Source organism: Narcine bancroftii, chromosome 12, assembly GCF_036971445.1.
Source record: "Narcine bancroftii isolate sNarBan1 chromosome 12, sNarBan1.hap1, whole genome shotgun sequence".
NCBI classification, from domain to species: Eukaryota; Metazoa; Chordata; class Chondrichthyes; order Torpediniformes; family Narcinidae; genus Narcine; species Narcine bancroftii.
This window is the reverse complement of record NC_091480.1, coordinates 65,006,450-65,150,628: the sequence shown is the minus strand read 5'-3', so window position 1 is coordinate 65,150,628 and position 144,179 is coordinate 65,006,450. Positions and strand designations below refer to the sequence as shown.

The window sequence follows — 144,179 nt, the reverse complement described above, 5'->3', positions numbered from 1 at the left end:
AAAGAGGAGAGTACAGTGTCAACACATAATGGAGAGAATAGTATCCAAGCACAGGAGAGTCGAGTGTCCATGTACAGGAAAGTACCATGTCCATACACACAGTAAAGTATTGTGTCCAATCACAGGAGAGTACAGTGTCCACACACACAGGAGAGAACAGTGTCCACACATAGGAGGGAACAGTGTCCACACACAGGAGAGTAGAGTGTCCATACAGAGGAGAGTACCATGTACACACACACAGGGGAGTACAGTGTCCACACACACAGGAGAGTATCCTGTCCACGCACGGGCGAGAACAGCGCTCACACACACAGGAGAGAAAAGTATCAATATACAGAATACAGTGTCGACACAAAGAGGAGAGTACAGTGTCAACACATACTGGAGAGAATAGTGTCCAAGCACAGGAGAGTCGAGTGTCCCTGTACAGGAAAGTACCATGTCCATACACACAGTAAAGTATTGTGTCCAATCACAGGAGAGTCCAGTGTCCACACACAGGCAAGAACAATGTCCACATAAACAGGAGTGAATAGTGTCCACGCATAACAGAGTACAGTGTCCACACACACACACAAGAGTACATTGTCAATATACACAGTATTGTACCATATCTACACATAGGAGAATACAATGTGCACAAACAGGAGAGCGAAATGTCCACACACACTAGAGTGCAGTGTCCACACACAGGACAAAAAACAGTGCAAAAATATACAGGGTAGTACAGTGTCCACACAAACAAGCGACAACAGTGTGCACACACAGCAGATTACAATGTCCACTCACACAGGAAAGTATCATTACCACACACAGGAGAAAACAGTGCAAAAATACACAGGAGAGAACAGTGTCCACACATACTAAAGAGTACAGTGTCCAAGCACCAAAGAATAGCATGTCCATGCACCAGAGACTACAGTGACGATACATGGAACAATACTGCGTCCACACACACAAGAGAATACTATGTCCACGCACATAGAGCAGTAATGTGTCCATACTCAGGAAGGTACAGCGTCCACACACAGGAGAGTACAGTGCAAAACACATCCGAGAGTACAGTGTCCATACACAGAAGAGTACCATGTCCATACACAGGAGAAAACAGTGCAAAAATATACAGGAGAGAACAGTGTCCACACATACAGAAGGGTACAGTATCCAAGAACAGAAGTGTACAGTGTCCAAGTACAGAAGAGTAATGTGTCCATGCACTGGAGACAATGGTGTCCATACATAGGAGAGAATAGTGTCCACATGCACAAGAGAATACAGTGTCCATGCAGATAGAGGAGTAATGTGTCGACACACAGGAGAATGCAGTGCGAAACACATGGGAGAGTACAGTGTCCATACACAGGAGACTACAGTGTCTACACATGAAGGAGAGTATTGTGTCCACACGCAGGCTAAAGCAACCCTCACACATACAGTAGAGAAGAGAGTCAACACAGAGACTACATGTTCTCACACACAGGAGAGAACAGTGTCCAAGCACAGAAGAGTACACTGTCCATACACAGGAGAGTCCTGTGTCCACACATACTGGAGAGAATAGTATCCAAGCACTGTGTCCATACACAGAGCACCATGTTCACACACACAGGAGAGTACAGTTTCAACACACAGGAGAAAAGAGTGCAAAAATACACCAGATAGAACAGTGTCCATACACAGCAGAGTACAGTGTCCACACGCACAGGAGAGAACAGTGTCCAAGCACAGAAGAGTATAGTGTCCATACACAGGAGAGTAGAGTGTCCACACAAACTGGAGAGTATAGTGTCGAAGCAATGGAGAGTAGAGTGTCCATATACAGGAGAATATCATGTCCACACACACAGGAGAGTCCAATGTCCACACATAATGGAGAGAATAGTATCCAAGCACTGGAGAGTCGAGTGTCCATACACAGAGTACCATGTCCACACACACAGGAGGGTACAGTTTCAACACACAGGAGAAAAGAGTGCAAAAATACACCAGATAGAACAGTGTCCATACACAGTAGAGTAAAGTGTCCACACATATAGGAGTGTATTGTGTCCACACACTGGCAAAAGCAATGCTCACACATACAGGAGAGAAGAGAGTCAACACAGAGACTACATGTCCACACACACAAGAGAGAATAGTGTCCACGCATAGCAGAGTACAGTGTCCACACACACACATGCGAGTACATTGTCCAAATACACAGTATCGTACCATGTCTACACATGGGAGAATACAATGTGCACACACAGGAGAGTACAATGCCCACACACACGAGAGTACCGTGTCCACACACACACAGGAGAGTAGAGTGTCCACACCAACAGGAGTGTACAATGCGAAACACATGTGAGACTAGAGTTTCCATACACAGAAGAGTAACGTGTCCATACACAGGAGAAAACAGTGCAAAAATACACAGGAGAATACAGTGTCCAAGTACAGAAGAGTAACGTATCCATGCACTGGAGACAATGGTGTCCATACATAGGAGAGTACAGTGTCCACATGCACAAGAGGATACAGTGTCCACGCACAAAGGGGAGTAATGTGTCGACACACAGGATAATACAGTGCGAAACACATGGGAGAGTACAGTGTCCATACACAGGAGACTACAGTGTCTACACATAAAGGAGAGTATTGTGTCCACACACAGGCTAAAGCAACCCTCACACATACAGTAGAGAAGAGAGTCATCACAGAGACTACATGTCCACACACACAGGAGAGAACAGTGTTCAAGCACAGAAGAGTACACTGTCCATACACAGGAGAGTACAGTGTCCACACAAACTGGAGAGTATAGTGTCGAAGCAAAGGAGAGTAGAGTGTCCATATACAGGAGAGCATCATGTCCACACATACAGGAGAGAACAGTGTCCAAGCACAGAGGAGTACACTGTCCATACACAGCAGAGTACAGTGTCCACACACACAGGAGAGAACAGTGTCCAAGCACAGAAGACTACAGTGTCCATACACAGGAGAGTATTGTGACCACACACACAGGAGAATACAGTGCCACACCCATAGGATAGTAGCGTGTCCACACACAGGGGAGTAGAGTGTCCACACCCACACAGGAGAAAACAGTGTCAACACACAGGAGGGAACAGTGTCCAGACACAGGAGAAACAGTGTCAACACACATAGGAGAATACAATGTCCACACACAGGAAAGTACATTGTCCAAATACAGGGGAGTTCAGTGCGAAACACATGGGAGAGTACAGTGTCAATACACAGGAGACTACAGTGTCCACACTCACAGGAGAGAAGACTGTCAACACACCGAGTATTGTGTCAACGTACAGAATACTGTGTGGACCGAAAGAGGGGAATACAGTGTCTACACAAACAGAAGAGTAGAGTGTCAACTCAAAGAAGAAAACAGTGCAAAAGTACACAGGAGAGAACAGTGTCCACAAACAGGAGATTACCGTGTACACACATACAGGAGAGTACAGTGTCCAAGCACAGAAGAGTACAGTGTCCAAGCACAGAAGAGTACAGTGTCCATGCACAGGAGAATAGAATGTCCATATATCAGAGGTGTACCTTGTCCACACACACAGGTGAGCATTGTGTCGCCACACAGGAGAGTGCAGTATCCAAACACAGGCGACAACAATGTCGACACAAACAGGAGATAACATTGTCCACTCACACACGAGTGTACCATGTCCACACAGAGGAGAGTACAGTTTTCACACACTCAGGGGAGAACAATGTCAACACACAGGAGGGAACAGTGTCCACACACAGGAGAGAAAAGTGTCAACACAGAGAACAGTGTCAACAGACACAGGCGAGAAAAGTATCAACACACAGGAGGGAAGAATGTCCAGACACAGGAGAAAACAGTGTCAACACGCATGAGAGTACAATGTCCGCACACAGGAAAGTGCAGTGTCTTCACACAGGGGAGTACAGTGCAAAACACGTGGGAGAGCACAGTGTTCACACACAGGAGAGTAGAGTGTCCATACACAGGAGAGTACCGTGTCGACACACACAGGGGAGTATCGTGTCCACGCACAAGCGAGATCAGTGCTCACACACAAAGGAGAGAAAATTGTCAATATACAGAATACAGTATCGACACAAAGAGGAGAGTACAGTGTCCACACATACAGGAGAGAAGAGGGTCAACACAGAGACTACAGTGTCCACACACACAGGAGAGAACAATGTCCACACACAGGAGAGTAGAGTGTCCATACACAGAAGAGTACCGTGTCCACACACACAGGATAGAACAGTGTCCACACACAGGAGAGTAGAGTGTCCATACACAGGAGAGTACCATGTCCACACACACAGGGGAGTACAGTGTCCACACATACAGGAGAGTATCGTGTACACGGACAGGCAAGAACAGTGCTCACACACACAGGAGAGAAAAGTATCAATATACAGAATACACTGTCAACACAAAGAGGAGAGTCCAGTGTCAACACATACTGGAGAGAATAGTGTCCAAGCACAGGAGAGTCGAGTGTCCATGTACAGGAAAGTACCATGTCCATACACACAGTAAAGTATTGTGTCCAATCACAGCAGAGTCGAGTGTCCATGTACAGGAAATTACCATGTCCATACACACAGTAAAGTATTGTGTCCAATCACAGGAGAGTCCAGTGTCCACACACAGGCAAGAACAATGTCCACATAAACAGGAGAGAATAGTGTCCACGCATAACAGAGTACAGTGTCCACACACACACACGAGAGTACATTGTCAATATACACAGTATCGTACCATATCTACACATAGGAGAATACAATGTGCACAAACAGGAGAGCGAAATGTCCACACACACTAGAGTGCAGTGTCCACACACAGGACAAAAAACAGTGCAAAAATACACAGGATAGTACAGTGTCCACACAAACAAGCGATAACAGTGTGCACACACAGCAGATTACAATGTCCACTCACACAGGAAAGTATCATTCCCACACACAGGAGAAAACAATGCAAAAATACACAGGAGAGAACAGTGTCCACACATACTAAAGAGTACAGTGTCCAAGCACCAAAGAATAACATGTCCATGCACCAGAGACTACAGTGTTGATACATGGGACAATACTGCGTCCACACACACAAGAGAATACTGTGTCCACGCACATAGAGCAGTAATGTGTCCATACTCAGGAAGGTACAGTCTCCACACACAGGAGAGTACAGTGCGAAACACATGCGAGAGTACAGTGTCCATACACAGGAGAGTACCATGTCCATACACAGGAGAAAACAGTGCAAAAATACACAGGAGAGAACAGTGTCCACACATACAGCAGGGTACAGTATCCAAGAACAGAAGTGTACAGTGTCCAAGTACAGAAGAAAAAAGTGTCCATGCACTGGAGACAATGGTATCCATACATAGGAGAGAATAGTGTCCACATGCACAAGAGAATACAGTATCCATGCAGATAGAGGAGTAATGTGCCGACACACAGGAGAATGCAGTGCGAAACACATGGGAGAGTACAGTGTCCATACACAGGAGACTACAGTGTCTACACATAAAGGAGAGTATTGTGTCCACACACAGGCTAAAGCAACCCTCACACATACAGTAGAGAAGAGAGTCAACACAGAGACTACATGTTCTCACACACAGGAAAGAACAGTGTCCAAGCACAGAAGAGTACACTGTCCATACACAGGAGAGTACAGTGTCCACACACACAGGAGAGTACAGTGTCAACACATACTGGAGAGAATAGTATCCAAGAACTGGAGAGTCGAGTGTCCGTACATAGATTACGATGTCCATACACACAGGAGAGTATTGTGTCCAATCACAGGAGAGTCCTGTGTCCAAGAACAATGTCCACACAAACAGGAGAGAATAGTGTCCACGCATAGCAGAGTACAGTGTCCACACACACACACACAAACACACACGCACACTCACACACACGCGCACACACACACACACACACACAAACACACACGCACACTCACACACACGCACACACACACACACACACATACACACATACACACACACACACAAACACACACACACACACACACACACACACACACATGCGAGTACATTGTCCAAATACACAGTATCATATCATGTCGACACATAGGAGTATACAATTTGCACAAACAGGAGAGTACATGCCCACAGACACGAGAATGCAGTGTCCACACACAGGAGAAAACAGTGCAAAAATACACACGAGAGAATAGTGTCCATACATACTGGAGAGGACAGTGTCCAAGCAAAGAAGAGTGAAGTGTCCACACACCAGGGACTATAGTGTCGATACATGGGAGAATTCTGTGTCCACACACACAAGAGAATACTTTGTCCAAGCACATAGGGGAGTAATGTGTCCATACACAGGAGAATACAGTGTCCACACATACAGATGTATCCAATTACAGAAGTGTCCAAGTACAGAAGAGTAACGTGTCCAAGCACTAGAGACATCAGTGTCCATACTTAGGAGCTGTGACAACATACGCAAGAGAATACATTGTCCACGCACATAGGTGAGTAATGTGTCCACACACAGGAGAGTACAGTGCGAAACACATGGGAGAGTACAATGTCCATACACAGCAGAGTACAGTGTCCACACACACAGGAGAGAACAGTGTCCAAGCACAGAAGACTACAGTGTCCATACACAGGAGAGTATTGTGACCACACACAGGAGAATACAGTGCCACACCCATAGGATAGTAGCATGTCCACACACAAGGGAGTAGAGTGTCCACACCCACACAGGAGAGAACAGTGTCAATACACAGGAGGGAACAGTGTCCAGACACAGGAGAGAACAGTGTCAACACACATAGGAGAATACAATGTCCACACACAGGAAAGTACTGTGTCCAAACACAGGGGAGTTCAGTGCAAAACACATGGCAGAGCACATTGTCCACACACAGGAGAGTACAGTGCAAAGCACATGGGAGAGTACAGTGTCAATACACAGGAGACTACAGTGTCCACACTCACAGGAGAGAAGACTGTCAACACACCGAATATTGTGTCAACGTACAGAATACTGTGTGGAGCGAAAGAGGGGAATACAGTGTCTACACAAATAGAAGAGTAGAGTGTCAACTCAAAGAAGAAAACAGTGCAAAAGTACACAGGAGAGAACAGTGTCCACAAACAGGAGATTACCGTGTACACACATACAGGAGAGTACAGTGTCCAAGCACAGAAGAGTACAGTGTCCAAGCACAGGAGAATACAGTGCGAAATACATGGGAGAAGAGAGTGTCCATGCACAGGAGAATAGAATGTCCATATACAGAGGCGTACCTTGTCCACACACACAGGTGAGCATTGTGTCCCCACACAGGAGAGTGCAGTGTCCAAACACAGGCGAGAACAATGTCGACACAAACAGGAGAGAACATTGTCCACTCACACACGAGTGTACCATGTCCACACAGAGGAGAGTTCAGTTTTCACACACCCAGGGGAGAACAATGTCAACACACAGGAGGCAACAGTGTCCACACACAGGAGAGAAAAGTGTCAACTGTTAGGTCTGCTTTGTTCATGAATGAGTGAGTCAGACACCAGACTGAGTCGAAATCAAGGTTCTTTATTGCCGGATTGTAACACTTACAACTAACAGTGTTAGTTGGAGAAGGCGCATTCTGCCGTTATCAGCAAGTGGTGTTTTTTTTATACCTCAGGATACGTACTTAGTAAATTATCATACCATTACATTGTCCAATGAATAAACTGTTGCTACCCTTCTCTGTTAGTCTGCTGCACATCATTCTTGTTAGTGCAAAGCTTATCTTGAGTGTACAAGGTCACATCTGCATTCTGTTACTCCTTAGTACTGGGTGACTCCTTCTCCAGTCCCATCTCATGATGTTTTTACCTTACACAACACAAAGAACAGTGTCAACAGACAGAGGAGAGAAAAGTATCAATACACAGGAGGGAAGAGTGTCCAGACACAGGAGAGAACAGTGTCCACACACAGGAGTGTACAATGCGAAACACATGTGAGACTACAGTTTCCATACACAGAAGAGTAACGTGTCCATACACAGGAGAAAACAGTGCAAAAATACACAGGAGAGAACAGTGTCCACACATACAGAAGGGTACAGTATCCAAACACAGAAGTGTACAGTGTCCAAGTACAGAAGAGTAACTTGTCCATGCACTGGAGACAATGGTGTCCATACATAGGAGAGTACAGTGCACAAGAGAATACAGTGTCCACGCACATAGGGGAGTAATGTGTCGACACACAGGACAATACAGTGCGAAACACATGGGAGAGTACAGTGTCCATACACAGGAGATTACAGTGTCTACACATAAAGGAGAGTATTGTGTCCACACACAGTCTAAAGCAACCCTCACACATACAGTAGAGAAGAGAGTCATCACAGAGACTACATGTCCACACACACAGGAGAGAACAGTGTTCAAGCACAGAAGAGTACACTGTCCATACACAGGAGAGTACAGAGTCCACACAAACTGGAGAGTATAGTGTCGAAGCAAGGGAGAGTAGAGTGTCCATATACAGGAGAGCATCATGTCCACACATACAGGAGAGAACAGTGTCCAAGCACAGAGGAGTACACTGTCCATACACAGGAGAGTACAGTGTCCACACAAACTGGAGAGTATAGCATCCAAGCAAAGGAGAGTAGAGTGTCCATATACAGGAGAATATCATGTCCACACACACAGGAGAGTCCAGTGTCCACACATACTGGAGAGAATAGTGTCCCAGCACTGGAGAGTCGAGTGTCCACACACAGAGTACCATGTCCATACACACAGGAGAGTATTGTGTCCAATCACAGGAGAGTCCAGTGTCCACACACAGCCAAGAACAATGTTCACACAAACAGGAGAGAATAGTGTCCACGCATAGCAGAGTACAGTGTCGACACACACACACACGCAAACACACGCACACACACACACACACACACACACACACACACACACACACAAACACACACACACACATGCGAGTACATTGTCCAAATACACAGTATCGTACCATGTCTACACATAGGAGTGTACAATTTGCACAAACAGGAGAGTACATTCCCACAGACACAAGAATGCAGTGTCCACACACAGGAGAGTACAGTGTCCACACACAGGAGAAATCAGTGCAAAAATACACAGGAGAGAACAGTGTCCACACAAACAAGCGACAACAGTGTGCACACACAGGAGCTACAGTGTCCACTCACACAGGAGAGTATCATTCCCACAAACAGGACAAAACAGTGCAAAAATACACAAGAGAGAACGGTGTCCACACATACTGGAGAGGACAGTGTCCAAGCAAAGAAGAGTGAAGTGTCCACTCACCAGGGACTATAGTGTCGATACATGGGAGAATTCTGTGTCCACACACACAAGAGAATACTGTGTCCAAGCACATAGGGGAGTCATGTGTCCATACACAGGAAAGTACAGTGTCCACACACAGGAGAGTAAGGTGCGAAACACATGTGAGAGTACGGTATACATTCACAGGAGAATACAGTGTCGACACATACAGAAGTATCCAATTACAGAAGTGTATAGTGTCCAAGTACAGAAGAGTAACGTGTCCACGCACTAGAGACAACAGTGTCCAAACATAGGAGCTGTCTCCACATACGCAAGAGAATACAGTGTCCACACACACAGGAGACAACAGTGTCCATACACAGGAGAGTATTGTGACCACACACACAGGAGAATACAGTGCCACACCCATAGGATAGTAGCGTGTCCACACACAGGGGAGTAGAGTGTCCACACCTACGCAGGAGAGAACAGTGTCAACACACAGGAGGGAACAGTGTCCAGACACAGGAGAGAACAGTGTCAACACACATAGGAGAATACAATGTCCACACACAGGAAAGTACAGTGTCCAAACACAGGGGAGTTCAGTGCGAAACACGTGGGAGAGCACATTGTCCACACACAGGAGAGTACAGTGCAAAACACATGGGAGAGTACAGTGTCAATACACAGGAGACTACAGTGTCCACACTCACAGGAGAGAAGAGTGTCAACACACCGAATATTGTGTCAACGTACAGAATACTGTGTGGACCGAAAGAGGGGAATACAGTGTCTACACAACCAGAAGAGTAGAGTGTCAACTCAAAGAAGAAAAAAGTGCAAAAGTACACAGGAGAGAACAGTGTCCACAAACAGGAGATTACCGTGTCCACACATACAGGAGAGTACAGTGTCCAAGCACAGAAGTGTACAGTGTCCAAGCATAGGAGAATACAGTGCGAAATACATGGGAGAATAGAGTGTCCATGCACAGCAGAATAGAATGTCCATATACAGAGGTGTACCTTGTCCACACACACAGGTGAGCATTGTGTCCCCACACAGGAGAGTGCAGTGTCCAAACACAGGCGAGAACAATGTCCACACAAACAGGAGAGAACATTATCCACTCACACACGAGTGTACCATGTCCACACAGAGGAGAGTACAGTTTTCACACACTCAGGGGAGAACAATGTCAACACACAGGAGGCAACAGTGTCCACACACAGGAGAGAAAAGTGTCAACACAGAGAACAGTGTCAACAGACACAGGAGAGAAAAGTATCAACACACAGGAGGGAAGAGTGTCCAGACACAGGAGAAAACAGTGTCAACACGCATAGGAGAGTACAATGTCCGCACACAGGAAAGTGCAGTGTCTTCACACAGGGGAGTACAGTACAAAACACGTGGGAGAGCACAGTGTCCATACACAGGAGAGTACCGTGTCGACACACACAGGAGAGTATCGTGTCCACGCGCTGGTGAGATCAGTGCTCACACACAAAGGAGAGAAAATTGTCAATATACAGAATATAGTATCGACACAAAGAGGAGAGTACAGTGTACACACATACTGGAGAGAATAGTATCCAAGCACATGAGAGTCGAGAGTCCATATACAGGAGAGCCCAGTGTCCACACACAGGAAGGAACAATGTCCACACAAACAGGAGAGAATAGTGTCCACACTCACAGGTAAGTAACATGTCCACACACACAGGAGAGTACAGTGTCCACGCACAAGAAAGTACAGTGTCCAGACACCGTAGAGTACAGACTCTACACACACAGGATACTTCCATGTAAACACATTGGAGAATATAGTGTCCACATACAAGAGAGTACAATGTCATCACATAGGAGAGAACAGTGTCCGCGAATAGCAGAGTACAGTGTCCACACACACACACGAGAATACATTGTCCATATACACAGTATAGTACCATGTCTACACATAGGAGAGTACAGCTTCAACACACAGGAGAAAAGAATGCAAAAATACACCAGATAGAAGAGTGTCCAGGCAAAGGAGAGTAGTGCCCACATACACAAGGGAATACACTGTCCACGCACATAGGGGCGTAACGTGTCCACACACAGGAGACTACAGTGTTAAATATATGGGAGAGTACAGTTTCCATACACAGGAGTGTACAGTGTCCACACATACAGGAGAGTATTGTGTCCACACACAGGCGAAAGCAATGCTCACACATACAGGAGAGAAGAGAGTCAACACAAAGACTACATGTCCACACTCACAAGAGAGAATTGTGTCCACGCATAGCAGAGTACAGTGTCCACACACACACATGCGAGTACATTGTCCAAATACACAGTATCGTACCATGTCTACACATAGGAGAATACAATGTGCACAAACAGGAGAGTACAATGCCCACACACATGAGAGTACAGTGTCCACACAGAGGAATAGTACAGTGTCCACATACAGGAGAAAACAGTGCAAAAATACTCAGGAGAGTACACTGTCCAAGTACAGAAGAGTAACGTGTCCATGCACTAGAGACATCAGTGTCCATACATAGGAGCTGTGACAACATACGCAAGAGAATACAGTGTCCACGCACATAGGTGAGTAATGTGTCCACACACAGGAGAGTACAGTGCGAAACACATGGGAGAGTACAGTGTCCATACACAGGAGAGTACAGTGCGAAACACATGGGAGAGTACAGTGTCCATACACAGGAGAGTACAGTGTCCACACATACAGGAGAGAAGAGTGTCAACACAGAGACTACAGTGTCCACACACACAGGAGAGAACAGTGTCCACACACAGGAAAGTACAGTGTCAACACATACAGGAGAGTACACTGTCCAAGTACAGAAAAATACCATGTCCAATCACAGAAGTTTCCAGTGTCCATACACAGGAGACTACTGTGACAACACACACAGGACAATACAGTGCCACACACATAGGATAGTAGCATGTCCACAGACAGGAGAGTAGAGTGTCCAGACACACAGGAGAGAACAGTGTCAACACACAGGGGACTACAGTGTCCACACACACTGGAGAGTATTGTGTCCACGCACGGGCGAGAACAGCGCTCACACACACAGGAGAGAAAAGTATCAATATACAGAATACAGTGTCGACACAAAGAGGAGAGTACAGTGTCAACACATAATGGAGAGAATAGTATCCAAGCACAGGAGAGTCGAGTGTCCATGTACAGGAAAGTACCATGTCCATACACACAGTAAAGTATTGTGTCCAATCACAGGAGAGTACAGTGTCCACACACACAGGAGAGAACAGTGTCCACACATAGGAGGGAACAGTGTCCACACACAGGAGAGTAGAGTGTCCATACAGAGGAGAGTACCATGTACACACACACAGGGGAGTACAGTGTCCACACACACAGGAGAGTATCCTGTCCACGCACGGGCGAGAACAGCGCTCACACACACAGGAGAGAAAAGTATCAATATACAGAATACAGTGTCGACACAAAGAGGAGAGTACAGTGTCAACACATACTGGAGAGAATAGTGTCCAAGCACAGGAGAGTCGAGTGTCCCTGTACAGGAAAGTACCATGTCCATACACACAGTAAAGTATTGTGTCCAATCACAGGAGAGTCCAGTGTCCACACACAGGCAAGAACAATGTCCACATAAACAGGAGTGAATAGTGTCCACGCATAACAGAGTACAGTGTCCACACACACACACAAGAGTACATTGTCAATATACACACTATCGTACCATATCTACACATAGGAGAATACAATGTGCACAAACAGGAGAGCGAAATGTCCACACACACTAGAGTGCAGTGTCCACACACAGGACAAAAAACAGTGCAAAAATATACAGGGTAGTACAGTGTCCACACAAACAAGCGACAACAGTGTGCACACACAGCAGATTACAATGTCCACTCACACAGGAAAGTATCATTACCACACACAGGAGAAAACAGTGCAAAAATACACAGGAGAGAACAGTGTCCACACATACTAAAGAGTACAGTGTCCAAGCACCAAAGAATAACATGTCCATGCACCAGAGACTACAGTGACGATACATGGAACAATACTGCGTCCACACACACAAGAGAATACTATGTCCACGCACATAGAGCAGTAATGTGTCCATACTCAGGAAGGTACAGCGTCCACACACAGGAGAGTACAGTGCAAAACACATCCGAGAGTACAGTGTCCATACACAGAAGAGTACCATGTCCATACACAGGAGAAAACAGTGCAAAAATATACAGGAGAGAACAGTGTCCACACATACAGAAGGGTACAGTATCCAAGCACAGAAGTGTACAGTGTCCAAGTACAGAAGAGTAATGTGTCCATGCACTGGAGACAATGGTGTCCATACATAGGAGAGAATAGTGTCCACATGCACAAGAGAATACAGTATCCATGCAGATAGAGGAGTAATGTGCCGACACACAGGAGAATGCAGTGCGAAACACATGGGAGAGTACAGTGTCCATACACAGGAGACTACAGTGTCTACACATAAAGGAGAGCATTGTGTCCACACACAGGCTAAAGCAACCCTCACACATACAGTAGAGAAGAGAGTCAACACAGAGACTACATGTTCTCACACACAGGAAAGAACAGTGTCCAAGCACAGAAGAGTACACTGTCCATACACAGGAGAGTACAGTGTCCACACACACAGGAGAGTACAGTGTCAACACATACTGGAGAGAATAGTATCCAAGAACTGGAGAGTCGAGTGTCCGTACATAGATTACGATGTCCATACACACAGGAGAGTATTGTGTCCAATCACAGGAGAGTCCTGTGTCCAAGAACAATGTCCACACAAACAGGAGAGAATAGTGTCCACGCATAGCAGAGTACAGTGTCCACACACACACACACAAACACACACGCACACTCACACACACGCGCACACACACACACACACACACACAAACACACACGCACACTCACACACACGCACACACACACACACACACACATACACACATACACACACACACACAAACACACACACACACACACACACACACACACACATGCGAGTACATTGTCCAAATACACAGTATCATATCATGTCGACACATAGGAGTATACAATTTGCACAAACAGGAGAGTACATGCCCACAGACACGAGAATGCAGTGTCCACACACAGGAGAAAACAGTGCAAAAATACACACGAGAGAATAGTGTCCATACATACTGGAGAGGACAGTGTCCAAGCAAAGAAGAGTGAAGTGTCCACACACCAGGGACTATAGTGTCGATACATGGGAGAATTCTGTGTCCACACACACAAGAGAATACTTTGTCCAAGCACATAGGGGAGTAATGTGTCCATACACAGGAGAATACAGTGTCCACACATACAGATGTATCCAATTACAGAAGTGTCCAAGTACAGAAGAGTAACGTGTCCAAGCACTAGAGACATCAGTGTCCATACTTAGGAGCTGTGACAACATACGCAAGAGAATACATTGTCCACGCACATAGGTGAGTAATGTGTCCACACACAGGAGAGTACAGTGCGAAACACATGGGAGAGTACAATGTCCATACACAGCAGAGTACAGTGTCCACACACACAGGAGAGAACAGTGTCCAAGCACAGAAGACTACAGTGTCCATACACAGGAGAGTATTGTGACCACACACAGGAGAATACAGTGCCACACCCATAGGATAGTAGCATGTCCACACACAAGGGAGTAGAGTGTCCACACCCACACAGGAGAGAACAGTGTCAATACACAGGAGGGAACAGTGTCCAGACACAGGAGAGAACAGTGTCAACACACATAGGAGAATACAATGTCCACACACAGGAAAGTACTGTGTCCAAACACAAGGGAGTTCAGTGCAAAACACATGGCAGAGCACATTGTCCACACACAGGAGAGTACAGTGCAAAGCACATGGGAGAGTACAGTGTCAATACACAGGAGACTACAGTGTCCACACTCACAGGAGAGAAGACTGTCAACACACCGAATATTGTGTCAACGTACAGAATACTGTGTGGAGCGAAAGAGGGGAATACAGTGTCTACACAAATAGAAGAGTAGAGTGTCAACTCAAAGAAGAAAACAGTGCAAAAGTACACAGGAGAGAACAGTGTCCACAAACAGGAGATTACCGTGTACACACATACAGGAGAGTACAGTGTCCAAGCACAGAAGAGTACAGTGTCCAAGCACAGGAGAATACAGTGCGAAATACATGGGAGAAGAGAGTGTCCATGCACAGGAGAATAGAATGTCCATATACAGAGGTGTACCTTGTCCACACACACAGGTGAGCATTGTGTCCCCACACAGGAGAGTGCAGTGTCCAAACACAGGCGAGAACAATGTCGACACAAACAGGAGAGAACATTGTCCACTCACACACGAGTGTACCATGTCCACACAGAGGAGAGTTCAGTTTTCACACACCCAGGGGAGAACAATGTCAACACACAGGAGGCAACAGTGTCCACACACAGGAGAGAAAAGTGTCAACTGTTAGGTCTGCTTTGTTCATGAATGAGTGAGTCAGACACCAGACTGAGTCGAAATCAAGGTTCTTTATTGCCGGATTGTAACACTTACAACTAACAGTGTTAGTTGGAGAAGGCGCATTCTGCCGTTATCAGCAAGTGGTGTTTTTTTTATACCTCAGGATACGTACTTAGTAAATTATCATACCATTACATTGTCCAATGAATAAACTGTTGCTACCCTTCTCTGTTAGTCTGCTGCACATCATTCTTGTTAGTGCAAAGCTTATCTTGAGTGTACAAGGTCACATCTGCATTCTGTTACTCCTTAGTACTGGGTGACTCCTTCTCCAGTCCCATCTCATGATGTTTTTACCTTACACAACACAAAGAACAGTGTCAACAGACAGAGGAGAGAAAAGTATCAATACACAGGAGGGAAGAGTGTCCAGACACAGGAGAGAACAGTGTCCACACACAGGAGTGTACAATGCGAAACACATGTGAGACTACAGTTTCCATACACAGAAGAGTAACGTGTCCATACACAGGAGAAAACAGTGCAAAAATACACAGGAGAGAACAGTGTCCACACATACAGAAGGGTACAGTATCCAAACACAGAAGTGTACAGTGTCCAAGTACAGAAGAGTAACTTGTCCATGCACTGGAGACAATGGTGTCCATACATAGGAGAGTACAGTGCACAAGAGAATACAGTGTCCACGCACATAGGGGAGTAATGTGTCGACACACAGGACAATACAGTGCGAAACACATGGGAGAGTACAGTGTCCATACACAGGAGATTACAGTGTCTACACATAAAGGAGAGTATTGTGTCCACACACAGTCTAAAGCAACCCTCACACATACAGTAGAGAAGAGAGTCATCACAGAGACTACATGTCCACACACACAGGAGAGAACAGTGTTCAAGCACAGAAGAGTACACTGTCCATACACAGGAGAGTACAGAGTCCACACAAACTGGAGAGTATAGTGTCGAAGCAAGGGAGAGTAGAGTGTCCATATACAGGAGAGCATCATGTCCACACATACAGGAGAGAACAGTGTCCAAGCACAGAGGAGTACACTGTCCATACACAGGAGAGTACAGTGTCCACACAAACTGGAGAGTATAGCATCCAAGCAAAGGAGAGTAGAGTGTCCATATACAGGAGAATATCATGTCCACACACACAGGAGAGTCCAGTGTCCACACATACTGGAGAGAATAGTGTCCCAGCACTGGAGAGTCGAGTGTCCACACACAGAGTACCATGTCCATACACACAGGAGAGTATTGTGTCCAATCACAGGAGAGTCCAGTGTCCACACACAGCCAAGAACAATGTTCACACAAACAGGAGAGAATAGTGTCCACGCATAGCAGAGTACAGTGTCGACACACACACACACGCAAACACACGCACACACACACACACACACACACACACACACACACACACACACACAAACACACACACACACATGCGAGTACATTGTCCAAATACACAGTATCGTACCATGTCTACACATAGGAGTGTACAATTTGCACAAACAGGAGAGTACATTCCCACAGACACAAGAATGCAGTGTCCACACACAGGAGAGTACAGTGTCCACACACAGGAGAAATCAGTGCAAAAATACACAGGAGAGAACAGTGTCCACACAAACAAGCGACAACAGTGTGCACACACAGGAGCTACAGTGTCCACTCACACAGGAGAGTATCATTCCCACAAACAGGACAAAACAGTGCAAAAATACACAAGAGAGAACGGTGTCCACACATACTGGAGAGGACAGTGTCCAAGCAAAGAAGAGTGAAGTGTCCACTCACCAGGGACTATAGTGTCGATACATGGGAGAATTCTGTGTCCACACACACAAGAGAATACTGTGTCCAAGCACATAGGGGAGTCATGTGTCCATACACAGGAAAGTACAGTGTCCACACACAGGAGAGTAAGGTGCGAAACACATGTGAGAGTACGGTATACATTCACAGGAGAATACAGTGTCGACACATACAGAAGTATCCAATTACAGAAGTGTATAGTGTCCAAGTACAGAAGAGTAACGTGTCCACGCACTAGAGACAACAGTGTCCAAACATAGGAGCTGTCTCCACATACGCAAGAGAATACAGTGTCCACACACACAGGAGACAACAGTGTCCATACACAGGAGAGTATTGTGACCACACACACAGGAGAATACAGTGCCACACCCATAGGATAGTAGCGTGTCCACACACAGGGGAGTAGAGTGTCCACACCTACGCAGGAGAGAACAGTGTCAACACACAGGAGGGAACAGTGTCCAGACACAGGAGAGAACAGTGTCAACACACATAGGAGAATACAATGTCCACACACAGGAAAGTACTGTGTCCAAACACAGGGGAGTTCAGTGCGAAACACGTGGGAGAGCACATTGTCCACACACAGGAGAGTACAGTGCAAAACACATGGGAGAGTACAGTGTCAATACACAGGAGACTACAGTGTCCACACTCACAGGAGAGAAGAGTGTCAACACACCGAATATTGTGTCAACGTACAGAATACTGTGTGGACCGAAAGAGGGGAATACAGTGTCTACACAACCAGAAGAGTAGAGTGTCAACTCAAAGAAGAAAAAAGTGCAAAAGTACACAGGAGAGAACAGTGTCCACAAACAGGAGATTACCGTGTCCACACATACAGGAGAGTACAGTGTCCAAGCACAGAAGTGTACAGTGTCCAAGCATAGGAGAATACAGTGCGAAATACATGGGAGAATAGAGTGTCCATGCACAGCAGAATAGAATGTCCATATACAGAGGTGTACCTTGTCCACACACACAGGTGAGCATTGTGTCCCCACACAGGAGAGTGCAGTGTCCAAACACAGGCGAGAACAATGTCCACACAGAGGAGAGTACAGTTTTCACACACTCAGGGGAGAACAATGTCAACACACAGGAGGCAACAGTGTCCACACACAGGAGAGAAAAGTGTCAACACAGAGAACAGTGTCAACAGACACAGGAGAGAAAAGTATCAACACACAGGAGGGAAGAGTGTCCAGACACAGGAGAAAACAGTGTCAACACGCATAGGAGAGTACAATGTCCGCACACAGGAAAGTGCAGTGTCTTCACACAGGGGAGTACAGTACAAAACACGTGGGAGAGCACAGTGTCCATACACAGGAGAGTACCGTGTCGACACACACAGGAGAGTATCGTGTCCACGCGCTGGTGAGATCAGTGCTCACACACAAAGGAGAGAAAATTGTCAATATACAGAATATAGTATCGACACAAAGAGGAGAGTACAGTGTACACACATACTGGAGAGAATAGTATCCAAGCACATGAGAGTCGAGAGTCCATATACAGGAGAGCCCAGTGTCCACACACAGGAAGGAACAATGTCCACACAAACAGGAGAGAATAGTGTCCACACTCACAGGTAAGTAACATGTCCACACACACAGGAGAGTACAGTGTCCACGCACAAGAAAGTACAGTGTCCAGACACCGTAGAGTACAGACTCTACACACACAGGATACTTCCATGTAAACACATTGGAGAATATAGTGTCCACATACAAGAGAGTACAATGTCATCACATAGGAGAGAACAGTGTCCGCGAATAGCAGAGTACAGTGTCCACACACACACACGAGAATACATTGTCCATATACACAGTATAGTACCATGTCTACACATAGGAGAGTACAGCTTCAACACACAGGAGAAAAGAATGCAAAAATACACCAGATAGAAGAGTGTCCAGGCAAAGGAGAGTAGTGCCCACATACACAAGGGAATACACTGTCCACGCACATAGGGGCGTAACGTGTCCACACACAGGAGACTACAGTGTTAAATATATGGGAGAGTACAGTTTCCATACACAGGAGTGTACAGTGTCCACACATACAGGAGAGTATTGTGTCCACACACAGGCGAAAGCAATGCTCACACATACAGGAGAGAAGAGAGTCAACACAAAGACTACATGTCCACACTCACAAGAGAGAATTGTGTCCACGCATAGCAGAGTACAGTGTCCACACACACACATGCGAGTACATTGTCCAAATACACAGTATCGTACCATGTCTACACATAGGAGAATACAATGTGCACAAACAGGAGAGTACAATGCCCACACACATGAGAGTACAGTGTCCACACAGAGGAATAGTACAGTGTCCACATACAGGAGAAAACAGTGCAAAAATACTCAGGAGAGTACACTGTCCAAGTACAGAAGAGTAACGTGTCCATGCACTAGAGACATCAGTGTCCATACATAGGAGCTGTGACAACATACGCAAGAGAATACAGTGTCCACGCACATAGGTGAGTAATGTGTCCACACACAGGAGAGTACAGTGCGAAACACATGGGAGAGTACAGTGTCCATACACAGGAGAGTACAGTGCGAAACACATGGGAGAGTACAGTGTCCATACACAGGAGAGTACAGTGTCCACACATACAGGAGAGAAGAGTGTCAACACAGAGACTACAGTGTCCACACACACAGGAGAGAACAGTGTCCACACACAGGAAAGTACAGTGTCAACACATACAGGAGAGTACACTGTCCAAGTACAGAAAAATACCATGTCCAATCACAGAAGTTTCCAGTGTCCATACACAGGAGACTACTGTGACAACACACACAGGACAATACAGTGCCACACACATAGGATAGTAGCATGTCCACAGACAGGAGAGTAGAGTGTCCAGACACACAGGAGAGAACAGTGTCAACACACAGGGGACTACAGTGTCCACACACACTGGAGAGTATTGTGTCCACGCACGGGCGAGAACAGCGCTCACACACACAGGAGAGAAAAGTATCAATATACAGAATACAGTGTCGACACAAAGAGGAGAGTACAGTGTCAACACATAATGGAGAGAATAGTATCCAAGCACAGGAGAGTCGAGTGTCCATGTACAGGAAAGTACCATGTCCATACACACAGTAAAGTATTGTGTCCAATCACAGGAGAGTACAGTGTCCACACACACAGGAGAGAACAGTGTCCACACATAGGAGGGAACAGTGTCCACACACAGGAGAGTAGAGTGTCCATACAGAGGAGAGTACCATGTACACACACACAGGGGAGTACAGTGTCCACACACACAGGAGAGTATCCTGTCCACGCACGGGCGAGAACAGCGCTCACACACACAGGAGAGAAAAGTATCAATATACAGAATACAGTGTCGACACAAAGAGGAGAGTACAGTGTCAACACATACTGGAGAGAATAGTGTCCAAGCACAGGAGAGTCGAGTGTCCCTGTACAGGAAAGTACCATGTCCATACACACAGTAAAGTATTGTGTCCAATCACAGGAGAGTCCAGTGTCCACACACAGGCAAGAACAATGTCCACATAAACAGGAGTGAATAGTGTCCACGCATAACAGAGTACAGTGTCCACACACACACACAAGAGTACATTGTCAATATACACAGTATCGTACCATATCTACACATAGGAGAATACAATGTGCACAAACAGGAGAGCGAAATGTCCACACACACTAGAGTGCAGTGTCCACACACAGGACAAAAAACAGTGCAAAAATATACAGGGTAGTACAGTGTCCACACAAACAAGCGACAACAGTGTGCACACACAGCAGATTACAATGTCCACTCACACAGGAAAGTATCATTACCACACACAGGAGAAAACAGTGCAAAAATACACAGGAGAGAACAGTGTCCACACATACTAAAGAGTACAGTGTCCAAGCACCAAAGAATAACATGTCCATGCACCAGAGACTACAGTGACGATACATGGAACAATACTGCGTCCACACACACAAGAGAATACTATGTCCACGCACATAGAGCAGTAATGTGTCCATACTCAGGAAGGTACAGCGTCCACACACAGGAGAGTACAGTGCAAAACACATCCGAGAGTACAGTGTCCATACACAGAAGAGTACCATGTCCATACACAGGAGAAAACAGTGCAAAAATATACAGGAGAGAACAGTGTCCACACATACAGAAGGGTACAGTATCCAAGCACAGAAGTGTACAGTGTCCAAGTACAGAAGAGTAATGTGTCCATGCACTGGAGACAATGGTGTCCATACATAGGAGAGAATAGTGTCCACATGCACAAGAGAATACAGTGTCCATGCAGATAGAGGAGTAATGTGTCGACACACAGGAGAATGCAGTGCGAAACACATGGGAGAGTACAGTGTCCATACACAGGAGACTACAGTGTCTACACATGAAGGAGAGTATTGTGTCCACACACAGGCTAAAGCAACCCTCACACATACAGTAGAGAAGAGAGTCAACACAGAGACTACATGTTCTCACACACAGGAGAGAACAGTGTCCAAGCACAGAAGAGTACACTGTCCATACACAGGAGAGTCCTGTGTCCACACATACTGGAGAGAATAGTATCCAAGCACTGTGTCCATACACAGAGCACCATGTTCACACACACAGGAGAGTACAGTTTCAACACACAGGAGAAAAGAGTGCAAAAATACACCAGATAGAACAGTGTCCATACACAGCAGAGTACAGTGTCCACACGCACAGGAGAGAACAGTGTCCAAGCACAGAAGAGTATAGTGTCCATACACAGGAGAGTAGAGTGTCCACACAAACTGGAGAGTATAGTGTCGAAGCAATGGAGAGTAGAGTGTCCATATACAGGAGAATATCATGTCCACACACACAGGAGAGTCCAATGTCCACACATAATGGAGAGAATAGTATCCAAGCACTGGAGAGTCGAGTGTCCATACACAGAGTACCATGTCCACACACACAGGAGGGTACAGTTTCAACACACAGGAGAAAAGAGTGCAAAAATACACCAGATAGAACAGTGTCCATACACAGTAGAGTAAAGTGTCCACACATATAGGAGTGTATTGTGTCCACACACTGGCAAAAGCAATGCTCACACATACAGGAGAGAAGAGAGTCAACACAGAGACTACATGTCCACACACACAAGAGAGAATAGTGTCCACGCATAGCAGAGTACAGTGTCCACACACACACATGCGAGTACATTGTCCAAATACACAGTATCGTACCATGTCTACACATGGGAGAATACAATGTGCACACACAGGAGAGTACAATGCCCACACACACGAGAGTACCGTGTCCACACACACACAGGAGAGTAGAGTGTCCACACCAACAGGAGTGTACAATGCGAAACACATGTGAGACTAGAGTTTCCATACACAGAAGAGTAACGTGTCCATACACAGGAGAAAACAGTGCAAAAATACACAGGAGAATACAGTGTCCAAGTACAGAAGAGTAACGTATCCATGCACTGGAGACAATGGCGTCCATACATAGGAGAGTACAGTGTCCACATGCACAAGAGGATACAGTGTCCACGCACATAGGGGAGTAATGTGTCGACACACAGGATAATACAGTGCGAAACACATGGGAGAGTACAGTGTCCATACACAGGAGATTACAGTGTCTACACATAAAGGAGAGTATTGTGTCCACACACAGTCTAAAGCAACCCTCACACATACAGTAGAGAAGAGAGTCATCACAGAGACTACATGTCCACACACACAGGAGAGAACAGTGTTCAAGCACAGAAGAGTACACTGTCCATACACAGGAGAGTACAGTGTCCACACAAACTGGAGAGTATAGTGTCGAAGCAAAGGAGAGTAGAGTGTCCATATACAGGAGAGCATCATGTCCACACATACAGGAGAGAACAGTGTCCAAGCACAGAGGAGTACACTGTCCATACACAGCAGAGTACAGTGTCCACACACACAGGAGAGAACAGTGTCCAAGCACAGAAGACTACAGTGTCCATACACAGGAGAGTATTGTGACCACACACACAGGAGAATACAGTGCCACACCCATAGGATAGTAGCGTGTCCACACACAGGGGAGTAGAGTGTCCACACCCACACAGGAGAAAACAGTGTCAACACACAGGAGGGAACAGTGTCCAGACACAGGAGAAACAGTGTCAACACACATAGGAGAATACAATGTCCACACACAGGAAAGTACATTGTCCAAATACAGGGGAGTTCAGTGCGAAACACATGGGAGAGTACAGTGTCAATACACAGGAGACTACAGTGTCCACACTCACAGGAGAGAAGACTGTCAACACACCGAATATTGTGTCAACGTACAGAATACTGTGTGGACCGAAAGAGGGGAATACAGTGTCTACACAAACAGAAGAGTAGAGTGTCAACTCAAAGAAGAAAACAGTGCAAAAGTACACAGGAGAGAACAGTGTCCACAAACAGGAGATTACCGTGTACACACATACAGGAGAGTACAGTGTCCAAGCACAGAAGAGTACAGTGTCCAAGCACAGAAGAGTACAGTGTCCATGCACAGGAGAATAGAATGTCCATATATCAGAGGTGTACCTTGTCCACACACACAGGTGAGCATTGTGTCGCCACACAGGAGAGTGCAGTATCCAAACACAGGCGACAACAATGTCGACACAAACAGGAGATAACATTGTCCACTCACACACGAGTGTACCATGTCCACACAGAGGAGAGTACAGTTTTCACACACTCAGGGGAGAACAATGTCAACACACAGGAGGGAACAGTGTCCACACACAGGAGAGAAAAGTGTCAACACAGAGAACAGTGTCAACAGACACAGGCGAGAAAAGTATCAACACACAGGAGGGAAGAGTGTCCAGACACAGGAGAAAACAGTGTCAACACGCATAGGAGAGTACAATGTCCGCACACAGGAAAGTGCAGTGTCTTCACACAGGGGAGTACAGTGCAAAACACGTGGGAGAGCACAGTGTTCACACACAGGAGAGTAGAGTGTCCATACACAGGAGAGTACCGTGTCGACACACACAGGGGAGTATCGTGTCCACGCACAAGCGAGATCAGTGCTCACACACAAAGGAGAGAAAATTGTCAATATACAGAATACAGTATCGACACAAAGAGGAGAGTACAGTGTCCACACATACAGGAGAGAAGAGGGTCAACACAGAGACTACAGTGTCCACACACACAGGAGAGAACAATGTCCACACACAGGAGAGTAGAGTGTCCATACACAGAAGAGTACCGTGTCCACACACACAGGATAGAACAGTGTCCACACACAGGAGAGTAGAGTGTCCATACACAGGAGAGTACCGTGTCCACACACACAGGGGAGTACAGTGTCCACACATACAGGAGAGTATCGTGTACACGGACAGGCAAGAACAGTGCTCACACACACAGGAGAGAAAAGTATCAATATACAGAATACACTGTCAACACAAAGAGGAGAGTCCAGTGTCAACACATACTGGAGAGAATAGTGTCCAAGCACAGGAGAGTCGAGTGTCCATGTACAGGAAAGTACCATGTCCATACACACAGTAAAGTATTGTGTCCAATCACAGCAGAGTCGAGTGTCCATGTACAGGAAATTACCATGTCCATACACACAGTAAAGTATTGTGTCCAATCACAGGAGAGTCCAGTGTCCACACACAGGCAAGAACAATGTCCACATAAACAGGAGAGAATAGTGTCCACGCATAACAGAGTACAGTGTCCACACACACACACACAAGAGTACATTGTCAATATACACAGTATCGTACCATATCTACACATAGGAGAATACAATGTGCACAAACAGGAGAGCGAAATGTCCACACACACTAGAGTGCAGTGTCCACACACAGGACAAAAAACAGTGCAAAAATACACAGGATAGTACAGTGTCCACACAAACAAGCGATAACAGTGTGCACACACAGCAGATTACAATGTCCACTCACACAGGAAAGTATCATTCCCACACACAGGAGAAAACAATGCAAAAATACACAGGAGAGAACAGTGTCCACACATACTAAAGAGTACAGTGTCCAAGCACCAAAGAATAACATGTCCATGCACCAGAGACTACAGTGTCGATACATGGGACAATACTGCGTCCACACACACAAGAGAATACTGTGTCCACGCACATAGAGCAGTAATGTGTCCATACTCAGGAAGGTACAGTCTCCACACACAGGAGAGTACAGTGCGAAACACATGCGAGAGTACAGTGTCCATACACAGGAGAGTACCATGTCCATACACAGGAGAAAACAGTGCAAAAATACACAGGAGAGAACAGTGTCCACACATACAGCAGGGTACAGTATCCAAGAACAGAAGTGTACAGTGTCCAAGTACAGAAGAAAAAAGTGTCCATGCACTGGAGACAATGGTATCCATACATAGGAGAGAATAGTGTCCACATGCACAAGAGAATACAGTATCCATGCAGATAGAGGAGTAATGTGCCGACACACAGGAGAATGCAGTGCGAAACACATGGGAGAGTACAGTGTCCATACACAGGAGACTACAGTGTCTACACATAAAGGAGAGTATTGTGTCCACACACAGGCTAAAGCAACCCTCACACATACAGTAGAGAAGAGAGTCAACACAGAGACTACATGTTCTCACACACAGGAAAGAACAGTGTCCAAGCACAGAAGAGTACACTGTCCATACACAGGAGAGTACAGTGTCCACACACACAGGAGAGTACAGTGTCAACACATACTGGAGAGAATAGTATCCAAGAACTGGAGAGTCGAGTGTCCGTACATAGATTACGATGTCCATACACACAGGAGAGTATTGTGTCCAATCACAGGAGAGTCCTGTGTCCAAGAACAATGTCCACACAAACAGGAGAGAATAGTGTCCACGCATAGCAGAGTATAGTGTCCACACACACACACACAAACACACACGCACACTCACACACACGCGCACACACACACACACACACACAAACACACACGCACACTCACACACACGCACACACACACACACACACATACACACATACACACACACACACAAACACACACACACACACACACACACACACACACATGCGAGTACATTGTCCAAATACACAGTATCATATCATGTCGACACATAGGAGTATACAATTTGCACAAACAGGAGAGTACATGCCCACAGACACGAGAATGCAGTGTCCACACACAGGAGAAAACAGTGCAAAAATACACACGAGAGAATAGTGTCCATACATACTGGAGAGGACAGTGTCCAAGCAAAGAAGAGTGAAGTGTCCACACACCAGGGACTATAGTGTCGATACATGGGAGAATTCTGTGTCCACACACACAAGAGAATACTTTGTCCAAGCACATAGGGGAGTAATGTGTCCATACACAGGAGAATACAGTGTCCACACATACAGATGTATCCAATTACAGAAGTGTCCAAGTACAGAAGAGTAACGTGTCCAAGCACTAGAGACATCAGTGTCCATACTTAGGAGCTGTGACAACATACGCAAGAGAATACATTGTCCACGCACATAGGTGAGTAATGTGTCCACACACAGGAGAGTACAGTGCGAAACACATGGGAGAGTACAATGTCCATACACAGCAGAGTACAGTGTCCACACACACAGGAGAGAACAGTGTCCAAGCACAGAAGACTACAGTGTCCATACACAGGAGAGTATTGTGACCACACACAGGAGAATACAGTGCCACACCCATAGGATAGTAGCATGTCCACACACAAGGGAGTAGAGTGTCCACACCCACACAGGAGAGAACAGTGTCAATACACAGGAGGGAACAGTGTCCAGACACAGGAGAGAACAGTGTCAACACACATAGGAGAATACAATGTCCACACACAGGAAAGTACTGTGTCCAAACACAGGGGAGTTCAGTGCAAAACACATGGCAGAGCACATTGTCCACACACAGGAGAGTACAGTGCAAAGCACATGGGAGAGTACAGTGTCAATACACAGGAGACTACAGTGTCCACACTCACAGGAGAGAAGACTGTCAACACACCGAATATTGTGTCAACGTACAGAATACTGTGTGGAGCGAAAGAGGGGAATACAGTGTCTACACAAATAGAAGAGTAGAGTGTCAACTCAAAGAAGAAAACAGTGCAAAAGTACACAGGAGAGAACAGTGTCCACAAACAGGAGATTACCGTGTACACACATACAGGAGAGTACAGTGTCCAAGCACAGAAGAGTACAGTGTCCAAGCACAGGAGAATACAGTGCGAAATACATGGGAGAAGAGAGTGTCCATGCACAGGAGAATAGAATGTCCATATACAGAGGTGTACCTTGTCCACACACACAGGTGAGCATTGTGTCCCCACACAGGAGAGTGCAGTGTCCAAACACAGGCGAGAACAATGTCGACACAAACAGGAGAGAACATTGTCCACTCACACACGAGTGTACCATGTCCACACAGAGGAGAGTTCAGTTTTCACACACCCAGGGGAGAACAATGTCAACACACAGGAGGCAACAGTGTCCACACACAGGAGAGAAAAGTGTCAACTGTTAGGTCTGCTTTGTTCATGAATGAGTGAGTCAGACACCAGACTGAGTCGAAATCAAGGTTCTTTATTGCCGGATTGTAACACTTACAACTAACAGTGTTAGTTGGAGAAGGCGCATTCTGCCGTTATCAGCAAGTGGTGTTTTTTTTATACCTCAGGATACGTACTTAGTAAATTATCATACCATTACATTGTCCAATGAATAAACTGTTGCTACCCTTCTCTGTTAGTCTGCTGCACATCATTCTTGTTAGTGCAAAGCTTATCTTGAGTGTACAAGGTCACATCTGCATTCTGTTACTCCTTAGTACTGGGTGACTCCTTCTCCAGTCCCATCTCATGATGTTTTTACCTTACACAACACAAAGAACAGTGTCAACAGACAGAGGAGAGAAAAGTATCAATACACAGGAGGGAAGAGTGTCCAGACACAGGAGAGAACAGTGTCCACACACAGGAGTGTACAATGCGAAACACATGTGAGACTACAGTTTCCATACACAGAAGAGTAACGTGTCCATACACAGGAGAAAACAGTGCAAAAATACACAGGAGAGAACAGTGTCCACACATACAGAAGGGTACAGTATCCAAACACAGAAGTGTACAGTGTCCAAGTACAGAAGAGTAACTTGTCCATGCACTGGAGACAATGGTGTCCATACATAGGAGAGTACAGTGCACAAGAGAATACAGTGTCCACGCACATAGGGGAGTAATGTGTCGACACACAGGACAATACAGTGCGAAACACATGGGAGAGTACAGTGTCCATACACAGGAGATTACAGTGTCTACACATAAAGGAGAGTATTGTGTCCACACACAGTCTAAAGCAACCCTCACACATACAGTAGAGAAGAGAGTCATCACAGAGACTACATGTCCACACACACAGGAGAGAACAGTGTTCAAGCACAGAAGAGTACACTGTCCATACACAGGAGAGTACAGTGTCCACACAAACTGGAGAGTATAGTGTCGAAGCAAAGGAGAGTAGAGTGTCCATATACAGGAGAGCATCATGTCCACACATACAGGAGAGAACAGTGTCCAAGCACAGAGGAGTACACTGTCCATACACAGCAGAGTACAGTGTCCACACACACAGGAGAGAACAGTGTCCAAGCACAGAAGACTACAGTGTCCATACACAGGAGAGTATTGTGACCACACACACAGGAGAATACAGTGCCACACCCATAGGATAGTAGCGTGTCCACACACAGGGGAGTAGAGTGTCCACACCCACACAGGAGAAAACAGTGTCAACACACAGGAGGGAACAGTGTCCAGACACAGGAGAAACAGTGTCAACACACATAGGAGAATACAATGTCCACACACAGGAAAGTACATTGTCCAAATACAGGGGAGTTCAGTGCGAAACACATGGGAGAGTACAGTGTCAATACACAGGAGACTACAGTGTCCACACTCACAGGAGAGAAGACTGTCAACACACCGAATATTGTGTCAACGTACAGAATACTGTGTGGACCGAAAGAGGGGAATACAGTGTCTACACAAACAGAAGAGTAGAGTGTCAACTCAAAGAAGAAAACAGTGCAAAAGTACACAGGAGAGAACAGTGTCCACAAACAGGAGATTACCGTGTACACACATACAGGAGAGTACAGTGTCCAAGCACAGAAGAGTACAGTGTCCAAGCACAGAAGAGTACAGTGTCCATGCACAGGAGAATAGAATGTCCATATATCAGAGGTGTACCTTGTCCACACACACAGGTGAGCATTGTGTCGCCACACAGGAGAGTGCAGTATCCAAACACAGGCGACAACAATGTCGACACAAACAGGAGATAACATTGTCCACTCACACACGAGTGTACCATGTCCACACAGAGGAGAGTACAGTTTTCACACACTCAGGGGAGAACAATGTCAACACACAGGAGGGAACAGTGTCCACACACAGGAGAGAAAAGTGTCAACACAGAGAACAGTGTCAACAGACACAGGCGAGAAAAGTATCAACACACAGGAGGGAAGAGTGTCCAGACACAGGAGAAAACAGTGTCAACACGCATAGGAGAGTACAATGTCCGCACACAGGAAAGTGCAGTGTCTTCACACAGGGGAGTACAGTGCAAAACACGTGGGAGAGCACAGTGTTCACACACAGGAGAGTAGAGTGTCCATACACAGGAGAGTACCGTGTCGACACACACAGGGGAGTATCGTGTCCACGCACAAGCGAGATCAGTGCTCACACACAAAGGAGAGAAAATTGTCAATATACAGAATACAGTATCGACACAAAGAGGAGAGTACAGTGTCCACACATACAGGAGAGAAGAGGGTCAACACAGAGACTACAGTGTCCACACACACAGGAGAGAACAATGTCCACACACAGGAGAGTAGAGTGTCCATACACAGAAGAGTACCGTGTCCACACACACAGGATAGAACAGTGTCCACACACAGGAGAGTAGAGTGTCCATACACAGGAGAGTACCGTGTCCACACACACAGGGGAGTACAGTGTCCACACATACAGGAGAGTATCGTGTACACGGACAGGCAAGAACAGTGCTCACACACACAGGAGAGAAAAGTATCAATATACAGAATACACTGTCAACACAAAGAGGAGAGTCCAGTGTCAACACATACTGGAGAGAATAGTGTCCAAGCACAGGAGAGTCGAGTGTCCATGTACAGGAAAGTACCATGTCCATACACACAGTAAAGTATTGTGTCCAATCACAGCAGAGTCGAGTGTCCATGTACAGGAAATTACCATGTCCATACACACAGTAAAGTATTGTGTCCAATCACAGGAGAGTCCAGTGTCCACACACAGGCAAGAACAATGTCCACATAAACAGGAGAGAATAGTGTCCACGCATAACAGAGTACAGTGTCCACACACACACACGAGAGTACATTGTCAATATACACAGTATCGTACCATATCTACACATAGGAGAATACAATGTGCACAAACAGGAGAGCGAAATGTCCACACACACTAGAGTGCAGTGTCCACACACAGGACAAAAAACAGTGCAAAAATACACAGGATAGTACAGTGTCCACACAAACAAGCGATAACAGTGTGCACACACAGCAGATTACAATGTCCACTCACACAGGAAAGTATCATTCCCACACACAGGAGAAAACAATGCAAAAATACACAGGAGAGAACAGTGTCCACACATACTAAAGAGTACAGTGTCCAAGCACCAAAGAATAACATGTCCATGCACCAGAGACTACAGTGTCGATACATGGGACAATACTGCGTCCACACACACAAGAGAATACTGTGTCCACGCACATAGAGCAGTAATGTGTCCATACTCAGGAAGGTACAGTCTCCACACACAGGAGAGTACAGTGCGAAACACATGCGAGAGTACAGTGTCCATACACAGGAGAGTACCATGTCCATACACAGGAGAAAACAGTGCAAAAATACACAGGAGAGAACAGTGTCCACACATACAGCAGGGTACAGTATCCAAGAACAGAAGTGTACAGTGTCCAAGTACAGAAGAAAAAAGTGTCCATGCACTGGAGACAATGGTATCCATACATAGGAGAGAATAGTGTCCACATGCACAAGAGAATACAGTATCCATGCAGATAGAGGAGTAATGTGCCGACACACAGGAGAATGCAGTGCGAAACACATGGGAGAGTACAGTGTCCATACACAGGAGACTACAGTGTCTACACATAAAGGAGAGTATTGTGTCCACACACAGGCTAAAGCAACCCTCACACATACAGTAGAGAAGAGAGTCAACACAGAGACTACATGTTCTCACACACAGGAAAGAACAGTGTCCAAGCACAGAAGAGTACACTGTCCATACACAGGAGAGTACAGTGTCCACACACACAGGAGAGTACAGTGTCAACACATACTGGAGAGAATAGTATCCAAGAACTGGAGAGTCGAGTGTCCGTACATAGATTACGATGTCCATACACACAGGAGAGTATTGTGTCCAATCACAGGAGAGTCCTGTGTCCAAGAACAATGTCCACACAAACAGGAGAGAATAGTGTCCACGCATAGCAGAGTACAGTGTCCACACACACACACACAAACACACACGCACACTCACACACACGCGCACACACACACACACACACACAAACACACACGCACACTCACACACACGCACACACACACACACACACACATACACACATACACACACACACACAAACACACACACACACACACACACACACACACACATGCGAGTACATTGTCCAAATACACAGTATCATATCATGTCGACACATAGGAGTATACAATTTGCACAAACAGGAGAGTACATGCCCACAGACACGAGAATGCAGTGTCCACACACAGGAGAAAACAGTGCAAAAATACACACGAGAGAATAGTGTCCATACATACTGGAGAGGACAGTGTCCAAGCAAAGAAGAGTGAAGTGTCCACACACCAGGGACTATAGTGTCGATACATGGGAGAATTCTGTGTCCACACACACAAGAGAATACTTTGTCCAAGCACATAGGGGAGTAATGTGTCCATACACAGGAGAATACAGTGTCCACACATACAGATGTATCCAATTACAGAAGTGTCCAAGTACAGAAGAGTAACGTGTCCAAGCACTAGAGACATCAGTGTCCATACTTAGGAGCTGTGACAACATACGCAAGAGAATACATTGTCCACGCACATAGGTGAGTAATGTGTCCACACACAGGAGAGTACAGTGCGAAACACATGGGAGAGTACAATGTCCATACACAGCAGAGTACAGTGTCCACACACACAGGAGAGAACAGTGTCCAAGCACAGAAGACTACAGTGTCCATACACAGGAGAGTATTGTGACCACACACAGGAGAATACAGTGCCACACCCATAGGATAGTAGCATGTCCACACACAAGGGAGTAGAGTGTCCACACCCACACAGGAGAGAACAGTGTCAATACACAGGAGGGAACAGTGTCCAGACACAGGAGAGAACAGTGTCAACACACATAGGAGAATACAATGTCCACACACAGGAAAGTACTGTGTCCAAACACAGGGGAGTTCAGTGCAAAACACATGGCAGAGCACATTGTCCACACACAGGAGAGTACAGTGCAAAGCACATGGGAGAGTACAGTGTCAATACACAGGAGACTACAGTGTCCACACTCACAGGAGAGAAGACTGTCAACACACCGAATATTGTGTCAACGTACAGAATACTGTGTGGAGCGAAAGAGGGGAATACAGTGTCTACACAAATAGAAGAGTAGAGTGTCAACTCAAAGAAGAAAACAGTGCAAAAGTACACAGGAGAGAACAGTGTCCACAAACAGGAGATTACCGTGTACACACATACAGGAGAGTACAGTGTCCAAGCACAGAAGAGTACAGTGTCCAAGCACAGGAGAATACAGTGCGAAATACATGGGAGAAGAGAGTGTCCATGCACAGGAGAATAGAATGTCCATATACAGAGGTGTACCTTGTCCACACACACAGGTGAGCATTGTGTCCCCACACAGGAGAGTGCAGTGTCCAAACACAGGCGAGAACAATGTCGACACAAACAGGAGAGAACATTGTCCACTCACACACGAGTGTACCATGTCCACACAGAGGAGAGTTCAGTTTTCACACACCCAGGGGAGAACAATGTCAACACACAGGAGGCAACAGTGTCCACACACAGGAGAGAAAAGTGTCAACTGTTAGGTCTGCTTTGTTCATGAATGAGTGAGTCAGACACCAGACTGAGTCGAAATCAAGGTTCTTTATTGCCGGATTGTAACACTTACAACTAACAGTGTTAGTTGGAGAAGGCGCATTCTGCCGTTATCAGCAAGTGGTGTTTTTTTTATACCTCAGGATACGTACTTAGTAAATTATCATACCATTACATTGTCCAATGAATAAACTGTTGCTACCCTTCTCTGTTAGTCTGCTGCACATCATTCTTGTTAGTGCAAAGCTTATCTTGAGTGTACAAGGTCACATCTGCATTCTGTTACTCCTTAGTACTGGGTGACTCCTTCTCCAGTCCCATCTCATGATGTTTTTACCTTACACAACACAAAGAACAGTGTCAACAGACAGAGGAGAGAAAAGTATCAATACACAGGAGGGAAGAGTGTCCAGACACAGGAGAGAACAGTGTCCACACACAGGAGTGTACAATGCGAAACACATGTGAGACTACAGTTTCCATACACAGAAGAGTAACGTGTCCATACACAGGAGAAAACAGTGCAAAAATACACAGGAGAGAACAGTGTCCACACATACAGAAGGGTACAGTATCCAAACACAGAAGTGTACAGTGTCCAAGTACAGAAGAGTAACTTGTCCATGCACTGGAGACAATGGTGTCCATACATAGGAGAGTACAGTGCACAAGAGAATACAGTGTCCACGCACATAGGGGAGTAATGTGTCGACACACAGGACAATACAGTGCGAAACACATGGGAGAGTACAGTGTCCATACACAGGAGATTACAGTGTCTACACATAAAGGAGAGTATTGTGTCCACACACAGTCTAAAGCAACCCTCACACATACAGTAGAGAAGAGAGTCATCACAGAGACTACATGTCCACACACACAGGAGAGAACAGTGTTCAAGCACAGAAGAGTACACTGTCCATACACAGGAGAGTACAGAGTCCACACAAACTGGAGAGTATAGTGTCGAAGCAAGGGAGAGTAGAGTGTCCATATACAGGAGAGCATCATGTCCACACATACAGGAGAGAACAGTGTCCAAGCACAGAGGAGTACACTGTCCATACACAGGAGAGTACAGTGTCCACACAAACTGGAGAGTATAGCATCCAAGCAAAGGAGAGTAGAGTGTCCATATACAGGAGAATATCATGTCCACACACACAGGAGAGTCCAGTGTCCACACATACTGGAGAGAATAGTGTCCCAGCACTGGAGAGTCGAGTGTCCACACACAGAGTACCATGTCCATACACACAGGAGAGTATTGTGTCCAATCACAGGAGAGTCCAGTGTCCACACACAGCCAAGAACAATGTTCACACAAACAGGAGAGAATAGTGTCCACGCATAGCAGAGTACAGTGTCGACACACACACACACGCAAACACACGCACACACACACACACACACACACACACACACACACACACACACACAAACACACACACACACATGCGAGTACATTGTCCAAATACACAGTATCGTACCATGTCTACACATAGGAGTGTACAATTTGCACAAACAGGAGAGTACATTCCCACAGACACAAGAATGCAGTGTCCACACACAGGAGAGTACAGTGTCCACACACAGGAGAAATCAGTGCAAAAATACACAGGAGAGAACAGTGTCCACACAAACAAGCGACAACAGTGTGCACACACAGGAGCTACAGTGTCCACTCACACAGGAGAGTATCATTCCCACAAACAGGACAAAACAGTGCAAAAATACACAAGAGAGAACGGTGTCCACACATACTGGAGAGGACAGTGTCCAAGCAAAGAAGAGTGAAGTGTCCACTCACCAGGGACTATAGTGTCGATACATGGGAGAATTCTGTGTCCACACACACAAGAGAATACTGTGTCCAAGCACATAGGGGAGTCATGTGTCCATACACAGGAAAGTACAGTGTCCACACACAGGAGAGTAAGGTGCGAAACACATGTGAGAGTACGGTATACATTCACAGGAGAATACAGTGTCGACACATACAGAAGTATCCAATTACAGAAGTGTATAGTGTCCAAGTACAGAAGAGTAACGTGTCCACGCACTAGAGACAACAGTGTCCAAACATAGGAGCTGTCTCCACATACGCAAGAGAATACAGTGTCCACACACACAGGAGACAACAGTGTCCATACACAGGAGAGTATTGTGACCACACACACAGGAGAATACAGTGCCACACCCATAGGATAGTAGCGTGTCCACACACAGGGGAGTAGAGTGTCCACACCTACGCAGGAGAGAACAGTGTCAACACACAGGAGGGAACAGTGTCCAGACACAGGAGAGAACAGTGTCAACACACATAGGAGAATACAATGTCCACACACAGGAAAGTACAGTGTCCAAACACAGGGGAGTTCAGTGCGAAACACGTGGGAGAGCACATTGTCCACACACAGGAGAGTACAGTGCAAAACACATGGGAGAGTACAGTGTCAATACACAGGAGACTACAGTGTCCACACTCACAGGAGAGAAGAGTGTCAACACACCGAATATTGTGTCAACGTACAGAATACTGTGTGGACCGAAAGAGGGGAATACAGTGTCTACACAACCAGAAGAGTAGAGTGTCAACTCAAAGAAGAAAAAAGTGCAAAAGTACACAGGAGAGAACAGTGTCCACAAACAGGAGATTACCGTGTCCACACATACAGGAGAGTACAGTGTCCAAGCACAGAAGTGTACAGTGTCCAAGCATAGGAGAATACAGTGCGAAATACATGGGAGAATAGAGTGTCCATGCACAGCAGAATAGAATGTCCATATACAGAGGTGTACCTTGTCCACACACACAGGTGAGCATTGTGTCCCCACACAGGAGAGTGCAGTGTCCAAACACAGGCGAGAACAATGTCCACACAAACAGGAGAGAACATTATCCACTCACACACGAGTGTACCATGTCCACACAGAGGAGAGTACAGTTTTCACACACTCAGGGGAGAACAATGTCAACACACAGGAGGCAACAGTGTCCACACACAGGAGAGAAAAGTGTCAACACAGAGAACAGTGTCAACAGACACAGGAGAGAAAAGTATCAACACACAGGAGGGAAGAGTGTCCAGACACAGGAGAAAACAGTGTCAACACGCATAGGAGAGTACAATGTCCGCACACAGGAAAGTGCAGTGTCTTCACACAGGGGAGTACAGTACAAAACACGTGGGAGAGCACAGTGTCCATACACAGGAGAGTACCGTGTCGACACACACAGGAGAGTATCGTGTCCACGCGCTGGTGAGATCAGTGCTCACACACAAAGGAGAGAAAATTGTCAATATACAGAATATAGTATCGACACAAAGAGGAGAGTACAGTGTACACACATACTGGAGAGAATAGTATCCAAGCACATGAGAGTCGAGAGTCCATATACAGGAGAGCCCAGTGTCCACACACAGGAAGGAACAATGTCCACACAAACAGGAGAGAATAGTGTCCACACTCACAGGTAAGTAACATGTCCACACACACAGGAGAGTACAGTGTCCACGCACAAGAAAGTACAGTGTCCAGACACCGTAGAGTACAGACTCTACACACACAGGATACTTCCATGTAAACACATTGGAGAATATAGTGTCCACATACAAGAGAGTACAATGTCATCACATAGGAGAGAACAGTGTCCGCGAATAGCAGAGTACAGTGTCCACACACACACACGAGAATACATTGTCCATATACACAGTATAGTACCATGTCTACACATAGGAGAGTACAGCTTCAACACACAGGAGAAAAGAATGCAAAAATACACCAGATAGAAGAGTGTCCAGGCAAAGGAGAGTAGTGCCCACATACACAAGGGAATACACTGTCCACGCACATAGGGGCGTAACGTGTCCACACACAGGAGACTACAGTGTTAAATATATGGGAGAGTACAGTTTCCATACACAGGAGTGTACAGTGTCCACACATACAGGAGAGTATTGTGTCCACACACAGGCGAAAGCAATGCTCACACATACAGGAGAGAAGAGAGTCAACACAAAGACTACATGTCCACACTCACAAGAGAGAATTGTGTCCACGCATAGCAGAGTACAGTGTCCACACACACACATGCGAGTACATTGTCCAAATACACAGTATCGTACCATGTCTACACATAGGAGAATACAATGTGCACAAACAGGAGAGTACAATGCCCACACACATGAGAGTACAGTGTCCACACAGAGGAATAGTACAGTGTCCACATACAGGAGAAAACAGTGCAAAAATACTCAGGAGAGTACACTGTCCAAGTACAGAAGAGTAACGTGTCCATGCACTAGAGACATCAGTGTCCATACATAGGAGCTGTGACAACATACGCAAGAGAATACAGTGTCCACGCACATAGGTGAGTAATGTGTCCACACACAGGAGAGTACAGTGCGAAACACATGGGAGAGTACAGTGTCCATACACAGGAGAGTACAGTGCGAAACACATGGGAGAGTACAGTGTCCATACACAGGAGAGTACAGTGTCCACACATACAGGAGAGAAGAGTGTCAACACAGAGACTACAGTGTCCACACACACAGGAGAGAACAGTGTCCACACACAGGAAAGTACAGTGTCAACACATACAGGAGAGTACACTGTCCAAGTACAGAAAAATACCATGTCCAATCACAGAAGTTTCCAGTGTCCATACACAGGAGACTACTGTGACAACACACACAGGACAATACAGTGCCACACACATAGGATAGTAGCATGTCCACAGACAGGAGAGTAGAGTGTCCAGACACACAGGAGAGAACAGTGTCAACACACAGGGGACTACAGTGTCCACACACACTGGAGAGTATTGTGTCCACGCACGGGCGAGAACAGCGCTCACACACACAGGAGAGAAAAGTATCAATATACAGAATACAGTGTCGACACAAAGAGGAGAGTACAGTGTCAACACATAATGGAGAGAATAGTATCCAAGCACAGGAGAGTCGAGTGTCCATGTACAGGAAAGTACCATGTCCATACACACAGTAAAGTATTGTGTCCAATCACAGGAGAGTACAGTGTCCACACACACAGGAGAGAACAGTGTCCACACATAGGAGGGAACAGTGTCCACACACAGGAGAGTAGAGTGTCCATACAGAGGAGAGTACCATGTACACACACACAGGGGAGTACAGTGTCCACACACACAGGAGAGTATCCTGTCCACGCACGGGCGAGAACAGCGCTCACACACACAGGAGAGAAAAGTATCAATATACAGAATACAGTGTCGACACAAAGAGGAGAGTACAGTGTCAACACATACTGGAGAGAATAGTGTCCAAGCACAGGAGAGTCGAGTGTCCCTGTACAGGAAAGTACCATGTCCATACACACAGTAAAGTATTGTGTCCAATCACAGGAGAGTCCAGTGTCCACACACAGGCAAGAACAATGTCCACATAAACAGGAGTGAATAGTGTCCACGCATAACAGAGTACAGTGTCCACACACACACACACAAGAGTACATTGTCAATATACACAGTATCGTACCATATCTACACATAGGAGAATACAATGTGCACAAACAGGAGAGCGAAATGTCCACACACACTAGAGTGCAGTGTCCACACACAGGACAAAAAACAGTGCAAAAATATACAGGGTAGTACAGTGTCCACACAAACAAGCGACAACAGTGTGCACACACAGCAGATTACAATGTCCACTCACACAGGAAAGTATCATTACCACACACAGGAGAAAACGGTGCAAAAATACACAGGAGAGAACAGTGTCCACACATACTAAAGAGTACAGTGTCCAAGCACCAAAGAATAACATGTCCATGCACCAGAGACTACAGTGACGATACATGGGACAATACTGCGTCCACACACACAAGAGAATACTATGTCCACGCACATAGAGCAGTAATGTGTCCATACTCAGGAAGGTACAGCGTCCACACACAGGAGAGTACAGTGCAAAACACATCCGAGAGTACAGTGTCCATACACAGAAGAGTACCATGTCCATACACAGGAGAAAACAGTGCAAAAATATACAGGAGAGAACAGTGTCCACACATACAGAAGGGTACAGTATCCAAGCACAGAAGTGTACAGTGTCCAAGTACAGAAGAGTAATGTGTCCATGCACTGGAGACAATGGTGTCCATACATAGGAGAGAATAGTGTCCACATGCACAAGAGAATACAGTGTCCATGCAGATAGAGGAGTAATGTGTCGACACACAGGAGAATGCAGTGCGAAACACATGGGAGAGTACAGTGTCCATACACAGGAGACTACAGTGTCTACACATGAAGGAGAGTATTGTGTCCACACACAGGCTAAAGCAACCCTCACACATACAGTAGAGAAGAGAGTCAACACAGAGACTACATGTTCTCACACACAGGAGAGAACAGTGTCCAAGCACAGAAGAGTACACTCTCCATACACAGGAGAGTCCTGTGTCCACACATACTGGAGAGAATAGTATCCAAGCACTGTGTCCATACACAGAGCACCATGTTCACACACACAGGAGAGTACAGTTTCAACACACAGGAGAAAAGAGTGCAAAAATACACCAGATAGAACAGTGTCCATACACAGCAGAGTACAGTGTCCACACGCACAGGAGAGAACAGTGTCCAAGCACAGAAGAGTATAGTGTCCATACACAGGAGAGTAGAGTGTCCACACAAACTGGAGAGTATAGTGTCGAAGCAATGGAGAGTAGAGTGTCCATATACAGGAGAATATCATGTCCACACACACAGGAGAGTCCAATGTCCACACATAATGGAGAGAATAGTATCCAAGCACTGGAGAGTCGAGTGTCCATACACAGAGTACCATGTCCACACACACAGGAGGGTACAGTTTCAACACACAGGAGAAAAGAGTGCAAAAATACACCAGATAGAACAGTGTCCATACACAGTAGAGTAAAGTGTCCACACATATAGGAGTGTATTGTGTCCACACACTGGCAAAAGCAATGCTCACACATACAGGAGAGAAGAGAGTCAACACAGAGACTACATGTCCACACACACAAGAGAGAATAGTGTCCACGCATAGCAGAGTACAGTGTCCACACACACACATGCGAGTACATTGTCCAAATACACAGTATCGTACCATGTCTACACATGGGAGAATACAATGTGCACACACAGGAGAGTACAATGCCCACACACACGAGAGTACCGTGTCCACACACACACAGGAGAGTAGAGTGTCCACACCAACAGGAGTGTACAATGCGAAACACATGTGAGACTAGAGTTTCCATACACAGAAGAGTAACGTGTCCATACACAGGAGAAAACAGTGCAAAAATACACAGGAGAATACAGTGTCCAAGTACAGAAGAGTAACGTATCCATGCACTGGAGACAATGGTGTCCATACATAGGAGAGTACAGTGTCCACATGCACAAGAGGATACAGTGTCCACGCACATAGGGGAGTAATGTGTCGACACACAGGATAATACAGTGCGAAACACATGGGAGAGTACAGTGTCCATACACAGGAGATTACAGTGTCTACACATAAAGGAGAGTATTGTGTCCACACACAGTCTAAAGCAACCCTCACACATACAGTAGAGAAGAGAGTCATCACAGAGACTACATGTCCACACACACAGGAGAGAACAGTGTTCAAGCACAGAAGAGTACACTGTCCATACACAGGAGAGTACAGTGTCCACACAAACTGGAGAGTATAGTGTCGAAGCAAAGGAGAGTAGAGTGTCCATATACAGGAGAGCATCATGTCCACACATACAGGAGAGAACAGTGTCCAAGCACAGAGGAGTACACTGTCCATACACAGCAGAGTACAGTGTCCACACACACAGGAGAGAACAGTGTCCAAGCACAGAAGACTACAGTGTCCATACACAGGAGAGTATTGTGACCACACACACAGGAGAATACAGTGCCACACCCATAGGATAGTAGCGTGTCCACACACAGGGGAGTAGAGTGTCCACACCCACACAGGAGAAAACAGTGTCAACACACAGGAGGGAACAGTGTCCAGACACAGGAGAAACAGTGTCAACACACATAGGAGAATACAATGTCCACACACAGGAAAGTACATTGTCCAAATACAGGGGAGTTCAGTGCGAAACACATGGGAGAGTACAGTGTCAATACACAGGAGACTACAGTGTCCACACTCACAGGAGAGAAGACTGTCAACACACCGAATATTGTGTCAACGTACAGAATACTGTGTGGACCGAAAGAGGGGAATACAGTGTCTACACAAACAGAAGAGTAGAGTGTCAACTCAAAGAAGAAAACAGTGCAAAAGTACACAGGAGAGAACAGTGTCCACAAACAGGAGATTACCGTGTACACACATACAGGAGAGTACAGTGTCCAAGCACAGAAGAGTACAGTGTCCAAGCACAGAAGAGTACAGTGTCCATGCACAGGAGAATAGAATGTCCATATATCAGAGGTGTACCTTGTCCACACACACAGGTGAGCATTGTGTCGCCACACAGGAGAGTGCAGTATCCAAACACAGGCGACAACAATGTCGACACAAACAGGAGATAACATTGTCCACTCACACACGAGTGTACCATGTCCACACAGAGGAGAGTACAGTTTTCACACACTCAGGGGAGAACAATGTCAACACACAGGAGGGAACAGTGTCCACACACAGGAGAGAAAAGTGTCAACACAGAGAACAGTGTCAACAGACACAGGCGAGAAAAGTATCAACACACAGGAGGGAAGAGTGTCCAGACACAGGAGAAAACAGTGTCAACACGCATAGGAGAGTACAATGTCCGCACACAGGAAAGTGCAGTGTCTTCACACAGGGGAGTACAGTGCAAAACACGTGGGAGAGCACAGTGTTCACACACAGGAGAGTAGAGTGTCCATACACAGGAGAGTACCGTGTCGACACACACAGGGGAGTATCGTGTCCACGCACAAGCGAGATCAGTGCTCACACACAAAGGAGAGAAAATTGTCAATATACAGAATACAGTATCGACACAAAGAGGAGAGTACAGTGTCCACACATACAGGAGAGAAGAGGGTCAACACAGAGACTACAGTGTCCACACACACAGGAGAGAACAATGTCCACACACAGGAGAGTAGAGTGTCCATACACAGAAGAGTACCGTGTCCACACACACAGGATAGAACAGTGTCCACACACAGGAGAGTAGAGTGTCCATACACAGGAGAGTACCGTGTCCACACACACAGGGGAGTACAGTGTCCACACATACAGGAGAGTATCGTGTACACGGACAGGCAAGAACAGTGCTCACACACACAGGAGAGAAAAGTATCAATATACAGAATACACTGTCAACACAAAGAGGAGAGTCCAGTGTCAACACATACTGGAGAGAATAGTGTCCAAGCACAGGAGAGTCGAGTGTCCATGTACAGGAAAGTACCATGTCCATACACACAGTAAAGTATTGTGTCCAATCACAGCAGAGTCGAGTGTCCATGTACAGGAAATTACCATGTCCATACACACAGTAAAGTATTGTGTCCAATCACAGGAGAGTCCAGTGTCCACACACAGGCAAGAACAATGTCCACATAAACAGGAGAGAATAGTGTCCACGCATAACAGAGTACAGTGTCCACACACACACACGAGAGTACATTGTCAATATACACAGTATCGTACCATATCTACACATAGGAGAATACAATGTGCACAAACAGGAGAGCGAAATGTCCACACACACTAGAGTGCAGTGTCCACACACAGGACAAAAAACAGTGCAAAAATACACAGGATAGTACAGTGTCCACACAAACAAGCGATAACAGTGTGCACACACAGCAGATTACAATGTCCACTCACACAGGAAAGTATCATTCCCACACACAGGAGAAAACAATGCAAAAATACACAGGAGAGAACAGTGTCCACACATACTAAAGAGTACAGTGTCCAAGCACCAAAGAATAACATGTCCATGCACCAGAGACTACAGTGTCGATACATGGGACAATACTGCGTCCACACACACAAGAGAATACTGTGTCCACGCACATAGAGCAGTAATGTGTCCATGCTCAGGAAGGTACAGTCTCCACACACAGGAGAGTACAGTGCGAAACACATGCGAGAGTACAGTGTCCATACACAGGAGAGTACCATGTCCATACACAGGAGAAAACAGTGCAAAAATACACAGGAGAGAACAGTGTCCACACATACAGCAGGGTACAGTATCCAAGAACAGAAGTGTACAGTGTCCAAGTACAGAAGAAAAAAGTGTCCATGCACTGGAGACAATGGTATCCATACATAGGAGAGAATAGTGTCCACATGCACAAGAGAATACAGTATCCATGCAGATAGAGGAGTAATGTGCCGACACACAGGAGAATGCAGTGCGAAACACATGGGAGAGTACAGTGTCCATACACAGGAGACTACAGTGTCTACACATAAAGGAGAGTATTGTGTCCACACACAGGCTAAAGCAACCCTCACACATACAGTAGAGAAGAGAGTCAACACAGAGACTACATGTTCTCACACACAGGAAAGAACAGTGTCCAAGCACAGAAGAGTACACTGTCCATACACAGGAGAGTACAGTGTCCACACACACAGGAGAGTACAGTGTCAACACATACTGGAGAGAATAGTATCCAAGAACTGGAGAGTCGAGTGTCCGTACATAGATTACGATGTCCATACACACAGGAGAGTATTGTGTCCAATCACAGGAGAGTCCTGTGTCCAAGAACAATGTCCACACAAACAGGAGAGAATAGTGTCCACGCATAGCAGAGTACAGTGTCCACACACACACACACAAACACACACGCACACTCACACACACGCGCACACACACACACACACACACAAACACACACGCACACTCACACACACGCACACACACACACACATACACACATACACACACACACAAACACACACACACACACACACACACACACACACACATGCGAGTACATTGTCCAAATACACAGTATCATATCATGTCGACACATAGGAGTATACAATTTGCACAAACAGGAGAGTACATGCCCACAGACACGAGAATGCAGTGTCCACACACAGGAGAAAACAGTGCAAAAATACACACGAGAGAATAGTGTCCATACATACTGGAGAGGACAGTGTCCAAGCAAAGAAGAGTGAAGTGTCCACACACCAGGGACTATAGTGTCGATACATGGGAGAATTCTGTGTCCACACACACAAGAGAATACTTTGTCCAAGCACATAGGGGAGTAATGTGTCCATACACAGGAGAATACAGTGTCCACACATACAGATGTATCCAATTACAGAAGTGTCCAAGTACAGAAGAGTAACGTGTCCAAGCACTAGAGACATCAGTGTCCATACTTAGGAGCTGTGACAACATACGCAAGAGAATACATTGTCCACGCACATAGGTGAGTAATGTGTCCACACACAGGAGAGTACAGTGCGAAACACATGGGAGAGTACAATGTCCATACACAGCAGAGTACAGTGTCCACACACACAGGAGAGAACAGTGTCCAAGCACAGAAGACTACAGTGTCCATACACAGGAGAGTATTGTGACCACACACAGGAGAATACAGTGCCACACCCATAGGATAGTAGCATGTCCACACACAAGGGAGTAGAGTGTCCACACCCACACAGGAGAGAACAGTGTCAATACACAGGAGGGAACAGTGTCCAGACACAGGAGAGAACAGTGTCAACACACATAGGAGAATACAATGTCCACACACAGGAAAGTACTGTGTCCAAACACAGGGGAGTTCAGTGCAAAACACATGGCAGAGCACATTGTCCACACACAGGAGAGTACAGTGCAAAGCACATGGGAGAGTACAGTGTCAATACACAGGAGACTACAGTGTCCACACTCACAGGAGAGAAGACTGTCAACACACCGAATATTGTGTCAACGTACAGAATACTGTGTGGAGCGAAAGAGGGGAATACAGTGTCTACACAAATAGAAGAGTAGAGTGTCAACTCAAAGAAGAAAACAGTGCAAAAGTACACAGGAGAGAACAGTGTCCACAAACAGGAGATTACCGTGTACACACATACAGGAGAGTACAGTGTCCAAGCACAGAAGAGTACAGTGTCCAAGCACAGGAGAATACAGTGCGAAATACATGGGAGAAGAGAGTGTCCATGCACAGGAGAATAGAATGTCCATATACAGAGGTGTACCTTGTCCACACACACAGGTGAGCATTGTGTCCCCACACAGGAGAGTGCAGTGTCCAAACACAGGCGAGAACAATGTCGACACAAACAGGAGAGAACATTGTCCACTCACACACGAGTGTACCATGTCCACACAGAGGAGAGTTCAGTTTTCACACACCCAGGGGAGAACAATGTCAACACACAGGAGGCAACAGTGTCCACACACAGGAGAGAAAAGTGTCAACTGTTAGGTCTGCTTTGTTCATGAATGAGTGAGTCAGACACCAGACTGAGTCGAAATCAAGGTTCTTTATTGCCGGATTGTAACACTTACAACTAACAGTGTTAGTTGGAGAAGGCGCATTCTGCCGTTATCAGCAAGTGGTGTTTTTTTTATACCTCAGGATACGTACTTAGTAAATTATCATACCATTACATTGTCCAATGAATAAACTGTTGCTACCCTTCTCTGTTAGTCTGCTGCACATCATTCTTGTTAGTGCAAAGCTTATCTTGAGTGTACAAGGTCACATCTGCATTCTGTTACTCCTTAGTACTGGGTGACTCCTTCTCCAGTCCCATCTCATGATGTTTTTACCTTACACAACACAAAGAACAGTGTCAACAGACAGAGGAGAGAAAAGTATCAATACACAGGAGGGAAGAGTGTCCAGACACAGGAGAGAACAGTGTCCACACACAGGAGTGTACAATGCGAAACACATGTGAGACTACAGTTTCCATACACAGAAGAGTAACGTGTCCATACACAGGAGAAAACAGTGCAAAAATACACAGGAGAGAACAGTGTCCACACATACAGAAGGGTACAGTATCCAAACACAGAAGTGTACAGTGTCCAAGTACAGAAGAGTAACTTGTCCATGCACTGGAGACAATGGTGTCCATACATAGGAGAGTACAGTGCACAAGAGAATACAGTGTCCACGCACATAGGGGAGTAATATGTCGACACACAGGACAATACAGTGCGAAACACATGGGAGAGTACAGTGTCCATACACAGGAGATTACAGTGTCTACACATAAAGGAGAGTATTGTGTCCACACACAGTCTAAAGCAACCCTCACACATACAGTAGAGAAGAGAGTCATCACAGAGACTACATGTCCACACACACAGGAGAGAACAGTGTTCAAGCACAGAAGAGTACACTGTCCATACACAGGAGAGTACAGAGTCCACACAAACTGGAGAGTATAGTGTCGAAGCAAGGGAGAGTAGAGTGTCCATATACAGGAGAGCATCATGTCCACACATACAGGAGAGAACAGTGTCCAAGCACAGAGGAGTACACTGTCCATACACAGGAGAGTACAGTGTCCACACAAACTGGAGAGTATAGCATCCAAGCAAAGGAGAGTAGAGTGTCCATATACAGGAGAATATCATGTCCACACACACAGGAGAGTCCAGTGTCCACACATACTGGAGAGAATAGTGTCCCAGCACTGGAGAGTCGAGTGTCCACACACAGAGTACCATGTCCATACACACAGGAGAGTATTGTGTCCAATCACAGGAGAGTCCAGTGTCCACACACAGCCAAGAACAATGTTCACACAAACAGGAGAGAATAGTGTCCACGCATAGCAGAGTACAGTGTCGACACACACACACACGCAAACACACGCACACACACACACACACACACACACACACACACAAACACACACACACACATGCGAGTACATTGTCCAAATACACAGTATCGTACCATGTCTACACATAGGAGTGTACAATTTGCACAAACAGGAGAGTACATTCCCACAGACACAAGAATGCAGTGTCCACACACAGGAGAGTACAGTGTCCACACACAGGAGAAATCAGTGCAAAAATACACAGGAGAGAACAGTGTCCACACAAACAAGCGACAACAGTGTGCACACACAGGAGCTACAGTGTCCACTCACACAGGAGAGTATCATTCCCACAAACAGGACAAAACAGTGCAAAAATACACAAGAGAGAACGGTGTCCACACATACTGGAGAGGACAGTGTCCAAGCAAAGAAGAGTGAAGTGTCCACTCACCAGGGACTATAGTGTCGATACATGGGAGAATTCTGTGTCCACACACACAAGAGAATACTGTGTCCAAGCACATAGGGGAGTCATGTGTCCATACACAGGAAAGTACAGTGTCCACACACAGGAGAGTAAGGTGCGAAACACATGTGAGAGTACGGTATACATTCACAGGAGAATACAGTGTCGACACATACAGAAGTATCCAATTACAGAAGTGTATAGTGTCCAAGTACAGAAGAGTAACGTGTCCACGCACTAGAGACAACAGTGTCCAAACATAGGAGCTGTCTCCACATACGCAAGAGAATACAGTGTCCACACACACAGGAGACAACAGTGTCCATACACAGGAGAGTATTGTGACCACACACACAGGAGAATACAGTGCCACACCCATAGGATAGTAGCGTGTCCACACACAGGGGAGTAGAGTGTCCACACCTACGCAGGAGAGAACAGTGTCAACACACAGGAGGGAACAGTGTCCAGACACAGGAGAGAACAGTGTCAACACACATAGGAGAATACAATGTCCACACACAGGAAAGTACAGTGTCCAAACACAGGGGAGTTCAGTGCGAAACACGTGGGAGAGCACATTGTCCACACACAGGAGAGTACAGTGCAAAACACATGGGAGAGTACAGTGTCAATACACAGGAGACTACAGTGTCCACACTCACAGGAGAGAAGAGTGTCAACACACCGAATATTGTGTCAACGTACAGAATACTGTGTGGACCGAAAGATGGGAATACAGTGTATACACAACCAGAAGAGTAGAGTGTCAACTCAAAGAAGAAAAAAGTGCAAAAGTACACAGGAGAGAACAGTGTCCACAAACAGGAGATTACCGTGTCCACACATACAGGAGAGTACAGTGTCCAAGCACAGAAGTGTACAGTGTCCAAGCATAGGAGAATACAGTGCGAAATACATGGGAGAATAGAGTGTCCATGCACAGCAGAATAGAATGTCCATATACAGAGGTGTACCTTGTCCATACACACAGGTGAGCATTGTGTCCCCACACAGGAGAGTGCAGTGTCCAAACACAGGCGAGAACAATGTCCACACAAACAGGAGAGAACATTATCCACTCACACACGAGTGTACCATGTCCACACAGAGGAGAGTACAGTTTTCACACACTCAGGGGAGAACAATGTCAACACACAGGAGGCAACAGTGTCCACACACAGGAGAGAAAAGTGTCAACACAGAGAACAGTGTCAACAGACACAGGAGAGAAAAGTATCAACACACAGGAGGGAAGAGTGTCCAGACACAGGAGAAAACAGTGTCAACACGCATAGGAGAGTACAATGTCCGCACACAGGAAAGTGCAGTGTCTTCACACAGGGGAGTACAGTGCAAAACACGTGGGAGAGCACAGTGTCCATACACAGGAGAGTACCGTGTCGACACACACAGGAGAGTATCGTGTCCACGCGCTGGTGAGATCAGTGCTCACACACAAAGGAGAGAAAATTGTCAATATACAGAATATAGTATCGACACAAAGAGGAGAGTACAGTGTACACACATACTGGAGAGAATAGTATCCAAGCACATGAGAGTCGAGAGTCCATATACAGGAGAGCCCAGTGTCCACACACAGGAAGGAACAATGTCCACACAAACAGGAGAGAATAGTGTCCACACTCACAGGTAAGTAACATGTCCACACACACAGGAGAGTACAGTGTCCACGCACAAGAAAGTACAGTGTCCAGACACCGTAGAGTACAGACTCTACACACACAGGATACTTCCATGTAAACACATTGGAGAATATAGTGTCCACATACAAGAGAGTACAATGTCATCACATAGGAGAGAACAGTGTCCGCGAATAGCAGAGTACAGTGTCCACACACACACACGAGAATACATTGTCCATATACACAGTATAGTACCATGTCTACACATAGGAGAGTACAGCTTCAACACACAGGAGAAAAGAATGCAAAAATACACCAGATAGAACAGTGTCCAGGCAAAGGAGAGTAGTGCCCACATACACAAGGGAATACACTGTCCACGCACATAGGGGCATAACGTGTCCACACACAGGAGACTACAGTGTTAAATATATGGGAGAGTACAGTTTCCATACACAGGAGTGTACAGTGTCCACACATACAGGAGAGTATTGTGTCCACACACAGGCGAAAGCAATGCTCACACATACAGGAGAGAAGAGAGTCAACACAAAGACTACATGTCCACACTCACAAGAGAGAATTGTGTCCACGCATAGCAGAGTACAGTGTCCACACACACACATGCGAGTACATTGTCCAAATACACAGTATCGTACCATGTCTACACATAGGAGAATACAATGTGCACAAACAGGAGAGTACAATGCCCACACACATGAGAGTACAGTGTCCACACAGAGGAATAGTACAGTGTCCACATACAGGAGAAAACAGTGCAAAAATACTCAGGAGAGTACACTGTCCAAGTACAGAAGAGTAACGTGTCCATGCACTAGAGACATCAGTGTCCATACATAGGAGCTGTGACAACATACGCAAGAGAATACAGTGTCCACGCACATAGGTGAGTAATGTGTCTACACACAGGAGAGTACAGTGCGAAACACATGGGAGAGTACAGTGTCCATACACAGGAGAGTACAGTGCGAAACACATGGGAGAGTACAGTGTCCATACACAGGAGAGTACAGTGTCCACACATACAGGAGAGAAGAGTGTCAACACAGAGACTACAGTGTCCACACACACAGGAGAGAACAGTGTCAACACACAGGAAAGTACAGTGTCAACACATACAGGAGAGTACACTGTCCAAGTACAGAAAAATACCATGTCCAATCACAGAAGTTTCCAGTGTCCATACACAGGAGACTACTGTGACAACACACACAGGACAATACAGTGCCAGACACATAGGATAGTAGCATGTCCACAGAAAGGAGAGTAGAGTGTCCAGACACACAGGAGAGAACAGTGTCAACACACAGGGGACTACAGTGTCCACACACACTGGAGAGTATTGTGTCCACGCACGGGCGAGAACAGCGCTCACACACACAGGAGAGAAAAGTATCAATATACAGAATACAGTGTCGACACAAAGAGGAGAGTACAGTGTCAACACATAATGGAGAGAATAGTATCCAAGCACAGGAGAGTCGAGTGTCCATGTACAGGAAAGTACCATGTCCATACACACAGTAAAGTATTGTGTCCAATCACAGGAGAGTACAGTGTCCACACATACAGGAGAGAAGAGTGTCAACACAGACACTACAGTGTCCACACACACAGGAGAGAACGGTGTCCACACATAGGAGGGAACAGTGTCCACACACAGGACAGTAGAGTGTCCATACAGAGGAGCGTACCATGTACACACACACAGGGGAGTACAGTGTCCACACACACAGGAGAGTATCGTGTCCACGCACGGGCGAGAACAGCGCTCACACACACAGGAGAGAAAAGTATCAATATACAGAATACAGTGTCGACACAAAGAGGAGAGTACAGTGTCAACACATACTGGAGAGAATAGTGTCCAAGCACAGGAGAGTCGAGTGTCCATGTACAGGAAAGTACCATGTCCATACACACAGTAAAGTATTGTGTCCAATCACAGGAGAGTCCAGTGTCCACACACAGGCAAGAACAATGTCCACATAAACAGGAGTGAATAGTGTCCACGCATAACAGAGTACAGTGTCCACACACACACACGAGAGTACATTGTCAATATACACAGTATCGTACCATATCTACACATAGGAGAATACAATGTGCACAAACAGGAGAGCGAAATGTCCACACACACTAGAGTGCAGTGTCCACACACAGGACAAAAAACAGTGCAAAAATATACAGGGTAGTACAGTGTCCACACAAACAAGCGACAATAGTGTGCACACACAGCAGATTACAATGTCCACTCACACAGGAAAGTATCATTCCCACACACAGGAGAAAACAGTGCAAAAATACACAGGAGAGAACAGTGTCCACACATACTAAAGAGTACAGTGTCCAAGCACCAAAGAATAACATGTCCATGCACCAGAGACTACAGTGACGATACATGGGACAATACTGCGTCCACACACACAAGAGAATACTATGTCCACGCACATAGAGCAGTAATGTGTCCATACTCAGGAAGGTACAGCGTCCACACACAGGAGAGTACAGTGCAAAACACATCCGAGAGTACAGTGTCCATACACAGAAGAGTACCATGTCCATACACAGGAGAAAACAGTGCAAAAATATACAGGAGAGAACAGTGTCCACACATACAGAAGGGTACAGTATCCAAGCACAGAAGTGTACAGTGTCCAAGTACAAAAGAGTAATGTGTCCATGCACTGGAGACAATGGTGTCCATACATAGGAGAGAATAGTGTCCACATGCACAAGAGAATACAGTGTCCATGCAGATAGAGGAGTAATGTGTCGACACACAGGAGAATGCAGTGCGAAACACATGGGAGAGTACAGTGTCCATACAAGGGAGACTACAGTGTCTACACATGAAGGAGAGTATTGTGTCCACACACAGGCTAAAGCAACCCTCACACATACAGTAGAGAAGAGAGTCAACACAGAGACTACATGTTCTCACACACAGGAGAGAACAGTGTCCAAGCACAGAAGAGTACACTGTCCATACACAGGAGAGTCCTGTGTCCACACATACTGGAGAGAATAGTATCCAAGCACTGTGTCCATACACAGAGCACCATGTTCACACACACAGGAGAGTACAGTTTCAACACACAGGAGAAAAGAGTGCAAAAATACACCAGATAGAACAGTGTCCATACACAGCAGAGTACAGTGTCCACACGCACAGGAGAGAACAGTGTCCAAGCACAGAAGAGTATAGTGTCCATACACAGGAGAGTAGAGTGTCCACACAAACTGGAGAGTATAGTGTCGAAGCAATGGAGAGTAGAGTGTCCATATACAGGAGAATATCATGTCCACACACACAGGAGAGTCCAATGTCCACACATAATGGAGAGAATAGTATCCAAGCACTGGAGAGTCGAGTGTCCATACACAGAGTACCATGTCCACACACACAGGAGGGTACAGTTTCAACACACAGGAGAAAAGAGTGCGAAAATACACCAGATAGAACAGTGTCCATACACAGTAGAGTAAAGTGTCCACACATATAGGAGTGTATTGTGTCCACACACTGGCAAAAGCAATGCTCACACATACAGGAGAGAAGAGAGTCAACACAGAGACTACATGTCCACACACACAAGAGAGAATAGTGTCCACGCATAGCAGAGTACAGTGTCCACACACACACATGCGAGTACATTGTCCAAATACACAGTATCGTACCATGTCTACACATGGGAGAATACAATGTGCACACACAGGAGAGTACAATGCCCACACACACGAGAGTACCGTGTCCACACACACACAGGAGAGTAGAGTGTCCACACCAACAGGAGTGTACAATGCGAAACACATGTGAGACTAGAGTTTCCATACACAGAAGAGTAACGTGTCCATACACAGGAGAAAACAGTGCAAAAATACACAGGAGAATACAGTGTCCAAGTACAGAAGAGTAACGTATCCATGCACTGGAGACAATGGTGTCCATACATAGGAGAGTACAGTGTCCACATGCACAAGAGGATACAGTGTCCACGCACATTGGGGAGTAATGTGTCGACACACAGGATAATACAGTGCGAAACACATGGGAGAGTACAGTGTCCATACACAGGAGATTACAGTGTCTACACATAAAGGAGAGTATTGTGTCCACACACAGTCTAAAGCAACCCTCACACATACAGTAGAGAAGAGAGTCATCACAGAGACTACATGTCCACACACACAGGAGAGAACAGTGTTCAAGCACAGAAGAGTACACTGTCCATACACAGGAGAGTACAGTGTCCACACAAACTGGAGAGTATAGTGTCGAAGCAAAGGAGAGTAGAGTGTCCATATACAGGAGAGCATCATGTCCACACATACAGGAGAGAACAGTGTCCAAGCACAGAGGAGTACACTGTCCATACACAGTAGAGTACAGTGTCCACACACACAGGAGAGAACAGTGTCCAAGCACAGAAGACTACAGTGTCCATACACAGGAGAGTATTGTGACCACACACACAGGAGAATACAGTGCCACACCCATAGGATAGTAGCGTGTCCACACACAGGGGAGTAGAGTGTCCACACCCACACAGGAGAAAACAGTGTCAACACACAGGAGGGAACAGTGTCCAGACACAGGAGAAACAGTGTCAACACACATAGGAGAATACAATGTCCACACACAGGAAAGTACATTGTCCAAATACAGGGGAGTTCAGTGCGAAACACATGGGAGAGTACAGTGTCAATACACAGGAGACTACAGTGTCCACACTCACAGGAGAGAAGACTGTCAACACACCGAATATTGTGTCAACGTACAGAATACTGTGTGGACCGAAAGAGGGGAATACAGTGTCTACACAAACAGAAGAGTAGAGTGTCAACTCAAAGAAGAAAACAGTGCAAAAGTACACAGGAGAGAACAGTGTCCACAAACAGGAGATTACCGTGTCCACACATACAGGAGAGTACAGTGTCCAAGCACAGAAGAGTACAGTGTCCAAGCACAGAAGAGTACAGTGTCCATGCACAGGAGAATAGAATGTCCATATATCAGAGGTGTACCTTGTCCACACACACAGGTGAGCATTGTGTCGCCACACAGGAGAGTGCAGTATCCAAACACAGGCGACAACAATGTCGACACAAACAGGAGATAACATTGTCCACTCACACACGAGTGTACCATGTCCACACAGAGGAGAGTACAGTTTTCACACACTCAGGGGAGAACAATGTCAACACACAGGAGGGAACAGTGTCCACACACAGGAGAGAAAAGTGTCAACACAGAGAACAGTGTCAACAGACACAGGCAAGAAAAGTATCAACACACAGGAGGGAAGAGTGTCCAGACACAGGAGAAAACAGTGTCAACACGCATAGGAGAGTACAATGTCCGCACACAGGAAAGTGCAGTGTCTTCACACAGGGGAATACAGTGCAAAACACGTGGGAGAGCACAGTGTTCACACACAGGAGAGTAGAGTGTCCATACACAGGAGAGTACCGTGTCGACACACACAGGGGAGTATCGTGTCCACGCACAAGCGAGATCAGTGCTCACACACAAAGGAGAGATAATTGTCAATATACAGAATACAGTATCGACACAAAGAGGAGAGTACAGTGTCCACACATACTGGAGAGAATAGTATCCAAGCACAGGAGAGTCGAGAGTCCATATACAGGAGAGAACAATGTCCACACAAACAGGAGAGAATACTGTCCACACTCACAGGTAAGTAACATGTCCACACACACAGGAGAGTACAGTGTCCACGCACAAGAAAGTACAGTGTGCACACACTGTAGCGTACAGTCTTTACGCACACAGGATACTTCCATGTCCACGCGTAGCAGAGTACAGTGTCCACACACACACACATGCGAGTACATTGTCCAAATACACAGTACCGTACCATGTCTACACATAGGAGAATACAACGTGCACAAACAGGAGAGTACAATGCCCACACACACGAGAATGCAGTGTCCACACACAGGAATAGTACAGTGTCCACACACAGGAGAAAACAGTGCAAAAATACAGAGGAGAGTACAGTGTCCAAGTACAGAAGAGTAACGTGTCCAAGCACTAGAGACATCAGTGTACATACATAGGAGCTGTGTCCACATACGCAAGAGAATACAGTGTCCATGCACATAGTTGAGTAATGTGTCCACACACAGGAGAGTACAGTGTGAAACACATGGGAGAGTACAGTGTCCACACATACAGGAGAGAAGAGGGTCAACACAGAGACTACAGTGTCCACACACACAGGAGAGAACAATGTCCACACACAGGAGAGTAGAGTGTCCATACACAGGAGAGTACCGTGTCCACACACACAGGATAGAACAGTGTCCACACACAGGAGAGTAGAGTGTCCATACACAGGAGAGTACCGTGTCCACACACACAGGGGAGTACAGTGTCCACACACACAGGAGAGTATCGTGTCCATGGACAGGCAAGAACAGTGCTCACACACACAGGAGAGAAAAGTATCAATATACAGAATACACTGTCAACACAAAGAGGAGAGTCCAGTGTCAACACATACTGGAGAGAATAGTGTCCAAGCACAGGAGAGTCGAATGTCCATGTACAGGAAAGTACCATGTCCATACACACAGTAAAGTATTGTGTCCAATCGCAGCAGAGTCGAGTGTCCCTGTACAGGAAAGTACCATGTCCATACACACAGTAAAGTATTGTGTCCAATCACAGGAGAGTCCAGTGTCCACACACAGGCAAGAACAATGTCCACATAAACAGGAGAGAATAGTGTCCACGCATAACAGAGTACAGTGTCCACACACACACACGAGAGTACATTGTCAATATACACAGTATCGTACCATATCTACACATAGGAGAATACAATGTGCACAAACAGGAGAGCGAAATGTCCACACACACTAGAGTGCAGTGTCCACACACAGGACAAAAAACAGTGCAAAAATACACAGGATAGTACAGTGTCCACACAAACAAGCGATAACAGTGTGCACACACAGCAGATTACAATGTCCACTCACACAGGAAAGTATCATTCCCACACACAGGAGAAAACAATGCAAAAATACACAGGAGAGAACAGTGTCCACACATACTAAAGAGTACAGTGTCCAAGCACCAAAGAATAACATGTCCATGCACCAGAGACTACAGTGTCGATACATGGGACAATACTGCGTCCACACACACAAGAGAATACTGTGTCCACGCACATAGAGCAGTAATGTGTCCATACTCAGGAAGGTACAGTCTCCACACACAGGAGAGTACAGTGCGAAACACATGCGAGAGTACAGTGTCCATACACAGGAGAGTACCATGTCCATACACAGGAGAAAACAGTGCAAAAATACACAGGAGAGAACAGTGTCCACACATACAGAAGGGTACAGTATCCAAGAACAGAAGTGTACAGTGTCCAAGTACAGAAGAAAAAAGTGTCCATGCACTGGAGACAATGGTATCCATACATAGGAGAGAATAGTGTCCACATGCACAAGAGAATACAGTGTCCATGCAGATAGAGGAGTAATGTGCCGACACACAGGAGAATGCAGTGCGAAACACATGGGAGAGTACAGTGTCCATACACAGGAGACTACAGTGTCTACACATAAAGGAGAGTATTGTGTCCACACACAGGCTAAAGCAACCCTCACACATACAGTAGAGAAGAGAGTCAACACAGAGACTACATGTTCTCACACACAGGAAAGAACAGTCTCCAAGCACAGAAGAGTACACTGTCCATACACAGGAGAGTACAGTGTCCACACACACAGGAGAGTACAGTGTCAAGACATACTGGAGAGAATAGTATCCAAGAACTGGAGAGTCGAGTGTCCGTACATAGAGTATGATGTCCATACACACAGGAGAGTATTGTGTCCAATCACAGGAGAGTCCTGTGTCCAAGAACAATGTCCACACAAACAGGAGAGAATAGTGTCCACGCATAGCAGAGTACAGTGTCCACACACACACACACAAACACACACGCACACTCACACACACGCACACACACACATACACACACACACACACACACACACACACACACAAACACACACACACACACACACACACACATGCGAGTACATTGTCCAAATACACAGTATCATACCATGTCGACACATAGGAGTATACAATTTGCACAAACAGGAGAGTACATGCCCACAGACACGAGAATGCAGTGTCCACACACAGGAGAAAACAGTGCAAAAATACACACGAGAGAATAGTGTCCATACATACTGGAGAGGACAGTGTCCAAGCAAAGAAGAGTGAAGTGTCCACACACCAGGGACTATAGTGTCGATACATGGGAGAATTCTGTGTCCACACACACAAGAGAATACTTTGTCCAAGCACATAGGGGAGTAATGTGTCCATACACAGGAGAATACAGTGTCCACACATACAGATGTATCCAATTACAGAAGTGTCCAAGTACAGAAGAGTAACGTGTCCAAGCACTAGAGACATCAGTGTCCATACTTAGGAGCTGTGACAACATACGCAAGAGAATACATTGTCCACGCACATAGGTGAGTAATGTGTCCACACACAGGAGAGTACAGTGCGAAACACATGGGAGAGTACAATGTCCATACACAGCAGAGTACAGTGTCCACACACACAGGAGAGAACAGTGTCCAAGCACAGAAGACTACAGTGTCCATACACAGGAGAGTATTGTGACCACACACAGGAGAATACAGTGCCACACCCATAGGATAGTAGCATGTCCACACACAAGGGAGTAGAGTGTCCACACCCACACAGGAGAGAACAGTGTCAATACACAGGAGGGAACAGTGTCCAGACACAGGAGAGAACAGTGTCAACACACATAGGAGAATACAATGTCCACACACAGGAAAGTACTGTGCCCAAACACAGGGGAGTTCAGTGCAAAACACATGGCAGAGCACATTGTCCACACACAGGAGAGTACAGTGCAAAGCACATGGGAGTGTACAGTGTCAATACACAGGAGACTACAGTGTCCACATTCACAGGAGAGAAGAGTGTCAACACACCGAATATTGTGTCAACGTACAGAATACTGTGTGGACCGAAAGAGGGGAATACAGTGTCTACACAAACAGAAGAGTAGAGTGTCAACTCAAAGAAGAAAACAGTGCAAAAGTACACAGGAGAGAACAGTGTCCACAAACAGGAGATTACCGTGTACACACATACAGGAGAGTACAGTGTCCAAGCACAGAAGAGTACAGTGTCCAAGCACAGGAGAATACAGTGCGAAATACATGGGAGAAGAGAGTGTCCATGCACAGCAGAATAGAATGTCCATATACAGAGGTGTACCTTGTCCACACACACAGGTGAGCATTGTGTCCCCACACAGGAGAGTGCAGTGTCCAAACACGGGCGAGAACAATGTCGACACAAACAGGAGAGAACATTGTCCACTCACACACGAGTGTACCATGTCCACACAGAGGAGAGTTCAGTTTTCACACACTCAGGGGAGAACAATGTCAACACACAGGAGGCAACAGTGTCCACACACAGGAGAGAAAAGTGTCAACACAGAGAACAGTGTCAACAGACACAGGAGAGAAAAGTATCAACACACAGGAGGGAAGAGTGTCCAGACACAGGAGAGAACAGTGTCAACACGCATAGGAGAGTACAATGTCCACACACAGGAAAGTGCAGTGTCTACACACAGGGGAGTACAGTGCAAAACACGTGGGAGAGCACAGTGTCCATACACGGGAGAGTACTGTGTCGACACACACAGGAGAGTATCGTGTCCACGCGCTGGCGAGATCAGTGCTCACACACAAAGGAGAGAAAATTGTCAATATATACAGAATATAGTATCGACACAAAGAGGAGAGTACAGTGTCCACACATACTGGAGAAAATAGTATCCAAGCACAGGAGAGTCGAGAGTCCATATATAGGAGAGTCCAGTGTCCACACACAGGCAAGTACAATGTCCACACAAACAGGAGAGAATAGTGTCCACACTCACAGGTAAATAACATATCCACGCACACAGGAGAGTACAGTGTCCACGCACAAGAAAGTACAGTGTCCACACACCGTAGAGTACAGACTCTACACACACAGGATACTTCCATGTCCACACATTGGAGAATATAGTGTCCACATACAAGAGAGTACAATGTCATCACATAGGAGAGAACAGTGTCCGCGCATAGCAGAGTACAGTATCCACACACACACATGCGAGTACATTGTCTATATACACAGTATAGTACCATGCCCACACACACGAGAGTACAGTTTCAACACACAGGAGAAAAGAGTGCAAAAATACACCAGATAGAACAGTGTCCAGGCACAGAGGAGCACAGTGTCCACATACACAAGGGAATACACTGTCCACGCACATAGGGGCGTAACGTGTCCACACACAGGAGACTACAGTGTTAAATACATGGGAGAGAACAGTGTCCATACACAGGCGTGTACAGTGTCCACACATACAGGAGAGTATTGTGTCCACACACTGGCAAAAGCAATGCTCACACATACAGGAGAGAAGAGAGTCAACACAGAGACTACAGTGTCCACACACACAGGAGAGAACAGTGTCCACACACAGGAGAAAACAGTGCAAAAATACACAGGAGAGTACAGTGTCCAAGTACAGAAGAGTAACGTGTCCAAGCACTAGAGACATCAGTGTCCATACATTGGAGCTGTGTCCACATACGCAAGAGAATACAGTGTCCACGCACATAAGTGAGTAACGTGTCCACACACAAGAGAGTACAGTGCGAAACACATGGGAGAGTACAATGTCCATACACAGCAGAGTACAGTGTCCACACACACAGGAGAGAACAATGTCCAAGCACAGAAGACTACAGTGACCACACACAGGAGAATACAGTGCCACACCCATAGGATAGTAGCGTGTCCACACACAGGGGAGTAGAGTGTCCACTCCCACACAGGAGAGAACAGTGTCAACACACAGGAGGGAACAGTGTCCAGACACAGGAGAGAACAGTGTCAACATAGGAGAATACAATGTCCCCACACACAGGAAAGTACAGTGCGAAACACATGGGAGAGTACAGTGTCCATACACAGGAGAGTACAGCGTCCACACATACAGGAGAGAAGAGTGTCAACACAGAGACTACAGTGTCCACACACAGGAGAGAACAGTGTCCACACACAGGATAGTACAGTGTCAACACATACAGGAGAGTACACTGTCCAACTACAGAAAAATACCATGTCCAATCACAGAAGTTTCCAGTGTCCATACACAGGAGACTACTGTGACAACACACACAGGACAATACAGTGCAACACACATAGGATAGTAGCATGTCCACAGACAGGAGAGTAGAGTGTCCAAACACACAGGAGAGAAGAGTGTCAACACACAGGAGCGGACAGTGTCCACACACAGGAGAGTACCATGTCCATACACAGGAGAAAACAGTGCAAAAATACACAGGAGAGAACAGTGTCCACACATACAGAAGGGTACAGCATCCAAGCACAGAAGTGTACAGTGTCCAAGTACAGAAGAGTAACGTGTCCATGCACTGGAGACAATGGTGTCCATACATAGGAGAGTACAGTGTCCACATGCACAAGAGAATACAGTGTCCACACACATAGGGGAGTAATGTGTCGACACACAGGATAATACAGTGCGAAACACATGGGAGAGTACAGTGTCCATACACATAAAGGAGAGTATTGTGTCCACACACAGTCTAAAGCAATCCTCACACATACAGTAGAGAAGAGAGTCAACACAGAGACTACATGTCCACACACACAGGAGAGAACAGTGTCCAAGCACAGAAGAGTACACTGTCCACAGGAGTGTACAGTGTCCACACAAACTGGAGAGAATAGTATCCAAGCACTGGAGAGTCGAGTGTCCATGTACAGGAAAGTACCATGTCCATACACACAGTAAAGTATTGTGTCCAAACACAGGAGAGTCCAGTGTCCACACACGGGCAAGAACAATGTCCACACAAACAGGAGAGAATAGTGTCCACTCACACATGTGAGTACCATGTCCACACACACAGGAGAGTACTGTGTCCAGACACGAGAAAGTACAGTGTGCACACACAGGAGAGAACAGTGTCAACACACAGGAGGGAACAGTGTCAACACACAGGAGGGAACAGCGTCCATACACAGGAGAGTACCGTGTCCATACACACAGGAGAGTAGTGTCCACACACACAGGAGGAAACAGTGTCCATGCACAGGAGAGTATAGTGTCAACACATACACGACAGTACATTTTCCACACATACAGAAGAGTACACTATTCAATTACAGAAGTGTACAGTGTCCAAGTACAGAAGAGTAACGTGTCCACGCACTAGAGACAACAGTGTCCATACATAGGAGCTGTGTCCACATACGCAAGAGATACAGTGTCCACGCACATAGGTGAGTAATATGTCCACACACAGGAGAGAACAGTGTTAAAGCACAGAAGAGTACAGTGCCCATACACAGGAGAGTATTGAGACCACACACACAGGAGAATACAGTGCCACGCCCATAGAATAGTAATGTGTCCACACACAGGAGAGTATAGTGCGAAACACATGGGAGAATACAATGTGATACACAGCAGAGTACAGTGTCCACACACACAGGAGAGAACAGTGTCCAAGCACAGAAGACTACAGTGTCCATACACAGGAGAGTATTGTGACCACACACACAGGAGAATACAGTGCCACACCCATAGGATAGTAGCGTGTCCACACACAGGGGAGTAGAGTGTCCACACACACACAGGAGAGAACAGTGTCAACACACAGGAGGGAACAGTGTCCAGACACAGGAAAGAAAATTGTCAACACACATTGAGAATACAATGTCCACACACAGGAAAGTACAGTGTCCACACACAGGAGAGTACAGTGCAAAACACATGGGAGAGAACAGTGTCAATACACAGGAGACTACAGTGTCCACACTCACAGGAGAGAACAGTGTCAACGCACCGAATATTGTGTCAATGTACAGAATACTGTGTGGACCGAAAGAGGGGAATACAGTGTCTACACAAACAGAAGAGTAGAGTGTCAACTCAAAGATGAAAACAGTGCAAAAGTACACAGGAGAGAACAGTGTTCACAAACAGGAGATTACCATGTCCACACATACAGAAGAGTACAGTGTCCAAGCACAGAAGAGTACAATGTCCAAGCACAGGAGAGTACAGTGCGAAATACATGGGAGAATGCAGAGTCCATGCACAGGAGAATAGAATGTCCATATATCAGAGGTGTACCTTGTCCACACACACAGGTGAGCATTGTGTCGCCACACAGGAGAGTGCAGTATCCAAACACAGGCGACAACAATGTCGACACAAACAGGAGATAACATTGTCCATTCACACATGAGTGTACCATGTCCACACAGAGGAGAGTACAGTTTTCACACACTCAGGGGAGAACAATGTCAACACACAGGAGGGAACAGTGTCCACACACAGGAGAGAAAAGTGTCAACACAGAGAACAGTGTCAACAGACACAGGAGAGAAAAGTATCAACACACAGGAGGGAAGAGTGTCCAGACACAGGAGAGAACAGTGTCAACACGCATAGGAGAGTACAATGTCCACACACAGGAAAGTGCAGTGCCTACACACAGGGGAGTACAGTGCAAAACACGTGGGAGTGCACATTTTTCACACACAGGAGAGTAGAGTGTCCATACACAGTATCGCACCATGTCGACACATAGGAGTATACAATGTGCACACACAGGAGAGTACATGCCCACAGACACGAGAATGCAGTGTCCACACACACAGGAGAGTACAGTGTCCACAAACACAGGAGAGTATCGTATCCACGCCCAGGCGAGCACAGTGCTCACACACACAGGAGAGAAATGTATCAATATACAGAATACAGTGTCGACACAAAGACGAGAGTACAGTGTCGACACAAACTGGAGAGTATAGTGTCCAAGCACAGGAGAGTTGAGTGTCCATATACAGGAAAGTACCATGTCCATACACACAGTAAAGTATTGTGTCCAATCACAGGAGAGTCCAGTGTCCACACACAGGCAAGAACAATGTCCACACAAACAGGAGAGAATAGTGTCCACGCATAACAGAGTACAGTGTCCTCACACACACATACGAGTACATTGTCAATATACACAGTATCGTACCATATCTACACATAGGAGAATACAATGTGCACAAACAGGAGAGCGAAATGTCCACACACAATGGAGTGCAGTGTCCACACACAGGACAAAAAACAGTGCAAAAATACACAGGATAGTACAGTGTCCACACAAACAAGCAACAACAGTGTGCACACACAGCAGATTACAGTGTCCAATCACACAGGAGAGTATCATTCCCACACACAGGAGAAAACAATGCAAAAATACACAGGAGAGAACAGTGTCCACACATACAGAAGGGTACAGAATGGATTCCGCAGGTGCTGGGTCAAGAACATTTCCCGGAAGGTATAATACTGGAATGTGCTCACAGAGCTTTGCGTAGAAGACCTATTTCAGGTCAAAGTCCAAGTCCTCTTTTGGTTCGTTGTTTGAATTATTATGACAGAGAAATAATTTTACGAGTGGCTATTAGAAATGCACAACAGAAAAAATCACCCTTGATGATTCAAAATAATCAAGTTTTCTTCTATGTGTATTTGAGTCAAGAGGTTATGTTCCAACGACGGGAATTCAACCCTGCTAAAGAGTTTTTGTGGAAGACAGGTTATAAGGCAACCTTTAGATATCCAGCTGTTTTGAAGGTTTTTCAAGATGGTTACCAACCAAAGTTCTTTGATTCTCCAAAGGAAGTTATAGCATTTGCTCAAGAGCTGCCAATCACTCAGTTTCAACAGAGATATAGTCCGCCACGATCTCCAAGGAGACAAGAGATGGAAGAAAAGAGCCGTGCTCCAAGAAGGAATGGCCGTAATGGTGACTCGGCAGTTGGAGTTGATTAAAAGGAGAGTTGTCCTTTTTTTTTTCTAATGCTTTTTTTCAAAAAAAAGGGATATTAAATAATGATGATGTTAGTTTAAGATGAAGTGAGAGTTGGAGGAGAGAACTGGATAGGCACTATTTTCTGAAAGTCATCTGCTACGTGTGAGTTATCTTACACCCATTTTTTTGGGGAAGTTACCGCATTGCGCGGTTTAGACGGGAGGGGGTATTTTTAACCTCCTACCCATTTTTTTCCTTTTTTTTTGTATTATTAGATTAAAGAGTGAAGGGGTTTTTTTTTGTTTAAATAATTTTTTTTTTTAATTTTCTTTTTTTTTTCTCTTCTTTCTTTTTTTTCTTTTTTTTGATCGTATTAAGAGAGGGTAAGGGGGTAAGAGTTGGGGTTTTTTTTCTAACTGTTGTAAGACATGTCGAAATTTAAATTTGCTTCTCTTAATGTTCAGGGTTTGAATAATCCGAAAAGCGTAAGAAAGTACTTGCTTATTTAAAAAAATTTAAAATAGATGTGGCCTTTTTACAGGAAACTCATTTGACAGATAAAGAACATTTGAAACTTAAGCAGGACTGGGTTGGACAAGTCTTCTATTCTTCATTTAATTCAAAGGCAAAAGGAGTTGCGGTTTTAGTACATAAGAATTTACCGTTTCAATTGCAAGACGAGGAGAAAAATGGAGGAAGACTACTTAAGTTGAATTGTATGATCTCTAATGAAGCCTGGACTTTGATTGATGTTTATGCTCCAAATTTTGAACACACTGCTTTTATTACAGAAATATCTTTATTATTGGGACAAGCTAATTCCAATGTGATGATTGGGGGGGATTTAAATATGGTATTAGAACCGTTATTGGATAAGTATCCAAAGGTAATTAAGAAATCTAAGATGGCGATACATATGGCTAATATGATGAAAGATTTGAATTTATTTGATGTTTGGCGTAGATTTAATCCTACACAGGAAGACTTTTCTTTTTATTCTTCTCGACATAATTATTTTTCAAGACTTGATTATTTTTTAATTTCGGCACATTTACAGGATAAGGTTATATCTGTGGATTATAAGGCAAGGTTAGTCTCGGACCATTCATTGTTATTACTGGAATATCAAAGTTCTCAAGTTACACAACATACTTTAAGATGGAGATTTAATACTCTGTTACTACAAAAGCCAGAATTTATTGTTTATTTGAGAAAACAAATTGAGGATTTCATTGCTAATAATGTTCACTCTGTTTCTGATCAGTTTGTTTTGTGGGACGCAATGAAAGCTTTTTTACGAGGTCAAATTATCAGTTATGCATCCAAACTGAAGAAAGAGAGAGTTAGAGAAACAGAGGATTTGGAGAAGAAAATAACAATCTGTGAAAAAGAATTTCAAAAGAAAGCTACTGAATTCCAAAAGATCCAATTAACTAATTTAAAGTTGAAGTATAATAAGTTACAGTCATATCGATTTGAATGTCTGTTGAATCGTTCAAAAAATAAATTTTATGAATGGGGTGAGAAGGCTCATAAAGTATTAGCTTGGCAATTAAAAAAAGAACAGTTATCTAGGATTATACCAGCTATTAGAAATAAATCAGGTATTACTTTTAGTCAAAAAGAAATTAACGATGAATTTTGTAATTTTTACAAAAAACTTTATTTGACTGAATGTAAAGAGATAAAAGAAGATGCAATAGACTCTTTTTTGAAAAATATTAATTTACCACAGTTATCTCAAGAAGACAGACAAGAGTTAGATAAACCTTTTACGGATAGTGAAATTGAAATTGCTATAAAAGATATGCCAAATGGAAAAGTGCCTGGTGGAGATGGTTTTTCTATTGAGTTTTACAAGACTTTTTATGTTGATATATCTTCCTTATTTAAGAATGTAATACAACAACTTTATGATACTTTTCAATTACCTGAGTCCTGTTCTAATGCTATAATTACAGTTATACCAAAAAAAGATAAATATCCCTTACAGGTAGCTTCTTGTCATCCTATATCTTTGTTAAATGTAGACAATAAAATAGTGGCTAAAGTTATGGCTAATAGGTTGGCTCAGTATTTACCAAAGGTAATACATCGTGATCAAACAGGTTTTATAAAAATTAGGTATGCTTCGGATAATATTCTACGATTAATTACTTTGATAAATAGATCTAAATCTCAGAAGAATTATCCAATGGTGGTTTCATTGGATGCAGAAAAGGCATTCGATAGAGTAGAATGGAAGTTTTTATTTAAAGTACTTGAAAAGTTTTCGTTTGGTCTCTCATTTATTGGTATGATTAAGGCTCTGTATAATGGTCCGAAAGCTAGAGTTGTTACTAATGGTTTGCTTTCAGAATCCTTTAATTTAACAAGATCTACTAGACAAGGATGTCCATTATCACCCACCTTGTTTGCTTTAGTTATTGAACCTCTAGCACAATTAATACGTCAGAATGATAGTATCAAAGGTATGAGAGTCTTGAATGAAGATTATAAAATAAATTTATTTGCGGATGACGTTTTGCTGTATTTGGTGGATCCTGATGTTTCTCTACCAGCACTTCAAGATTCCTTAGAGATTTATGGTCAATTATCTGGTTATAAGGTTAATTGGACTAAAAGTGAAATTTTATCAGTTAGTAAAGATGATTATTCAATGTTTAGAAATATTACAAATTTGAAGTGGACGAAACAAATTAAATATTTGGGAATTAATGTTAATACTGACTACCAAAATTTATATTCACTTAATTATCTTCCTTTAATGAAGAAGATTAAGGCAGATTTAGTTAAATGGAAAGATTTACCTTTGGGTTTATTAGGAAGAATTAATACTATAAAAATGAATATTTTTCCTCGTATACAATATTTATTTCTATCAATTCCTTGTTGTTTACAAAAAAGATTTTTTAAGGATTTATATAAAGTAATTAGGGATTTTTTGTGGAAAGGAAAATTTCCTAGGGTGGCGTTGAAAAAATTGATGTGGGATTTTAAATTTGGAGGGTTACGGCTACCTAACTCAATTTTATTATGAACCAGCTCAATTTAGATTTCTTAGCGCATTAATGGCCACACAAGATACGCCTAGTTGGGCACAGATAGAATTGGCAGTTATTTCTGAAAAATTTTCGAATGAATTTTTATTTCGGTGGAATAAAAATTTGTTACGAACTTATGATGTACCAATATTGAAACATTTAATGAATTTATGGACAAGTAAATTACATAAAATGGGATTGAAAAATAAGTGGTCGGGAAGATTACCATTATATAATAATCAACTTGTTCCTTTCACGGTATCTAATACTATTTTGAAACAATGGGAGGAGAAAGGAATACATAATTTATCTGACTGTTTTTTAGAAGGTCTTTTTTGTTCTTTTGTAGAATTGCAAAAGAGATTTGATATAAGTGGTTATTCTATATTTGTGTAATATCAGTTAAGATCTTTTGTAAAACAGGTATGCAGTCGTCAAATGAACTTACTGTCTGAAACTGATTTTGAGAAATATGTGCTCTCATTTCCAAAAAAGGGTTATATATCAGGTTTGTATCGTATTTTGTTGGAAAGTGAAAGTAAAATAGATTGGGATAAAGATAAAATGAAATGGGAAAAAGATTTAAGTTTAACAATAACTGAAGAAGATTGGTCTGAAATCTGCTGTAATAGTGTACGAAAATTGATTAATGCTAGATTGGCGATGATTAATTATAGTTTTATACATCAATTATATTTAACACCTGAAAAATTAAAAAAATGTGGTTTTAGTAAGTCAGATCTTTGTTTTCGTTGTGATCAGGTTTCTGGTACTTTTTTACATGCTATTTGGTTGTGTGATCGGTTACAACAATTTTGGAAAGGTATTCAACCTGTATTTAATAATCTATATAATCTTCATATTGTATTAGACCCTGAAATATTTTTATTAGGGAATATGCAACCGTTGATTGATTTAGAATTAGATAATTACCAGATCTCTTTTATTTACTTAGCGCTGGCAGTGGCCAAGAAATGTATAGCGATTACTTGGAAGAATAGAAATGTATTGTCTTTAGATCGGTGGTATTCAGAGATGAAGTTTTGTTTGGTTATGGAAAGAATATCTTTTTCTATACAAGATAAGATGTCTTTTTATGAGTTAAAGGGGACCCCATTTATTGATTATATACAATTTAAATAAGTTTGAATTAATCATTTTTTTTTCTTTAAAAAAACTTTTTTTATTATATATTATTTCTATATATATGTTTTCTTTTTTTTCTTTCTTTTTTCTTTTTTTTAGTTTTTTTATTATTAGTTGGTTTTTTTCGTTTAAATTCTTTTTGTTTTTGTTTTTACAGATATAATTAAAAAATTTGGATTAATAATTAATACTTAATTAATATTTTTTTTTGTTTTTTATATATATCGAGCTTTTATTTAAGATATATATTTTTTATTTTTTTTATTATACTAATAGTATTAATTCTTAACTCTTTATCATAGGGGTGGGGAGGGGGGGTTTAGGGGTTAAAAATAGTTTTTTTTAGTCTTAGTTTTTAGTGGTTAGGGGGAGATGCCGAGATTGGTATTGTATTAACTAAGTTACTTTTTACTTGTATTAGTTTATTTTGTATTTTTTCTGTACGTGAATTACTTACTTTCTTCATATGTTAAAATTAATAAATAAAGTTTTGAAAAAAAAAAGGAGAATACAGTGCGAAACACATGGGAGAGTACAGTGTCCATACACAGGAGACTACAGTGTCTACACATAAAGGAGAGTATTGTGTCCACACACAGGCTAAAGCAACCCTCACACATACAGTAGAGAAGAGAGTCAACACAGAGACTACATGTTCTCACACACAGGAAAGAACAGTGTCCAAGCACAGAAGAGTACACTGTCCATACACAGGAGAGTACAGTGTCCACACAAACTGGAGAGTATAGTGTCGAAGCAAAGGAGAGTAGAGTGTCCATATACAGGAGAGCATCATGTCCACACACACAGGAGAGAACAGTGTCCAAGCACAGAGGAGTACACTGTCCATACACAGGAGAGTACAGTGTCCACACAAACTGGAGAGTATAGTGTCCAAGCAAAGTAGAGTAGAGTGTCCATATATAGGAGAGCATCATGTCCACACACACAGGAGAGTGCAGTGTCCACACATACAGGAGAGAAGAGTGTCAACACAGAGATTACAGACTCCACACACACAGGAGAGAACAGTGTCCAAGCACAGAAGAGTACAGTGTCCATACACAGGAGAGTATTGTGACCACACACACACAGGAGAATACAGTGCCACGCACATAGGATAGTAGTGTGTCCACACACAGGGGAGTAGCGTGTCCACGCACACAGGAGAGAACAGTGTCAACACACAGGAGGGAATAGTGTCCAGACACAGGGGAGAAGAGTGTCAACACACATAGGAGAGTACAATGTCCACACACAGGAAAGTACAGTGTCCACACACAGGGGAGTTCAGTGCAAAACACATGGGAGAGTACAGTATCAAAACACAGGAGACTACAGTGTCCACACTCACAGGAGAGAAGGGTGTCAACACACCGAATATTGTGTCAACGTACAGAATACTGTGTGGACCGAAAGAGGGGAATACAGTGTCTACACAAACAGAAGAGTAGAGTGTCAACTCAAAGAAGAAAACAGTGCAAAAGTACACAGGAGAGAACAGTGTTCACAAACAGGAGATTACCGTGTCCGCACATACAGGAGAGTACAGTGTCCAAGCACAGGAGAGTACAGTGCGAAATACATGGGAGAATGCAGAGTCCATGCACAGGAGAATAGAATGTCCATATACAGAGGTGGACCATGTCCACAGTCACAAGTGAGTAACATGTCCACACACAAGAAAGTACAGCGTCCACACACAGTAGCGTACAGTGTCTACACACACAGGATACTTCCATCTCCACACATTGGAGAATATAGTGTCCACACACAAGAGAGTACAATGTCATCACACAGGAGAGAACAGTGTCCGCGCATAGCAGAGCACAGTGTCCACACACACACAGGAGAGTACGTTGTCCATATACACAATATAGTACCATGTCTACACATAGGAGAATACAATGTGCACACACAGGAGAGTACAGTTTCAACGCACAGGAGAAAAGGGTGCAAAAATACACCAGATAGAACAGTGTCCAGGCACAGGAGAGTACAGTGTCCACATACACAAGGGAATACACTGTCCACGCACATAGGGGAGTAACGTGTCCACACACAGGAGTGTACAGTGTCAACACATACAGGAGAGTACACTGTCCAAGTACAGAAAAATACCATGTCCAATCACAGAAGTTTCCAGTGTCCATACACAGGAGACTACTGTGACAACACACACAGGACAATACAGTGCAACACACATAGGATAGTAGCATGTCCACAGACAGGAGAGTAGAATGTCCACACACAGAGGAGAGAACAGTGTCAACACACAGGAGGGAACAGTGTCCAGACACATGAGAGAGCAGTTTCCACACACACAGGAGAGTACCGTGTCCACACACAAGAAAGTACCGTGTCCACTCACAGTAGAGTACAGTGTTTGCACACATGGGATATTTCCATGTCCACACATGGAGAATATAATTTCCAGACACAAGAGAGTACAATGTCATCACACAGGAGAGAACAGTGTCCGCGCATAGCAGAGTACAGTGTCCATACACAAGAGACTACAGTGTCCACACACACAGGAGAGTATTGTGTCCACACACAGGAAAGTGCAGTGTCTTCACACAGGGGAGTACAGTGTGAAATACATGGGAGAATACAGTGTCCATGCACAGGAGAATAGAATGTCCATATACAGAGGTGTACCTTGTCCACACACACAGGTGAGCATTGTGTCCCCACACAGGAGAGTGCAGTGTCCAAACACAGGCGAGAACAATGTCGACACAAACAGGAGAGAACATTGTCCACTCACACACGAGTGTACCATGTCCACACAGAGGAGAGTACAGTTTTCACACACTCAGGGGAGAACAATGTCAACACACAGTAGGCAACAGTGTCCACACACAGGAGAGAAAAGTGTCAACACAGAGAACAGTGTCAACAGACACAGGAGAGAAAAGTATCAACACACAGGAGGGAAGAGTGTCCAGACACAGGAGAGAACAGTGTCAACACGCATAGGAGAGTACAATGTCCACACACAGGAAAGTGCAGTGTCTACACACAGGGGAGTAGAGTGCAAAACACGTGGGAGAGCACAGTGTTCACACACAGGAGAGTATTGTGTCCAAACACAGGAGAGTCCAGTGTCCACACACAGGCAAGAACAATGTCCACACAAACAAGAAAGTACAGTGTCCACACATCGTAGAGTACAGTCTCTACACACACAGGATACTTCCACGTCCACACATTGGAGAATATAGTGTCCACATACAAGAGAGTACAATGTCATCACATAGGAGAGAAAAGTGTCCGCGCATAGCAGAGTACAGTGTCCACATACTCAAACACGAAAGTACATTGTCCATATACACAGTACAGTACCATGTCTACACATAGGAGAATACAATGTGCACACACAGGAGAGTACAGTTTCAACACACAGGAGAAAAGAGTGCAAAAATACATCAGATGGAACAGTGTCCAGGCACAGGAGAGTACAGTGTCCACATACACAAGAGAATACAGTGTCCACGCACATAGGGGAGTAACGTGTCCACACACAGGGGAATACAGTGCGAAATACATGGGAGAGTACAGTGTCCATACACAAGAGTGTACAGTGTCCACACACAGGAGAGAACAGTGTCCACACACAGGATAGTACAGTGTCAACACATACAGGAGAGTACACTGTCCAAGTACAGAAAAATACCATGTCCAATCACAGAAGTTTCCAGTGTCCATACACAGGAGACTACTGTGACAACACACACAGGACAATACAGTGCCACACACATAGGATAGTAGCATGTCCACAGACAGGAGAGTAGAGTGTCCAAACACACAGGAGAGAACAGTGTCAACACACAGGAGAGAACAGTGTCCACACACAGAAGAGTACAGTGTCAACACATGCAGGAGAGTACACTGTCCAAGTACAGAAAAATACCATGTCCAATCACAGAAGTTTCCTGTGTCCATACACAGGAGACTACTGTGACAACACACACAGGACAATACAGTGCCACACACATAGGATAGTAGAATGTCCACAGACAGGAGAGTAGAGTGTCCAAACACACAGGAGAGAACAGTGTCAACACACAGGAGGGAACAGTGTCCATACACAGGAGAGTACAGTGTCCTCACACAGGAGAGTACAGTATTCACACACAGGAGAGTACAGTGCAAAACACATGGGAGAGTACAGTGTCAATACACAGGAGACTACAGTGTCCACACTCACAGGAGAGAACAATGTCAACACACCGAATATTGTGTCAACGTACAGAATACTGTGGGACCGAAAGAGGGGAATACAGTGTCTACACAAACAGGAGAGTAGAGTGTCAAGTCAAAGAAGAAAACAGTGCAAAAGTACACAGGAGAGAACAGTGTTCACAAACAGGAGATTACCGTGTCCACACATACAGGAGAGTACAGTGTCCAAGCACAGAAGAGTACAGTGTCCTAGCACAGGAGAATAGAATGTCCATATACAAAGGTGTACCTTGTCCACACACACAGGTGAGCATTGTGTCCCCACACAGGAGAGTGCAGTGTCCAAACACGGGCGAGAACAATGTCGACACAAACAGGAGAGAACATTGTCCACTCACACACGAGTGTACCATGTCCACACAGAGGAGAGTACAGTTTTCACACACTCAGGGGAGAACAATGTCAACACACTGGAGGCAACAGTGTCCACACACAGGAGAGAAAAGTGTCAACACAGAGAACAGTGTCAACAGACACAGGAGAGAAAAGTATCAACACACAGGAGGGAAGAGTGTCCAGACACAGGAGAGAACAGTGTCAACACGCATAGGAGACTACAATGTCTACACACAGTGCAGTGTCTACACACAGGGTAGTACCGTGCAAAACACGTGGGAGAGCACAGTGTTCACACACAGGAGAGTATTGTGTCCATACACAGGAGAGTCCAGTGTCCACACACAGGCAAGAACAATGTCCACACAAACAAGAAAGTACAGTGTCCACACACCGTAGAGTACAGTCTCTACACACACAGGATACTTCCATGTCCACACATTGGAGAATATAGTGTCCACATACAAGAGAGTACAATGTCATCACATAGGAGAGAACAGTGTCCGCGCATAGCAGAGTACAGTATCCACACACACACATGCGAGTACATTGTCTATATACACATATAGTACCATGCCCACACACAAGAAAGTACAGTTTCAACACACAGGAGAAAAGAGTGCAAATATACACCAGATAGAACAGTGTCCAGGCACAGGAGAGTACAGTGTCCACATACACAAGGGAATACACTGTCCACGCACATAGGGGAGTAACGTGTCCACACACAGGAGACTACAGTGTTAAATACATGGGAGAGTACAGTGACCATACACAGAAGTGTACAGTGTCCACACATACAGGAGAGTATTGTGTCCACACACTGGCAAAAGCAATGCTCACACATACAGGAGAGAAGAGAGTCAACACAGAGATTACATGTCCACACACACAAGAGAGAATAGTGTCCACGCTTAGCAGAGTACAGTGTCCACAAACACACATGCGAGTACATTGTCCAAATACACAGTATAGTACCATGTCTACACATAGGAGAATACAATGTGCACAAACAGGAGAGTACAATGCCCACACACACGAGAGTACCGTGTCCACACACAGGAGAAAACAGTGCAAAAATACACACGAGTGAAGTGTCCACACATACTAGAGAGTGCAGTGTCCAAGCACATAGGGGAGTAATGTGTCCATACACAGGAAAGTACCGTGTCCAGGAGAGTACAGTGCGAAACACATGTGAGAGTACATTGACCATACACAGAAGAGTACCGTGTCCACACACAGGAGAAAACAGTGGAAAAATACACAGGAGAGAACAGTGTCCACACATACAGAAGAGTACAGTATCCAAGCACAGAAGTGTACCGTGTCCAAAAACAGAAGAGTAATGTGTCCACGAACTTGAGACAACAGTGTCCATACATAGGAGCTGTGTCCACATACGCAAGAGAATTCAGTGTCAACGCACATACGTGAGTAATGTGTCCACACACAGGAGAGTACAGTGCGAAACACATGGGAGAATACAGTGTTCATACACAGAAGAGTACAGTGTCCACACATATAGGTGAGAAGAGTATCAACACAGACACTACAGTGTCCACACACACAGGAGACTACAGTGTCCAAGCACAGAAGAGTACAATGTCGATACACAGGAGAGTATTGTGACCACACACACAGGAGAATACAGTGCCACGCACATAGGATAGTAGCGTGTCCACACACAGGGGAGTAGAGTGTCCACACACACAGGAGAGAACAGTGTCAGCACACAGGAGGGAGTAGGGTCCAGACACAGGAGAGAACAGTGTCAACACACATAGGAGAGTACAATGTCCACACACAGGAAAGTACAGTGTCCACACACAGGGGAGTTCAGTGCAAAACACATGGGAGAGTACAGTGTCAATACACAGGAGACTACAGTGTCCACACTCACAGGAGTGAACAGTGTCAACACACCGAATATTGTGTCAATGTACAGAATACTGTGTGGACCGAAAGAGGGGAATACAGTATCTACACAAACAGGAGAGTAGAGTGTCAACTCAATGAAGAAAACAGTGCAAAAGTACACAGGAGAGAACAGTGTCCACAAACAGGAGATTACCGTATCCATACATACACGAGAGTACAGTGTCCAAGCACAGGAGAGTACAGTGCGAAATACATGGGAGAATACAGCGTCCATGCACAGGAGAATAGAATGTCCATATACAGAGGTGTACCGTGTCCACAGTCACACGTGAGTACCATGTCCACACGCAAGAAAGTACAGCGTCCATACACAGTAGCGTACAGTGTCTACACACACAGGATACTTCCATGTCCACACATTGGAGAATATAGTGTCCACACACAAGAGAGTACAATGTCATCACACAGCAGAGTACATTGTCCATATACACAGTATAGTACCATGTCTACACATAGGAGAATACAATGTGCAAACACAGGAGAGTACAGTTTCAACACACAGGTGAAAAGAGTGCAAAAATACACCAGATAGAACAGTGTCCAGGCACAGCAGAGTACAGTGTCCACATACACAAGAGAATACAGTGTCCACGCACATAGGGGAGTAACGTGTCCACACTCAGGAGAGTACAGGGTCCACTTATACAGGAGATTACTCTGTCCAAGCCCAGAAAAATACAGTATCCAATCATAGGAGTGTACAGTGTCCATACACAAGAGAATACTGTGACCACACACACAGGAGAATACAGTGTCCACACACACAGGAGAGAACAGTGTCAACACACCGAATATTGTGTCAACGTACAGAATAGTGTGGGACCGAAAGAGGCGAATACAGTATCTACACAAACAGGAGTTTGTTGATTTCTGCAAGTCAAAGAAGAAAACAGTGCAAAAGTACACAGGAGAGAACAGTGTTCACAAACAGGAGATTACCATGTCCACACATACAGGAGAGTACAGTGTCCACACACACACACGAGAGTACATTGTCCATATACACAGTATAGTACCATGTCTACACATAGGAGAATACAATGTGCACACACAGGAGAGTACAGTGTGAAATACATGGGAGAGTACAGTATCCATACACAAGAGACTACAGTGTCCACACACACAGGAGCGTATTGTGTCCACACACAGGAGAGAACAGTGTCAACACACAGGAGGCAACAGTGTCCATACACAGGAGAGTACTGTGTCCACACACATAGGAGAGTACAGTGTCCACACGCACAGGAGGGAACAGTGTCCACACACAGGAAAGAACAGTGTCCACACACAGGCGATTACAATGTCCACACAGAGGAGATTTCAGTGTCTACACACACAGGATACTACAGTGTGAAGCACATGGGAGAGTACAGTGTCCACACAGGAGGGTACAGTGTCAACACACAGGAAAGAACAGTGCCCACGCATAGCAGTGTACAGTGTCCACACACACACAGGAGAGTACACTGTCCAAATACACAAGATGGGACCATGTCTACACATAGGAGAATACAATGTGCACAACAGTAGAGTCCCTTGTCCACACACAGGAATGTACAGTGTCCACACACAGGAGAAAACATGCAAAAATACAGAGGAGAGAACAGTGTCCACACACAGGAGAAAACATGCAAAAATACAGAGGAGAGAACAGTGTCCACACACAGGAGAAAACATGCAAAAATACAGAGGAGAGAACAGTGTCCACACATACAGGAGAGTACAGTATCCAATCACAGGAGAATACAAAGTCCACACACACAGGATAATACAGTGCGAAGCACATGGGAGAGTACAGTGTCCACACAGGAGGGAACAGTTTCAACACACAGGAGGGAACAGTGTCCACACACAGGAGAGAACCATGTTAGCACACATAGGAGAGTACCATGACCGCACACAGGAAAGTACAGTGTTCACACACAGGAGAATACAGTGCGAAACACAAGGGAGAGTACAATGTCCACATACAGGAGAGTAGAGTGTCCACACACAGTGTAGTACCGTGCATACACACACACACACACACACACACACACACACACACACACACACACACACACACACACACACACACACACACACACACACACACAGGAGGGTAAAGTGTCCACACACACAGGAGAGTACCATGTCCAAACACACATGAAATTATAGTGTCCACAGACACAGGAGTGTACATTCTCCACACAGATAGAAGAGAACACTGACAACACACACAAGAGAGAACCGTGTCTACACCCAGGACAGTAGCATGTGCACACAAAGGAGAGAACAGTGACCACACACAAAGGAGGGCACAGTCTCCACACACAGGAGAAAACAATAGTAAAATACACAGTAGAGAACAGTGTCCACACACAAAGGAGAGTACTGTGTCCACACACAGGAGAAAACATTGCTAAAACACACAGGAGAGAACAGTGTCCACACAAACAGGAGAGTATCATGTCCACACACAGGAAAGTATTGTGTCCACAGACACTGTAGAGTACAGTGTCCACAAGCACAGGTGTGAACAGTGTCCACGCACAGGAGAGTACAGTGTCCACACACAGGAGAGAACAGTGTCCACAAACAGCACAGGAAACAGACTATTCATCCCTGCTAGTCATTGCTGACCATCATCTCCCCAGTCCCGCTGACCTGTCCCCACACCGTAATCCTCCAGACTGCTCCCATCCATGAGATCCATCTATCTCACGATCGAGCCCACATTTACCACATCAGATGGCATCACTTTCCACACTCCCACCTCTCTCTGAGTGAAGAACGTTCCGCTAATATTCCCCCTAAACCTTTCCCTCTTCAATTTAAAACCATGTCCTCTTGTATTTATCTTCCCAATCTAAGTGGAAAAAGCCTTCTCCAAGTTCCTTGGAGTTCACTTAACTAGTGACCTATCATGGACACTCAACATCCCCTCACTTTTCAGGAAGGTGCAACAGCGACTGCACTTCCTGAGAAGACTGAAGCGGGCAAGGCTACCAGCCACCATCATGTCAACCTTCTATCGAGAGTGTCCTGGTCAGCTGCAGCACACTGTGGGTACGGTTGCTGTCGAGCATCAGATCAAAGGTTAATCCACAGGACTATAAGAGCTGCAGAGAGGATCACTAGGGTCTCCCTTCCCCCCCCCCCCCACCCCCAACCATCAACGAGATCTACCAGGATCATTGTCTGAAGAGGGGGTGTGCAAAATCATTGAGGACTCCTTCCACCCCGCACACAGCAAATTTCAGCTGCTCCCATCGGGGAAGAAATTGAGGAGTATCAGAGCCAGCCCCACCAGGCTGAGGAACAGCTTCTTCCCACGGGCAGGGAGAATGTGAACGACCCAAGAAACTGCTCACACTCACCCTCCAAGACTCTTGTATTCATGAAACAATATTTATTTCATAAATATATATATATATATATATATAAATATTATATCTCCTGTTTATGTTTTGTTTGTCAGTATGTGTGTTATGCTTCCGTGTCTAACACCTCCTCCTCTGCCATTCCCACCACCTACTATGTGATCCCACCACTAGACACATATTCCCCTCTTTATCTTCAGCAGGGATCACTCCTTCAATGACTCCCTCACCCACACCTCCATCCACACCAATTGCCCCCTTGGTACCTCCCCCTGTGACCACAGGAGATGCTCCATTCACGCCCAAGCCTCCCACCCCCTCACCACCATTTGGGGCCCCAAACAGTCCTTCCAAGTGAAGCAACATTTCACTGCAGGGGTCGTCGACTGATCCAGTGTTCCCACTGTGGTCTCCTCTACATCGGAGAGACTGGATGGAGCTTTGTTGTGCACCTCAGCTCTGTCCACCACAATAGCCTGTATATCCCAGTGGCTTCCCATTTCAATTCTTCATCTCATTCCCTTGCCAATGTGTCTGTCCATGGTCTCGTGCACTGAGACCACCTGCAAATTGGAGGAACAGCACATCATCTTCTGTCTGAGCACCCTCCAACCTGATGGCATTAACGTCAACTTCTCCAGGTTCCGTTAAACCTTCAACCCTCCCCCACCTTCTTCTTCCCCTGTTGCCTTTCCCCAAACTCTGCTCTCTCTCTCTCTCTCTCTCTCTCCCTCTCTCTTTTCCCCTCCTTTCGCAGAGCCAAGCAAACTCACATCAAAATGGTGGAGGAATTCAGCATCAGTAGGAGATATATTGCCAACATTTCGAGCCCGAGTCCTTCTTCCAGTCTTCGAGCCAAAGTCAATTCCCACCTTTCCTCTTATCATACCAAATTAACACCTTTTGTTGGTCTGGACTCCTCCCCCAACCAGTTTTCAGTCTCCGTTTTGACGCCTTCCTGTTCTTTGCTTATACCTTGAGGAAGGGCTCAGGCCCAAAATGTCAGTAACGTATCTTTGCCTCCTCTGGACAATGTGAGACTGGCTGAGTTCCTCCAGCGTTTCTGTATGTGTTTTACTACAATTGCAGCGCCTGGAGACTTTCGTGTTTCACTATGTCTGGGTGTGTGTCTGCGTGTTTGGGACTGAGGACTGGAGACCACTGTTTCATCGGGTTGTACTTGTATAATCAGAGGACAATAAACTTGAACTTAACTTGACACGACTTGAAGCACCCAGAGCAGAACCTGCCCTTTTGAGTGGTCACTTCAATCCCATGCTTAATGCTTCCTGGAGATATGAAATGTGTGTAAGTTTTGCAAAGGAGAGTTCTTATCACAAATGATAAGAGGCCTGTTGCCATTTTTAAACCCTGAGTTACCTGAAAAGAAATTTTAAAAATACAAAGAATGAAGAGAACAGTGTTTTCTTTTTTAATACTGAACATTTGGTTATTTACTCTGCTGGGTTATATTTAAAAGGGCATGTAATGGTGAAAAAAGACAATTTTACACTTTAAAGTATATTGGACTGAACAACAAATTGATTTAAAATGGTATATAGGCTTCGAAGGGAATTCAGTCCTGGGTTTAAAAGCAAAACAGTTGAGTCGAAAACTACATGAAATGGCACATTCAGAAGAAACAGCTGATGAGCTTTGGCTCAGTGGAGAACCACGTTGGTGGCCCACGGCTCCAGGAGTGACAACATGATCAGAAAACATGCAAGCACACACCCCACAGGAGGGTCAACTTCGTCAATTCACAAATGAGCTGCACACCACATCTTGATTATTCTCCCAGGTGTATGGGTTCAGGCAATTGCCATCGGTGGAGGATAAGGTGGAGCAGTTTGCACCGTGTTCTGCGCCTCATCACTCATCCGAGAGGGATCTTCTGCCCTGCAAGCCCTCTCAGTCAAGTCGCTGTAGCACTCTTTAGAAAACTCAAAAGAGTGTGAGAGAGAGAGAGAGAGAGAGAGAGAGAGAGAGAGAGAGAGAGTGTTTCATAGTTGCTAGAATTGTGATTGAGAGAGAGAGACACACACACACACACTGACCATGATGTGTGGAGGGTTCAGTCTAGAGTGCCACGTTATCTACTAGTCCCTGCGAGGATCTATATCAACTGGCTGTTCACTCATACGCTTAAGCAGCATTTGCTGCGTGATTGTGCCCAGCTCATGCTGTAACAACAGGGGTTGTGGCTGTGAGTGGGGCTGTGGAGCCACAGTCATAATCTACATCCACGACGGTGTGAATATTGGTGTTCAGGCTGCTCATGGAGGTTCCTGTCTGCCGATCCCGAATACTCTGGATGTAGCTCTGGAGGCGAAAGCAAGAAGAAAGAATTTCAGTAGAAGCCTGCACCGGAAACAAACCATTCGGTCCATCCAATGTGTGCTAGTGGCTTGCGATCGATCACACTTCTCTTGGACTTTCTCCTCAACCCTGCAGATTCTCCTACTTCAAGTACAGTGAAATACCCATTAACCAGAATTCAAGCAACTGGCAGCCTCAAGCAACTGCCAAAAAAAATCACGAAAATATATGGGTATAAAATAAGAAAATTTAAAATTGGCAGTCCTGGCGGTCAGTTTTCCATGCAACACGCAATCTCTAGCAACCGGCAAATTCACTTATCCGGGATCTACCAATGCCCATAGGTGCCAGATACTGGGGGTTTTACTATATTAATTTAATTCCAACCCCTCTCCCTCCCCCCCCCACCTTTCCACAGCTCTGTCCTCCCCATCCCCACATCTTCCACTTACATCCTTCTCCACCATTCCCCACATGGCTTCTGGGATTCTCCAATGGGAAGTGACAGGAAACCTACAACACAACCTCCTGAATGCTCAGCCCTGCTATTTATAGTCAAGAAAGGCATGCTATCCAGGTATCCAAGTAAAAAAAAGGGCCTGTTACCGGGCTGTACGTGTGAATTAATTTTTTTTTAAATCTGGTGTAGCACATCACAGTGTGGAAGAACCAGAGATAGTGATGGATGTGCTCAGATCAATGGTTCTTTGGTCTCCATTCCCATGCTGCAGAGGAGATATGATCGACTCCTTGTGCATTACCAGTGAAAGGATGTCTCCGGCATAGCGCTTGAGTGGATACGGCTTCCTGCGATATGTGCCCTCTGCCTGAGAGGCTCGGCGTCGCCTCCTTGCTTCCTTCTGTCGTATTCTCATCAACTGCACTCGCTTTTGTCGTTTACTGATGATAACTACGGGACAAACGGAGTGGGCGATGATGTCATTTAAGTATCTTGTATTCCTTCTCTTCCCCACCTTTCCTCCCTGTTAACAGGGCACCACCCTCATGATTCAAGAATAAGCAAGTAGTATTCCCATTCTCTTATCCCAGAAGAGGTAGCAGCACAAAAGTGATAGAGAACAGCAGGACACCCTTACTGGAACGATACCAGGAATGAAAGGGTTAGCATATGAGGAGTGATTGTCGGCTCTTGGTCGGTACTCATTGGGGTACAGAAGGACGAGGGGGGGGACCTCGTTGAGACATTTCAAATGCTGTAAGGCCTGCAAAGAGTCAACGTTTCCCATGGTCGGGGAGTCAACGACAAGAGGGCACAATTTCAGGATAAAAGGGCATTAATTTAAAATGGAGACGTGGAAACATTTCTTTAGTCAGAGGGTCGTGAGCCTGTGGAATTTGTTGCTGCAAGCGGCTGTGGAAGTGAGGTTGTTGGGTGTATTTAAGGCAGAGAGTGACAGGTTAGTTGGGGCATCAAGGGTTACGGGAAGTAGGCCGGGGAGTGGGAGGATAGATCAGCTCATGATGAGAATGGTGGAATAGACTCGATGGACCGACTTCTGCTCCTAGATCTTGTAAACTGGTCATCAAACAGCAAGAGAAGTTGACCCACGACAGGGCAGTTCAGCTCTTTCTCCCTGATTCCAATGGGATTCCTACCCAGGTGACTGCCAGAGATTAGCATCAGTGGAGCAGCTGGACAGATTGATCTACAGAGTGAAACATGAAGGTCTACAGACGCTGTGACTGTAGTAAAATAACACCGAAATGCTGGAGGAACTCAGCCGGTCTCGCAGCGTCCACAGGAGACAAAAATATATCTCCGACATTTCGGGCCTGAGGCCTTCTTCAAGGAATAGGCAGAATGAGCAAAAAGCAGGAAATTTCAGAACAGAGACAGTGTTGGTTGGGGGAGGAGTTCAGAACAGAGACAGTGCCGGCCGGGGGAGGAGTCTAGAACAGAGACAGTGTTGGTTGGGGGAGGAGTCCAGACCAACAGAAGATGCTAACTGGATAGGATCAGGGGAGTGGAGAGAATTGATTTTGTCTGTGAGAAAGGAGACAGGAAAAAGGGAGAGAGACAGAGCTGGGGGAAGGTGACAGGGGGAAGAAGTTGAGGGGGGGTGTTTATCAAAAGCCAGAGAAGTTGATATTAATGCCATCTTGTTGGACGGTGCCCAGTCAGAAGATGAGGTGTTGTTCCTCCAATTTGCGGGTGGTTTCTGGCAGTGCCCGAGACCACAGACGTGTCAGCAAGGGAATGGGACGGGGAATTGAAATGGGTGGCCACTGGGAAATCCACGTTATTGCGGTGGGCAGAACCAGGGTGTTCTATGGAATCCTTCAAGAGCTCCAAAATACTGGAATACTAGCTGCTCTTCATTCAGACGCTGAGTGGTCAAAGATATTGCCCAGTGTGTTCCAAACCATACCAATGAGCAACATGCCAGGTTTGAGGTCAATAATTCCTTGCCTCTCACCCCTACGGACGCTGTTCAACCTATTGAGTTCCTCCAGCAGATTGCATTTTGCTCCAGATTCCATCATCAGCAGGGTCCTGTGTGGTTTCGTGATCCTTGGCCAGTGCTCCATTCAATCCTTAAGGCACACTGGAGATGCTAAAACTGGTCTCAGGCTAAAGGAAACTGATGGTGCAGTGGAGATACAGCAGTCAGTGTATCTGATCGCAACCCAGTAACCCCCTATGCATTGGGTACTGTGAAAGCAGCAAGATTTGGCTCAGTTGAGTAACATTCACTGTCTGGGCTTTCAGATGAGAATGGCAAGTTGGCAAAGAGCATCAGAAGATTGTCACCATCCCTGGAGCAACCAGCAAGGAGGATAGCCCATTGGTACAACCCCCGGTACTTCAAAACATACAGGGGGGTCTCGGTCAATTGGGCTGCTTGGGCTCGTGGGCCAAAAGGGCCTGTTACTGTGCAGTATGTCTAATTTAAATGGGGAGAGGGAAGGTGCTTTCTCCTACAGAATTTTCCAAATGTCGGCAATATTTTTTTAAAAAGAATCTGTCTCCCACCCATCACAGAGTTGATGCGTACAGTAGGAGCACATCCTTACCTTCAGTGTGTGAGTAGCCTTCCGCTGTTAGTTTCCATTGGACCACAATTCCCAGAATGCTCAACAGTGGCCAGATGCCAAGGATCACCCAACTGTACCAACAAATGGGCAGCGAAGGTGCAATCTTGAGCCTCTCATAGATGTACTGCGCCAGCAGAAGCAGCTCAATGAAGTAGTCCACAGTCAGTGTCATGATGGCACCACCAAAGACTGCAGTGGAGATAATGGTGAAGAGCTTTTGCCATTGTAAAGTTAAGACAGCAAACAGCATTCCAATGCCAATGAGAAGCCCCAGTGGAATCCAGATGGTGTGCGGGTGGTAGAACTGTTCCATCACAATGAGGGTGACGGTTGCTACCAGGAGGCCAAGCACCAGGCCAATCATGAAGAGGCCAACACTGCGGACAAGCATGGTAACGAGTCCACACAGGATTCCAATGCCTAGACCAATGCCCGCACTGGCCTCGACGCTCAACTCAATGTCCAGGACCCGCTCCTTGTAACACAGCAGGAAAATGATGATGGAACCAAACATCAGGCCACAAAGAAACATGACGGCCTTGAAACAGCGGTAACCTGCAACAAAATAAAAAGTGCTCACATTAGTTTCCCGACACTTTCTGTTTCATACATGGCCCGTGACTCAGATTCAGATGTCAGATTTATCGTACGAGTACATTCATGACTCCACATACAACCCTGAGATTCTATTTCCTGTGGGCCAGGCAGAATTACCACTTAGTGGTAGTACAAAAAAAAACTGTACTCAACGTACACATGTAAACAAATAAAGAAATGTCAACAGGTAACGAATGTAAACAAACTGACTGTGAAATACGGAGAGAGAAAAAAAATCAATAAAGCGCACAAGTAAGAGTCCTCAAACGAGTCCTTGATTGAGTTTGTTGTTGAGGAATCTGATGGTGGGAAAGGGGAGCAGCTGGTCCTGAACCTGGTGGGGTGAGTCTTGTTGCCCCTACACCTCTTTCCTGATGGCATCAGCGAGAACAGAGCGTGTGCTGGGTGGGGTGGGTCCTTGATGATTGCTGCTGCTCTCCGATGGCAGCGCTCCACATAGATGTTCTCAAAGTTGGGGAGCGTTTTGCCTGTGTCCACTACCTTTGGCAAGGCTTTACGCTCGGGGGTATTGGTGTCCCCGTACCAGACTGTGATGCAGCCGGTCAGCACATTTTCCACCACACCTCTGTAGACATTTGCCAGTGTTTCCGATGTTGTACTGTTTTTTTTCTTTCATTTTATAAACATAGATCACAGTCTTGGAGTCCAAACAGCTCCACCGCTGACATGTATTCAAGATGTAGAATACCATGTTATTGAAGAGATACTTGCAATGCAACCTCAAATTTCACAATCACATAATTTATGGTAAAGAATAAGGTTCCTTCCCTCCAGATAATGGTTGTAAACTATCTGCACAAATTGTGTGCAGTAACAAGAACATACAGTAAGAAACAGGAGCCAAAGGGTTCCTCTGCTGTTCAATAAGATTTCAGCCATTCTTCCTCAACTGCACTTTGTGCCTGATAGCCATATTCCTCAATTCCAAACTACTGGCTTTGGCCTTGCATATACTCAATAACTGACCATCCGCAGCCCATCAGAACAGAAAATTTCACTGATGTATGTCACAAACCCACAATACCAGGCTCTATTACCAGAGGGAGCCAGTGTGCCTTGGCAGAAGCTAACTCGCCGTATTGATGGGCTGACTGAAAAGCACGTTGAAAGATCACACTGCAAAATGATATCACAGCCCATCAATACGGCAAGTTAGCTTCTGCCAAGGCACACTGGCTCCCTCTGGTAATAGAGCCTGTCACTTAAACTGTCTTATCATCCTTCTAATCTTCTCACCTTCTTTCATTGGGCGTGATATTCACAACTAGAGTATGTATTTGGTTCCTTTGAATATTTGTCATCAGCAAACTCACCATAACTCTCTCTTCTTCTTCTTCTTCTTCTGGCCATCCATCCCAAAGGATGATGATGGCTCCTTTCAGTCAGAAAGGAGCAGCGTTTGTGGGAATGGATTTAGGTAAGTTGGGGGGGGGGGGGGGGGGGGGGAGGTGGTTGCACAGGACCCACCCTCTCGACATCCTCTCCAGGATCCAGCAGCATGGTGAGGTCCAAGACGGCCGGGGGACGTTCATTTGCAGTGAATGGCCAGACCAAGTTGGCCCCGTGTTGGCTAGACGACTGTTGACCCTACGAGAGGGTTGGTTTGCCCTTTGACAGGTCTTGTTTTACATCCTGCAGGGTGTCTAGCCCACCCTCCGCCCCAGGCAAGCCTGGTGGGGGGGCCAGTTTAGTCACTGACCACCCGACTATGCGCCAGGTAGTACTGGGTTACAGGGTACCAGTAACACTTCGACGAGTGACCATAACTTACACATCATAAAGTAAAGCTCTGGCCTCATTTAGTTCATTTTCACACCGGCATTGTTCAAATGTAAGCGGTCCAGTTCAAGCAGGGCATCCCTTCACTATGTTACATGGGAGATCACTGTGTCCACACTTGCTATTACATTTTCAATACTGCAACTATAACTGCATTTCAGATCTCATTCGCTGCAGCAGTGAAAGTCCCTGAATAAATGCAGATCTGGGTCATCTCGACTCTATTCCACTGTACAACTGATCTGATGCTTTAGTGGTTTATTTGAGATTTTTTAGCCCTCAACTCCATCCCACAGAAGAATGAGTGGGGACCTCATCGAGTCATTTTGAATGCTGAAAGGCCTGGACAGAGTAGATGTTTCCCACGGTCAGGGAGTCTAGGACAAGAGGCCACAACTTCAGGATAAAAGGGCATCAACTTTAAAACAGAGATGCAGACAAATTTCTTCAGCCAGAGGGTCGTGAGTCTGTGGAATGTGTTGCTGCAGGCGGCTGTGGAAGCAAGGTCGTGGGGTCTATTTAAGGTAGAGATTGACAGGTACTTGATCAGTCACGGCATCAAGGGTCACAGGGAGAAGGCCAGGGAGTGAGGCTGGGTGGGAGGATGGATCAGCTCATGATGAGAATGGCAGGGCAGACTCGATGGGCCGACTTCTGCTCCTAGATCTTGTGAATCAGTTCAACCCCCAAGCCTCTCTACATATCCCCACAAGGCGACCACTCCTTTTTCCAGGGAGAAAGACTAGCTTTAACCTCTAAAGATTTTTGCTTAAATTCTGTAAAAGAAAATTGACTGATGAAGGCAAGCATAACTAAACGGTTACATTCAAACAACTGTGAAATAGAAATAACAGTTTTAAGTTAGACACCCTGCTGAGCAGGCCTTGTTGCCACGGGTGGCTATAGAAGTGAGGTCATGGGGTGTATTTAAGGCAGTGATTGACAGGTATTTGATCAGTCAGGGCATCAAGGGTTATGGGGAGTGGGAGGATGGATCAACTCATGATTAGAAAGGTCTACCTCTGCTCTTAAACCTTGTGAAATATTATGGTATGCCTTAAACATTTTACTGATTTTTTAAAATTAAAAATCGACACAAATTGCTTTGAGAGCGCACACCGTTCTCCGATCACTTTGCTTCGTTGTGAGGTTAAAATAACCACCAGAACATGTATCACCAACCCAGCGCAGCAACAGACATTTCGGAAGTATGGAAAGGAGTCAAGGCTAAAATGTATGGCATCTGCTAAGAGGTGGAAAAGAACGTTTCCAATTTCTGAAACAGATTATTCTGGCACATCAGATTTCTCTGCAGCTGCGCACGTTAAGCACAATCACTATTAAAGTTCCACATTTTTTCTCTTCCTTTCTGCAGTGTTCACATTAATTGGCAATAACTGCACCTGTTACAACCCAGCAGTCTCGATTCAGAATTGGATGCATCTGACACTGAGGCGCAGAAGGCCATGATGTTAAATCAGCAATTGATTTGAATGGGAAAAATCTTACACCGCCCCAATTCTTTGTTTAATTCCATTAAGTAATCAGAACACTTACCAACATTCTGTCTCAGTTATTTCAAATGAATAGTGAATCAAACCTCTTGTCAGTAAACTTGACCAGATCCACCACTCAGTGAAACCTTAGCTTTCAAAATGGAGGCTCTTTGAGCGGCACGGTTTGCGTAGCAGTTAGGGCAAAAGCTGTTACAGTGCCAGCCATTGGGACTGGCTTTCGGATCCTGCGCCATCTGTAAGGAGTTGGTATGCTCTCCCCATGTCTGCGTGGGTTAAAATGGCAGTCGCTCTTCCCAAACAGAGTGGCCACAGTCCTTTTATGTCAACACCAACAAATTTTTCATGCATGCGTCCCTTTTACTTCAGGCACAAACGATTGTACTTATCAATAGAAGTGAAATCTAATGAATGGGCTTTTCAATGTATGTTGGATTTAACCAAGAAAGGCAGCAAACCATCTCAGGGAGAGATTCTTGAAATATTTGTATGCAGAGAGTCCAGTGTTTTATGCACTTAGGATCACCAGCTTTAATTTATCCTCTCCCTCTAATCAAGGTTACCTTGTAGAAAAAGATGTAAAGATATGGATCGAATAGTGACCTTCAGACACTAGACAGAGAATCACCGGAGCATCCAGACTTCTCATGAGAGTATTCTATGAATGGGCCCCACATCTTTTCAACTTGAAACTTTCTATCTATAATGTTGTATCTAATTTTCTCCAAGCTTAAATAGGATATAACATCATGTAACCCCTGTGAACGGGTAGGTGAAGAGCCCTCTTCCCATTTCATTAAAATTGCTCGCCTGGCTATCAACATGGTAAAAGCTAAACTTTCTCCTGGGTTGCCACAGACTAGAGGGGCTGAACGGCCTGCTTTCTGTGCTGGAGCATTCTGTGGGTTGCAGACAGAGGAATATCCGGTTCACGAGAAAAGCCAAACAAGGCAATTAAAGGGCACGGTTCTGTTTTGATCTTAAAAATTGTTGAAGTTTGGAAAATATTTTCCCCCAAATCTTTCTAAACTGTGGCACTCCCAAAAACCTATGAATCTATGAAACTTCAAAAATGTCACACTTCTCACATAGTGGATCAACACCTGCATAAAATCGAGATAATTTAAGTTTGGACATATCAGTTCTATGTAGCACCTTGAATTGTAATAAACAATGCCTTGCACAAAATGAAGAATCATAATCAAACTAAGAGCAGAGTAGCAATCTTCATCTGAAAATGTTATATTCAGATCACATTTTAGGGGCTATTTTTTTTCTTTTCATTCTTTATTTTAGATTAACGTTAAATATGGGTTTAATATGGTTGTCATAGACTATATTAAATTAGGCAGAACAAGATGAAGGGATGGTCTAATGTAGTTTTACTTATTTTCATATGACCTGTTATTTGTTTTATTTAAGACTTTGTATTGTAGGATGTATATGTTAAACTCAATAAAAATATTTTTACAAGATCACAAGGAACAGAAGCAGGCCATTTGGCCCATTGGGTCTGCTCCATGAAACCTCCTGGAGCTAAACTGTTCTCGCATCTAGTTCCAAGTTCTGGCATTGTCCCTATATCCCTTGATACCCTGACTAATTGGATACCTGTCAATTTCCTCTTTAAACTCCCCCAACGATCTGGCCTCCACAGCTGCACGTGGCAACCAATTTCATAAATCCACGACCCTCTGGCTAAAGAAATTTCTCCTCATCTCTGATGTAAATTGGTACTTTTTAATACTATAACTGTGCCCTCTTGTCCTGGACTCACCCAACAGGGGAAAAGTCTCATTTACATCCACTCTGTCCAATCCATTCATTATTGGAAATGTTTCTTTGAGATACCCTCTCATTCTTCTATATTCTAATGAATAGAGTCCAAGTGTTCCTCATATGTTAGCCCTTTCATTCCTGGAATCACTCTGGTAAACTTGCTCTGGGCCAGCTTTCAGCTTTTATGATTGCCATTGGGTAAAGGTCATGACCCTATGTGATAGTACAGATTCTATCACCAATGTGTATATGTATATATTGTAGTGTAGGATGATTGTGATTGGCTGAGAGTCTAGCCATGCCTATTGGCAGGTCTTAAAGGATTGTTCCTAGCCAGACCAGATGATTCTGGACTGGTTGACCTACATGTGATACGCTCCAGTCTTATAGTTAATAAAAGCCTTGGTTTGGATCAACAAGTCTTTGATTCTTTCAACGTGCTCTACACCCTGATTAATGAATCCCAAGACACATGTACAGGTTGGGTTCCTTGTATCTGAAGTTCCAAAAAGGTCAAGAAGCTGAACATTGTTTTTTCAGTGCCGACACATGGAAAAAAGATTCAACATCTGACTTGCCCATGTGGGTCCCTAACGCTCTGTTGGTGCCAGTTTGATTACAATAACAATGAAAAAAAAACCCAAAATCTTTGCTTCTGGATGGGAAGATGCCAAACGGAGCTGGGTCCAAGTCCTCAGCATCAGCTGCAGCCGGAGTCACCGACGGCGACTTCATTCTCAACATTGGGTGCGGTGCCGTCCGCATCAAAGATGTCACCTCGGGCTCCTGGGCAGGAGCAGGGGGCCGTAGTTGCAGACCAGCGGCGGCAGTGGTGAGGTGTTGGGACCAGCAGCGGCAGAGATCAAGTTTTGTTTTGGTACGTATTAAACATTATTTTCATGTGAATTTTCATGTCGTTATTTGTTGTTGTTGTTTAACCACTGATACAAGTATTCTCCTGAATCTACTGTGCTGTTTGTGTTTTTTCAGTTTTTGTCCAAAAATAGAAACACGTCTGGTCCCAAGCATTTCGGGTATAGGGTACTGTATCTCTACTGAAATGATGAAAAATTGTTCAAATATTCTGGAAAACTGGAAATTTATCTGAATAAATATCCAACCTGTGAGCCACGAGGCAGACTGTCTTGGGGCAAGACTAACCACTTGTGGCAGTGCTTCTTGCTGTTACAAAGTTCTCATGTTTTGCAAAGTGATTTAAACTTTATGCAGCTGTGCTCGTGTTTGTTTATCAAACAACCTCAGGTCTACTTTCACAAATATTTTGTTCCCTCAGCATCATCCAAATCATCACGAAGAAGGCTATACTTCGTGAGGAGGCTCCGGACATCATTGAAGACACTCGCAAATTTCTCCAGGTGGACCGTGGAGAGCTTTCTGACTGGTTGCATCACTGTCTGGTATGGAAGTGCCAATGCACAGGACAGGAAAAGGCTACAGGGAGTTGTGAACTTTGCCATCACAGGCACCAGCCTTCACTCCATCGAGGACATCTACAAGAGGCGGTGTCTTAAAAAATCAGCCTCTAACCCCACCACCCAGGCCATGCCCTCTTCACTTTGCTACCATCAGGAAGATGAGCACTCAGCGACTCAAGGACAGCTTCTTCCCCGCTGCCATCAGATTCCTGAATGGACAATGAACCATAGACACTGCCTGACTTTTTCTCCAATTTTTCATTAATTTATTTATTTTAAAAAATGTAATTTGTAGTGATTTTTTGCGCCTGTAATCCTGCCACAAAACAACACATTTCGTGACACAAGTTCGTGGCAATAAATTCCGATTCTGATTTAACATTCTTACAACTGGCAACGTTTTGGGATCTCCTGTGATTTAGTGTACTTAGAATTGCAGAGATTAAGAATCTTGTGACTGTTCAGTGAGTCACTGCTCTCTTTTGGTAAATGCCACAGGTTGTTGGCACTAGTAAGTCACTGCAATCTACAGACAGTGCAGGAGCTTGTACACAACTGACCAATGGCCCTCACGCAAACTTGCTCCAATCTGGAGTGTCTGTACGGATTTGTGGCATCACGGATTGACTGAGAAAAGCAGTGGAGAAAACAAGCCTGCAAAGGCTTCTTAAAGTCTCTGGCTCTTCAGTGCTGCAGATTAACGCAAAAGGCCACGAAGACAACGATCGTGGAAACAGTCATATTTTTAAATGACAAATGAGTGGAATGTAATCCAAACAAATCCTTGTGGTTACATCCCCTAATGGAGGAACATTCTGGAATGGAGGGCTGGCTGTGAAACACAGAGATTAATAAAATCCCCTGGTTAACAAATTCCACTGGACAGTGAAGATTTTGCTTCCTGAACACTTTAGGGTGGGCTTTGTGGATTTTGGGCTGCTGATCACGAACATCACCTTAAAACTTTCCTATCACGTACCATTTTTTTTAGATATAACCTATTTTGGTGATTTTCTGTCGTATTTTAATTAATTTTCTGCATCCGCAATTGGACGTCTTCCCAGCTGATCTCAGTGCCGTCAGTGATGGACACGGTTTCACCAGGACAGTGCGACCGCGGAAAAGCAGTATCAGGGCAACTGGAATCCATCAATGTGGGCCGACTATTGTTGGACGCTGACATGAGAGGCATCAGATGCTGAGTACAAATGAAAATCAGCAGCAAAACATTTTTAGGTCAGTTGCGATGTGTCAGCGTCATTAAACGTCCTAGATTCAATAAAAGTTAATTTAATGTTTCTCCAACTTCCTAAGTGATACAGCAAATCTGAAATTATCTTTGTGTTCAGTTTGACATTGTCTATCAAAATCCCCAGCTTTTTTTCAAAAAGCAAACCTTTTGAAAAAAAATTGTTTTCCAATGTTATTGGCACGTAATGGCCTTGGTGACTGACCGTATTCGATAGGTCTCTGAGTGTAGTGGAAATGATTAACATCAGTGCCACAGGAAGAGGTTCATAGAATACAAAGAGCAAGGCCAGTGACCTTGTTTTACGTACAGGAAGGAGCAAAGCTGAAGAATTACAAGTGTGTGCCTCTTTCCAGCCACCCACAGCAACTTTTATCACCTGCAAATGGTGGTTAGAGTTAGTCGAGAACTGAGGCAGAAAGAAACGTATTCACTCAAAGGCCAGTAAAGCTCTGTCACAGGAGAACATAGCTCTTCAATCACTTTGTATATTCAAGGCCAAGACGGGTGGATTTTCAAATACTGAGGGGATTGGTTGTAAAAGCAAAATGTGAGGTCTAGAATGAGATTGGTGGAGCAGGTCTTATCTGAATGAAATAACTTACTGTATAAACTCGAGAAGTAGTTGAGTTGGGGAACAATTTTGCGGTCAAATTTGGGGAGGTTGACTATTACACAGATACTACTTTTGACCACGGTAAGTACCTGCATCATTTAAGGCGTCACAAGCTTGGATGGCCAGAACAATTTGTTAAGTCTACAGTCAGAGCATCGGGAGCTCGAATGGGCAGGCGGCCGGATCGTTGGGAGCTTGGATGGGCGGGCAGTCAGAGTGTCATGAGCTCAGATGGGCGGGCACCCAAGGTGAGGGCCTACAGTCAAGGTGTCGGGAGCTCAGGTGGGTAGGAGTTCGAGGCCAAAAATAGGAGCATCAACCTTTACACAGGTCCTACTGAAAACACGCAATTTTGGGGCCAAATTTTGGGGGTCAACTATTACATGGGATCGACTATTACACGACTACATACAATAACATTAATAGGGCCAGTGAGATTAAACATAAATCTCCTGCAACAAAATGGAAAATAAGCAGAACAGGTAAAGTAGCCGGGGCTGGTCCGTGGGAGATGTCTGAATTCATTGCCCATGCACACCTTCTGCTCAGCTCCAGCCCTTCAATTTACATTCTGTCAGCAAGGGAATGACACCCTTGCATGGAAATAGGCCTTTTGGCCCATTGAGTCCATGTTGGCCACTGCCGACTTATGATGAACCTACACTAATCCCATTCTCCCTCACATTCCCATCCACTTCTCCCTAGATTCTACTTCTCACCTGCACACTAGGGGCATCATACAGTGACTGATTATCCAACCGACCTGCAAGTCTTTTGGATGTGGGAGGAAACCGGACCGCCCGGAGGGCGGGGGGGGAAACCTACGAGGTCATGGGGAGAACATGCGAACTCCACACAGACAGCATCGGAGGTCAGGATTGAAGTCAGGACTCTGGAAGTGTGAGACACTGGTTGAACCTGTTGTGCCTCTGTGCTGCATGGGAAACTTATCTGCATCCTTCTCACTTCATCTCATGGTCCATCCATTTGCAGGCACTGCCTCAATCTCTCAAACAAATGATACCCTCTAAGCATTGGACTGGACTCGTTGGGAGTACTGAAGGGAGAGGGGGACCTCATAGAGACATTTGGAATGCTGAAAGACCTGAACAGAGTAGATGTGGTGAGGACGTTTCCCACGGTCGGGGAGTCTAGGCCAAAAGGGTCCAACTTCAGGATAAAAAAGGCATCAATTTACAACAGAGACGTGGAAACATTTCTTTAGTCAGAGGGTCATGAGTCTGTGGAACTTGTTGCCACAGGCAACTGTGGAAGCACAGTTGTTGGGTGTATTTAAGGTAGAGATTGACAGGCATTTGATTAGTCAGGGCATCGAGGGTCACGAGGAGTGGGACTGGGTGAGAGGGTGGATCAGCTCATGATGAGATGGTGAGGCAGACTCGATGGGCCAATGGGCCGACTTCTGCTCCTAGATCTTGTGATTCAGTTCAACCCCCAAGCCTCTCTACATATCCCCACAAGGCAGCCACTCCTTTTTTCCAGGGAGAAAGACTAGTTTTAACCTCCAAAGAATTTTGTTTGAATTCTGTAAAAGAAAACTGCATACAATTTAAGAAGTATAACAGAACAAGGGAAAATGGACTTGCATTTCAACCGACATGCCAATTGAATGGATCTATCAATACGTTTGGAATTTCGGTCATTGCACACTGCCAGGACAAATCAGTTTTGAAATGTGTTACCTTGCAGATATCCCACTCAAGTCTGTGAATACTTCACTTACCAAAGAAGCAATAGATAACCCCAAAAATGCAGCACATGGCACAAATAATGGACGGAACGAGTTGGTATTCTCTTTCCATCGCCAGGTTACAGTGGTTCCCATCGATGGCCTCCTGGCCCGTATCCACTGGGTTAAAGTCAAACGGTGTCGCTGTCATGGCTGACCAAAGTCCACAGGAGAAGGAACAAGCGAATTAGAGGAATGTGTCCATTCAAATAGAACACCGCACGTTCTGCCAGAGAAGGACACAAACAGAAGGTTCAAAGTCCCTTTGATTGTCAAATGAACAATGCATTAAAAATGTTACATACATAAGGCAAAGTTGACATGAGCATTGCCCGAGCAGAAACGAAGCATAAACAGAATTAGGTCAAGAGGGAGATGCAGGCGCTGGAATACCATTGTCAGGGTGAAGCCAAATTTTATTTTTTTTTAAATTTGGACACACAGCACGGTAACAGGCCATTTCGGACCACGAGCCCGTGCCGCGCATCCCATTAATCCCTCCAACCCCCGGTACATTTCGCAGGTGGAAACCGGAGCCTCCCCCCAGGGGAAAGCCCACGCAGACATGGGGAGAATGTACAGACCACGCGGGATTCGGGTCCCGGTCCCTGGCGCCAGAACAGTGTTGCCCTTGCCGCCACAACCGTGCCGCCTCCTACGCTCACCATGTCGAACAACACGCTTCCCCATGTTTCAATAAAATCACCGCCCATTGTTTGAAACTTGACAGAAAGTTGCTCTACTCTGCTTAATCTCTCCTCATACCCCACTCCCCATGCTGGGAGTCAAACTGACAAATCCCCACTCCACTCTTTCCATTGCACAGTCTGTATATGGGGAGACCAGATCTGTGCACAATATTCCAGATGGAGCTTCACCAAATAATTGAAGCAAGGCGTATTGTGTTTTTCTATTCAGGATGTAATAAATTACCGAGCTCATCAATGACGTGTCTGAAACTGTCAGCAAAGCAGAAGAAAAAACAATTTGACAGCATGAACTTCCCAGAGCAACCTTCACAGTTTAAACAAAACAATAACTCAAAAAGCACTGAGAAGAACAACCCCTAAATTTCCCTGATGCACTATTGAGCGGTCAATGGAATATCCAAATGATCACGTTAATGCCACGGTTTCTGGAACAGGATGTGCATTCAGCTTTTCAACCTTGAAAGCAGAAGATTTCCTTTCTGATTCCCAACTCTTGACACCCTCAGCCATCTTTCAGCTGCTCCCATCAGGAAAGAGATCCAGGAGGATCAGAGCCAGCACCACCAGGCTAAGGAACAGCTTCTTCCCACGGGCAGTGAGGATGCTGAACGACCAAAGGAACTGCTCACACTGACCCTCCGAGACTCTCATATTCATGAAACAATATTTATTTATGGGGTGTATGGTGTATCTAGGGAGGGGTAGCATCTCTGGTGGGGGGGGGGCTTTTTGGGCAGATTGTCCACCTTTTGGTCCCCACCTGATATTTATCTCTCACCTTTGGCTCCAAGTCGCTGTAGGATGACAGTGGCCACACCCCAGTAAACTATCTCAGCAGACGAGCTAAATCAGGTGAGGGTAACTAACGGGTCTTCGACCCTCGATGAGGCAGGGGATCTGTCTCTCCCAGCGTGTGGTCTGGTCCTGGCAGGTTGTGCAGAAGAGACTGATTAATGGTCCAATGGTGAAGAAGGCAGGCCCAGCAGGTGCTGTGGAGCACTAAGTGCATGACAAGACACTAAGACGTCCTGGTCATCCACTGCAGCAAGAGAGATCTCCAGCCATAACGGTTGTCTGTGCCACTGGATCAAGGTCTCTTCTGCCGAGAGAGTGGGATCGCCCCAGTGTAGTGGCTGTTCCACTTAAAACTCCATCATGCACAGGTTTCTGTGCTGTGTTGTCTTCTTTGAGACAGGGCTGGTTGGTTTTATTCCAGTGAAATATCCCCACACAAAGATTGCTTCTACTGTTCACACTGTTCCTAAAGCCCTTCCAATAGCAATACTTCCAACACAAGAAATTAGCTGACAAGCTCCAGAGAAAAGGATCACAAATTCTTGGACTTTTTCATTTCACCAACTAATAAAACATGGTGCCAGAGGGTCACCCATGTTCTGAATGGGTTAATGAAAAAAAAATTAATTACAATTCATCTCCTTTGCCCAGGACATCACAGGCAAAACCCTCCCCACCATCGAGAACATCTATGGGGAACGCTGCCATCGGAGAGCAGCAGCAATCATCAAGGATCCACACCACTCAGCACACGCTCTGTTCTCGCTGCTGTCATCAGGAAAGAGGTGAAGGTTTCACCAGACTTTCCCCACCAGGTTTAGGAAGATCTGCTCCCCCTCCACCATCAGACTCCTCAACGACAAACTCCATCAGGGACTCATTTAAGGACTCTGTGCACTTTCTTGATTTTTCTCTGCTATCTCTGTATTGCACAGTCAGTTTGTTTACATTTGTTAACTGTTTACAGTTCTTTTGATTGTTTATATGTTCACGCTGTTTGCAATTATTTTTGCACTATCAATTAGTGGTAATTCTGCCTCGTCCACAGGAAAAGAATCTCAGGGTTGAATGTGATGTCATGTATGTACTCGGCAATAAATCTGAAATCTGAAATCATTCACTGAATGGGAGCAAAATATCCGATGATGGTCCTAGTTCCCCTGACTTCCTCTTGAAGTCCACAATCATCTCCTTAGTTTTGCTGATGTTGAGCACAAGGTTGTTGCTGTGACACCACTCAACCAGCTGATCTATCTCCCTCCTGTACGTTTCTTCATTGCCATCTGTGATTCTGCCGACAACCTATGGCAAATTTGTAGAGAGCATTGGAATTGTGCCGACCCACACAGTCGCAGGTGTAAAGTGAATAGAGCAGTGGGCTAAGCATGCATCCTTGAGGTTGGCCTGCATTGATCCAGGACCCTTTTAGCCCAGCAAGGTCAAGATCTGGATCAGGTGCTGTGCACGCACAAGGTGCATGCAGGCAGTAAGTGCACTCCCACCTCAGAGAACAATAGCTTTTCTGTCCCTTGTACTGATCCTCATTTAATTCCAAGGTGAAGGTAAAGGTTTCATTATTGGAACATTCAGAATGTAATATACATGAAATTCTTTAATGTTCGTCCACCATAAGGCAGACAGAGAGACAGAGAGTCACCACTTTGTCCAGCATCCCTCACAGAAACCTAGTGTTCCCAGGCGGTCTCCCCTCCAAGTACTGACCAGGCCTGAGCCTGCTTAGCTTCTGAGATCAGACAATCTCAGGCATATACAGGCTATTAGATGCTGGGTACAAGTGTCTACATCTATGTTGGATTGTGACCAGATCAGGCGCAGAAAATGGATTGAAAGTTCAGCTGACACCTATCCATTTTAATAGGTAAAAGGAACAAAGCAATTCAAAAGTAATACCCAACATCAATGCTCTGAAGGAGAATTTTCTATTTTGCCATGAAATGGTACAGTTAGTGTAGCAGTTAGTGCGACGATATTGCAGCGCCACCGACCGGGTTTCGAACCTGGCGCTGTCTGTAAGGAGTTTGTACATTCTCCCCAGTTTCCTTCCACCGTTCAAAATGTACTGGGGGTTGGTCGGTTAATTGGGTGTAATTGGGTGGCACAAGATTCAATGGCCAGAATCGGCTTCTACCATGTTGTAAATAACATCTTAAAAAAAAGATTTTCCTTCATCAACTGTCACCACAATTGCCCAAAGTACAAGAGAGGCAAAGGTGCTTCTGTGTCCCGTGTACAGAATTGCCCTCGGAGAGTGGCAAGTGGCAAAAATTCCCCAAACGCTCAGAGTGTTCTCCTTTTGGAGGTGGCCTCAACGTGCTGCCCATCGTGCCCCGTGCCTGCGGGACTGCGATGCAGCAGTCGGTGCCTGTGAGGAGTCCACATGCTCACCCTGTGACTGTGTGGGGTTTCTCCCGGGCGCTTCGGTTTCCTCTCAAGCACCAAGCATGCGCTGGTATGGGCGATGGGGAGAGAATTGGAGGGAGGCTGTTGATGGGGACGCAAGGGGGAACTGAAATAGGTTGTGTTTAATTGATGGCACTGGCCAATGAAGATTTTGCTTCCTGAACACTTTCGTTGTATTTTATGGATTTTGGGCTGCTGATCACGAAAATCACCTTAAAATTTTCCTATCACGTACTATTTTTTAGATATAACCTATTTTGGTGATTTCCTGTCTTATTTTAAGTTGACTTCAAGCAGACAAAACCATGAGGTGCAACATGTCATTGAAAATTAATTTTCTGCATCCACTTTTGGACGTCTTCCCGGCTGATCTTGGTGCCGTCAGTGATGAACATGGTGAAAGGTTTCACTGTCTTATTTTAAGTTGACTTCAAGCAGACAAAACCATGAGGTGCAACATGTCATTGAAAATTAATTTTCTGCATCCACTTTTGGACGTCTTCCCGGCTGATCTTGGTGCCGTCAGTGATGAACATGGTGAAAGGTTTCACCAGGATTGAAAAATAAGTGTTATGAGGCAAAGTTAGCAGAGCTGGGGCTTTTCTCTTTGGGTAAAAGGGATGAGAGGTCTCCAAGATTCTGAGAGGCCAGTGTCTTTTTCCCAGGGCGGGAGTAGCAAACACCAGGGGATATCTGTACAAAGTGAAGGGAGGGAAATTTAGGGGAGACATCAGGGGGAAGTTTTTTTTTTACACAGAGAGTTGTGGGAGCCTGGAATGCTGTGTCGGGGGTGGTGGTGGAGACTGGAACATCGGGGCATTAAGAGACTCTTAAACAAGCACATGGATGGAAGAAAAATAGAGGGTTATAAGGTCACAAAGGTTTCGTATTTTCTTTTTGGTAAGAGTATATAGGTCAGCACAACATTGCAGGCCAAAGGTCTGTGTGTCTATGGACATTGTGACCATGGAAAAGCGGTATTGGGGAAATTAGAATCCATCAATGCTGGCCGACTATTGTTGGACACTGACATGAGAGGCATCAGATGCTGAGTACAAATGAAAATCAGAGGCTAAACATTTTTAGGTCAGTTGAACTGACACAATATGTCAGCGTCACGATGCGATTAAACAGGCTGAATTCAATCAAAGTTAATTTAACTTCCTATGTGATGCAGCAAATCTGAAATGATCTTTGTGTTCAGCTTGAAAAGCTTTTGAAAAAGATTTGTTGCCAGTGTGGTTGGCATGGATGTAATGGGCCAAAGCTCTTGCTTCCGTGCAATATGAATCGATGACTCATTGAGATCATGAATTCAAATCCCACTCTAGATACTTGAGCTCATATCTTGATGAAGGGTTTAAACCCAAAATGTTGGTTATGTATTTTCTTTCTCTTTGCTCTATAAAGTACACAGTTTGACCTGCTGAGTTTCTCCAGCCTTGTGTTTTTACCTCCAGGGTCTTTCACAGGAGCATTCTAAGTCCGGCCAAGTGGTGAGAAGCCAAGAAAACATGCGTAGCCCACTGTGAGGATATTTACCTGCAAGGTGCCTGAACATTTGAGATATGAAGTCCATGCATCCCCTCCTGAAAACACTCAGCTGAGCATTGCTGGCACCCAGCTTCCACATATCCAACTTTCTCAACTTTGAACATTTCAGCATCACTTTCACTGCATCCATTTTACTCCACAACCTTTGGTACTACATATACTTATTTATTAGTCGACCCCCCTCCCCCCTCTTTTATTGGCCCAAAAATCTCGTGTTTTCCATATGACCCATGTAAAAGTTATCCCCCTATTTTTGGCCCTGGCCGCCCACCCATCCAAGCTCCCGATGTCCCAGCCACAGACTCTCTCCTCGGCCCCAACTGCTTGCCCACCCAAGCTCCTGACGCCACAGCCACAAACTCTCTCCTATCTGGCCTTCCATCCGAGCCCACAGACTCTCTCCAACTGCCTGCCTATCCGAGCTCCCGATGCCCCGGCCACAGACTCTCTCCTAGGCCCTGGCCTCCCACCCATCCAGGCCCCTGATGCCCCAACTGCGGACATATCACCCAGTCCCGGTTATCTGAGCTCCCGATGCCCTGAATGACGCAGGTACTTACCGCAGTCAAACGTATGATCTGTGAACACACCCCAAATTTGACCTGAAAAATTGGTACACAAAACTTAACTATTACATGAGTATATATGGTAAGTTTATCAGAGAGTAAGTACATAGTTTGTTACCTTCAGGACTATTTGTTCAATGTTAATTTCTTCAATTAACATTGCCTTGACAATGGAGAAGCTTCAACACAGCACATTACATTTGCCTGAAAGAATTCAGCCAGTACAAAAGGAGACTCTGTCCCACCAGATCGGCAGGAATTTTCCATTGAGAATTCTGCACGAGTCTCACTGGGGCAATGCCCGAGATTAATTAGAAAGGATAAATGAATATTGTAATTCCTCCCAAGTATGCAATTCTGTTCGTTCAAAAAACTTGGCATTGTCATCAAGTCATAAACTGAGGCCCACACAAACTGAGGCCCACATATTTCATACGGGCCCATCAAGTGATGTCAGATGACTGCAGGTTATGCCATGTGCTGGGCTACAAATTCATTCAAGCTTGCTTGCTAATCTTTCATTCAATAGATTCCTTCTTTCTTTAAAGAACATCTCTGTGTTAATTTTTTTAAAAATTTACAACATGGTCGAAGCTGATTCTGGCCCACGAGCCCGTGGCCTCTCAAATACCCCAATTGACCTACAACCCCGGGATGTTTTTGAACAGTGGGAGGAAACCGGAGCCCCTGGGGGAAAGCCCACGCAGGCAAGGGGAGAATGTACAAACTCCTTACACACAGCGCCGGATTCAAACCCAAGTCACTGGCGCTGTCACAGCGTTGGACTAACCGTGTCGTCCAATCTTCTCACTGGAACTGGAAGCTTCCAGTGTGGCGTCCCTGAGAGCACACCCTCTCTCTTCCAAATATCCCCTCTATCCCAAGGTCTGATTTACTTTCCCTTAGACAGTTATTTATCTATCAATAAATAAAAGTGTGTCTCTGGCTTGATCCTTTGATCCATTAACCTTGCTTCTTGTTGGGAATTTTGAACCTCACCTTTGTCCCGACATTTACCATCGTAACTTGCAATGTCCACAGTCACGGCGAAACTTGTCATCCCGACACCAAGTCATTGAGATATGAATCCCATTTCTCTCTCTACAGTTGTCGGAGCTGGGATGCGAGAGGGCGCCGAGGGCGCTGAAGAGTCCCCGATCGTGACAAAGGTTTAGATCTGGAGCTCGGGCTGCCAATGGTTTGGACCAGACTCTGAGTGGCTGCGGGAGCACGGGAGGTGAAGCCACAAACCTCTTACCTCTTGGTAAGAGGCGCTTCAGGCAACTTCCGCCAATGGCGAATCTGTCTGCCTGACGGCAGAAGAAAACAAATTCCGTGTAATATTGCACTGTTTTTATTACATGACAATAAATTGAATCTTGAATCTATTGCCTGACCTGCTTAATGCTTCCAGCATTAGTTTTTCATCAGATTTCCAGCATCTGTGATTTATTCCTTAATGAACACCATTGATATATTAACAACCAATGGGAAATTTGTCTGTGAGGCAGTTTCTGGAACAGCCCCGCAATGACAGGTTGGGAACCAGTCCATGAAAATAGACACTCCAAAATATTCCGCCAATTCTGTCACAGAATCCAGACAAATGGAATGAAACACTGAAGATCAAGATGCATTTGGCCTCAGTCTATAATCAGTTGCTACTGAACTGTAACTGACATTGACAGAGACAGTGGTGATTAAAAAAACAGGAACATTAACAAATAGCTCTTGAGCATTGAAGGTAGCAGTTAGCCCAACGCTGTTACAGCACCAATGACCCAGGTTCGAATCCCGTGCTGTCTGTGTTCTCCCCATGTCTGCGTCGCTTTTCCCCGGGGATTCTGGTTTCTTCCCACCCTCCGAAATGCACCAGGGGTGGGGCGGGGGGGGGGGTATAGGTAAATTGGGCGGCACGGGCTCATGGGCCAAAATGGCCTGTACCGTGCTGTATGTCTACATTTTTTTAAATTACATTTAAATTTATGTAAGCGTGCAAAATGGAATTTAAGACAAAACTCCGAACAACAAGTAGAACCCTACTTCAGCTCTTACAATGGCCGAGCACTTGGATCTGATGTGGCTCAGTGCTGAACACTTTTACCTCTGATCTGGGGGCGCGGGGGGAGGGGAGGGGGTGTGGGGAGGTACAAGTCCTGTTCCAGAGACTTGGAGATCAAAACTTATTACTACTCAGAAACAGGCCCTTTGGCCCTTCTAGTCTATGCTGAGCTATTATTCTGCCTCGTCCCACTGAACTGCACCCTGCTCATAGCCTTTCACACCCATCCCATCCATGTACCTGTCCAAATTCTTCTTAAATGTTAAAATTAATCCTGCAATCAGCTCACAGCTCGTTCCACACTCCCACCACTTTCTGTGTGAAGAAGTTCCCCCTTACGTTCCCCCTAAACATTTCCCCTTTCACCCTTAACCCATGTCCTCTGGTTTGTATCTCACCTCCCCTCAGTGGAAAAAGTCGACCTACATTTATTCTGTCCATCCCCCTCATAATTTTAAATCTCTATCAAATCTCCCCTCATTCTTCTACGCTCCAGGGAATAAAGTCCTAACCTGTTTAACCTTTCGGGCAACATCCTAGTAAATCTTCTCCGCACTCTTTCTGATATCTTTCCTGTAGTTCAGTGACCAAAACTGCACACAATACTCCAAATTTGGCCTCATCAATGTTTTATACAACTTTAACATAACATCTCAACTTCTGTACTAAATGATTTATGAAGTCCAATATATCAAAAACTCTCTTTACAACCCTATCCACCTGTGATGCCACTTTCAGGGAATTATGTATTCCTAGATCCCTCAGTTCTACCGGACTCCTCAGAGCCCTACCGTTTACCATGTATGTCCTTTCTTGGTTTGTCCTTCCAAAATGCAATACTTCACAGTTGTCTCCATTTGCCATTTTTCAGCCCATTTTTCCAGTTGATCCAGATTTCTCTACAAGCTTTGAAAACCTAGCTTCGCTGTCAACAACGCCTCCAATTTTAGTGTCATCAGCAAAAGTGCTAGTTCAGTTTACCACATTATCATCCAGATCATTGATAAAGACGACAAACAACAATAGTCCCAGCACCGATCCCTGAGGCTCACCACTAGTCACAAGCCTCAAGTCTTCCCATCATGATTGACTCTCAACTGCATCGTGACATGTCCCACAAAACCATTTCTCCACAAACATGCTGGAGAAACTCAGCAGGTCACGCAACATCTAGAGGAAGTTAAGGGCAACCGACGTTTTGGGCCTGGGCCCTTTGTTGGGGAAGAGGATCGGAGCTAATGTTGTAAGTCAGTGATCTTTCATCAGAATTGACCAGTTCTGACACAAGGTTGGTTATCCGAAATTGTCAAGTTCACTGGAGGCCACAGGTGGAGAGGTTGTGGACAGGCAACTGGAAGCTCCAGGTAAATCATATCAACTGAATTAACGTCTTCTGAAAGAGGTCAGCTGATATCCAAGCAGTTCCTTCAATGTCAAGGACACCACAGACCTTCTCACTATTCTCTCCACCACCCCCATCCCCTTCAACTCTGCAACTTCAAATGCATTGGTTTTCTAACTTGGCCTAGGCAACGGTCAGTAATATGAAGCATTCGTTGCATCTCTCTCCACAGATGCTGCCTGCATTCCACCTTTAATTTCAGATTTCTAGCAGCGACAATTCATTGCTGTTTGGTTACCTCAAGGTGGTTCAATTTTCCACCCACATACAATGGCACAAAGACACTGCCCTCCACAACAGTGGGGATCTCCCAGTGACCACCAATTTAAATGCTCCACCCCATTCCATTGCCAACATATCTACCCATGGCCTCGTGCACTGCCAGACCGAGACCTCCTGCAAATCGGAGGAACAACACCTCATCTTCCATCTGGGCACCCTCCAACCAGATGGCATTAACATCGACTTCTCTTTTGTTAAGCCCCACCCCCCTCATCTCTTCCCCATCACCTTCCCCCAGCTCTGTCTCTCCCTTCGCACAAACATGATCAATTCTTACCTCAGCCCTGATCATATCCAATGAACACCTTTTCCTGGTCCACACTCCTCCCCCAGCCAGCACTGTCTGAATTCTGAGACTTCCTGTGGTTTTATTTTTTCCTTGAAGAAGGGCTCAGGCCCGAAACGGCGGCAATATATCTTTGTCTCTTATGGATGCTGAAAAGACCGGCTGAGTTCCTCCAGCATTTCGGTGTGGTTTTTCAGAGAAGGAATGGTGCCCCTAAGCTAGGAGCGCAGCATGGGATCAGTGCCTTGTATCAGGAAAGAACATCGGGGAGCAAAGAGTGAAACATATTCGCTGAGTGCAGTGAGTAAGAGTTTTCAGTGTGCGAAGCTTTGCTTTGGCACAGTGTGAGTGACCCACTTGGAACTGGCACTGATTTCTGGCCCCCTCACTTTCTCCCTGATGTAGAGCATCTTTTGTCCCTCTCACAGTATCCTCTTGTGCACGTATAAATGAGAAGATCTGAGGTCATCGGAAAGCAGAGTTAATGATCCCCCCAATGCAAAAGACCAAGGCACTGGGAGATTTTCTTTTGCCCGGTCTGGTCTTTTGGGGTGGTCAAGTGTTGCTGAGCTGCCTGAGGACAGGAGACGTAGTGATTCAGGCAGCCAGAATTTTTTTTAAAAATTAGGCATACAGCACGGTAACAGGCCCTTTCGGCCCACAAACCCATGCTGCCTGATTGATCTACATTTTGAGCAGTGGGAGGAAACCGGGACCCCCCATCCCCCCCATCCCGGGAAAAACCCACATAGACATGTGGAGAACATACAAACTCCTTGCAGACAGCAAGGGATTTGAACCCTGGTCCCGATCGCTGGTGTTGTAACAGCGTTGCGTTATCGCTACGCCAACTGAGTCACCCCTGTTGCCCTAACTACTTGGGGAAGCACAAAGTAAAACACGAACGTCTGCAGACACCATGAGTGTTGCAAAAAACACGACACTGGGGAAACTCAGCAGGTCAAACAGTGTCGTTTATGTAGCAAAGGTAAAGATACGTCCCCTATGTTTCGGGCTTGAGCCCCTTCATCAAGGGAGAGAGGAGGGGGAGGAGGAAGAGAGAGTGGGAGAGGGGGAAGAGAGATGGGGAGAAGGGAAGAGAGATGGGGAGAGAGAAAGGGGGGAAAGGGGAGGGGGGAGAGGGAAAGAGAGGGGAGCGGAGAAGAGAGAGGGGGAAGACAGGGATGGAAGGGGAGGGAAGGGAAGAGGGGGAGAAAGGGGAAAGAGGGGGATGGGGAAGAGAGATGGGAGAGAGACAGAGAGGGGGAAAGATGGGGAGGGGAGAGGGGGAGAGAGAGGGGGAAAGAGGGGGAAAGAGAAAGGGGGTGGGGAAGAGAGGGAGAGGGAGCGAGATGGAGAAACCTTGATGAAGGGCTCAAGCCCGAAACAACGGTGATGTATATTTATCTGTGCTGCATAAAGGACACTGTTTGACCTGCTGAGTTTCTCCAGCGTTGTTTTAACTTGATAGAGCACTGCAGGTGTTTGTATTCTCTGATCTCCCAAGGCTTTACAAAGGAACTCAAGAAAGTAAAAAACCTGCTTTGGATTCAGTGAAAGTAAACCCACTGTGGCCCACCTGCCCTCTGGTTGGCAGGATTTGGATGCAGGTCCCAACTTTGCCACCAGCAGTGACTGGCGATGGGATCCCAAGAGTCAAAGAACTTGACCTTCATGTCAGGCTATGCTCAAGCCAAGGGCCAATGCATTGTCACAACTGAAGGGAATTGCACGTGATCCAGTCCCGAGTGCCTGCAACCCAAATGGGAACTCTGCCCTTTCAAATATTCTCGTCAATGTGGATGGGTAAACTTCACCTGCAACCTTATCTCAGGCAGAATGTGAATTTAAGTTAGACCTAGGTGCGGACTAGAGGGGCCGAGATGGCCTGTTTCCGTACTGTAATTTGATATATGGTTATAGGTATACAGCAAGAGTCCGTACTGCCCGATTATGCCCAAATGACCTACAACCCTCAGTACATTTTGAAGGGTGGGATGAAACCGGAGCCCCCGGGGAAAACCCACACAGACACCAGGAGAATGTACAAACTCCTTACAGACAGCGGAGGATTCGAAACCCTGGTCCCAATCACTGGCGTTGTAAAGGCGTTGCCCTAACCACTACACTAACCTTGCTGCCCAAAAGAAGGCCTCTAGCCCTAAACGTTTGTTAAATATCTTTGCCTCTTATGGATGCTGCGTAACCTGCTGAGTTCCTCCAGCATTTTTGTTATTAACTTCAAGCAGAAGGTACTGGGCGGAATAAAATGTTTCAGGAAACACTTGCTTCATTCAGGAGGATCTTTCGAAGACTATAAATAAGACAAAATTTATAAGGGTCTGCAGAACAAAGTATTGTGCTTGGTTGCCTTAGTTTGGAGCCAGCTCAGACAAAGGGAGTACAGTTCCTTCAACAAAGGCTTCACATAGTGTCCAAAGTCAGAAGTGTGGTTGGGATGAGTAGACGGTGTGGGGGAGGGGAGCTCAACAATGATCCCCTCTTTCAGCTCCACAGAGAGGCAAGGCTTGGCTGCCGGGTTAGTGCGAATGGTTAGCATGCTGCTATCGCAGCGCCAGTGACCTGGGATCTAAGCCGCCGCTTTCCACAAGGACTTTGTAGGTTCTCCCCTCCTGCGTCTGCTTCGGGCATTCTGCTTTCCTCCCGCGTTCCAGAGATGTATGGGGCGAAGAGTGTTAATTGATCACGTGGGTGTATTTGGGCAGGACGGGCGTATGGGCCGTAAGGGCCTGTTACCGTGTTGCGTCTCTAAATTGTGAAAAATAAAGTAAAAGGTAGCCAGTTCTTAACATGTGGAACTGTTCAAAAACAACACAGACAACAGTGGCACTATTACAGCACCAGCGACTAGGGTTCGAATCCCACGGTGTCTGTGAGGAGTTTGTACGTTTGTCTGCGTGGATTTTCCCCAGGGGGTCCGGTTTCTTCCCATGGTTTGAAACGTACCGGGGGTGTAGGTCAATTGGGTGTAATTGACTCATGGGCCGGAATGGCCTGTTACTGTGCTGTACGTCTAAATATAAATTTACATTTAAAGACTAACCTTAGTCAAGAATTTATCAGAGGCCAGCGAGGTGGCTCAAATAATGTTATCAACTGGTCTGAGGGTCCAAAGGGAGTGGAATCGGGCCTCTAGATGGTGCCAATGGGAACAAACTAAATAGACCCCTTTGGGAGGTCTTTGTTCAGAGTGTTCCAAAATAGACATCTGGAGTCACAAATTCGAGCAGCGTTTTGATGGTTGGTGGCAGGGCAGTCATTCGCAACCTAACGCCCAGTGGCTTTAGTTTGACATGTGGATACCATCCGGCCTCTCTGGAATCTTCTGGGTGTCACCTCCAACATCAAACTCCAGTAGTAAAACATGAACATCTGCAGACACCATGGTTGTGGTAAAAACACGACGCTGGAGAAACTTAGCAGGTCGAACAGAGTCCCTTTATGTAGCAAAGGTAAAGATACATAATTGATGTTTCGGGCTTGAGCCCCTTCATCAAGGAGTGAGCAAATTGTCGGCAGGCGCCCGAACAGAATGGAGGGAGGGAGGGGCAGGAGGAGGAGCACAGTCCCACAGGACAGGAGGTAATAGGTGGAGAAAGGAGGGAGGGGACAGCAGCAAACAGGGGGAGGGGGGGAATGGTTCTGTGACTGGAGAGGGAAGGGGTGGAGAGCTAGAGGAAAGGAGACAGAGGGATGGGGAAGGGAGGGAGAGCATGGAGTGGGCTAGCAGAAACCGGAGAGCTCGATGTTAATGCTGTCTGGCTGGAGAGTGCCCAGACGGAATAGTAGGTGGTGTTCCTCCAATTTATGGGTGGTCTTGGTGGGATAGTAGACAAGGCCATGGACAGACACGTCAGCGCGGGAGTGGGATGAGGAATTGAAATGGTTGGTCATTGATGTGGACAGAGTGAAAGGTGCTCAGCGAAGCTCTCCACCTCCTTCTTTCTCCAGTCACAGAACCATCCCCTCTCCCCAGTTTGCTCCTGTGCCCTCCCTCCCTTATCCATCAACCTACCCCTGCCCCCTCCTCCACCATTTTGTTCGGGAACCTGCCTACAATTTGTCCACACCTTGATGAAGGGCTCAAGCCCGAAACGTCAGTGATGTATCTTTATCTTTGCTACATAAAGTACATTAGGGGGTGGCGTGGTTGGTGTAGCGGTTATCGCAATGCCTTTACAATGAGAGCGATTGGGACTGGGGTTCAAATACCACGCTGTCTGCAAGGAGTTTGTACAATCTCCCTGTGTCTGCATGGGATTTCCCCGGGGGCTCCGGTTTCCGCCCACCGATCAAAATGTACTGGGGGGGGGTTTAGGTAAATGGGATGTAATTTGGCAGCACGGACTCGTGGGCTGAAAGAGCCTGTACGGCGCTGTACGCCTCGATTTAAATGAAAAATTTTGATCTGCTGAGTTTCTCCAGCTATATCTTTTGCTTCCAATCCCTCTTCCCAAACAAAGCCTTTCACTAACAGCGATTTACTCTGCTCTTGGTGAAAATGGGCAGCACTGAACAGCACCTGACCCAAACACTTCTCCCACCCAGTTGTCAGAGTGATCCCTTGCACTGGCTTCTTCAAAGAGCTACCCTCTGCTCTTATCCGTTCTCTCTCCAGCCATCTCATCTGCCACTCTTCACCGGATTCAGCTTCGCAGAGACCCTCTCCACGTTCTCTGAGGCAGCCAACATCAGACACTCCTGCATAAATACAACTTCCCCTCATGCGCTTTCTCGTTCATCCACCGGTAATCTCTTCAGGCAGTGGAACACTGAAGGCTCGTCCAGTTCAGTACAGGACAATATGGTGCCCCGTCTCCCTTCATCCCCTCTATCACTTCATTCCCCCCCCACCCACCAAATCTCCCACCTCTCCATCCACCAATCCCCATCATTCCCATGACCTAATTTGAATAGGGTGGAACTTTGAAACTTGCAAAAACACGACGCTGGAGAAACTCAGCAGGTCAAACTGTGAACTTTATTGAGCAAAGATAAAGTTACATCACCAGTGTTTCGAGCTTGAGCCCTTCATCAAGGTGTCACGGTATCTACAGAGTCTTGTATTTTGAAACTTATTGAAAGGAACCCTGATATATAGTTCAATGGAAAGTTTGAAATTTGAGACACACAGGAGACTGCAGACGCTGGTATCTGGAGTAAAACACAGCGGGGCGAGTAGGATCAGTGGGAGATAAAGAATGGTTGATGTTTCGGGCTAGAACCCTTCATCGAGACTGAGTGTACCGATGGGAGTTAGTTGGTATAATGAGGACAGGGTGGGAGGGGTTGCCCCCCCGCACTCTCGATGAAGACTTCCAACCCGAAACAGTGACCATTCCTTTACTCCCACTGATGCTGCTCGGCCCCATTGACTTCCTCCAGTGGATTGTTCTTTGCTCTCGTTCAAACCTCTCCTGGCTCTATTGATTGCAGCATGGGCCACAGTTCAGAATGAGCTTCATCAGGCTTCGGGGGCGAGTGAAGGACACGTGATGTGATGGCAAGGCTTCTCTGGCCTGCATGAAGCCAGCAGAACTCCATCCTTGTTGAATCTTGGTACTAGGCCCTTCCCAGGGAACTGCAAATTCCCGTTTCATTATTCCGTGAGGAAATTTACATTTTATATACAGCATGGTAACAGGCTCTTTTGGTCCACGAGTCCGTGCCGTCCAATTACACCCAACTGACCTACACCTCCCCTCCCCGGTACGTTTTGAAGGGTGGGTGGAAATCAGAGCCCCCAGAGAAAACCCACACAGATATGGGGAGAATGTAAAAACTCCTTAAAGACAGCACGGGATTTGGACCCCGGTCCCAGCCACTGGAGTTGTAAAGGTGTTGCAATAACCTCTACGCTAACCATACCGCTCCTGTACAACCAGACGAAACAGCGTTTCTCCGGACCACAGTGCGTATACAGAATACATTTCTCCCACACCACATAACAACCACATGCATACATAAAAATCTAATATAAAATAAATATGTAGAAATATTCTGGAATAATTTGCACAATTTCATTAATAAGAAACCCAAATGTTCCAGTGAAGTGGAGCATAAATGCCAGTATAGATTCCGTGTCCCTTTATGTAGCAAAGATAAAGATATAGAACCGACATTTCGGGCTTGAGCCCTTCATCGAGGTGTGAGCAAAAATGTCGGCAGGTGCCTGAACAAAATGGTGGGGGGGAGGGGCAGGGGGAGAGGCGCAGGGGGAGGAGCACGGTCCCATAGGGCAGGAGGTGAAAGGTGGATGAGGGAGGGAGGGCACAGCAGCAAACAGGGGGAGGGGGAATGGCTCTGTGAATGGAGAGGGAAGAGGGTGGAGGAAAGAAGACAGAGGGATGGGGAACGGAGAGGGCCCAGATGGAATAGTAGGTGTTGCTCCTTGTAGCACAAATAAAAGCTCTCATGATTGGAGGGAGAACGCATGTTTTTATTACCTTTTAACAGAGGGTAGGATCTTACAATGGTCTTCAGTAGGGCTCTGGGTTTAGGCGGGAAACCTGGGTTATATGTGGGTAGCTGGGGGCGGAGCCTGGGGGAGGAGCCAGCCATCAGCACAACCCATCACCAGTAAACCTCAGTTCACTGCACTCCTCCAATTTACGGGTGGTTTGGGTTTGACATGAGGCCATGGACAGATACGTTAGCGTGGGGGAGTGGGCCACAGAATTGAAATGGTTGACCACTGGGAGATCCTTGTAATTGATGGAAGCAGATCAGGGGCGTTAACACGGGCAGATAATATGGAATGGATTCATCCACCATCAGACTCAACAACAAACTCAATCAGGGACTCATTTAAGGACGTGCACGTTATGGATTTTTTTTTCCCTCTCTGGATTGCACAGTCAGTTTGTTTATATTTCTTTATTTGTTTACATGTGTACGTTGGGTATCTGTTTTTTTTTGCACTACCAATTAGTGGTAATTGTGCCTGGCCCACAGGAAAAAGTGATGTCGTGTATATACTCGGGCAATAAATCTGAAATCCAAGTTTGAAATCTAAAACTTCATGTTTTCCTTACTATAGAGCATGTGACAACATTTTTTAACAATGACCAATAAATTTACCTTCAAAGCAGTAAATGTGCAATCAATATCGTGCCATTGGCGCACTGAATACACGTAATTCTTTGGATATAAAACGTAAGAACTATAACAGTGGATCTTCCAATCTTTGCCCGAGGAACTTAGTACCTCAAGAGCATCTGTACTAACTGCTGCGATAGTCATGGATTGGTTGAACTGAAGCGCATTGCACTGGAAGTCCTGTGTTGAGTTGGCTGAGGGCACCGTGGCTTCTCAGTTTACCCCAGGCTGATCTTAACAAATCAGGCCTGTCAAAAAGCTGACTGGAAAAATTGTGCTGTGGAACTGGGCCGAGTGCAGATCCGAGCCAGGAGGAAAGGGGAACATTTTAACCCCTGATTAACAAATCTCAGTGATCTGTGGAAGAATATCACATCAACATGTTAAATCTGTGGCTGTGACCTAATCAGGGCATTGTGGAAATAGTGCAAGAAGGGTTAAAAACGACTGTACACATTAAATTGAAACCACGCCACACATATATATATATATATATATATATACACATACACACACACACACATATATATATATATATACATATATATATATACATATATATATATATATATATACATATATATATACATACATATATACATATATATATATATATACATATATATATATATATATATATATATACATATATATATTCTTTTTCTTTGGCTTGGCTTCGCGGACGAAGATTTATGGAGGGGGTAAAAAGTCCACGTCAGCTGCAGGCTCGTTTGTGGCTGACCAGTCCGATGCGGGACAGGCAGACACGATTGCAGCGGTTGCAAGGGAAAATTGGTTGGTTGGGGTTGGGTGTTGGGTTTTTCCTCCTTTGCCTTTTGTCAGTGAGGTGGGCTCTGCGGTCTTCTTCAAAGGAGGCTGCTGCCCGCCAAACTGTGAGGCGCCAAGATGCACGGTTTGAGGCGTTATCAGCCCACTGGCGGTGGTCAATGTGGCAGGCACCAAGAGTATATATATATACATATATATACACACACATATATATATATATATATATATATATAAAAACCCTTCCAATTTAATACACAAACATGCTGGAGAAACTCAGCAGATCGCGCAGTCTATGGGGAATTAAAGACAATTAACAAAGGCCTGAAATGTGAGTTATCCTTTCACTTCCTCTGGATGCTGGGTGACCTGCTGAGTTTCTCCCCCATGTCTGCGTATTGCATTTGTTCAACTCTGCATCTAATTACAATTGTTTTGTTAAACCCTGCTCAAAAAGCAAGCAGTTGAGCAAAATAATTAAGAATGGGGCGGCACGGTTAGCATAGCGGTCAGCACAACGCTGTTACAGTGTCAGCGATCCGGAGTTTGAACCCTGCGCTGTCTGTCAGGAGTTTGGTTGTTCTCTCCGTGTCTGCGTGAGTTTTCCCCGGAGGCTCTGCTTTCCTCCCACTGCTTAAAACGTACCAGGTTAATTGGCTGTAATTGGGCGGCACGGACTTGTGGGCCGATAGGACCTGTTACTGCGTTGTACGCCTAGATTTAATTTAAATTCACATTCTGCCTGAGATATGGTTGCAGGTGAAGTTTACCCATCCATATTGACGAGAATATTTAAAAGGGCAGAGTTTCCATTTGGGTTGCAGGCACTTGGGACTGGATCACATGTAATTCCCCTCAGCTGTGACAATGCATTGGCCCTGGGCTTGAGCACAGACCAACATGAAGGTCAAGTTGTTTGACTCCTGGGATCCCATCGCCAGTCAATTGGGTGGCACAGGCACATGGGCCAAAAGGGCCTGTTACCATGCAGTATGTCCAAATATTTAAAAATTAAATTTATTTTATGCTATGTATCGAGTTGCCACACACAAACAACACACATGCCCCCACACACACGCACTCACAAACACACACACATGCCCCCGCCACACACGCACTCACAAACACACACACATGCCCCCGCCACACACACACGAAGAACATACACAAATCCCCCGCCACACACCACACACACAAACACACGCGCGCACACACACACATGCGCACACACGCACACACGCACGCACACACGCACACAAAGAACATACACGCACACATGCACACACGCACTCACGCACACGCCCTCGCGCACACACGCACTCGCGCACACGCGCACTCGCACGCACACAGAGTAATGTGATCTATGGTATTCGGAGACCTGTGAGGAGCACACTCACACTTTTATTAGCTTACAACTAACAGCCAGTATTTACAGAGGCCTCAGGACATTCAGGATTAAGGCAGAAAACAGGGTTTATATCGGGGCCAATGGGGGCAGAGCCAAGGGGAGGATTTGGCCATCTAATCTACACACAGACAGTGAATTCCAGTTCATTGCGTGCACACATGCACACCCTCACACCAACACACACACCCACACACCCCACCCCCACACACCCCACCCCCACACACCCCACCCCCACACACCCCACCCCCACACACCCCACCCCCACACACCCCACACACACAACCATTTGACCCCCTAAAGTTCTCCCTATACTCCGGAATATGGCACTAGATAATATTCAGTCGACCCAGATACAATTTTAAAGTCATACATCTGCTCCTTGTTCATGTATTGTGTTGCAGCTGGAGTTGCTCAGCTAGTTCTGCTGTTTAATAAGATTACTGCTGATCTGTGTTTAACTCAATCCACCAGCCTGTCTTTCCTCCATGTGTCTGACAATTATTGGGCCCAAGTTTTGAAAGCTCCCATTCACCTCCAGGATCCACAGCTTCATTTGGAGGGGGGATGGAGGGTTTTTTGAAAGTGTTTCAGATGTTGCTGTATTTGCACAAAGGAGTGCAAACTCCCGGATTTGCTTGGGGCTAATTTTCAGGTGGCACCCATTCTCCCACCAGTGAAAACACTCTGGTAAAAACACACCAAAATGCTGCAGGAACTCAGCCGGTCTCGCAGCGTCCACAGGAGGTACAGATGTATCACCAATGTTTCGGGCCTGAGCCCTTCCTCAAGGAATAAACAACGATCAGGAATCTTAGAATAGCGGCCTGGGAGAGGGGGGTTGGGAAGGATTCCGGACCTACAAATAGTGTTAATTAGCTATGGTAAGGGGACATGGGAAACAGCAAGTGAGATATCTATGATCGCTGCGAGACTGGCTGGAATCCTCCAACATTTCAGTGTGTTTTTACTGCAATCACAGCGTCTGGAGACTTTCATGTTTCATAACATTCTCTGGGTCAACACGAACAAATCCTTTAAAAACACTGTAAATTCCACATGCAGAATGCAAACTCTCCACATAAGTTTGTTTCCCTGCAGTTAGGCTTGGCAGAGGCACAGAACCACAATTCCTATTGGGCTTCTTAGGAGCTGTAGTCCGATATCGCACACAAGGCATTCACTTTTTGCTATCCCCATGTTAATATAAAAGTTGTGTTCCTTGCTCAGAAGTCTCAACTCAGTTGGACTCCAGTTAGCTCTTGGAGCCATAGGCATAAGATTAATCCAATTCGATCCAAATTTACATAACTGGCCTACTTTACATGCCATGGAGGACTTGTAATAACTTTGAAGGACTCCAGGAATTCTGGGAATTGGAGTCTTTCCAAGGGACCAGAATTAACAGCAAGGGACATGACTTCCCATATTAAATTTAGCTAAGGCAGAAATTCTGCAGATGCTGGGGTTGTAGTACAGTACACAACCGCGCTGGGGAAACTCAGCAGGTCACACAGCATCTGTGGGGAGTAAATCTGCAGACACTGGGGTTGTAGTGAAATATACGACCGTGCTGGAGAAACTCAGCAGGTCACGCAGCATCCGTGGGGAGTAAATCTGCAGACACTGGGGTTGTAGTGAAGTACACGACCGTGCTAGAGAAACTCAGCAGGTCACACAATATCCACAGGAAGTGAAAGGGTTACTGCCTGAGCCCTTCATTAGGAATCAAAACAGGCAGACGTCTGAATTGGGGGACGGGGGCAGCACAGTTGGTATTGCGGTTAGTGCAACTCCTTTATAGTGCCGGTATCGGGACTGGTGTTCAAATACCGCATTGTCTGTAAGGAGTGTGTACGTTCTCCCCGTGACTGTGTAGGTTTTTCCTGGGGGCTCTGGTTTCATCCCACCATTAGAAATGTACCGGGGGTGTAGGTTAATGGAGTGTATATCGAGTGGCACGGGCTGATAGGCTGAAAGGGCCTGTTTAAATTTCTTTTAATTAAAAAGGGAGGGGGGAGGGGGAGAAGGGGGAGGAGCACAGGCTAACCAGAGGCATATCTACGCACAATAGCGCCGATGGCAGAGGTGGGCAATGCGTCAAATTAAACGTCGACAATGAGGTCTCGCGAGACTTGGCCTTGGTGGCCGCCATGTTGTGCTTGGCATTGTATACATTGAGAACAAACAGGAGGACGAGGAAGGGTGTACAGGGTGGGGGGGGGGGGTGCTAGCTCAGTGGCGCCCCCTTCAAGTGGCGCCCAGGGCACGTGCCATACCTGCCATACCTTAGATACGCCACTGAGGCTAACAGGTAAAATGTATTAGGTGGCGACAGGTGGGAAGGTAGAAGCTGAGAGGTGATGGGGGAAGGGGTAGCTCTCCAATAGAAGGAAGGGAAGGAGGTGTGGAGAACAGAGATGGAGGAATAGGGAAAGAGAGAGACTCGGGCGAGGGGGGGGCAAATTGGAGAAGTTGATCTGGCTGGTTGGAAAAATCATTTGTTAATTCCTGATGGTTCCAATAACCAAGTGGCCTGACTTGCTCTGACTGAATTATTTTCGATGGTGATCCTACATTATCACTTTTCACAACCCCCACCCCCACCCACGTTAAACTGTGGTAATACCTTATTATTGCACTACTTCCTGTTCAACAGAATAGCTTTCAAATTGCAACACCCGGGTAGTCCTCCTGGGTCGCGGGTGAGATTACTGGTGTCCTGCACCTTTCAGATAGCATGCTAACCACCCTTTTAAATGGCCAACCCAGTGATTTAATGGGGATCCCGTGGTGAGTGACGCAGCCACAACGAATCCCCTGCTCCCCGTGTTCTTTCTGTTCCCTTTCCATTTTAAAGTTCCAGAATAATCGAGTCAGCCGTTTCCCCTTTCAAAGTGGTGGAGGATGATGCTCGGGTAAGTTTTACTGGTTTCTCTGACCAACTCTGAAGGACTTTCAAACTGTCGTGCAAAATGGGGTTAACCGGGCAATTTTCCTGGTTAGCGTCCCAGTTACGCAGCAGTTAGAAAGGGTCTGACCTGGTCAACTCCGTCGGAATCCAACTACCTCAGAGGGAGTCAGAGAACCCAGTTAAATTTTGGGCGATTTGAATAGGAAAATGGCCGACCTGCTTGTTCCGGTGACGTCAGTGCTTGCGTACAGTGGCATGGTGCCAACACTCCAACCTCTTTATCTCAATGCAAGTAAGAGAAGGGAACTGGCTGCAGATTATAGAAGGTGTCCCCTGCCGACATCAATGGTGTTGAAGTGGAGATTAAAGGTTCTTAAGAACATAAGAAATAGGAGCAGGAGTCGGCCATCCGGCCATCAATGGGATCATGGCTGATCTGATGATGGGCTCATCTCCACCGACCTGCCTTTTCCCCATATCCCTTAATTCCCCTACTCTAAAAATCTATTCAGCTTGATCTTAAATATATTTACTGAGGTCGCCTCCACTGCTTCAATGGGCAGTGAATTCCACAGATACCCCACCCTCCGGGAAAAGCAGTTCCTCCTCATCTCTGTCCTGGATCTTGAGGCTATGTCCCCTCATTCTGGTCTCCCCCACCAATGGGAACAACTTACCTATCTCTATCTTATCTATGCCTTTCATAATTTTATATGTTTCTATAAGATCCCCTCTCATTTTTCTAAATTCCAGCGAGTCCAGTCCCAGACACCTCAATCTCTCCTCATAGGCCAACCCCCTCATCTCTGGAATCAACCTGGTGAACCCCCTCTCCACCACCTCCAAAGCCAGTACATCCTTCCTCAATTAAGGAGACCAGAACTGCACGCATTTCTCCAGATGCAACCTCACCATGACTTTGTACAGTTGCAGCAGAACCTCCCTGCTCCTAAATTCAATCTCTCTGTCAATGACGGCCAACATTCCATTTGCCTTCCTGACCGCCTGCTGCACCTGAAAACCAGCCTTTTGTGATTCATGAACAAATCCTTGCCGACTGACCCCTCCCTCTACTACCTTGGAAAACCGAGGAAGATTGGCATGTTCCCCCTGTCCCACAACACCTTCTACAGGTGCCCATCGAGAGCAGACTTGCTGGGCGGATCACTTTGCGGGACGGGAGCTGATCTGCTCAAGATCGGGAGAAGCTGCAGAAGGTGGTGAATGAAACTCAGAACATCACATTAAACCTCCCCCACACTCCATGGACTCCATCTACATCTCCTGCTGCCCGGGAAAGGCAGCCGACATCCTGAAGGACCCATCCCACCCTGGACACTCCCTTCTCCCTCCTCCAATTGGGGAGAAGACTCAGGGGTGAAAAATTGTGCACCCTGAGCTGAAAAACTGTTTTTATCCCGCAGCCATCAGGCTCCTGAATGATCCCTACAACACACTACTCTCATGTTGCCCTTGCTTGGTGCTAATTGATCTTTCCATTGTAAACATTACACACAAGAACAATTGAAATGGGAGCAGGAGTCAGCTGTCCGGCCCGTCGAGCCTGCTCTGCCATTCAATGTGATCATGGCTGATCTGATGATCAGCTCCACCCACCTGCCTTTTCCCCATATCCCTTAATTCCCCTACTCTGTAAAAATCTATCCAACCTGGTCTTAAATCTATTTACTGAGGTTGCCTCCACTGCTTCAATGGGCAGCAAATTCCACAGATTCCCCACCCTCTGGGAAAAGCAGTTCCTCCTCATCTCTGTCCTAAATCTACTCCCCTAGATCTTGAGGCCTTGTTCTGGTCTTCCCCCACCGGTGGGAACAACTGACCGGCCTCTGTCTGATCTATGCCTTTCATAATTTCATACGTTTCTATAAGGTCCCCTCTCATTCTTCTAAATTCCAGCGAGTCCAGTCACAGCCCACTCAATCTCTCCTCATAGGCCAACCCACTCATCTCTGGAATCAACCTGGTGAATCCATCTGCCCTCAAGTAAGGAGCCCAGAACTGCACACTGGAAAGTGCTCTTGCTCTTCCACTTGAACGGTTGCATGCACGATAGAGTTGACTTCTCCTTAATAAACTCCAACTGAACCTTGTTTCAGATTTCCAGTCTGCATCTTTTTGCTTCCTAATTACATTGGCTGAGTTTGGAATGAGTTGGGTATGAAAGAGAATGAACGTTTTAACTCAATAAATAATTTAAAAACGGGAAGTGGATTCAGATTTGCCACAAAAGCTGGAGGAACTTAGCAGGTCAAGCAAACATCAGTGAGAGAAAAGGAATGGTCGACATTTCAAACCTAAACCCTTCATCAAGGCACAGGCCCGGTTGGGATTTAATCTCATATGCAAGCAGTCCTCTTGAGCATCAGGTGAAGCGTGCACTGACCATTTTTCTCCACGGATGTCGCCCGACCTGCTGAGCCCCTCGAGCTTCACCTTTTGCCTGCTGAAGGTTCCAGCGTCTGCGGTGGTTGCCTTTCTCTGGGGTTGTGTGCTGCATAACATCGAAAGTGACCCTGTGTCCATGCACCCGAGTCTGATCTCCACTTGGATCTCCCGGCCAATGGACTGCGGTCCTGCTTGGCCAAGGGGAGCTAGTGAACAGCATCCCACATGGATCGGAGGTCAATCCATGGGACCATAAGCGTGGCACAGAGGATCTCTGGAGTCTCCCACACCTCCCCCCCCCAATCGATATAATCTTCTGCGATCGTTGTCTGAAGAGGGAGCACAAAATCATTGAGGACCCCCATCACCCAGCACACAGCATCTTTCAGCTGCTCCCATTGGGAAAGAGATCCAGGAGAATCAGAGCCAGCGCCACCAGGCTGAGGAACAGCTTCTTTCCACGGGCAATGAGAATGGTGAATGACCAAAGGAACTGCTCACACTGACCCTCCGAGACTCTCATATTCACAAAACAAAATCTATTTATTTATTTATTTATCTGTACATATGAAATACTTGTCCTGCATGTGTATTGTTTGTTTGTATGTGGTTATGTCTGAGTGTGTGTCTGCGTGTTTTGTACTGAGGACTGGAGAATGCTGTTTTGTCAGGTTGTACTTATACAATCAGGTGAGAATAAACTTGACTTGACACATTAACCAGGCACAGATTGTAGTAAAACATGAAAGTTTCAGACACCGTGATTGAAGTAAAAACACAACGTTGGAGAAACTCATCAGGCCAAACAGTGTCCTTTATATAGCAAAGGTAAAGGTGTATAACCAATGTTTCGGGCTTGAGCCCTTCATTGAGGTATGTAACCACGCACAGATTCTTCCACGACCAAGAAATGGATGGAAGCAAAACCTGAGGGACTGCCTCAGGAGGAGTAAAAGAGGAGAGGAGGGGACAACAGAGAGGAGGAAAAAGGGGAGAAGAGTGAGAGTTCCAGAGCTGTGGGCTGGGACAGCTGAAGGGAACAAGCTGGAAGAATGCAGACTCCACAGAGCGGTGCCGGGCTGAATGGAATGACAGAGATGGGAAGGGCTGAGGCCATGGAGGGAGAAAAATCTTCAAGCTGCCATTCAGTGCTGAATGAGAGCCAGCAGAGGTCAATGGCCGTGGGGGTGGGTGGGTGGGGGGTGACAGCTGAACGGGATTCGGTACGTGACACACAAGGTAATGGAAGGCAGGGAATTCAAGAGGCATCTCTTCCTGGTGCTTTGCCAGTGCAGGTCAATTCCTTCGCACCCTCCCCCCACCCCCCCACCCCACTGACAAAGCACTGTGGCAGAGTGTATTTGCAAACCACAGTAATGATTGCATTTAGCAGCTGCTTTTACAAAGGTGCAGACAACGAGTGGCTACAACAACAAAGACCCTCTCCAAAGACTCCATTCCGGACCCAGAGTTGTTGTGGCTTTTTGGCACAGAGCAGCGATCAGGGACATGGCTACTTGAAGGTAATGTCCTTTGCCCACTGGTCACACCGAACCAGTTGGTGACCTTGCCAAGCGGCCCTCTGTGTTCTGAGCCGCTCCCTCTCAAATGAACAAGTTGCCTCCCTCTGCAGCTTGAAGCATGTTCCCTGATCCACACTGGCCCTACGTTGCAACCAGCTCCCTACAGTCCCAGCTGGAGGGAGCATTGGCAGTGGCGTTACTGAACAGCTGCCCTCCGTGGTAACTTGAAGCTTGCAAGGGCGATGACTGTAAAAAGCTCTTTCAAATCCAGGAAAATGGAGGCTTGATCTCCCAGGTGTCGAATTTACAGTTCTGCTCCTTTTGTGTTTGAATTTCCCCCGTCAAGGATACTGGATTGTCACCACCCACAACCCCTCCCCCCCCAAACCTTGCACTCCCCTTTTGTGTCAGCCACCTTGGTATCTTCTCACAACACACAACAGCCACTTCGGCCCAAGTCATCCATGCTGACCAAGTCGATATTCTACGCTAGTCCCATTTCCCTGCATTTGGTCCATATCCTTCCAGTGGTTCTCAACCTTTATTCGGTCGAAGGTCCACCTGGCTTCCGGCCTGACATGACACAGCCCACTCATGGCAATGACTGAGCAAGATTTTCAAGTCAAGGGCAGTTCTACAAGAAACACGTCTACATCTAACTTAAAGCGTCGATGCTCCTTGACTTACGATGGGGCTGCGTTCCAATAAGTGGAAAAATCGTAAGTCAGAAAATACCGCACCTATCGAACATCATAGCCTTAGCCTACCTTAGATGTGCTCAGACCACTTACCGTAGCCGACAGCAGGGCAAATTTATCTAAAACAAAGCCTATATTAGAATTAAATGTCGAGTACCTTCTATTCCACACTGTTAAAAAAAACCAATTTTTGCCAAAACACAAAATGAAAAAATGCTTTCAACACAGTATTCACGTGATTGTGACAGGGACTGCAAGCATAGCTGAGTAGATGCTGTGGCTTGCTGCTATCGCCCAGCATCGGGAGAGCATCATACCGCAGATCACAAGCGCAGTCATTCAAAATTCGAAGTCTGTATCCTGCCGAATACGTATCGCTTCCATAGCATTGAAACTTCAAAAGTCGAACCATCATCATAAATAGAGGAGCACCTGTATTTTATAGAACATTTTTAAATACCCTCATGGAAACACACCATGGCCCCTAATGGTTGAGAACCACCATTAAGTCCTTTCTATCCATAACACCTGTCCAAATGTCTTTTGAATGCTGCAATTATACCCTCTTTCACAGCTTCCTCTGGCAGCTCGTTCCCAACACAGGCCATCCTCTGAGTGGAAAAAGTTGCCACTCAGGTCTCTCCCCTCTCATCTTCAACCTGTGCCTTCCAGTTCTAGAATTATCTATTGTGAGGGGAAAAGACTGTAAGTGTTCACTTTATCCATGATTTTAGAAACCTTGATGAAGGCCTCCTCCACCCCAGGGAATAAAGACACAGCCTATTCAGCTCAGCTCTATAACTCAATCCCTCCAATTCCAGCAGCATCCTGGTGAACTTCCTCTGCATCTCTCCCAACTTATTGATGTCCTTTCTCCACCTGGGTGACCAGAGCTGACCACAGTACTCTCACCAATGTCATGTTTCATGAGGTTCCAACTTCAGTACCCTGCCCAATGAAGACCAGCATCGCCACCTTTCCCTCTTGCATCACCATTTTCGTGGAATTGCTCATCTGCGTTCCTTAGCGTCTCTGGTCCATGACAATTTCCATAGAACCATAGAACATTACAGGACAGAAACAGGATCTTCAGCCCTTCTAGTCCATGCCAAACTATTATTCTCCCTAGTCCCCCAACTTGTGTCCCGATTATAGCCCTCCATACCCCTCCCATCCTTGGACCTGTCCAAATTCTTATTAAAAGTTAAAATTGAGCCCGCATTTACCACTTCAGCTGCCAGCTGGTTCCACACTCTCTGAGTGAAGAAGTTCCCCCTCATGGTCCCCCTAAACTTTTCCCCTTTCACTCTTAACCCATGTCCTCTGGTTTGTACCTCACCTCCCCTCAATGGAAAAAGCCGACCTACATTTACTCTGTCTATCCCCCTCATAATTTTAAATACCTCCATCAAATCTCCCCTTGTTCTTCTACGCTCCACAGAATAAAGTCCTAACCTGTTTAGCATTTCCTTATAGCTCAGTTTCCGAAGTCTGGGAAACATCCTAGTAAATCTTCTCTGCACTCTTTCTAACTTATTGATCTTTCCTGTAGTTAGGTGACCAAAACTGCACACAATACTCCAAATATGGCCTCACCAATGTCTTGTCCAACTTTACCATAACATCCCAGCATCTATATTCAATATTTTGATTTATGAAGGCCAATATGCCAAAAGCTCTCTTTACAACCCTATCCACCTGTGACACCACTTTCAGGGAATTAGGTATCTGTATTCCCAGATCCCTCTGTTCAGTGCCCGACCATTCACCATGTATGTCCTTTCTTGGTTTGTCCTTCCAAAATGTAGCACCTCACATTTGTCTGCATTAAATTCCAATTCCATCAGCCATTTTTCTAGGGGCCTTCTCACCCCGTCAAATTTACTCAGACCTTCTTGCCTTTCCAACCCGCTCACCTCTGGCCAAGCTTTTCATCAGCACCGTGAATCTCCTCCCTCCAGGTGTCCAGAAGTAGCAGTGGGTCATTGGCCGACCTTCGGCCTTACTTAGGAAGGTCATGGAAGATGTTCTGTATCAGCCTCACCCCTTACCCTCTCCCAACATCCCTTTGTTTCTCAGTGTCCAAAAGTTATTTTTTAAATTTTGATTTAAAATTAAATTTTAAATTTAGTAATTCAGACACAGTAATGGGCCATTTCGGCCCATGAGCCCGTGCCACATGATTGACCTACACCCCCAGTGTGTTTCGAATGATTGGAGGAAACTGGATCCCCAGAGAAAACCCACGCAGACATGGGGAGAATGTACAAATTCCTTACAGACAACGTGGGATTCGAACCCCAGTCCTGATCGCTGCCGCTGTGAGACCGTTCCGCTAACTATTATGCTAACTGTGCTGCCCTCAGGAGCCACACACTGCCTCGTGGCTACAGCGATTCATGTTCAATCTGACCTCTGGCACTGTCTGTGCAGAATTTGCACGCTCTCACCATGACCGCATGTTCTCCAATCCGGGTGCTCCACTTTCCTCCCACATTCCAGAGACGTGCGGGTTGGTCAGTTAATGTCAACCTTCTACAGGAGCTCTATCGAGAGCGTCCTGGCGGGTTGCATCACCGTGCGGTACAGTCACTGCAGAGAAATGGATGGGAGGTCAATCCACAGGACCATAAGGGTGGCAGAGAGGATCACTGCAATCTCCCTCCCCACCCCCCCCCCAATCAACGTGATCTACCAGGATCGTTGTCTGAAGAGGGTGCGCAAAATCATCGAGGACCCCTTCCACCCCAACACACAGCATCTTTCAGCTGCTCCCGTCGGGGAAGAGATCCAGGAGGATCAGAGCAAGCACCACCAGGCTGAGGAACAGCTACTTCCCACAGGCAGTGAGGACGTGAACGACCCAAGGAACTGCTCACACTCACCACCTGAGACCCTCATATTCATGAAACAATATTTATTTATTTCTATAGATGAAATACTTGTCCTGCATATATAGTTTGTCTGTACATATGTTATGTCTAGGTGCGTGTCTGCGTCTTTTGCACTAAGGACCGGAGAATGCTGTTTCATCCGGTTGTACTTGTACAATCAGATAACAATAAACTTGACTTGACATGGCCACTGTAAATTGTCCCCAGAGTATGGGCAAGTGGTAAAATCTGGGAGGGAGTAGGGGGGCTGGTAGGAATGTGGGGAGAATCAAATGGGGCGTTGGTGAACTCTTTGGCCACGGGGACGGCTGGGGAGGGATGGGTGCGACTGGAGAGAGTCCTTTATGTCCGTCCTCTGCTTTCAGTTCTCTGTCAGTGGCCACTGTCACACGAAGAGACGAAAGCATTGAAAGATCCTTCAGGAAGGGTTTTGGCAGCAGGTATTGTGGTCTGCAACGAGCAGCCACATCCTGTTTACCTCTCTGCTCGCCTCCGTTCCTCCCACAAACAACCGCTATCAGCAACAGAGCCAGTGCTGCAGAGATTTACAAACTGCACCTGGTCTTAATTGCGACTGTGACCTCTGACCCCTCCCAAATCCAGGCAGAATTAACACACTAAGTTGCTGCAGGAACTCAGCAGGTCCCACCGCATCTACAGGAGGCAAAGATATTATCACCTAAGCTCTTCATCAAGGTAATATCTTCATTCATAATCCTGGACCACGAAGATTTTGCTTCCTGAACACTTCAGGGTCTATTTTATGGATTTTGGGCTGCTGATCACGAAAATCGCCATAAAATATTCCGATCTCGTACCATTTTTTTTAGAGATAACCTATTTTTGTGATTTCCTGTCATATTTTAACTCGACTTGCAACATGTCATTGAAAATTCATTTTCTGCATTCGCACTTGGACGTCTTCCTGGCTGATCTCGGTGCCGTCAGTGACGAACACGGTTTCACCAGGACATTGCGACTGTGGAAAAGCAAAATCAGGGCAACTGGAATCCGTCAATGCCGGCCGACTATTGTTGGACGCTGACATGAGAGGCATCAGATGCTGAGTACAAACGAAAATCAGCGGCTAAACATTTTTCGATCAGTTGAACTAACGCAATGTATCAGCGTCATAATGTGATTAAACAGGGTAAATTCAATCAAAGGTCATTCAATGTTTCTCCAAATTCCCACGTGATCCAGCAAATCTGAAATGATCTTTCTGTTCAGTTTGAAGGTGTCTATCATAATCCCCAGTTTCTTTTCAGGAAGCAAATGTTCCAAAAACAAAATTGCCGTCCCATGTAATTGGAGAGGAGCAGTACACCAACGTGCTGGAGAAACTTGAACAGGTCACAGTGTCCAGAAGAAAATAAAGGGTAACCAACGTTTGGGGCCTGGGCCCTTAATCAGGTATCTGAAGATTCAGCTATCAAGAGGCTCAATAGCTTCTTGCATTCCCAAGACATGTCTTCACTTGGTAAACCCACACACCTTCAGATGTTTACAAAGACGGGTTCACCTGGAACTTGTGTTACAAGTTCTAACCCTTGTTATCTTACTGTATTCATATTGTTCTGCGGTCCCAGCAACTGTTCAGTGTCAAATGTGGGAGGCATCTGTGCTGGGATCCACCAGCTCCCCAGCCATCTGTTCACCCCCTCATAGATGTGGGAAGTATCTTCCTGCTGCTTCATGCTTGTAATTTGGAACCTTGGCCTTACTTTGGGATCTCCAGCTGGTGAGTGAACAACAGGAGAGAAACCAGGCGGGGCATCCCTCGGTGGGGGAGGGGTTGGTGCTTCTGCAGTGCACACTCTGACCTGCCCCACTCGCAAGGGCCTCGGTGATGATCTGCACCTTTCCTCAAAGTCCTCGGTGACCCAGCCCTTCCCAAGCCCTGCAGTCCCTTTGCCTCCCCCACCTCAAGATGAAGCAGCACAGGACTTTATTCACTGGAGTTTCAGAGAATGAGGGGAGATTTGGTAGAGGTTACGATGGGATAAACAGAGTAAACGTAGCCAGGCTTTTTCCACTGAGGGAAGGTGACGTACAAACCAGAGGACATGGGTTAAGGGTGAAAGGGGGGAAGTTTAGGTGGAACATGAAGGGGAAACTTTTTCACACAGAGAGTGATGGGGGTGTGGAACGACTTGAAGTGGTGAATGTGGGCTCAATTTTAACATCTAAGAAGAATTTGGACAGGTACGTGGATGGGAGCGAAACTGAAGGCTATGGACTGGGTGCAGGTCAGAAGAATGGTTGGGCACAGACTAGAAGGGCTGAAGGGTCTGTTTCATAGCTGTATTATGGTTCTACGTCCCTCTCCCCTGATGAGCTTTTACCACAATTCAATCGTTTTTGCTCATCACTGCTGACTCGATTTTCAACTGAAATTCCGTGACCCACATTAATTACAGATTTTTTCAATATTTGAATTCTTTTTCCACCAGAGGACACGAGTTAAGGGTGAAAGAGGAAAAGTTTAGTGTGGAAGGAGTGAAAGGAGAAAAGGATAATAGGTCCGTGGCGGTGAATCTGCAGACACTGGGGTTTTTATGAAATACACAACCGTGCTGGAGAAACTCAGCAGGTCACACAGCGTCCGTAGGGAGTCAATCTGCAGACATTGGGGTTGTAGTGAAATACACAACCGTACTGGAGAAACTCAGCAGGTCACACAGCGTCCGTAGGGAGTCAATCTGCAGACATTGGGGTTGTTGTGAAATACACGACCGTGCTGGAGAAACTCAGCATGTCACTCAGCGTCATGCAGAGTAAAAGACAGTTGAAGTTTTGCGCCTGGGCCCTTTTTCGTGAATGTGAACTCACGGCTGTAATGATGAATGCTCTTTACTTCCTATAGATGCTGAATTACCTGCTGGGTTTGTCTAACACCGCTGTACAGTGCTGACGGATTTAAGAGGTGTTTCACAGCAGAAGATGGAGTGTGTTCATGGCCCAGTATGGAAGCATTTAAACTCAGAGATGGTCAGAATTAGAACTGTGTAAGATCCCGAGGGGGGATAAGACTGCAGTCAGTGAACAGTACAACACAGAAACAGAAACCATGTCTGTCCCAACCATGAAGCCAAATTAAACTAAATCAGCTTGCTCATGGTCAATATCTCTTCATCCCTTCCCTACTCATGCATCAGTCTAAATGCCCCATAAACCATCCTTTATTTTTCCACTGCTTCCCCTTGCAATGAATTCCAGGCATCCACACTCCTCTGTGTAAAAAAACCCTGCCTAGTTAATCCCCTTTGAATCTTCCCTGTCGCACAGGAAACCAGTGTTCTCTCGTACCTGGTGTTCCCATCCCGGGATAAAGATTCCCTAGACCACAGTGCACAATACGTTTCTCACACAGCACATAATAAGCACGTGTACATAAAAATATAATATAAAATAAATATTTTTTTAATGTTATTGTTTTAGAAGATTTTTATTTTTGACATTTAATTTAATTTAAATTTTAACAGGTCCTTTCGGACTACGAGCCCGCATCGTCCAATAACACCCAATTAATCTACAACCCTGTACAGATTCAAATGGTGGGAGGAAACCGGAGCCCCCAGGGAAAACCCACGCAGACACTGGGTGAATGTACAAACTCCTTATAGACAGCGCCAGATTCAAATGCGGTTCGCTGGGGCAGTAATGTCATTGTGCCAAGCGCTACACTAACCACACCGCCCCTCTTTGGAGTGAAGAAAGATGAGAGGTGACTTCGTAGAGGTCTACAGAATTAGCAGAGGCCAGTGCTTTTAGGGGTGATTGGGGTGTTTTTTTTTAAAGAGCGTGGTGGGTGCCTGGAACGCCTTGTCAGGGGATAGTCGTGGAGGCTGGGACATTAGGTGCATTTAAAAGACTCTTAGATTGGCACATGGTTGGATGAAAAATATGAGGTAGGAATGGTTTAATTTGTTGAGTTGGTTTATATAGATCAGCACAACATCGTGGGCCGAAAGGCCTGTACTGCGCTAGAATGTTCTATGTTCTATCAACATTTCTGGTTCCCCATCAACCAGAAACTCAACTGGACCTATAAGAGCAGATCGGAGACCGGGTATCCTGTGGTGAGTGATTGACCCCCTCACACAGCTCGGGAGTGTGCTGGGACACTCTCCACTTGCCTGGGTGGGGGCAGCACCAGCTCCCATGAAGCTCAACACCATCCAGGGCAGAGCAGCCCGTTTTGATTGACAGCCCGTCCATCACCCTGAACACGCCCTTCCTCTGCTGCCGATGAACGGCGAGCACCGTCGACAACGACGGGTTGCTGGTCACTCACCTAGGCTTCCCCGACAGCACCTCCCGAACCCACCACCTCTGCTACAAAGAAAGACCAGGGCAGCAGCCCACAGGGGGCACCACTACCTGCAGGTTCCCCTCCATCCTGACTCGGAAATACATCGTTGGTCCTTCACCGTGACTGGGTCCAAACTCCCTCCTCAACAGCGTTTACACCAGGATGACGGCAGCTCATGAGGGAAAAAAAGGTTGAGAATCACTGCTCTAGACCCAATTGTCACTGAAATCTTTTGCTTGAGGAAAATTGTCAATGGCCCATTTCCATCCCTTACTCATCACAGAGCACCGATTGCCTAGGGGTGACTTAAAGTGAGATGTGAGTGGGAAGAAAAGGGTTGAGAACCATTGGCTTGGAGGGAGATGGGCTGAATGCAGGACAAACTGGGTCTACATGCACAGGTTGGGCTGAAGGGCCTGTTTGTTTGCTGAAAACCTTCTCGGAGATGAACTGAGGCAGGAATGGAGACTGAGTAAGAAAAATCGGCATTGTGGATATGTGGAAATTCACTTCAGTGCCAAGGTTACAGGCCGTTCGGTGGTCTCTGGCTTGCCGACAAGAGTTACGCTCGGCTGTTGGGGCAACGGAATAACGGGACCCAAGCAATGGCTGCGGCCTCCCCTGACTGCGATGGCTTGGCTGCTTTTCTTCAACCCCCGGGCTCCTGCTGTAGGGAGAGGGAATCCCATCTTAGTTTGCTCACCACTGACTGGGTAATAGGATGGCAGCGGTGGGGGTTGGGGGGAAAGGGATGATGGTAGCTGGGGAAACAGCAGCACCCCCATGACTTGACACCTGCTGCCCTCGCTCATCGGCCAGGAATGCCCGCGTGCGTGAGGTGCTGCAAGGTTAGCTGGTGCCCTGGAGTGCATACAGTGACGGATTCATTTCACCCTCAAATTCACCACTCCACTGCATATATATCACAAATCAATGACACGGAAATTAACAACAGCTGCGACCAGCAATGTAATCTGACCCTATGCTGGGGTGGCTTCCAATACAGGCTGCCAGGCAACACGCTGCCAAGGCTTTGTGTGTTATTTAAAACCTCACGATTAGATTTCTCTTTTGTCAACACACGACTATTCTATTTTCATCAGAAATTCCTCTCACACTTCTTTTGATGCCCTTTTTCATATGAATAGTGTAAATGCTTGCCCTAAAGTCAAACTATCCCGCATCATCCGCACAATCTGACCTGATGCAGACGGGTCCCCTGCCTGTGCTGAGTTAACTGATCAGATGTCAGATTTATTGTCAGAGTACATACATGACATCACATACAACCCTGAGATTGTTTTTAATTTTATTTTTAAATTTAGACATACAGCATGATAACAGGCCATTTCGGCCCACGAGCCCGTGCCACCCGATTGCACCCCATTAACCTGCACCCTCGGTCCGTTTTGAACGGTGGGAGGAAACTAGAATTCCTGGGGAAAACCCACGCAGACAAGGGGAGAACGTGCAAACTCCTTACAGACAGCACGGGATTCAAACCCAGGTCCAAATCGCTGGCTTTGTAAAGGCGTTGCGCTAACCGCTACGTCAACCGTGTCGCCAGTTCCTGCAGGTGAGGCAGAATTACCATTTATTGGTAGTGCCAGAAAAACTGTACACAACATACACACATAAACAAATAAAGAAATGTAAACAAACTGACTGTGCAATACAGAGAGGAAAAAAATCAATAAAGTGTCCTTAAGTCAATAAAGGTCCTTAAATGAGTTTGTTGTTGAGGAGTCTGATGGTGAAGGGGGAGCAGCTGTTCCTGAACCTGGTGGGGTGAGTCTTGTAGCCCCTACACCTCTTTCCTGATGGCAGCAGCGAGAACCGAGCGTGTTCTGGGTGGTGTGGATCCTTGATGATTGCTGCTGCTCTCCGACGGCAGCATTCCCCGTAGATGTTCTCGATGGTGGGGAGGGGTTGGCCTGTGTTGTCCTGGGCTGAGTCCACGTCCTTTTGCCGGGCTTTATGCTTGAGGGTATTGATGTCCCCATAGCACAGTGCTGAGCATTGGCCTGTGTGGCAAACAAGTCGTACAAAGTTCACCAAAAGATTCTCTCTCCTGATCCCTGCCCATCAGCCTTGTACTGGAAGGCTGAGGTCAGGGTCAAGATTACCTGCCCCAGATGAAGTGCAACCCAGGCTAATGCTGGATCATAGCATCAACCCACATCACCCAGCCCAGCATCTGAAGCAGAGGACAGGCAGCACTGAGCTAAAAGAAGAGTGTTCAAGTGTTGTTCGAACCAAACAAAAAGACCTTCTGTGAAACTGTCTGACTGGAGATGGCAGTGATTACAAAGTCTTCAGGTGGTAACTGATCCAAGACATTTTGTCAGAGCGCTTTCAGACGAAACAATAATCACATGGGTATTCGGCCAAGAGTCACAAAGTTTGGTCAAAGAATATCCTGGGAGGGAAGAGAGATGGAGATTTAAGGAGAGACCCAGGCATAGACCCTAACTCCTTTTTACATTTATTAATTTTCCAGGATCTGGGCATCACTGGCACAGGGCAACATTTATTGCTCTCCCCAATTGCCCTCAGGAAGATGGGGGCAAGCAGTTGGGGAAGGAATTCCAAGGCTTAGACCAGTGGTTCTCAACCCTTTTCTGAGTGAAACACAAAGGTCTGCAGACACTGTAAAAACATATTGAAAATCTGGAGGAACTCAGCCAGTCTTTTCAGTGCCCATACAAAGCAAAGATATATCGTTGACATTTCGGGCCTGAGCCCTCCTTCAAGGAATAAGTCGAATGAGCCAGAAGCAGGAAATCTCAGGTCATCTCAAAATTCAGACAGTGTTGGGCTGGGCGAGGAATCCAGACCCACCAAGGGTGTTCATTGGATGTAATCAGGGACGAGGTGAGAATTTATCATATCTGTGCGAAAGGAGGCAGGGAAGGGAGAGACAGAACTGGGGGAAGGAAGGCGATGGAGGAAGAAGTGGGGGGGGGGGGAATTTAATGAACGCCAGAGAAGTCGATGTTAATGCCACCCGGTTGGAGGGAGCCCAGTTGGAAGATGAGGTGTTGTTCCCCCAATTTGCGGGTGGTCTCGGTCTGGCAGTACCTGAGACCACGGACAGACACGTCAGCAAAGGAACGGGACTGGGAATTGAAATGGGCGGCCACTGGGAGATCCCCGCTGTTACAAAGAACAGAGCCGAGGTGCTTAACAAAGCGATCTCCCCGTCTGCGCCTAGTCTCTCCGATGTAGAGGAGACCACAGCGGGAGCCCTGGATGCAGTCGACGACCCCTGCAGATTCACTTGGAAGGACTGTTTGGGGATTTTTCTTTCCACTCACATACCGCTTTAAGTACTCCCTTACAGACTAAAGAGTGCTATGACATCCTATGCCATAGGTGCTCTGTGGTTAGCAAGGAATGACTTAAGGCGGTATGTGAGTGGACAATAAAAGGTTGAGATCACTGGCATAGACTGACAAATAGGGTTGGCAGCTTTGCCAAATAGAAATATAGGACACCGTGTCCAGATGACAGTGTTACCCATATCTTTAGTATTTAACTTTTTCCCATGCAGTAATATTGTTTTACCTCAATGTATATACAAATTAGAAATAAGTGGAATTTAAATTTGAACAGGGTGTCCATATTTGGCAAAGCTGGGAACCCCACCGACGAAGGACTGGCAACACGTGGGAGTTGGAGGGGAACCTACAGGCGGTGGTGTTCCCCTGCACCTACCCCCCTCGCCCTTCTTGGTGGCAAAGGTCTAAAGTCTGGGGGGAGGTGCTGTCAGAGTCGCCTGTGGTGTAATTTGTGCAGGGCACACAGCGCGACCATCATACACCAATAGTGAAGGGAGAAACAAGTGTTGGGAGGGGGGGATGAATGAGGGTCCAATCAGCAGACTGCTCTCTCCTGCCTTCAGAGATGTTGAAAATGGACTCATCCATGCAAGTGGAGAGGATTAAAATCAGTGGCACTCAAGATTTTGTGAACCAGTGATCATGACCACTTTTTCGTCAACCACCTCACCCAGTAGATTTGATGAATTTATTCTCTTAAATTGGGATTTCCTCACAAAATCGTAGAACACGACAGCACAGGAACAGGCCCTTCTGCTCTGTGCCAAACCATTTTTTATTGCCTAGTCCCACTGACCTGCACCCAGTCCATAGCCCTCCATCCCCCTCCCATCCCTGTACCTGTCCAAATTCCTCTTAAATGTTAAAATCGAGCCCACATTCACCACCTCAGCTGGCAGCTCATTCCACACTCTGTGTGTGAAGACGTTCCGCCTCATGTTCCCCTGAAACTTTTCCCTTTTCACCCTTAACCCACATCCTCAGGTTTGTATCTCACCTACCCTCAGTGGAAAAAGCTGATCCACATTTACTCTGTCTATCCCCCTCATAATTTTGTAAACCTCTATCAAATCTCCCCATATTCTTCTACGCTCCAGAGAATCAAGTCCTAACCTGTTTAATCTTTCCCTCTTAACTCACCTGGGGTGCTGTTATTCCTCTCTCAATCTCTTGATTCTTTCTCCCCCTATTATTTAACCTCTGCCTTCCAGCAACAAGGACCCTTATTTACTCAGCTCCCTTAATGTTGGAAAAGATCCCAAGGTGCTTCCCGATAGCAGTGACGAGTGGAATTCAATGGAGTCCCTGTCCAAGGGAAGGCGTTCAAAGAGGTTGGGGAAGGATTTTAAGGCAAGATGAGGTAGAGAGAGTCCACAACAGTCACCACTCAATAAAGAATTACTGAAACCGCTCACTTTCACCAAACACCTTCAAGGGATTAAACCAGTCATTCTCAACGGAGGTCCTATCGCGTCCCCCCCAACAACCGGGGGCCAGATCATGTTGAAATTTTAAAAAACCTTGTTTTCTTTTCACCTCATGTAACATAAATATTTTTTTAATGCTTTTTATGTAATCAGTAAGAGAGAAGTACAGAAGAAACCAAAACTTGACTGCTTCACAGGGAAGGGGGACCATAAACTTTGAGCAGAGTCCGAGGGTGGGGGGCGGGGGGAGGTTATGAACGGCTGGATTAAACAAATCAGCAGTCATCATGATTACAAACAGTCCAGAAACTCCCAAATTTTGGCTAATCCCGTTTCTATGTGGCTCAGAAAAGTTCTTGACACATTGAAAGCAAAACATCAATAAATTGCAGTTGACATATTTTTGTCTTCCATCCATTTTTGCTTTCAAAATCTGGTTGAGGCAACTTTCACCTATATCGACAGAGCAAGCAAGAGTTACTTTGTGCAGTTTTAGTCACTGGGCTACAGGAAAGATATCAATAAGATAGAAAGAGTGCAGAGAAGATTTACTCGGATGTTGCCTGGACTTCGGGAACTGAGTTACAGGGAAAGGTTAAACAGGTTAGGACTTTATTCCCTGATGTGTAGAAGAATGAGGGGAGATTTGATAGAGGTATTTAAAATTATGAGGGGGATAAACAGAGTAAATGTAGGTCGGCTTTTTTCACTGAGGGGAGGTGTGGTACAAACCAGAGGACATAGGTTAAGGGTGAAAGGGGAAAGGTTTAGGGGAACATTCGGGGAAACGTCTTCACACAGAGAGTGGTGGGGGTGTGGAATGAGCTGAAGTGGTGAATACAGGCTCATTTTTAATACTTAAGAAGAATTTGGACAGGTACCTGGATGGGAGAGGTATGGAGGGCTATGGTCCAGATGGGCAGAATAATAGTTTGGCACAGACTAGAAGGGCCAAAGGACCGGTTTCTGTGCTGTAATGTTCTGTGTCTGTTGGATTCTGCTCCCTGGCTGCACAGCTGTTAATGTGAGTTCAGTTCCCCAGTAGCCATGTCCACTAACGTCTGACATATCTATAAGACCTACCAGAACCTCATGAAATTAGCACGTCACTGGGACTTTCTGCAAGTTGTAATCTAAATTGCATCTTTAGCTGGGAGACAGTTTAGAAAAAGTACTTCTTTGATTTCTGTTGCAGGACCGCCCCAGTGCATCGCCAGTGCCCTCTCATTCTGATTGTGCTGCCATTGGCAATTAGTGGCGCTTCAAACTCCTGATGGCAGTGATGCCAAGAGCACCACCATCACTGCCACCACCAAAATGACTACTCTGCCAGTGGGCACCATCACTGCCAACACTGGCACCAATTGCTGCTGCTGTCAATATTGTCACCAGCACCACCACCATCAAGATCCATCCAGGGGCTTCCATTCTGGCTGGTTGCATCACTGTCTGGTACGAAGGTGCCAACTCTCAGGACAAGAATAAACTCCAAAGGGTTGTTAACCCGGCCTGCGACATCACAGTCACCAGACTTCACTCCATCGAGGATGTCTACAAGAGGCAGTGTCTAAAAAAAGCAGCCTCTATCCTCAAGGACCCCCACCACCCAGGCCACGCCCTCTTCACTCTGCTACCATCAGGGAAAAGGTACAGGAGATTGAAGTCGAGCACTCAGCGGCACAAGAACAGCTTCTTCCCCTCTGCCATCAGATTCCTGAATGATCAATGAACCAAAGACTCTGCCTCACTTTTTCTTCTTTTGCACTATTTTATTTTTAAAATTTAATTTATAGCAATATTTGCTATAAATATAACACCCCGCACATGCTTTGTTCTCACTGCTACCATCAGGAAAGAGGCATAGGTGCCACAAGGGTGGCATGTTGGGTGTAGCAGTTAGTGAAAAGTAGTTACAGCGCCAGCGACCAGGACTCTAATCCCATGCTAAGGAGTTTGCATGTTCTCCCCATGTCTGCGTGGGTTTTCCCCGGGGGCTCCAGTTTCCATTTGGGTGGTAAATGGCCTGTTACCGTGTTGTATGTCTAAAAAATAACTCGCACCCCCAGGTTCAAGAACAGCTGCTCTCCCTCCACCATCAGACTTCTCAACGACAAACTCAATCAGGGCCTCATTGAAGGACTCTTACTTGTGCATTTTATTGTTGTATTGTTTGTTTACATGTTTTCATTGTGCACAGTTTTTTTGCACGACCGATAAGTGGTAGTTCTGCCGCACCTGCAGGGAAAAGGAATCTCAGTGCCATATGTGATGTCATCTATGTATTCTGACAATAAATCTGACATCGGAATATTTGCCCCTGTGACGCTGCTCCAAAATAATGGATTTCGTGATATGTTCGTGACAATAAATTCTGATCCTGACCATTTGCCACCATGAGTACCATCACCATCCCTGCCTTTGTCACCATAGCCACACAGCTGTTGTATCCTGAGTTCCATTTCAGTTGTGGACAGGGGATACAGAGCAAGGAGTAAAACATGAAAGTCTGTAGAGACCTTGGTTGGAGTAAAAACACAACGCTGGAGAAACAAGAGTATCCGTTATATAGCAAAGATAAAGATACATCAACAACGTTTCGCCCTTCATGAAAGTCTGGAAAAATGTCGCCAGGCGTCCGAATTAAAGTGTAGGGTGAAGTTATGGTCACAAAGGCAGGAGGTGTTAGGTGGAGAAGGAAGGGAGAGGACAACAGCGATCAAGGGGAGGAGGGTGGCTGGGGGAATAGAGGGGGAAGGGAGTTGGGGGAACTGGAACGGGGAAGGGGCGAGAGGGAAGAGGAGAGCAGAAACCGGAGAAGTCGACGTTAATGGCCATCGGGCTGGAGCGTGCCCAGACGGAAAAATCAAGTGGTGTTCCTCCAATTCACCCGTGGTCTTGTCAGGACGGTACACAAGGCCATGGACAGACATGTGAGTGTGGGAGTGGGACACAGAACTGAAATGGTTGGCCACTGGGAGGTCCCTCTCACTGGTCAGTGGACAGGGCCAGACCGTTCAATCACCAATGGGGAGGCAGATATATATAGATAAGACTGTCAGCGGCATTTACAGAAGTTTTCCTTTGTGAACTTGAACTTAGACCAGACCAGCGCTTCTGGCTAATCCACTCAAACGCGAGCCTTATCTCAGCAGACCGGAGAGCCAGACCATTGAATCCAATTGCACATTTACAGGAAACTCGTTTTGTTGGAAAATGTTGTCATAGGCAGCCCCAAGGATTCAGTCCCTGACTCCTGATACATTTGGCCGGGATTCCCTTTCCTTCTCTCGCTATTGATCGACTTGGTCGCTCGCAGTCACCGCGCTTAAAAAGACAACAGGAACTTTTTATTGCTGAAGTTTGCCCTTGCATTGTCTTGCACTCACCGTCTTTTCCAGGAGCCTTCCCTCCCCTTGTCCGAAGCAAGGACCCGTGAAATCCACGCTGCAGACCCCAAACCGAGAGGCCGGGGCTCGGCGGGGAGACAGCAACAACCCCCGCCACCGGTGGAGAGATGATCCATGTGCAAACAAAAGCCAGGACACCCCTTGCGAGCTGACACGTTACTCACCCTTCAGTCCTCTGTCTCCGGGGCACTCGAGTGTCGAAGCCCGTTTCTCTGGTGGAGTCGGGGAACAGCAAGGTACGGGCAACGACAGGCAAACTCCCAAACTCTTCCCGGGAAGCAGACACGAGGACGAGGTGAGGGGGGAAACCGAAACTTCTATACAACGCGGAGAGATGGCCTGAGAAATACACTCCTCACTGCATAAACATCTCCTCTGCCTCAAAATCGGAATCTCTCTCTGTTTAACTCACTCTCTCTCGCACTCCCTATCTGTCTAACTCTCTCCCTTTCTCTAACTCTCTCTCCCTATCTCTAACTCTCTCTCTTCCTATCTCTAACTCTCTCTCTCTATCTCTAACTCTCTCTGTCTACAAGTCTCACCCTTAAATATACTCCTCACTACATTAACCTTTTCTCTGCCTCAAACTCGGAATCTCTATCAATCCTCTCCCTCTCTCTAACCCTCTCTCTGCCTCCAACAGTTTAATCCTTTCTCTCTCTCTCTCTCTCTCTGTCTCGCTATTTAACCCCCCCCCCCCACCCCTTTCTCTCTCTCTCTCTCTCCCTCCCTGTCTGTCTAACCACTCTCTCCTTCTCTCTGCAGTTTTACCACGTTCGCTCCCTGTGTTTCCCTGCCACACTCTCTCCCTCGCTAACTGTTCCTTCAGATTGAATTTAAATTTCTGTCTCTCTCCAACCCCAGCCCGCAATGACCTCACTGGCAGACTCTACCACTTCAACCCGCCAGCGTAGGGAAGGAGAGAGGAGATGATTCTGTTCCGTTTTCAATGCAGGGTTCAGGTTAACAGTGCAAAGGGAATGTTCTGTCCCACAAACCTGCCGGTCGACGTATTTTTAAACAGATCAGAGAGCATGGTTTCTGCTCGAACTTTTGCAGATCCTTATTGCAAATAAACTGGGCTCCGATCCGATTGCAAATAATTGTTCCACTCATAGTGTCTCCGTTGACATGTTTAAAAAGTTGGGGTCTTTCAAAGGCGATTCCTCTGCAGCAGTGGTTAGATGTAGGACGTCCAGAAGAGGCGAATGGTTTACCGACAGGGGGTGGGGGGGGGGGGAGGTTCTTGGACTGCGTTTTAAAAAAGGAAAAAATACTTTTCTCCATTCTCCGTGGGAATGTTCAAAATTAAGATTTTTTTGGACAGAATCGGGTTTATTTTTGGAAAGAGTTACAAAAGTTAAGTTTCCTCAAGATCCAATTTTCTTTTAAACTTGGAAATATTTTTGAAATTAAATATCAAAAAGAATTTGTTAAAGTTGCTCTAGCGGTAACTCGAAAGTGTGTGGCAGTATTTGGGAATGAGTCGATGGCCAGACTGAAATTGGTCGTTGTAAACCACTTGAAAAGATGACATATCATTTACGGAACAAATTTGAAATTTAAAAAAAATTGGGGATCAATTTGTAGGAATTGAAGTGTAATCGCCGAATCTGAATCTTCCGACTCCTAAAATCAAAAAAATTAAGGTATGCTAGATTTTATTTGATAGTTTTAGTAAGTTTTTATAATTACTCTCCAGATGTTTTCTTTCTTCTTTTCTTTTGGGGAGGGGGAGAGGATGGGACCGGGGAAAACTTTTAAAATCACTATGTATTCATTTTTTTTACTATAACTTATGTAAGAATTTTATTTTATGCATATGTGAAATTAAATAAAAATTCGGAGATGGGATTTCAATCTCAATGGGAGATCGCTTTTCAACAGTCTTTTTGAAAGAAGGCAGTCGGTCTGTGTCCTGCCGCCTGCTCTCAGGTGTTGTACAGCAAACCAAGTCGTTTTGAGGTGTGGGCGTGGTAATGGAGGAGACGCGGCACCCTGTTTGTACACAGCAAGTCTGAAACATTGGGGACATTGAAGAGCCTCTTGGACAGCCACATGGATGAAAGAATAATAGAAGGTTACAGGGGTAGGGAGGGTTTAGTACCTTTTTATAAGAATATATGGGTCGACATCACAACGAGGGCCGAAGAGCCTGTACTGTGCTGTAGTGTTCTATGTTCTAAGAACAATAAAGCGGGTTCTCCGTCCATTTGGTGAGGGCGACTAATATTGTGTCAGGCTTGAGAGGGACATAAAAACGACATTAGCCATGATGTGAATGGTGGAGAGGACTTGAAGGGCTGAATGGCCTGGTTCTGCTCCAACATCTTATGATTGCCACTGCTTTTCCAGAACAGTGGCATTGGCTCTTGCACCTCCGTTGGAGAGGGGAGACATTGCCCCAGTCCTGATGAAGGGTCTGGGACCTGAAACATTGACCTCTTCTTCCACCGGTGCTGACTGACCTCCTGAGTGTTTCTGGCATTCTCTGTTTTATTTCAGATTTCCAGCATCTGCAGATTTTTTTTATCCCCTCTGCCCCTCTCAGTTTAACCTCTGGTTGGGAAAATATATTCTCCAACAGTGCAAGGCTCCCTGGGCAGAGTTTGGTTCAGTTCTTGTCTACAAAGCTCTGATGATAGACTTGACCTTCTGACTCAGAGACAGGACTTATTTAATTTAAAGCAAAACATTGCTTGATTTCTCAACTCATATAAGATCCAATCCATCCCTGATGGTCACCTTGGCTGAGTGCTTTGCTCTGGGAATAGTTGGTCGGCCTCATCAGCAACAACAATGAGTCACACTACAGAGGAGAAGTAGAGAGTCTCCTGAAATGGTGCAAGAGTAACAACCTGAGTCTCATTGTGGACAAGGTGAAGGAGATAATCATGAACTTCAGGAGGACCAGGAACGACCACCCTCCACCACACATCAGCAACTCTGCAGCGGAGAGAGTGGAGACACCAAGTTCCTTGAAGTTCACATAACCAGTGACCTATCGTGGACACTCAACATCTCCTCACATCAGGAAGGCACCACAATGACTGCACTTCCTGAGAAGACTGAAGTTGGCAAGGCTACCGGCCACCACTATGTCAACCATCTACAGGAGCTCTATCGAGAGCGTCCTGGCCAGCTGCATCATAGTATGGATACGGTTGCTGCAGAGAAATGGATCGGAGGTCAATCCACAGGACCATAAGAGTGACAGAGAGGATTACTGGAGTCTACCCCTCCTCCCCCCACCCCCTCTTATCAATATGATCTACCAAGATCCTTCTCTGAAGAGGGCCCCTTCCACCCTGCACACAGCATCTTTCAGCTGCTCCCATAGGGGAAGAGATCCAGGAGGATCAGAGCCAGCACCACCAGGCTGAGGAACAGCTTCTTCCCATGGGCAGTGAGAATGCTGAATGACCAAAGGAACTGCTCACACTCACCCTCCGAGACTCTCGTATTCATGAACCAATATTTATTAATTTATTTGTATAGATGAATACTTGTCCTGCATATATACTGTTTGTCTTCAGATGACAATAAACTTGCACCTTTTTTTAAAAAAAATTATTTTTCACACTATGAACCATATTGACCAAAATACACATAAACATATCCCTCTTGAATATACACAGTGTCATTTTCTTCCCTTTTTCCCCCCTCCCTTCCCTCCCTCCTTCACCACCCCCCTCCCCACCCACTCAATGTTCAACATATACAATACATTAAACCCATTAAACAATGTCACAATAAAAATAAACAAGAAATTTGTGTCATTTACTTTTACACACTGGGTCAGTTCATTTCGTCTTCTTCTCATTCTGTCAATTTATACGGTGTTGTGTTCCATGTACGGTTCCCAAATTTGTTTGAATACTGTGATGTTATTTCTTAAATTATATGTTATTTTTTCCAATGGAATACATTTATTCATTTCTATGTACCATTGCTTTATTCTCAGGCTCTCTTCTGATTTCCAGGTTGACATTACACATTTTTTTGCTACAGCTAAGACTATCATAATAAATCTTTTTTGTGCTCCATCCAAACCGAGTCCAAGTTCCTTACTTCTTATATTACTTAGAAGAAAGATCTCTGGATTTTTGGTAAGTTGCTTTTTGTGATTTTATTTAATACCTGGTTTAGATCAGGTACATGCCCAAATTGCATGTACTGTTGTTCCCGTTTCCTTCTTACAGCAAAAACATCTATCTGATACTGTTGGGTCCCATTTATTTAACTTTTGGGGCGTGGTGTATAGCCTGTGTAACCAATTATATTGTATCATGCGTAACCTTGTGTTTATTGTATTTCTCATAGTTCCAGAACATAGCTTTTCCCATGTTTCATTCTTTATCTTTATGTTTAGATCTTGTTCCCATTTTTGTTTGGGTTTACAGCTTGTTTCCTCGTTCTCTTTCTCTTGCAGTTTGATGTATGTGTTTGTTATAACTCTTTTAATTATCATTGTGTCTGTAATCACATATTCAAAGCTGCTTCCTTCTGGTAACCTCAGCCTGCTTCCCAATTTGCCCTTCAAGTAGGTTTTCAGTTGGTGGTATGCAAACATTGTACTGTGAGTTATACCATATTTGTACTTCATTTGTTCAAAAGATAATAATTTATTTCCCAAAAAACAATTTTCTCTCCTTTTGATCCCTTTTCTCTCCCATTCTCTGAAGGAAAGGTTATCTATTGTGAAGGGGATTCGTTGATTTTGCGTCAACATTAATTTTGGTAGTTGATCATTTGTTTTTTTTCCTTTCTACGTGAATCTCCTTCCAAATGTTGAGCAGATGGTGCAGTCCTGGTGAATTCTCATGTTGCACCAGCTTTTCATCCCACTTATATAGTATATGTTCAGGTACCTTCTCCCCTATTTTATCTAGCTCTAATCTGGTCCATTCTGGTTTTTCCCTTGTTTGATAAAAATCTGATAGGTATCTTAATTGTGCTGCTCTATAATAATTCTTAAAGTTTGGTAGCTGTAAGCCCCCTTGTTTGTACCATTCTGTTCATTTATCTAGTGCTATCCTCGGTTTCCCCTCTTTCCATAAGAATTTCCTTATTATTTTCTTTAGCTCCTTGAAGAATTTCTCTGTTAGGTGAATTGGTAACGATTGGAATAGGTATTGTATCCTTGGGAAGATATTCATTTTAATGCAATTTACCCTTCCTATCAGTGTTAGTGGTAAATCTTTCCAATGTTCTAAGTCGTCTTGTAATTTCTTCATTAATGGCTGATAATTTAATTTGTATAGATGGTCTAGATTATTATCTAGTTGAATACCTAGGTATCGGATTTGACATTTAAATGGTGATTCTTTCTTAAACTTTGTGAAATCCACATTATTCATTGGCATCGCTTCACTTTTATTTGCGTTGATCTTATACCCCATTACTTCTGCATATTCCTTCAATTTCTTATGTAATTCTTTTATTGATAATTCTGGTTCTGATAAGTATACTATGACGCCATCTGCAAATAGACTGATTTTATATTCCTTCTCTTTTATTTTTATCCCTCTTATTTTATTTTCTGTTCTCATCAGTTCTGCCAATGGTTCTATAGCTAACACGAACAGTGAGGGAGATAATGGACATCCCTGCCTAGTTGACCTGCTTAATTTAAATTGGTTTGATATATATCCATTTACTGTCACCTTTGCCAATGGTCCCTTATATAATGCTTTAATCCAATTAATATATTTCTCTGGTAGGTTGAACCTCTGTAGTACTTTGAATAAATAATTCCATTCTACTCTGTCAAAGGCTTTCTCTACGTCTAAGGCAACCACCACTGTTGGCGTCTTGTTTCCTTGTACTGAATAGATTAAGTTAATGAACTTACAGATATTGTCCATTGTTCGTCTTTTCTTAATAAATCCAGTTTGATCTAGTTTTACTATTTTTGGTACACAGTCAACCAATCTGTTTGCTAATAGTTTAACTATTATCTTATAATCTGTGTTGAGTAGAGATATTGGTCTATACGATGCTGGTGTTAGTGGATCTTTCCCCGTCAAATACTGTAATTATTGCTGTTTTGCATGAATCTGGCATGTTTTGTGTTTCTTCAGTCTGGTTCATTACTTCCAGGAGAGGAGGAATTAATAAGTATTTAAATGTATTATAGAATTCTACTGGGAGTCCGTCCTCTCCCGGCATTTTATTGTTCGGTAGTTTTTTTTAATATATCCTGTATTTCCTCCATTTCAAATGATTTTATTAATTTATTTTGCTCCTCTTCTTGCAATTTCGATAGTTCAATTTTAGCTAGAAAGTCATCTATTTTGTCTTCTTTCCCTTCATTCTCAGTTCGATATAATTGCTTGTAGAATTCCTTGAAGTTTTCATTGATCTCCGTTGGGTTATATGTAATTTAGGATTGTATTCGCTCGACTTCAGAAGAATGAGAGGAGATCTTATAGAAACATATAGGATTATGAAGGGTATGGATAGGATAGATGTAGGAAGGTTTTTTGAGCTGGCTGGGGAAACTAAAATGAGAGGACACAGTCTCAAGATTCGGGGGAGTAGATTTAGGACAGAGATGAGGAAAAATAGTTTTTCCCAGAGAGTAGTGAATGTTTGGAATTCTCTAACCAGGGAAATGGTTGAGGCTGCCTCATTAAACATATTTAAAATTCGGTTAGATAAATTTTTACATGATAGAGGAATTAGGGGATATGGGGAGAAGGCAGATAGGTGGAGTTAGGTCATTAATTAGATCAGCCATTATCGTATTGAATGGCGGAGCAGGCTCAATG

At 45.6% G+C, this 144,179-nt stretch overlaps 1 protein-coding gene across 7 annotated transcripts; it reads right to left on the bottom strand.

The window, feature by feature from the left end:
• Window positions 1-80,385: 80,385 nt before the first annotated feature.
• Window positions 80,386-138,588, bottom strand: LOC138747398 (transmembrane protein 198-like). Of its 7 annotated transcripts, XM_069906569.1 has the most exons (6): window positions 137,571-137,639; window positions 124,473-124,614; window positions 95,088-95,319; window positions 84,332-84,907; window positions 82,057-82,205; window positions 80,386-81,298 (listed from the first exon to the last, which is right to left on the bottom strand). In XM_069906569.1, the coding sequence occupies exons 3-6, from the start codon at window positions 95,242-95,244 to the stop codon at window positions 81,155-81,157; spliced, it is 1,026 nt and encodes a 341-aa protein (XP_069762670.1). In that variant the 5' UTR covers window positions 95,245-95,319; window positions 124,473-124,614; window positions 137,571-137,639; the 3' UTR covers window positions 80,386-81,154. The 7 variants fall into 7 exon arrangements, with proteins under 7 accessions (XP_069762670.1, XP_069762671.1, XP_069762669.1 ...); XM_069906570.1 differs by lacking the exons at window positions 124,473-124,614; window positions 137,571-137,639 and adding an exon at window positions 138,405-138,588; XM_069906568.1 differs by lacking the exon at window positions 124,473-124,614 and having other exon boundaries at window positions 137,571-137,661.
• Between the last annotated feature and the right edge of the window lie 5,591 nt (window positions 138,589-144,179).

Coding starts and splice junctions, on each gene's coding strand:
- LOC138747398 (XM_069906570.1), bottom strand. CDS start 95,244: ATGACAGCGACACCGTTTGACTTTAACCCAGTGGATACGGGCCAGGAG. Junction 84,908..95,087: donor GGTTATCTATTGCTTCTTTG/GTAAGTGAAGTA, acceptor ATTTTGTTGCAG/GTTACCGCTGTTTCAAGGCC. Junction 82,206..84,331: donor AGGCTACTCACACACTGAAG/GTAAGGATGTGC, acceptor TTTGTCCCGTAG/TTATCATCAGTAAACGACAA.